Below are 144,179 nucleotides of genomic sequence, written 5' to 3' on the forward strand. Positions count from 1 at the left end.
TTACTCTATATATAAGTTTAATAAGCAGAGTGACAATATACAGCCTTGACATACTCCTTTCCCGATTTGGAACCAGTCTATTGTTCCATGTCTAGTTCTAACTGTTGCTTCTTGACCTGCATACAGCAGGCAGGTCAGGTGGTCTGGTATTCCCATCTCCTGAAGAATTTTCCATAGTTTGTGATCCACACAGTCAAAGGCTTTGGTGTAGTCAATTAAGCAATCAGTTCAGTTCAGTTCAGTCACTCAGTCGTGTCCAACTGTTTGCGACCCCATGAATCACAGCACACCAGGCCTCCCTGTCCATCAACAACTACCAGAGTTCACTCAGACTCATGTCCATCGAGCCAGTGATGCCATTCAGCCATCTCATCCTCTGTCGTCCCCTTCTCCTCCTGCCCCCAATCCCTCCCAGCATCAGGGTCCTTTCCAATGAGTCAACTCTTCCAATGAGGTGGCCAAAGTACTGGAGTTTCAGCTTTGGCATCACTCCTTCCAAAGAAATCCCAGGGCTGATCTCCTTCAGAATGGACCAGTTGGATCTCCTTGCAGTCCAAGGGACTCTCAAGAGCCTTCTCCAACACCACAGTCCAAAAGCATCAATTCTTCGGTGCTCAGCCTTCTTCACAATCCAACTCTCACATCCATACATGACCACAGGAAAAACCATAGCCTTGACTAGACGGACCTTCGTTGGCAAAGTAATGTCTCTGCTTTTGAATATGCTATCTAGGTTGATCATAACTTTCCTTCCAAGGAGTAAGCGTCTTTTAATTTCATGGCTGCAGTCACCATCTGCAGTGATTTTGGAGCCCAAAAATATAAAGTCTGACACTGTTTCCACTGTTTCTCCATCTATTTCCCATGAAGTGATGGGACCGGATGCCATGATCTTCGTTTTCTGAATGTTGAGCTTTAAGCCAACTTTTTCACTCTCCACTTTCACTTTCATAAAGAGGCTTTTTAGTTCCTCTTCACTTTCTTCCAAGGAGTAAGTATCTTTTAATTTCATGGCTGCAATCACCATCTGCAGTGAATTTGGAGCCCAAAAAAATACAGTCTGACACTGTTTCCACTGTTTCCCCATCTATTTAGTAGATGTTTTTTTGGAACTTTCTTGCTTTTTCAATGATCCAACGGATGTTGACAATTTTATCTCTGGTTCCTCTACCTTTTCTAAATTCAGCTTGAACATCTAGAAGTTCATGGTTCATGTACTGTTTAAGCCTGGCTTGGAGAATTTTGAGCATTATTTTGCTAACGTGTGAGATGAGTGCAATTGTGTGGTAATTTGAACCTTCTTTGGCATTGCCCTTCTTTGGGATTGGAATGAAAACTGACCTTTTCCAGTCCCGTGGCCACTGCTGAGTTTTCCAGATTTGCTGGCATTTCACTGATGCTGAAGCCAAAACTCCAATACTTTGGCCACCTGATACAAAGAACTGACTCATTGGAAAAGACCCTAATGCTGGAAAAGATTGAAGGCGGGAGGAGAAGGGGACAACAGAGGATGAGATGGTTGGATGGCATCACTGATGCTATGGCCATGAGTTTGAGTAGGCTCCAGGAGTTGGTGATGGACAGGAAAGCCTGGCATGCTGCAGTCCATGAGATCACAAAGAATTGGACACAACTGAGTGACTGAATTGAACTGAAGATAGGCTTAATGATGCAGCAGCAGCAGCAGCACAACATGAGGGATATAGCCAATATTTTATAACAACTGTAAATGGAAAGTAACCTTTAAATTGTATAAAAATTAAGATAATCACCTATTTAAGCCACTAAATTATATTTATATTAAATAAAATCTAAATCTACAAAAAGTTGACAAAGAGAATATCAGGAATTAATAAAAAAATGGAAAAACAATAAGGTCATCCAACATTCTTGACGGAGAAGGATGAAACTTCTATGCCTCTTCAAACTTTATTTTAATTAAAGTTTGTACTTAGATTGTAAATCAATGTGTCATATGAAATAATACAGAAGTATCTCTTATACCCTTTGACCAGTTTACCCCAATGGTAACATCTTGGAAAGCTACAGTACAATATCATAAAATAGTATGATACATAATGTAATTATGTAGTTATAGTCATGTGGCATGATTAACATGATAATGTAATAATACAGTATCACAACATGTTGGCATTTATATAGTCAAGATACAGAACATTTCCATCACCACAGAATCCTTCATGTTTTCCTTTTATAGCCACATCTATTTCTGTCCAGCCTCTACCCTCTCCTTCAGTTCAGTTCAGTTCAGTCGCTCAGTCTTGTCCAACTCTTTGCAACCACATGGACTGCAGCATGCCAGGCCTCCCTCTCCATCATGAACTCCTGGAGTTTACCCATACTCATGTCCACTGAGTCAGTGATGCCATCCAGCCATCTCATCCTCTGTCATCCCCTTCTCCTCCCACCTTGAATCTTTCTCAGCATCAGGGTCTTTTCAAATGAGTCAGCTCTTTGATTCAGGTGGCCAAAGTATTGGAGCTTCAGCTTCAACATCAATCCTTCCAATGAACATTAAAGACTTATCTCCTTTAAGATGGACTGGTTGGATCTCCTTGCAGTCCAAGGGACTCTCAAGAGGCTTCTCTAACACCACAGTTCAAAAGCATCAATTCTTTGGTGCTCAGCTTTCTTTTTAGTCCAACACTCACATCCATACATGACTACTGGAAAAACCATAGCCTATACTAGACAAACCTTTGTTGGCAAAGTAATGTCTTTGCTTTTTAATATGCTGTCTAGATTGGTCATAACTTTCCTTCCTTAACCGCTGGTTATTACCATCTGTTCTCTCTATCTATAGTTTTAGCATTTCAAGAATTATATACAAATAAAATCTTACAGTACATTCAATGAACAAAGCTAGTGGAGGTGACGGAATTCCAGCTGAGCTATTTCAAATCCTAAAAGATGATGTAAAAGTGTTGCACTCAATATGTCAGCAAATTTGGAAAACTCAGCAATGGCCACAGGACTGGAAAAAGTCCGTTTTCGTTCCAATCCCGAGGAAAATCAGTGCTAAAGAATATTCAAACTACCATACAATTGCACTCATTTCAAATGTTAGCAAGATAATGTTCAAAATCCTTCAGGCTAAGCTTCAACAATACGTGAACCATGAACTTCCAGATGTGCAAACTGGATTTAGAAAAGTCAGAGGAACTAGAGATCCAATTGGCAACATCCATTGGACAATAGAAAAAGCAAGAGAATTCCAGAAAAATACCTACTTCTGCTTCACTGACTAGGTTAAAGCCTTTGATTGTGGTGGATCATCACAAACTGGAAAATTCTTAAAGAGATTGGAATACCAGACCACCTTAGCTGCCTCCTGAGAAATATGTATGCAGGTCAAGAAGCAACAGAACCAGATATGGAACAATGGACTGGTTCCAAATTGGAAAAGGACTATATCAAGGCTGTATATTGCCACCCTGCTTGTTTAAATTATATACAAGATACATCATGCAAAATGTCAGGCTGGATGAATCACAAGCTGGAATCAAGATTGCCAGGAGAAATATCAACAACCTTAGATACGCAGATGGTACCACCCTAATGACAGAAAGTGAAGAGGAACTAAAGAGCCTCTTGATAAAGGTGTAAGAGGAGAGTGAAAAACCTGGCTTAAAACTCACCTTTCAAAAAACTAAGATCATAGCATCTGGTCCCATCACTTCATAGCAAATAGATGGGGGAAAAAATGGAAACGACAGACATTATTTTCTCAGGCTTCAAAATCACTGCAGATGGTGACTGCAGCCATGGAATTAAAAGATCCTCACTCTTTGGAAGAAAAGCTACGACAAACCTAGACAGCATGTTAAAAAAGAAGAGACATCATTTGCTGGTAAAGATCCATCTAGTCAAAGCTATGGTCCAAATCATCTTTATGGACCATAAAGAAGGTGGAGTGCTGAAGAACTGATGCTTTCGCACTGTGGTGCTGGAGAAGACTCTTGAGAGTTCCTTGGACAGCAAGGAGACCAAACCAGTTGATCTTAAAGGAAATCAACCCTCAATATTCATTGGAAGGACAAATGCTGAAGCTGAAGCTCCAATACTTTTGGCCACCTGGTAGGAAGAGTTGACTTATTGGAAAAGACTCTGATGCTGAAATATTGAGGGCAGGAGGAGCAGAGGGTGACAGAGAATGAGATGGTCGGATGGCATCACTGACTCAGTGGAAATGAATTTGAGCAAGCTCCAAGAGACAGTGAAGGACAAGGAAACCTGGAGTGCTGCAGTCCACGGGGGTCACAAAGAGTTGGACAGATCTTAGGGACTGAACAACAACAACAAAGGCTGGCACTAGAAGCAGTAGCAAGTCCAGTTTCTAGAATCAGTAGTGATGACACTGCCCTAGGGGTATCTGCAACACACAATACACCGTCCAGGCTCAGGGAAGACTTTGGCGTGTTGTCCTCACCAGACCAGTTCTGCAGAATGAGTTTTGACCCTTCTGCAAGACACGGGTCAACTCCAAGACTGATTCTCAGAGACTCTATGAGTTATTTTGTACCCCTTAATAGATGCATTTTCAGCTTTAATTAGCTGAAGTTTCCATATGTTGCTTGGCCTCCCCTATGGCTCAGCAGAAAATCATCTGCCTGCAATGCAGGAGGCATGGGAGACACAGATCAGATCCCTGGGTCAAGAAGATTTCCCTGGAGGAGGAAATGGCACTCCACTCCAGTACTCTTGCCTGAAAAATCTCATGAACAGAAGAGCCTGGTGGGCTACAGTCCATGGGGTTGCAAAGAGCCAGACACGATTGAGTGACTAATCACGCACGCACGCAATTTCAGCTATCAGCACTGGATGAGTACGACATGTGGAAACTTGGTAAACAACAGGAGTGCGATAATGACTGGTTTTTTTCTTCTTTCCAGTTTTCTGTTAACACGCTATAAGAGAAGAAAGAAAAAAAAAATAAACAATGAATTTCCTTTTTTGTCTATTTGATTTTTCTTTAAAAAGCTTGTGCCCAGGCTATAACCACAGGGAGGAGACCCTCAAAGAATGTCAAAAAGATTAACCCATGGAACTTCAAGGCTTCAGTCTCAGGTCACTGTCCTGCCCTGACCTGAATGCACCAACATGAGCATAACTTTGACCTATAAAAGGATGACTCACACAGATAATCAGGAAAAGTACTTCAAACTATCTGTCAGCAGTTGCCTCTCTGATATTTTTCAACACCTGCCTTCTGTCCCTGCCAGAGTCAATTTCCTAGCTTAAGCACCAAGAGCTAAGTGGAATTGGTTTTGGTTTGTTATTTGGTTTGCTTTTCTATCTGCCTTCATTATCTGAAAAAATCTTTAGTATTTCCCACTCTCAATCTCCTTAGTCTTTTTGTCCCATCTGCCTGAAACCCAGAAGATAGCTTCTTAGATTTGTAGAGACGTGCCTTTCCTAAATGGAGAAGGCAATGGCACCCCACTCCAGTACTCTTGCCTGGAAAATCCCATGGATGGAGGAGCCTGGTGGGCTGCAGTCCATGGGGTCGTGAAGAGTCAGACACGACTGAGCAACTTCACTTTCACTTTTCATTTTCATGCATTGGAGAAGGAAATGGCAACCCACTCCACTATTCTTGCCTGGAGAATCCCAGGGACAGCAGAGCCTGGTGGGCTGCTGTCTACGGGGTTGCACAGAGTCAGACTCGACTGAAGTGACTTAGCAGCAGCCTTTCCTAAAATCATGAAAACATCCATGAGTAGTTCTTTCCAGTTGTTGTTCAGTCATTCAGTCATGTCTGACTCTTTGCAGTTCCCATGAACTGCAGCACACCAGGCTTTCCTGTCCTTTTAATTTTTTTTCTGCAGGCATATTTCATTTTACTGAACTTCCCAGATATGTGTTTTTTTAATAAATTTAAGTTTTGTGGCAACCTTGCATCAAGCAAATCTATTGGCACCATTTTTCCAACACCAATTGCTCATGTTGTGTCTCTGTGTCACATTTCACTAATCTTTGCAATATTTTAAATTTTCCATTATTATTATATTTATTATGGGAATCTGTGATCAGTGATCTTTGATGTTATTACTGCAAAAAGATTATGATTCCCTGAAGACTCAGATGGTGGTTAACATCTTTTAAGCAATAAAATTTTTGAATCAAGGGCGGGAAAGCCTTTCTTCTTTGGCTTCCCAAGTGATTCAGTGGTAAAGAATCCTCCTGCCAGTACAGGAGACGCAGGTTCAGTCCTGGAGTTGGGAAGATCCCCTGAAGTAGGAAATGCAAACCCACTCTAGTATTCCTGCCTGAAAAATTCCATGGACAGAGGAGCTTGGTGGGCTACAGTCTATGGTGTCTCAAAGAGTTGGACAAAACTGAGCACGTGTGCACACATACACACTTTTTTAAGACATAATGCTATTGCATACTTAATAGACCACAGTATAAGGTAAACATAACTTTTGTGTGTACTGGGAAACCAAAAAATTCATGTTTTGTTTATTTTTTATTTGAATATTCACGTCATTGTGATGGTCTGAAACTGAACATGCAATATCCCCAAGATACACCTGTATTCATTTTGAAAATTTTTGTATTTTCTGTATTTTCTCAATAGAGCAGGGATTTTTGCTTGTTCAGTAATATTTCCCTAGGGCCATAACAGTGAAAGAGTGCAAAAATTAAAATTGTATGTTGTTAGGGTGTATGTGACTGTAAAGGGTTGGAATGTGGAAGCTTTGTACTGATGGAGCAGTTCTGTATCTTGACTGTGGTGATTACACGAATATACACATGTGATAAAAAACAGCACAGAATTATATATACACACACACAAATGAGTGAATACAGAACTGGTGAAGTTGGAACAAGCTCTGTGGATTGTACCAGTGTCTGTTTCCTGGCTGTGATACTGTACTATAACTACTTAAGATATTACCAGTAGGGAAAACTAGGTGAAGAATACACAGAAACTCTCTGTAAATTTTTTTACAACTTCCTGTGAATCTACAGTTACTTCCAAAAACTTACTTTTAATAACTGATTAACTAAGTGCAATTTGCAAATATGTTTTTAAAAAGAGGAGAAGGCAGAAAAATTTTAATGTTAAGAGTAGCTTTCTTTGGATCTCATAATGACGGAAGATTTCTTTTTATCTTTCTACCCTTAAATTCTTAATGGAAATATTTCACTTTGGGCTTTAATTTGGGGTTCATACCATATTTTTCCTTTAGATATTCTTTGAGTTTCCTTCCACAGAAGGAAGCCTTTAATAATCTTTGAAATTTAAAGATATAAACCCTCTCTCACCCCCAGCCCTAAGCTGAGCCCCAAATTGCACTAACCTGAGAGCCCATGCATGGAACATGGTAAACCATGTGGATAATTAGGGAAACTGCTAATTATAGTCTCTTTAGACAGCCTTTTTCCAGCTGCTTTCCTGCCTTCTGCCACTGCAGTCATCATATTCTCTTACTGGCATTTGAAGCTCATTGCAAGAACAGGTTTGATTTTGTGTTAGTATGCCTAAAGGAAATATTTTCTTCTTGCCCCACCCACTGAAACAGTTCTGTGAGCAGGTAGGTGTATGGTGTTCTGAATGCCATTGGGGAGCCCAAGCCCATGACTAAGTCTTTCCATTCCTAGAAGGCAGCTCAATTTTTAAATTGTACTTATTTATGTATTTTAGTGCAAAACCACCTCTTCCTTCTCCTGTGTGCTCCTTTACCTGAAAGCCCGTTGTGATAATTTTCAAAAGCCTGTTGAAACTCACCACCTCCAACTGTGCCGATGACTCTCGTGGTACTTCAGTGAGAAAGCCATGTCGGCCTTGATCCTTTAAAAGAAAAAAAAAAAACACATTTTAACAACACTAAAATATTTTTTCATAGTTCTGTAATATCTTTTCACTCAGCTCTATGAGTTTTTAAAGCATAAGGGCCTCATGATCTGCATCTATAAATCTTCTTGAACCAGAAGTGTCTCCACAGCAAAGCGCCAGCTCCTCAGGCCTCAATGAAGCCCGGCAGGAATGAAAGAGGTTTCTATGGGCAATAATTCTCCTTTTAACTCTCTTTTCCAGACACTGATGTATAGAACAGTCTTTTGGACTCTGTGGGAGAGGGAGAGGGTGGGATGATTTGGGAGAATGGCATTGAAACATGTATAATATCATATATGAAATGAGTTGCCAGTCCAGGATCGATGCATGATACTGGATGCTTGGGGCTGGTGCACTGGGACGACCGGAGGGATGGTACGGGGAGGGAGGAGGGAGGAGGATTCAGGATGGGGAACACGTGTATACCTGTGGCGGATTCATGTTGATATATGGCAAAACCAATACAATATTGTAAAGTTAAAAAATAAAAATAAATAACTCTCTTTTCCTACTTTTTAAACCCTGCACTCTTGATCTGTCTCCTCATTGCTTCTCTGACAATGAATCTCCTTCTAAGTACATTCTGAACAGGAACAGAAGCACAGACTGAAACATTTACCTCTAAGAGTTTCAGGAACACAGCAAGTTGTCTAACAGGTGTCAGGAATGAGAGGACCGATGGACAGTTCCTTGGGTGGGGGTGGGGAGGAAGGCAGACAGAGCACTTCTGTGGTTGGAATCTCAGATCTTTCTGAAAGTGTGGGACGCAGGAAGGTGTGTCCATGGGTTAAAGACTCTGTGAGCCCAAAGCAGGCAAAAGTTTCTTGATCATCTGTTTCTGTTTTACTCTCTTTGTGTTACTCTTGTGCCTTATTTCTCATCTCAGCATCTTGCAGTCCTGAAATATTCCCTTTTTGCTTCACAGCATGAAAACTGAGGTCCAGAGAAGAAAAAGGACAGCATCACATAGGTATTAAGGACAGGGCACAGGCAGAGTTTCCAAGTTCACTCCCTTCCACCTGCTCTCTCTACTTCACAACCTCTGGAGCTGAGTACTCTCACCCACTGGTTATACCTGTTGGAGGACTGGAGATGGTGATCACCACCCAGCACTCATGCATGTGGCATCCAGACCCAGGCACAGTCTCCACTCATGGTGGCAGATGTTGGCACAGCTTTCCCCCCTTGTCTATTCTGGCCATCCCACTTTCTTCCTACTCTCCCATCAACTTTTTCATCTCTTTTGAGAATTAAAATTGCATTTTATATATGATTTCCCAACAACCTATTTTAGACAAATAGTTCTAATACATAAATTCTATTTTGTTTTTATAACAACTAAAAGGATTTTTCTAATTAGTCTTCCCTATAATGGGTTGTGTAAACTTGAAGAAATATACTTTCTGTACATTAATGTGTATGTTCAAAGTGAGATATTGGAAACCAATGTACAGTGTTCCTAGATAGAAGTTAGAGAGAAGTGATACTGTGTATCAAGAAAAAAAGGAAAGGAAAGTGTTCTGAGTAATCAAATAAAGAAAGCTAACAGGACCTCAAAACTGTGTAAATACAAATAGAACTAGCTCAGAGAGCTTAGATACGTCATTGCCACCATATTTGGAAACAATGTTTGTGGGGTTATAAGGTGGAATGAACTAAATTAAAACAGCATTGGAGGATGGTATTGTAAGAGAACCAAATGGATTTTTGCTAAAGAAACAACTTCTCAACTGCTTAGCAGACATCACCTTAATCAAGTAATGAACATAAACATTAGTAAAAGGAAAAATCAAAATCATGGAACATCCAATAGAATGAAGAGCAGTATCACTTCTGTGATCAGATCAGATCAGATTATATCAGTCGCTCAGTCGTGTCCGACTCTTTGCGACCCCATGAATCACAGCACACCAGGCCTCCCTGTCCATCACCAACTCCCAGAGTTCACTCAGACTCACGTCCATCGAGTCAGTGATGCATCCAGCCATCTCATCCTCTGTCATCCCCTTCTCCTCCCGCCCCCAATCCCTCCCAGCATCAGAGTCCTTTCCAATGAGTCAACTCTTCGCATGAGGCCACCAAAGTACTGGAGTTTCAGCTTTAGCATCATTCCTTCCAAAGAAATCCCAGGGCTGATCTCCTTCAGAATGGACTGGTTGGATCTCCTTGCAGTCCAAGGGACTCTCAAGAGTCTTCTCCAACACCACAGTTCAAAGGCATCAATTCTTCGGCGCTCAGCCTTCTTCACAGTCCAACTCTCACATCCATACATGACCACAGGAAAAACCATAGCCTTGACTAGAGGAACCTTTGTTGACAAAGTAATGTCTCTGCTTTTGAATATGCTATCTAGTTGGTCATAACTTTCCTTCCAAGGAGTAAGCGTCTTTTAATTTTATGGCTGCAGTCTGTGATACTCTTGCCAAAATGCAGCACCTGAAACTATCACAAAGAAATAGCAGAGAAAAGCAAATTGAAAATATATAAAATTCCTGGTATAGTCTTCAAAGGTTTCAAGGTCATAATGGGAGAGACTGAAGAACTCTTCTAGACTGAAGAAGACCAAAGGGATAATGACAATTAAAAGCAATGCCTTGTACCATTTTACATATTTCTTTATATTTCTAATAAAATGATAATTGGTGTTTTTTCCCATTTTAAAGGATCCAATATCAAAAGAAACTACCATCTTCTAAGCAGAGGTGTGTAAACTTACCCATCTGAAATATAGGCCTTAATCACCTTGCCATCTTTGTTGAATTTTTCACGTATATAGTAACATGAGAAGTTGAATTTTAAATTTAATTTAGAAGTCTAATTGTAGTTACATTTTTCTTCAGATATTGCCCCGAAATTTAACTTTCAATAGAAATTTTAATTGAAATGAAGTTTCTGTTTATATAGAATAAAATTTAAGTCAAGGTATGGAGAATAAATTGATCATAAATGAAGCAAGTGTTCATAACAAGAAAAATTCAGAAACTCCCAAATTTGCTTGTAAAGCAACAACCAAGTGCTTTATAGGACCTAATTCAGGTAGATTTACACAGAGAGACAGAGATGCATTTCATTTTATCATCAAGATGCATGCAAAACCATTTCTAGCCCTATATTCCAGGTAATGACCTCACTTTAAAAAGCAGGTACTGCCAAATCCTTCAGAGGAGATAATGGAATCCCCAAGGGTCAAGGAAGGTTGGCTGATCAATAATGAATTGGGCAGGACTTTCATTCAAATGCCCAACCTCTATTTGGACTTCCCTGGTGGCTCAGACAGTAAAGAATCTGCCTGCAATGCAGGAGACCCAGGTTCAATCCCTGAGTTGGGAAGATCCCCTGGAGAAGAGAATGGCTCTTGAGAGTCCCTTGAACTGCAAGGAGATCAAACTAGTCAATCCTAAAGGAAATTAACCCTGAATATTCATTGGAAGGACTGATGCTGAAGCTGAAGCTCCAACACTCTGGCTAACTGAGATGAAGAGCCAACTCATTGGAAAAGAGCCCGATGCTGGAAAGACTAAGGGCAGGAGGAAAAGGGAGCAACAGAGGATGAGGTGGTTGGATGGCATCACTGACTCAAAAGACATGAGTTTGAGCAAACTCTGGGACATAGTGAAGGACAGGTACACCTGGTGTGCTATATAGTCCAGGGGGTCGTAAAGAGCCAGACACAACTTAGCGACTGAACAACAACAAACTTGATTTAGCAAAATCATCCAATGGACTATTAAGACTTTACTTAGCTTCCTGTGAATTCTGCCCAGGAGAGTAAAGTCGATCATCTCATGCCCATCCAGTCTTCATGAAGAATAAATGTTGAGATGGCCTCTCTACTACTGCATCCTCTCCTGGCCCAAGTGGTGTGTCTTGCCGTCTCAGTCCTCTCTGCCTTTAGAAGCAAAGAGCCACCATCAGTTTAATCTGTCAGTCTGTCAGCTTCAGACAGACTGACATCAAACTCTGGAACTGCACCTTGGGTCCAAGATGCGGCCTCAGCCATTCTATCCTGAGTCTCATATTTCTCCCTGGCTTTGGCTTCCTTCTCTTCCACTTCAATTATACATTAGCAAAAAGAACCCCAAATGGCTTCCAGGCTGGTTATGCCAGCAAGTCATTCAGTTGTGTTTGACTCTAAATGCCTCCTGTCTGTGCCTTGGCTGAATCAGGCCACATTTTTAGGGCATTTATGATTGGCTACAGAAAATTCGGTATAATTTCATTTCATAATTAGAATTTTTTGCCCATTCACTGATAGTCAGAAATCTGCATATACATTTTCTCAGTCCTTCCTATTTTAGAGATCTGTATTCTGATTTAAGGAGAAGGCAATGGCACCCCACTCCAGTACTCTTGCCTGGCAAATCCCATGGATGGAGGAGCCTGGTAGGCTGCAGTCCATGGAGTCGCTAAGAGTCGGACATGACTGGGCGACTTCCCTTTCACTTTTCACTTTCATGCATTGGAGAAGGAGATGGCAACCCACTCCAGTGTTCTTGCCTGGAGAATCCCAGGGACGGGGGAGCCTGGTGGGCTGCCGTCTATGGGGTCGCACAGAGTCGGACACGACTGAAGCGACTTAGCAGCAGCAGCAGCATTCTGATTTATATAACATCTCATTTCTTTAGCATTTCTTATCTCAGAACACTTCGGTAGAGAGTGGGAATACTGAAATTCTGTTTGATTGTGACTTTGTTTCTGGGAATTTAGAGAGTATTCATAGAATTGTAGATCTTAGTACTGAGGGGCCTTCAGAGACCATGGTCCTGCCCCTGACTTCAGGTAAGGTCTCATTATCCCCACTAGAAGCCAAGAGAGCTCAAGAGACCTGCCTAGAGTCTCAGAATAAAGTTTCGGGGCAGTTAGAATTAATCCAATAAAATTAGGCCATTTGATCACTTCCATTGCATGCGAGTATCCATGGTTCTTGTTAAACCCTCAGCTTCCTGAGAACCAAGGGCATTTCTGTACAGGTTAATGCCATTTTCTGATTTTCCTAATGGTTTTCTTTCTAGTTCTGAGAATTGCAAAATGACGGTGAGGGAGGGGATATATCCTAGTTAGAAAGGTGACAATGGAAGAGGGAGCCAAAAAAACTCTCACCAGGAAGGAAAAGATAAGTAAAGGACTGAGTGTGCTCCCCAGGTGGTGCTAGCGGTCGAGAATCGCCCCCCCCCCCCCGCCCCGAAATACAGGAGACATGGTGGGTTCTATCCCTGGGTAGGGAAGATCCCCTGGAGGAGGAAATGACACCCTACTCCAGTATTATTGCCTGAAAAATCCCATGGACTGAGGAGCCTAGAGGGCTACAGTCCATGGTGTGGCAAAGAGTCTGACAGGACTGAGTGACTAAATACACACACACACAAACACACAAAGGACTGAGTAAACTTTGATGCCTCTCTGGACAAATCCCTTCTTTAGTTAGACCAGGCCCATGGGGAGACTGTGGAGAACCTGTCCTGAGGGTGCAAGCTTGAAGGCAGGGGAACGGGGAAGAGTGACCTTCATTTTCAACCCAGCTGGAGGGCTGGGCGACACAAAGCCAAGATCTCATGGCAGAACAGAGCAGAAGCAGGAACAGGACACATTAGACACAGAAAATATTAATACCAGTGTGTGGCTGCAATCTCCACTCACTTCATTCTCCTACCAGGATCCTGGCAGCAGAGCAAACAAAAGGCAGCTCTGCTCCTGGGCACCTGCCCTCAGCACCCTCTTCTCTGAGAAAACCGAGTCTGAATCCAAAGCCCCATAAGCCAACTTTGCTTCCACAGAGCCTCTCTGGGGAGACAGAGGCCACAGCTGCAGGCCCCACCACAGCCTCACAAACGCCCCCTTGAAGTATCTGGGCCATTTTTAACCAGTGTTCTGCCCCAGAAGGGTCACTGGCGCAGCCCATTAACAATTTTCAGGCAAAAAATAGAATCTGGTTAATAAGATAAAGCCTAACCTTTTTTCCCTTTTGCGTTGAGTCCAGTTTCACATGCTCACAGGGGGCCACATGTAGAGGTCTTATACTCGGTTCTTCAGACCAGAGTTCCTAGTGTGGAACAGCTACCACCATCAGCTCAGCTCTGTGGCAGTGTGCAGAAGCACTTCACACGACACTGCAATCCAAGATGGCAGCTGGGGACCGTGTGCAAAGAGGCTGTTCACAACACTGCAGTCCAAGATGGCGCCAGGGGCTGTGTGCAGAGACTGCCTTGCCTGGCGCTGCCATCTGGAGCCTTGTGTAGCAAGTATGGGGTTGGCCAAAAAGTTCGTTCAGTGAAGGAATACATTGTTCAACAATGGTCTTGGTTAAAATGAAAAATGTGTCTTTTATTTTTACTTAAAACCCAGCGAACTTTTTGGCTAACCCAATATATGAACAGAAAATCTGATTTTAAGCTAGTAAATCTTCATAACCTCCCCATGCTGCTGCTGCTGCTGCTAAAGTCGCTTCAGTCGTGTCTGACTCTTAGCGACCCCATGGACTTCAGCCTACCAGGCTCCTCCGTCCATGGGATTCTCCAGGCAAGAGTACTGGAGTGGGGTGCCATTGCCTTCTCTGAACCTCTCCATACCCTGGTTTATATTAGAAAATATACCTTTCTCTCATTTTAGGCTCTATATGTGTTGGACTCAGAAGAAAAGAAAGGAAAGGAAAGCCTATTAGGCCACACCTGTTTCTATCTGTACCAAAAGGGATCTCAGGTAATATGTAGAAAGCTTATATAAGGTTTAGAAAAGAAGACAGTCCACTGGAAGTCCAGAAGAATACATTTATATTGGGTTGTTGAGAGTATAAATATATAAAATATTTCTAGAGGATAAATTGGTACTAGGTATCAAAAATCTTCTAAATGCCATGTCTTTTGGTTCCTTACTTCTACTGCAAGGAATCCATCCTATAATCAGAAATGCAGATCAAGATGTAAGTAAAACAGATGCTTTTAACAAGATTATTTTGACTAGCAAATTTCTGGAATCACCTAATTTCAAAATGGAAAATAAGTGTAATTTCAATAAGCGGAACTGTTATACAGTTATCGAAAATATATTTAAAGAACATTTAATGTCATGGGGAAATGTCATGGGGAAATTGTGGTGAAAAGAATACAACATAGAACTGCATACCACACACACAATAATTTGTTTCATAAGTATCTGAACATATATAAATTCAAGAAAGATACCTATATAGATATAGATAAATTAAAAGTGGTTAGAATGTTAACCACAGTTATCTTTAGTACTGGGAATATATTTAGGTGACTTAAATATTTTTGTTCCCTGATTTTTTTATATTTTCCCAATTTTCTGTAATGAACAGGATGTTTTATAATCATGAAACATGTTATTTCAATATGATAAACCAAAATATCAACAAAGTTTTATTCGTGTCCAGATTCTAGAAAGTTAACACAGCTCTAGTACTAAGCCTGGCAGACTTAAAACAAGAAAAGCAATCCATAGACCAGTTTGTCCTCGATTGCTATTCCACAGAACTCTGTCCCACACATTTTAATAGGTACACCAGAAATAAAAGTTCCATTTTTAAATAAATATAAACAGCTTATTGAAAATAGAACTTAATACAACAAAGGACATACATTCCACAAACGTAAGAAGTTAAAATATGGAAATCTACTGGATCAATTAGAAAAAGCAGAACAAATTGAATAAGATGCCTCACTCATTCCGGATTTTATATATTTTAGTATTTGTTGTTTCTGTTCAGTCACTAAGTCATATCTGACTCTTTGCAACCCCATGAGCTGCAGCACACTAGGCTCCTCTGTCCTTTACTATCTCCCGGAGTTTGCTCAAACTCATGTCCCTTGAATCAGTGACGGTATCTACCCATCTCATCCTCTGTTGTCCCCTTCTCCTCCTGCCTTCAGTCCTTCCCAGCAGCAGGGTCTTTTCCAGTAAGTCGGCCCTTCGCATCTGTGGCCAAAGTACTGGAGTTTCAGCTTTAGCATTAGTCCTTGCCCAGGGTTACATGCCTGAAATCTAGGCCTTGAATCTGAGGGAATGAGTACCTGGCTGAAAGCTAGTTAGAAGAAACTGAGTGGATCTGGAGTTTCCCACACTCCCAGCCCCTGGTAGTACCATCATCAATAACTTCCATAAGCTAGGACATGTCCAAGAGTGGCTCCCAGGAGAACCCTAGCCTGAACACTGACCAAGAGTGTCAACCTTTTTTTTGGATCCTTCTTTAAAATAGGTAGCTTTTCTTCCCTTAGAAGGATGCTAGGTCATTTTCTCTTTCTCCAAACCACTTTACTTGAATTTCCAAATGGGATTTAGAGAGAGAGAGAGAAGCAAGAGAAAAGAGACTGCAGACTATATATTTGAGTGACTAGGAGAAAAATGACTCATAAGACTTTTTACAGTTAAAGTAAAAAGTGTGATCACTTGAGAATTTTATAAAAGAAAACAGATGTTTTCCAGAAATGTGCTGGTTCACATAAATGCTCACTTCTGTTAGATGGTAACTGGAGGAATTTCCAAGTAAAAATGGCAGAAGCAGGCCAGGTCCCAAAATTCCCTTCCATCAATATTTAATGAAATTAACCTAAAGAAAGGTGTAACAGCACAAAAGAAATATTTCTTAACATACAGCAAAGAAGGAATGGGGCACAACCTCATTTCACAAACTTCTGAAAGTGAACATAATTTAATAACAAATGCATTGCCCTTGCTGTATACCAGGCTCTCTTCAAGTCACGTCTTACATAAAAATGGGTATTTAAAGCCAGGTTCTAGATCCTGCCTCTACAAAAAATTAGATTCTGATTCATCCTGGAATGATGCTTAAATGCTACTCTCACTCACGTTTCCAACAACCCCATCACTGAGAAATTGTACTAAGGAAAGAAGGTGAGTGTACCAAATGCTAAGTATTCTCACTGATATTACCTAGTTCTGAGTCTGTGGAATGACATGGGAGTAGCCTGGGAAAAAGTCAGAGTACAATCTGAGAGGTAGAAACTTCTCTCTACCTCCACCATGGTCTTGGCAAAGAACAAGGAAACTTGTAGCACTCAAGGCCTTCCAAGGTTCAAACATAACATGCTCTGAAGAGAGGACACGCTGAGCCCAGGAAAGGAAATCCTGGTGCAGAACACTTAGCAATATTCAGATGTTCTTGTTGTGGTGAAACATTTACCTGAGTAGTTCTTCAGCTTCTTTGTTGAATTCAGTTTAGGCTAAAAATAATACTGTTAGAGAATGAATGTTTGTGTCCCCCAGAATTCATATGTTGAAATCTTAAACACTAATGTGAAGGTATTAGGAGGTAGGGGCTTTGGGAGGTCATTAGGTCATGAGGCTGGAGCCCTCAAGAATGGGATTACTGCCCTAGGAAGGGGATGAAGAAATCTGAGCTTTCTTTGCCATGTGAGGACATCAAGAAGACACTATGAACCAGGATGAGGATTATCACCAGACACCAAATCTACTGGCAATTTGATCTCAGATTGCCCAGCCTCCAGGACTATGAGAAATTTTTGTCATTCAGTTGGTAAATCACGTCCGACTCTTTGCAACCTGGTGGACTGCAGCACTTCAGGCTTCCCTGTCCTTCACTGTCTCCCTGAGTTTTCTCAGATTCATGTCCATTGAGTTGGTGATGCTATCTAACCATCTCATCCTCTGCCACCCTTTTCTCCTTTTGCCTTCAGTCTTTCCCAGAAATAAATATCTTGCTTAATTCACCCAGTTGATCTTTGTAATAGCAGCCTAAACTACCTAAGACTGATACCTTTTATATTAAAAATACTATGTACAATATGATCCTCTTTATTATTTTTCCTTTATGCCCATCTCTTTATGCAATGCATTGCTTTCATAAAAATAAGGAAGTCATTATCCTAAAAAAGAGATGGCACTTAATATTTCTTAAAAAAAAAAAAATTCTACAGTTTAATCAGTCTTCCTCCAGTTTTCTCCCATCCTCCCACTGTTCCTAATTTAATTATATTTATTTCTCAGTGAAGTTCTTACTTAAGACTGAGAAAACTTGATTTCAACCCACAAAATATCCCAAGCATAAGCTTTAAATTTTTTCTTCAGTGGTGTTTGTAATAATTCAATTTTAAACATCTATTTCAGTTCCTATAAGATTTCATATGGAAGATCATATGAGGAGATGAGGAAGACAATGGGGAGAGAAGGAAGCAACCATAAAGACTCTCCAGGAGTAGATTTATTTATGAGTTTTATCCCAGACTAGAGTGAAGAGTTACAATCAGTGTACTGAAATCTCCCTTTCTGCTGTACAACATAGATCTCTAAGGGGTGGTGAAGGGGAAAACAGCACAAGGAAACACAGGGAGTAAGACCTGTCTTGAGTTCATTCTTTACTTCCATAAAGAAAAGCCCCTGGAGGGGCTTGTATTCAGGAGTTCCAGCAACAGAGCCATGTGGAGGCTGGAAGCAGTTGAGGCGGGTACATAGTACTGGACAGCAAGTTCCAGATGAGTAACTCAGGGGAGGGTGGGGCTGTATTAGAGCTCTCCAGAGAAACAGAACCAATAGGACAGACAGGTGAATGGATGGATAGATAGACACATAGATGGATACATAGCTGAAGATTTATTTAATGTTAGGAATTGCTCCCACAATTATGGAGGCTGGCAAGCCTAAAACTCTGTAGGGTGAGTCTGGAAGCTGGAGGCCAAGAGAGTTAATGGTTAATTCCAGTTTGAAAGTCAACAGGCACAACACTCAGGAAGAGCCCACATTTCAGCTGGAGTTTACAGGCAGGGCAAAAAGCCACACGTCCCAGTTTGAAGGCAGGAAGAATTCCCCTGACTCAGGGCAGGGTCAACCTTTGTGTTTGCATTCACAACCTCTGCTCCCTTCTCCTTTGCCTCCTTTACTGAAAACAGGCAAGACTTTGGCACTTCCCTGCCAAAGTCTGCTCTGGCGTTGAAGGGCAGACAAGGGGGCATGACTTCTCAGAGGTTTCCAGATGTGAGCAACCTCCCTCCCAGGCCCAAAGAGGTAGTTTCTGACTACAGAGTCCTTTGAGGGTAGAAGGAAAAGCCAATGTCTGGGCAGGTATGTGCAGTTGAGAGGTGGGGCTGCTGGGGGACCTGGTGGACGCAGATGGGTGTTGAGAGATTGCAGACTTACCCTTGAGCTTTCTCTCTCATTCTCTCCGCCAAGACAGCTGCATTTCTCTCTTGCCATATCCCTGCTCCTCTCAAAAATGGACAGCACACAGGCAACATGTCTGCTCACCCATACTCTCCCCAGACACACCTGCAGAGTCCACCATTTCCGGTTGGGGTTGTTTTTTCTGTGCAATTGGTCACAGAGTTTCAGAGTTAAAATATATCATCCAATTTCTACCTGTATTAAAAAAAAAAAAAGAAAGGAATACTGAGACACAGGCAACAGAAAGGGTGAGCACGGGTTGGGATAGAGTATGATCACAGGGTTTCAGTACAAAATTCCTGAGGCCAAGATCACTGGCCCTCCAGGCTTTAGGGGGTGTGCGCGCGCGCGCATGTGTGTGTGTGTGTGTGTGTGTGTGTGTGTGTGTGTGTGTGTTGGGGGCTGGCAGGAAACAGCCAGGGAAGCCTGTGAACCTCCTCCAGCTTGCAAAAACACAAGCAGACTACACAGACTTCAGCCAGCAAATTCCTGGCCAACGGGGACCCGGCTGTTCTGCTCAGCTCCTCTCCTCCCCCTGCTGCTGCCCCTCACCCCTCTTCCTCTGACATCACCAGCATACCCTTTGCTGACTGGCTCTGGGCCTGGGGAGGAAAGGAGGGCGAGGGGAGCTCTGGCGGACTGAGATCTTGTACTGACCGCTCCTAGGAGTTTAGGAAGTCCTTTCTCACATATGTCACGTGTATGTCAACAACTCTGAGCTCCGAGTAGCAGCAGACTTTTGAGTGGAAGAGAACGAGGCAAGTGTTTTGATAACATGTTCTACCTACATAAAAAAAAATTATCTGGGGGACAAAGATGAACAATGCAAAAAGGAGGAGATGAACAGAAAGACCGAAGGGAAATGAGCATAAAAAAGGCAGTAGAATTTAGAATTGAGGGAGACCTTTTGGATCCAGGGCACAAAGGAACTAACAGGTCAAACTTGCTCAGAAATAAATAGAAGAGGAGAAGCAGAGAACAGGATGTGACGACAGAAACAGAGGTCCAAGGGATAAGATTGTTGCCTGATGGAGCAAGGGCCCCAAGCCAAAGAATTTGGGCAGCCTCTCAAGACTGGAAAAGGCAAGGAAATGCATAGTCCGCTAGAGGCTACGGAAGGAACAATGAGCCCTGCCTACACCTTGATGTACCTCGCGAGACGCTCGCTCTCTCTCTGGACTTCTGACCTACAGAGCTACAAGATAACAAACGTGTTGTTTCAAGGCACTGAGTTTGTGGTCACTTGTTAGGGCAGCCATAGGAATGGAATGCACACCAGGCTAGTAAGTAAAAGATGAGGCAGGCACTTCAGAGTCCAGGTTTTCAACAGCCATGTCTTTCTTTCTCTGCCTCATGCCCAGTATCTGTCACCTATCCGTTGGTTAGCAAAAATTTTTCATACCTTCCCTTTTATTTGCTTTATAAGACAACTCGTGACATTTTAAAACTATTCAGTGGTTATGAAGATAAGTATCAATAGTCAACTTCCTCATTCTTATCCCTTCTCTCCATAAAAGCAAAGTGAGATTGATTTCTTCTTATGGAAGAATGTAACTATACCCTCCATTTTAAGGCAACTTTATTCTTTTAATTAAAAATATGCCTAGGACTCATAGACTTAACTTGCCCTTGGAAATAATTGTGCATTATACTTTATGATAATGCATTATCATTTTCAACCTCTCACTAGTTCATAGTCTGACGGATTTACAGCAAATTGCCCTGCTGCACTCCCAGGGCGGGGGCGGGGGTCTCTATCCTGGATGTGAGGCTGCATCTTCCTGCAGAAACTGACACAAAGCGGGACCTCTGCGATTCGGGGCGGTGGGCCAGGCTCCGCCCCCACGGCCGCGGCCGCCAATCAGCTCCCGGGACAGCCTCCTTTGCGTCCCGCCCTGTCCTTTCCACGTCCCTGGACTCGGTCAGCCGCCCAGTCCCTTTTCGCCTGAGGCGCTCTTGCCCCCTGGGAACTGCGGCCGCCCCCTCCTAGCCGGTGCCCTCTGCCCCCAACCCGCGCTGCAGGGAATAACGGGGCTAAGGGTGAGTGTGGGCCCACGATGGGTTCTGGACAAGAGAGGCCTGGCGGTGACACAGGCCACAGCGCGGGTGGCCGCGCGGGGAGACGGGCGTCGTGGGGGGATGCCCGGGACGTGCGTTTGTGTGGGGTCCGGGAGGCGTGGGGACTGCCACGGGGCTTCTGCAGTCTTCGAGGGGAGGGCAGCGGACGAGTCCACCGGGAGTTGCTTGCTGTTTACCTCTCGGCCCCTTCCATGGTGAATCCCAACGGCTCCATCTCAGTCCCCTTCTTGGTGCATTGTTATTCACCCTTGCTTGTCTGGGGATAAGGGACCCCCTGATTTTCTTGTGCTTTTTTTTGCGCTCCCGCAAGGAGCCATGGAGATCTGAACCGAAAGGAACCTTGGAGGCGATGCATTTCGCCTCCTGGGGACTTGCTCTTGAATTCTTTGGGGGTAGCTGGCTTCTGCAGAAACCCAAGGTGAAAGTCCTCTCCTCCCTCAAGTGCTCCAGGCGCCATCCGGAGCTGAGTGTGTCTGCGGCAAAGGAGGAAAGGGCGAGGGGCGAGAGAGTGGGTGCGGGGAACCGGGTGGACAGCTTCGCCTGCAATGCGTTGGGCCTGAGGCAGTCAGTGCTGAATTCAGCAGTTCCCAGGTAAACATCCCCCAGCTGGCCACTGAGTTGGCTCATCCTGCAATGGCGAGGCCTTTTGTATAGGAGAAAAAGATTTACGAATCAGATAATCTTGGAAACTTCTTGGAAGAAGTGCCAGTCCCAACTAGACTTAAAAGGGCAGAATGAATCTGTCTAGCTGACCAACCACCCATCCATCCTTCCATTCCTCAAAATATTTATTTGTGAATTGACTTCACTTCAATACTTTGCTTTCTTTTTTTCTTTGGTTTGATTTTTGTAAACATTAATAAAAGATGTGCTTACATGCTAAGTCGCTTCAGTCATGCCCAGCTCTTTGCGACCCCATGGACTATAGCCCTTCAAGTTCTTCTTTCCATGGGATTCTCCAGGCAAGAATACTGGAGTGGGTTGCCATTTCCTTCTCCAAATAAAAGATATATAAAACATACAAAGTGAATGCCTGACCTTCTCCTAGGTCAAGAAATAGAACATAGCTTAGAAGCTCCTCTGTATCCTCAGTCATGCCCATCCTTCTCTCTTCTCTGAGATATAATATCTATCCTGACTTTTGTATTAATCATGTCCTTGCTTTCCTTGATTGTTTTTTAGTCGCTTAAGTTGTATCCGACTCTTTTTTGCATGGACTGTACCCCACCAGGCTCTTCTGTTCATGGGATTTCCCAGGCAAGAAGACTGGAGTGGGTTGCCATTTCCTTCTCCATGGGATCTTCCCAACTCAAGGATCAAACCCACTTCTCCTGCATTGACAGGCAGATCTTTACTGCTGAGCCACAAGGGAAGTGTCTAATATATTCCAAAATCATATATATGTGTTGGCTTTCCCTATTTTTTACTTTCATATTAATGGCATTATACTATATGTATTCTTGGGTTTTTGAGGTTCACCCCTGGTGATGATTTCTTCATTTTCACTGCTTATAATTTGAGTAGCATCACCAGCTCAATGGACATGAATTTGAGCAAAGTCTGGGAGATAGCGAAGGACAGGGAAGCCTGGCATGCTACAGTCCATGGGGTTGCAAAGAGTTGGACACAACTTGGCATTGAACAGCAACATACTTTATCCATTCTACATTTATTGGCTATTGCTCATTTGGGATTTGTATTATTAATAACTATCTATTGCTATATAACAAATTACACCAACACTTAGCAGCTTAAAACAGCAAAACAAACAGAAACGCTGTATCTCACAGTTTCAATGGGTCAAGAATTCAGGAGGAGCTATGCTGGGAGTCTGACTCTCTGTCTCACTGGCTATGAGCAAGATGTTGGCTGGGGCTATAGTCATCTCAAAGCTGGCTGAAGGAAATCCCCTTCAAGCTCACCTAATATGAGTGTTGGCAGACCTCTTGGCCTCACTGGCTTTGGTTGGACACATCAGTCCTTTGCCACATGGGCCTCTGCATAAGACCTGGTCATACCATGGCAGTTTGCTTCCACCAGTGTGAAGCTTCCAGACACAAAGACAAGACAGAGTCTATTTGTAATCTAAATTCAAAAGTGACATACCATCATTTTTGCCATCTTCTTTTTATTGGAAGTGAGTCACTAGTTCCAGCCCAAACTCAAAGTGAGAAGGTTACACAAGACCTCATGAATATCTGGAGGCAGGGATTGTTAGGTCTCATTTTCCATAGTGGCTCAGAGAGTAAAGCATCTACCTTCAATGCAGGAGATTGGGGCTCAATCCCTGGGTCGAGAAGATCCCTAGAGAAAGAAATGGCAACCCACTCTAGTATTCTTACCTGGGAAACCCTATGGACAGAAGAGCCTGGTGGGCTACTGTCCATGGGGTCGCAAAGAGTCGGACACAATTGAGAGACTAACATATACACACACACATACACTACAAGGGATATTAATAAATAATGCCCTCTAACTATCTTGTACGTGCCTTCTGGTTCACTCTTGTTCCCTAGAGTGTACACTTAGGTTATACTACTAGGTTATAAGATTTCTTTATATTCAACTTTATTAGGTGATTGATAAACTGTTTCCAAAGTGTTAGGCCAGCTTGCACTCTCCAGCAACAGATGAGAGTTCCTCTATTTACACATATTTGTCACAATTTGGCATTATCAAATTTCATTTTTAGCCAGTTTAATAGGCATGAAATAGCATTCTATTTTTATTTTAATTAGCATTTCTCTGATAACTAATGAAACTGACCATATTTTTATATAATGATGAGCTATTGTGCTTTCTCTCTGGGAAATTCTGCTTCCTGCCTTTTATTCATTTTCATATAGGGTTGTTTTTCTTATTGTCTTATTGGAATGCTTTCTTTATACAATCTGGATGTTAATCAATACCTAGTTAACTGTACATGCTGCAAATATCTGCTTTTAGTTGGTGCTTAGCTTTTCTTTCTTTGTATGTCTTTCTATCTCTGCCAGTGAATTAAGTTTGAATTTTAATTTCAATTTTACTTTACTTTTCTCCAAAAACTTGTAAAGTTTTGAATTTGGTAATGTCGTAATCCACCTGAAAGTTTCTTGTTATACTATTTACTCCATATGAACAATCAACTGTCCCAGCACCAGTGATCTATATGAATCACGTTTTTCATATATACATGAGTTTCTTTTAAACTGCCTACTCTCGTTCTTTATCTATTTGTCTAACTACCAATACAAAATTGCTTTTAACTACAGTAGTCATATAATAAATCTTTAAATCTGGTAGGAAATATTCTCCTACATCCTTCTTCTGGTTCAAGGGATTTTTTAAAAATCAATTATTGGAGCTTTGACCTTCCATATAAATATTTAAACAAACTTGTCATGTTCTTCAAAACAGGAAACAAGCAAGGAGTTTGAATTTTTATTGATATTGCATTAATTCTATGTATCAATTTGGGGAGAAATGGCCTCTTCAAGGTGAAGTTTTCCATCTATGAACTTGGTATATAATGCCATTTATTTAGCTTATCACTATTTTTTTTTAGTGTTGTGTATGTTTTTTAATATTTTTCATTGTTCCCTTTTGCTCACTTCTGTTAACTTTATTTCTAAGTACATTATATTCTCACTGCTATTATAAATATTTTGCTTTATAAAGATTATATTTTGTAGCCCATTGTTTGTTTCTGGTGTATAGAAATCCAATTGCCTTTTATATGTTGTTTATGTATCAAACATGATAACCTGCATTAATAATTCTGAATTTACCTATAGCATCACATTTGCTACAAAAGCAGTCATATGTTCTGAAAATAATAACAGTTTTGTTTTTTCTTTTCTAATCCTTACACTTTCAGTTCCTTTTTCCTGTCCTATTACATTGGCTAAGACTTCCAGTGTAATGTTAAATAAAAGTAGGGAGGGGCATCTTGTTTTATCCTTAAGATAATAAAGTAAAAGATGTCACTGTATCAGCCTTAAATATTGCATTCAGGATGGTTATTTTGTAAATGCTTTGTCCAATGATAAGAAAGTTCAGTTCTTCTTTTGGTAAGCATTTTTATTGTGAGTAAAATGTTTTGTTGAATGCTTCTACTATGGGTATTGATTTTCTCATATTAATTTTTTCTCTAAGTATGTTATTTTGGTGAGGTTCAGTATTCAATTTTTAATATTAAATCAACTTTACATTCCTGGAATAAACTATGCTAAATATGTGATAACTTTTATATGTAGATATAATGATAAACATTAGATATTTGCATCTATATGTGGAAATTGAGATTAGCCTGTAAATATTCTTTATGGTACTAACCTTACCTGTTGTCGATATCTTTTCATAAAATAAGATGAGTAGTATTCTCACTGTTGCTGTTTTCTGGGAGAATTTGTGCAAGATTGGAATTATCTGGTCAAATATTGCTTCAAATCACCAGCAAAACACTCAAGGTTTGGAATTTAGTTTGTCAGAGGTCATTAAACTTGTTCATCCAATTACTTGAAGGATTATAGGACTATTTAGGTTTTCTTATGGAGTCAGTTTTCATGAATTGTATTTTCCAAAATATTTAACCAAAATTAATGCAACAGATTTTATATATTTCCTTTCTCTTTTTGGTTTGATTAATTTTGCCAGAACTTGGAATACTTTGTTCACATACACATACATCTGTTCACATACACATACAAAAAAAAACCCTGTCTGTTCTCTTAATTATTATCTATTTTATTACTTCTTCCTGCTTTCTTTGAATTTCTCTGTTATGTCTTTTCTGAGCTTTTAAGGTGTATGCTTAGCTCGTTAATTTTGAGCTGTTGTTCTTACATAAGCTCTTCAGGCTATAAATTTGTGTCACTGCTGTTTAGCTATATCTCACAAGATTTGATATGAATATTTTTCTATCATGCTTTAAATATTTATCATTTCCATTATGGCTTCTTGTTTGAGCCATGAATTTTTTAAAATGTGTATTTTAGTTTACAATCTCTTCAGAAAGAATATTTTATCATCTTCTAGTAAATGTTGTCTAGCTAATTTATAATTGATTCAGAGAATTATGATACCAATTTCTTTGGACTATTGAAGTTAGCTTTATAACCTAGCAAATTGTCAGTTTTATTTGCTTGAACATAATGTGTGGCCTCTAATTATATAATGTCTTATATATTCCTTTAAAACAAGTGTTTTAATTATGCAATCCATATGTGCCATACCTTCACCAATTTTTTATCTGCCTGAATTATCAATTACAAAAACAGATACATTAAAATCTTTCACTGCTATGGTGAATTTTAAAATTTCTCATTGTAGATCTGTTTATCAAAAGTTCTTGCACAACATAGGAAACCATAAATAGAATGAAAAACAAACCCACAGAATGAGAGAAAATATTTGCAAAACATGCTACCGACAAGGGATTACTTTCCAAAACACAAACAGCTCATTCAGCTTAATATAAGAAAACAATCTATTCAAAAAATGGACAGAATATCTAAATAGATGTTTCTCCAAAGAAGACATACAGATGACCAACAGGCACATGAAAAGAAGCTCAACATCACTAATTATTAGAGAAATGCAAATCAAAGATACTATGAGATAGCACCTAACACCATTCAGAATGGCCATAATCAAAAAGTCCACAAACAATAAATGGTGGAGAAAGTGTGGAGAAAATGGAACCCTTGATTGTAAAAAGCACTGCAATGAACACAGGGGTGCCTGTATCCTGTCAAACCATGGTTTTCTCTGGATATATGCCCAGGAGTGTGATTGCTGGATCATATGTTAGCTCTATTTTAGCTTTTTAAGGAACCACCATACTGCTCTCAATAGTGGCTATACCAATTTACATTCCCACCAACAGTGCTAATATAGTTTACCATTTTCTTTTGGTGAGAACAATTACGATCTACTGTCTTAGCAAATTTCAACTATGTTATACAATATTGTTAATTAATAGTCATTGTGCTATACATTTGATCTCCAGAACTTACTCAACCTGAATATCTGAAGTTTTGCAATCTTTAATCAATATTTCCTCATTTCCAACCTCTCCCCAGCTCCTAGTAATCACCATGCTACTCTCTGCTTTTCTGTAAGTTCAACTGTTTTATATTCCACATATAAATGAAGTTGGTACAGTATTTGTCATTCTGTGCCTGCATTATTTCAAAATTTAACAAAATGCCTTCAAGGTTCATCCATTTGTCACAGATAGCAAGATTTCCTTTTTTAAAATAGCTAAATTAATTCCATTGTGTATATATACCACAGTTTCTCTATCCATTAATCCATGTGATAGACACTTATCAGACGGATTAATGAATAAAGTTGTTTCCATATCTTGGCTACTGTGAATAAAGCTGCAATGAATGTGACAGTGTGGATATTATTTCCAGATACTGGTTTTATTTTCCTTTGAATATACACCCAGAACTAGGCTTGTTAATAAGATGGTAGTTCTATTTTTAATTTTTTGACAAGTCTCTATGCTGTTTTCCACAATTACTGAACCAATTACACTCACACCAACAGTGCACAAGCTGTCCCCTTCCTCCTTACCCACACCAACCCTTGTCATCTCTTGTCTTTCTGATAGTAACGCTTCTTACAGGTGTGAAGTGATATCTTGTGGTTTAGCGTTATACCTCCATGATGATTAGTGGATTTGAGTACTTTTCCATATATCTGTTGGCCATTTGTATATCTTCTTTTGAGAAATGTCTATTCAGGTCCTTCGTTTATTTTTCATTGATACTTATCTTCCTGGCACTGAACTGTTTGAATTGCGTATGTATTCTGGATATCATTAACTCCTTATTGGATATATGGTTTGCAAATATTTTCTCCTATTCTGTTGGTTGTCCCTCTACTCTGTTGCTTCCCACCCTGTACAGACACTTTTTAGTTTGACATAGTCCCACTTGTTTACTTTTGCTTTTATTGCCTGTGCTTTTGGGGTCATATCCAAAAATTTATTGTGCAGCCCAGTGTTAAGCTTTTTCCTATGTTTTCTTCTAGTAACTTTACAGTTTGGGATCTCATGTTTGAGTTTGTAATGCATTTCGAGTTGCTTTTTGTATTTGGTATGAGGGAAGCATTCAACTTTGTTTTTCTGCATGTGAATATCCAATTATTCCAACACCGTTTATTGAAGAGACTATCTTTTCTACACCGTGTGTGCTTTGCACATTTGTTGAAGGTCAGTTGACTATATGGTTACAGGATACAAAATCAACTTAGAAAAATCGGTTGTGTTTCTCTGCATTAACAGCAATTTAGCAATTTCCTGAAAGGGAAATTTTAAAAAGAATCCCATTTATAATAGCATCAAATCAGTAAATATTTGGGAACCACTTTAACCAAAGGCAAGTAGGTGGCCCCGTGGTAAAGAATCTGCCTGCCAATGCAGGAGATGCAGGAGATACAAGTTCGATCCCTGGGTAGGGAAGATCCCTTGGAGTAGGAAATGACAACCCAGTTCAATATTCTTGCTTGGAAAATTCCATGGATAGAGGAGCTTGGTGGGCTACAGTCCATGGGGTCTCACAGAGTCAGACATGATTGAGCACACACCCAACAACAACAGTTTAACCAAGAAGGTAAAAGATCTCTACAATGAAAACTATAAAATGCTGATGAAAGTAATTGAAGACACAGATAAAAAGATATTCTGTTTATGGATTGGAAGAATTAATAATGCTGGATTGTCTCTGATTGCAAATTTATATATAGAAAAGCTTAATAAATGAATTTAGTCATCTGCAAACAGACATATCTATAGATAAAAATAATTTAGCTTCTTTCCGTTTTGGATGGCATATGTTTTTCTTACCTTGTTTCTCTGGCTAGAACTTCGAGTACTATATTGGGAAAAAAAATGAGGGACCCCTTATCTTGTCCCTGATCCTGGAGGAGAAACTTTCAATCTTTTACTCTTGTGTATGATAACTATAGGCTTGTTATATATGGCTTTTATTATGTCGATGTATATTCCTTCTATATCCAGTTGGTTCACAATTTTTGTCAAGGAGGGTTGTCACCCTCCACCTGGGTGACAAAGTCAAATGCTCTTTCTGCATCTGCTGAGATGATTTTATATTTCATTTTGTTAGTTGAAATGATTTCCAGATATTGAAAAATCCTTGCATACCTCTAGTAAATCCTAACTGATGATGGTGTATGATTTTTTTAATGTACTGTTGGATTCACTATGGTAATGTTTTATCGAGGATTTTTACATCTATATTCATCAAGGATGTTGGCCTGTAATATTCCTTTCTTGTAGTCTTGTCTGACTTTGGTATCAGGGTATGTATAAGGCTCAATGCACAAATTCCAGTGTATCTTGCAGCTGTGCTATTGTTATTGTATATTTTTATGCTTTTATATCCCATAAAATGCTTTTGTTTATTTAAATAGTCAATATTGACTTACATTTGCCTATGTATTTACTCTTTCCAGGATTCTTGATTCCTTTCTATTGTTATGTACTTCCATCTGGGGTCATTTTTCTTAATCTTGAAGAACTGCTTTTTATATTGTATTGCTAGCAAATTCTCTCAGCTTTTGTTTATCTAAAATTGTCTTTATTTTGCCTTCACTTTTTGAGGGATATCTTTGCTATGCATGGAGTTTTAGGTTGGCAGATTACCTTTTTTCTTTTTTTAAAGCAATACCACTGTGTTCTGGGTTTCTATCATTTCATTTGAAAAGCCATATGCATTATTGTTCCTCTAAATGGAAATCATCCTTTATTTCTCACTAACTTACAGATTTCCTCTCTAAGATTGGTTTTTAGCATTTGATTATAATCTGCCTAGGTGTCGTTTTCTCTTTATTTATTCTGCTTATGGAATGAGGAGAGTTTTCTCAATCTGAGTTTTGATGTTTTTCAGCCCTTTGAGGAACTTTCCGTCATTAATCATCAGTATATTGCTTCTGTTTCATTCTTTCTCCTTTTCTTCGGGGAGCCTAATTACACGTCATCACCTTTTACTTTGTCTCATAATTCTTATTATATTCTTTCTATATCTTTTCATCTCCTTATGCATCATCCTTTCTTTCCTCTGTGTGTTATTTTTGAATAGTTTCTACTGATTCCTGTTGCAGTTCACCAATTCTTTGGTCATGTATATTTGAATTCCTGATTTCAATGATTATTTTTATTTCTAAAATTTCTATTTTAACATTTTATCAGTTTTAATTCTATACTGGAATTCTCCAGCCTGTTTCTCTTATTTTTGAACACATTCCATTAATCACAGTTATTTTAAATTCAGTTCCTGTCTAAGAACTCAAATGCCTAAACCACTTGTAAGTCTGTTTCTATGTTTTGTTGTTTCTCTTGAGTTCTTTACAATTCATCCTTATTTTTAGCCTCCTTCTAAATTTTTGATTAGACACAGACATCACGAATGAAAAATCAGGAAGTTCTAGTTGATGTTATTTTTTTCCAAAGAGGATTTTATTTTATTTTTTTGAGGTGGGAGACAGATAAAGTAACAGAAGATTACTTTGATAGTATCAAAGGTTAGTTTATGCTTTCTTAGAACTGATCCATTTCAGATTTTTCTTCTACCCAAGAGCATAGACCTTACGTCTTATGCATTGTTCTTAATCATATGCCTTGCTTTTTCTCACCTCTTAACTGAAAGCAGAGTGTTGGTAAGAATCACTTTGATGGGGCTTGATCTCCATATTTCCATAAGACTAGAACTACTGAAATGACTGCTCAGTTGATTGGCATTTTAGCCACTATTTTCTGCAAGTTTTTTGGGTCTCTCCCTGTGCATGCATAGCTTAGAAATCAGTCAGTGACTTAGGGAAATTTGTACATAGATTTTTAGATTTACATCTCTGAGATTTCTTCTTGTCTGAAATTTTACCTTTTGAGTTCCAGTTCATTTGGTAATCTTGAACCAGTAAGACTGACACTTCCTGCTTGGCCTCAATTATCCTGCATTGTGAACTGGAAAATGCTCTAAAAAAATAAAGCCATAGCAAGTATACAGTTCATATCCTGTGTTTTCCTTGCTTCAGGATTGTAGCGTCTCAAGTTCTGTTTATATTGTTTGCTCTTCAAAGTCTTCCCTTGTTTCCTATATTTTACCCAACTTTTATTGCTGTTTTTAATGGAAGAGTTGTTCCAAAACAAGGAATTTTCTCAGTGATAGAACAGAAAGTCTCTCATCATTTTGTCTTAACATCTCAGATTATTTAGCTAAGATTATTTTATCACTTCTTGAGATATATCCTTTAGGATTTCTTTTAAAGCAGACCTTTTGATGATAAATTCTCAATATTTGTTGGTCTGAAAACATATTTAAGACTCTTATAATAGAAGATAGTGACAGGCTGGCGGTAGGCGTGAGAAAGCAGGGAAGGGTAGGTTTTGGGTAGCTTCCAGGATGGTGCTACTTTGGACATTCTAGTACATGTCTTTTGGTGGCATATGTATGCATTTCTGCTGGATATATACGTTGAGTGGTTTTACTAAACAGTCTTATTTTTTTACTTCAAAGTATTTTTTTAACGTTTAAAAAATACAAAATTTCTAGAGGAAAAAATGGCACCCCACTCCAGTACTCTTGCCTGGAAAATCCCATGGATGGAGGAGCCTGGTGGGCTGCAGTCCATGGGGTCGCTGAGGGTTGGACACGACTGAGCGACTTCACTTTCACTTTTCACTTTCATTCATTGGAGAAGGAAATGGCAACCCACTCCGGTGTTCTTGCCTGAAGAATCCCAGGGACGGGGGAGCCTGGTGGGCTGCCGTCTCTGGGGTCGCACAGAGTCGGACACGACTGAAGAGACTTAGCAGCAGCAGCAGAGGAAAAAAAACTACCTGTCAACCCTTCCCACTTTCTAAGGTAGCCAAATATATCCTTATTTTTCCTGTTAGAAAAACAGAAACATACTAAAGTAGGATCATTAATGTTTCACTGAAACAGCTTTATTATTTTATATAAAGATCTATCATTATTTATTAACCAACTCGCTGGCTGGTAAACAGTCTCATGGATTTCTTTTTTGACAAATTGCCCTGCCTCCCTGCCAGGGCTGGGGCAAGGGTCTCCATCCTGGATCAGCGGCGGCATCTTCGCGCAGAAACACACAAAGCGGGGCCTCTGCGGTTTGAGGGGCGGGGGGATGTCGGCCAGGCTCCGCCCCAACCGTTGCGTCCGCCAATCAGCTACCGGGACGGCCTCCTCCTCCCTCCCCCATTCCCACTGCGGCCCACCTTCACCCGCAGGTTCCACCGCCGTCTCCCCCAGTTATCAAATCCTGGACTGTGTGCCCCCTCTTCGTGTCACACCTCTGCAGAGGAGCCCCTTCCCCCTCTGAAGTAGCGGGTGTGGATATTGCTGGACAACGGGTGAGTCTTGTACAGATAAAGTTTCTGGCCACGGAGCACAGACGGAGGTCCCTGCGGCTGGGCTGGGCTGGGAAAGGGAAGCGGCCGGGGGCGTGGGGACAGTGAGTCCAGCGGGGCTAAGAAAGCGATCGGGTGTTCGGCCTGAGACCACTTGGGCCTAATAAGCCAGACATCTTTCAAAGAGGATTCCCTGAGGTTTCTCCATGTCTGTTTCTGGCTTTTGTTTTTTTCCTCCTACTATTCTGGCCCTTATTTCTTTAATGCTGTATTTCTCGTCCAGGAAGGTAGCCATCGAGAGTCTAATGCATCCTTGCCCTTTCCAAACATTTTTCATAATAGACTCTCAAAACAACAGATAAGCACAGAAAACAACACAGCAGATTTATCAGATCACCTTTCCTTCAGCTCCCTCTTTCCCTCTCAACGTCAATCCCTCGTTCCCTCTGTGTATCTCTTTTTAAGAAACAATATGAGGTTTAAAGCCTTTTCCCCACCAACTCTCACACCGCCATCCTCAGAGGTAAGTTAGGTTGTATCCCTCCCATGTATAGTTTTGTCCTTCTATTATTTATTTGTATGTAAGTAATATATGCATTCTTGTTTTGAATTTTACATTTTTTATGAAACTCGGTGTTTTGGGGTTTTATATTGGTGCTACTAATCTTGGTATTTCAGACCCAAAACGGTCTTAACAAACAAGTCAGCCACCCTCCCTGTTTAGCTGAGAACCCTGGCCCCTGGAGAAGGTAAAAGACTTCCTTGCCATCACCCCTCCACTGAGCAGGATCCTGAATTTGGGATCCCTTGATTTCTGGTGTTACCTCTATGTAAATCCTGCCAGTGAGCTCACCTAACATACATGATCCTATTGAATATTGTTCATACAATTCAATTTAGGAAAAGGGGGTTGAAGGGAGATGGGGAGAGAAAAAATGACTTGGATTTGGACCAAAATCTTACTCAAGGTTAAAAGGTATGCATTTTCCTGAAACATTGTATGCTATCAAATATTAGGATGACCAGAGTATTTATTTTATTTAACAAGCATTCATAGTCTTACTGTTTGCCAGACATTGATCTAAGAACTTTCTGGTATTCACTCACAGATTTAAGCCTTGGACTGTAACATAGGTACCAATTTTATCATCCCCATTTTATAGGTCATGACACTGAGGCACAGAGAATTAAGTAACTTGTGCAAAGTCACCTAGCCCGTAAACTATAGCACTAAGATGGATTCCGGATCATCTGGTGACAGTCTGAATTCCTAACCATTGTATAGTACCACCTGAGCTCGGCAAAATCACCACACAAAGTAGGAACTTGCAGTTCTGAGAAGGGACAAGCAACTGTCAGCTGGTCATCAGAAAGGACTTCAAGAAAGAGAGGATTTGAAAGGTACACAGAATAAATTTCAGCCAATTTTGGTAGCTTGACATATAATATATTCTTATTTTTAATTTACAAAAGTAACACATAACCGTACATATGATGCAGAAGTATGTAAAAATTGCCCTTCGATATTCCTCAGATTAAACAATATTAGCAGGGAGAGATGAATCTGTCCTTTCACGCACCATAATACAAATATACGCAAGACTGCTTTTTATTATAAAGACGAGAGCCTATTGAACAATTTCTACCACTTTTATTTTTCCCTAGGCAATACGTCCAGTACTTTCCTCCTACGAATTGGAGATCTAAGCTTTTCATAAGCATTGAATAATATTCTGTAGGCTGTATCCTATGGTTTGTTCAGCCTTTTCCTCTACTAATGAATAGTCAGAGAAGTATATGTCTTTATTAAAACGGCCACCCCCACTGTCCGGATGGGAGCCACCGCAATGCCAAGCCCACTGGGCCGGCGACACAAAGAAGTGCTGTCCCCTGCCAAGCGTCGCCCCTAGGGCTCGAGGCCCCGCCCAGGAGGAAGCGGGTTGGGGGGGTGGGCGGCGGGGAGGAGACTGGTCGGGAGCCCCTCCCCTCCTCCCCCTCGGGCTCCGCCCAGCTCGCTCGCCCAGAGCTGTTTGCGAGGACGTGCCTTCCCCGCAGAACCAAGGGCCCCTCTGTGCACGCATCCTTGCTTGCTCCAGCTGCCTCCGTGGAAGCTGCAGGGGCGACCTGGTGAGTGGCCCTCTCCTAACACCCCGCAGGCCGGACCAGGGGCGGGTGGCCGTGCGCTGAGATCGGTAGAGGGAGGCAGGCGCCGGAGGCCGAGAGGCGCGGGCCCGGCGGGGGACAAGGTTGCGGGTACCTAAAAAGAGGGGCGGACCCCCTCGCTGTTGCGTCCCCCTTCCTGTGATTGTTTTCGGCTCTCGGGCTCTGCGTCCCTCCTGCCGCATTGCTTCTCTCCGGGTTCTGACATCTGATGTTTGTTTAATTGCTTTGTGTGGTCGAGTTACGCGCAGGCCTGGCCTAAGAGAAACAAACAGCCTCTCATCCGCAGCTTTATCGGCTGAGCCTGCCGTAGCCCCTGGGTGGTGGCAGGGCTTGCTCGGGAACACACCGGAAGCTGGGGATGGAACATCACTTCTGTCCTCCTGCCCTTTGATCTTTGCAAACACCGTCTCTGGGTCTGAGATCCCTCGCCCACTCTCATTGCCCCTTCCCCTCCCTACCCCGAGACTGGTTGGGGGGTGTGTGTGTGTGTGTGTGTGTGTGTGTCTAACAGGGGCGGATGATCTGTGTCCCTCCAGCCCACCCTAAGCTCCCTGCCCTCAGGCCTGAGAATTCCATGCCAATGCACGCGAGCTTTCCGTGGTCTCCCCTCCCCTCACCCCTCCGCCCCCTGCTTCCCCCATCTCAACCCCCTCTCCACTCCTCTGACGTCACCGACACGCTCTTTGCTGACTGGCTCCGGGCCTAGGGAAGAAAATCTGGCCGACCTAGAGCCTGGAAGGGGAAAGTGGGAGAGGGATCCCACACCAGAACTTTAGTGCTGACAGCCGCCGCAGAGCTGACTGACCTCTCCCACACTGTCCATGTGATAGACACCTTGGAAAGCAGGCTGATCAACAGTAAGAAGCGGCAGGTAGATTTAAAAACAAGAAACTCAGGTCTCATTCCTGGGCCCACACTCTTCCGTTACTCGAGTTTCCTGGGAATTACCGAGTGAGGAAAGTGGGCGAATATGAGTGAGAGAAAGACAGAGAGCCCCCGGAGGGAACTTGGGGATTAAGAAAAGACTGCATTAAGGTTGGACTGGAAGAATAGAAAAAGCAAAGTCTTGAATGCCTACGTTTATGGAGATGGGGAAGGAATTGATTCTGGAAGGCCACCAGAGTGCCTTGAAAGATATTAATAATGGTCTGTCTTTTAGGCTAGGTGATTGGTATATGGAAGTTTAATTTTGTGTATTGTTCTATGATTATTTTAACATCGTATTCTAACATGTGCATTAGTGTGTGTGTGTTCAGTGGTGTCAGACTCTTTGTGACCCTTCTAACGATAGCTCGCCAGGCTTCTCTGTCCATGGGGCTTTCAGGCAAGAATACTGGAGTGGATTGCCATTCCCTTCTCCAGGGGATCTTCTTGACCCGAAGATCAAACCCACGTCTCCTGCATCTCCTACACTGGCAGGCAGATTCTTTACTACTAATACCATCTGGGAAGCCCTCTATGTGCATTACATATTCTTTTAAATGTATGGATTAAACCATTTTAAGTGAAAATCAAATCAATAGATTGAACTGGTAATATCTAAAACAGAATGTGAAAGGTGTTGAACCCACCCTGATTATGGCTACTATTAGCAGAAGATGGTGGACACTGGAAAAGATATTAGACATGTAAAGAAAAAGAAACAAGAGGTTGCTGGTAAAAATGGACCAGGACCTGTAGAGTTGGTATCTGTGATATGAATCATTTTTCAAGGCCAGAGTAGCTATATGCTGTGGAAGTGATCCCAAGTTTGCCCTTCATACTCACATCCATCATTCAGTCATTCATCTATGGAGTACCTGTTCATTCCTGGGGGTGGAATCCAACTATATAAAACATGTCCCCTGACCTCAGATACTTATTCTACTTCGGGGACTTAAAATCAAGCTATAATGTAGGTGTGATACAGTATCCAAAGCTAGCCCTCTACCTTCTCTCTCTTACAGATGCAGCTCTTAAAAGGAGACCCTGTGCATGTACCATGGGGCCTCTTTGTAGTAGAGGCAAGGGACTTATAAAGCTTTATCCCCTAAGTTACAAATTGTGCCCGAGATACCTTCTGCTTTAGAAGTACCTTGGGTTTCATTAGCTAGTGGGCCTGGAGAAAGCAGGGAAAGCAGGACCCATAAGGACAACCAAAGATGAACTTAAGGGGAGAAATAAGGATTCCCCCAGGCTGTGTCCATCTGTGCTCATAAAGCTAGGAGGGCAGACAGGAATTCAAACACAAGAAGGAAGCGTTTGGTTTAAAAATCAAATGTTGGGGTCACTGTTAGCTGGTTAAAGCAGGGATAGAATTAGCTGCAAAGTTCAAGGAACCTCCACAGAGGAGGAAATCAGATTTATTGGTGGACAAATGCATAACTTATTGGGAGATGAAGAAAGATGTTTTAGGATGAGTGAAATAGAATCAGTTGATGAATCTAATCATTTATATATTCAATTGTTTAATGGGTTTACTTGACTGAATTTGTATTATCTGTGCTATTCTGGGGCTTTGCAGGTGGCACTCGTGGTAAAGAACCCGCCTGCCAATGCAGGAAACATAATGAGACTTGGGTTTGATCCCTGGGTTTGAAGATCCCCTGGAGGAGGACATGGAAACCCACTCCAGTATTCTTGCCTGAGAATCCCATGGACAGAGGAGCCTGGTGGGCTGTGGTCCATAGGGTTGCAAAGAGTTGGACACAACTGAAGTGACTTAGTGTGTATGCAAATGCTATTTTTAATTATTATAGTAATACATACAACAATTCAAAGGAAGTAGATGCTTACTCCTCAGAAGAAAAGCTATGACAAACCTAGAAAGCATATTAAAAAGGCAGAGACATCACTTTGTTGACAAAGATCCATATAGTCAAAGCTATTGTTTTGCCAGTAATCACGTATGGATGTGAGAGTTGGACCATAAAAAAGGCTGAGTGGTAAAGAATTGATGCTTTCAAATTGAGGTGCTGGAGAAGACTCTTGAGAATCCCTTGGACAACAGGGAGATTAAACCACTCAGTTCTAAAGGAAATCAATATTCATTGGAAGGACTGATGCTGAAGCTCCAATACTTTGGCCACCTGATGCAAAGAACTGACTCACTGGAAAAGACCCTGAAGCTGGAAAAGACTGAAGGCAAAAGAAGGGGGCAGCAGAGGAAGAAATGGTTGGATGGCATCACTGATTCAATGGACAAGAGTCTGACCAAATTCCAGGAGATACAAAGCCAGTGCTCTAGGACAACCCAGAGGGATGGGGCAGGGAGTGGGGTTCAGGATGGGGAGACACCTGTGCACCCATGGGTGATTCATTTTGATGTATAGCAAAACCCACCACAGTATTATAAAGTAATTATCCTCCAATTAAAATAGATAAATTAATTTTTTAAAAAAACCTCCAGGAAATAGTGGAGGACAGACGAGCCTGGTGTGCTACAGTCCATGGGGTCGCAAAGAGTCAGGCATGACTTAGTGACTGAACAACAACAGACTTATATAAGGAGAACGAATACTGTTCACCTCTTCCTTTCCTATGCAGTCAGTGTTAGCTTGTTGAAATGTGGCCTCCATAGATTTTCAGGATGAGAAACCCAAGTAAGACTGTAGGTGTTGCGAGAGGGCATCAGAGGGCAGACACACTGAAACCATAATCACAGAAAACTAGCCAATCTGATCACACAGAACACAGCCTTGTCTAACTCAGTGAAACTAAGCCATGCGTGTGGGGCCACCCAAGACAGATGGGCCATGGTGGAGAGCTCTGACAGAATGTGGTCCACTGGAGAAGAGAATGGCAAACCACTTCAGTATTCTTGCCTTGAGAACCCCATGAACAGTATGAAAAGGCAAAATGATAGGATACTTAAAGAGGAACTCCCCAGGTCGGTAGGTGCCCAATATGCTACTGGAGATCAGTGGAGATATAACTCCAGAAAGATGAAGGGATGGAGCCAAAGCAAAAACAATACCCAGTTGTGGATGTGACTGGTGATAGAAGCAAGGTCCAATGCTATAAAGAGCGATATTGCATAGGAACCTGGAATGTCAGGTCCATGAATCAGGGCAAATTGGAAGTGGTCAAACAGGAGATGGCAAGAGTGAACGTCGACATTCTAGGAATCAGCGAACTAAAATGGACTGGAATGGGTGAGTTTAATTCAGATGACCATTATATCTACTACTGAGGGCAGGAATCCCTTAGAAGAAATGGAGTAGCCATCATGGTCAACAAAAGAGTCTGAAATGCAGTACTTGAATGCAATTTCAAAAACAACAAAATGATCTCTGTTCATTTCCAAGGCAAACCATTCAATATCACAGTAATCCAAACCTATGTCCCAACCAGTAACGTTGAAGAAGCTGAAGTTGAACGGTTCTATGAAGACCTACAAGACCTTTTAGAACTAACACCCAAAAAGATGTCCTTTTCATTATAGGGGACTGGAATGCAAAAGTAGGAAGTCAAGAAACACCTGGAGTAACAGGCAAATTTGGCCTTGGAGTACGGAATAAAGCAGGGCAAAGACTAATAGAGTTTTGCCAAGAGAACACACTGGTCATAGCAAACACCCTCTTCCAACAACACAAGAGAAGTTTCTACACATGGACATCACCAGATGGTCAACACTGAAATCAGATTGATTATATTCTTTGCAGCCAAAGATGGAGAAGTTCTATACAGTCAGCAAAAACAAGACCGGGAGCTGACTGTGGCTCAGATCATGAACTCCTTATTGTCAAATTCAGACTTAAATTGATGAAAGTAGAGAAAACCACTAGACCATTCAGGTATGACCTAAATCAAATCCCTTATGATTATACAATGGAAGTGAGAAATAGATTTAAAGGACTAGATCTGATAGACAGGGTGCCTGATGAACTATGGAATAAGGTTCGTGACATTGTACAGGAGACAGGGATCAAGACCATCCCTGAGAAAAAGAAATGCAAAAAAGCAAAATGGCTGTCTGGGGAGGCCTTACAAATAGCTGTGAAAAGAAGAGAAGTGAAAAGCACAGGAGAAAAGGAAAGATATAAGCATCTGAATGCAGAATTCCAAAGAATAGCAAGGAGAGATAAAAAAAGCTTTCCTCAGTGATCAGTGCAAAGAATTAGAGGAAAACAACAGAATGGAAAAGACTAGAGATCTCTTCAAGAAAATTAGAGTTACCAAGGGAATATTTCATGCAAAGATGAGCTAGATAAAGGACAGAAATGGTATGGACCTAACAGAAGCAGAAGATAGTAAGCAGAGGTGGCAAGAATACACAGAAGAACTGTACAAAAAAGAGCTTCATGACACAGATAATCACGATGGTGTGATCACTGACCTAGAGCCAGACATCCTGGAATGTGAAGTCAAGTGGGCCTTAGAAAGCATCACTACGAACAAAGCTAGTGGAGGTGATGGAATTCCAGTTGAGCTCTTTCAAATCCTGAAAGATGATGCTGTGAAAGTGCTGCACTCAATATGCCAGCAAATTTGGAAAACTCAGCAGTGGCCACAGGACTGGAAAAGGTCAGTTTTCATTCCAATCCCAAGGAAAGGCAATGCCAAAGAATGCTCAAACTACCGCAAAATTGCACTTATCTCACATGGTAGTAAAGTAATGCTCAAAATTCTCCAAGCCAGGCTTCAGCAATACGTGAACCGTGAACTTCCAGATGTTCAAGCTGGTTTTAGAAAAGGCAGAGGAACCAGAGATCAAATTGCCAGCATCCACTGGATCATCGAAAAAGCAAGAGATTTCCAGAAAAACATCTATTTCTGCTTTATTGACTATGCCAAAGCCTTTGACTGTGTAGCTCACAACAAACTGGAAAATTCTGAAAGAGATGGGAATACCAGACCACCTAACCTGCCTCTTGAAAAACCTATATGCAGGTCAGGAAGCAACAGTTAGAACTGGACATGGTACAACAGACTGGTTCCAAACAGGAAAAGGAGTACATCAAGGCTGTATATTGTCACCCTGCTTGTTTAACTTATATGCAGAGTACATCATGAGAAATGTGGGGTGGAAAGAAGCACAAGCTGGAATCAAGATTGCTGGGAGAAATATCAATAACCTCAGATATGCAGATGACACCACCCTTATGGCAGAAAATGAAGAGGAACTAAAGAGCTTCTTGATGAAAGTGAAAGAGGAGAGTGAAAAAGTTGGCTTAAAGCTCAAGATTCAGAAAATGAAGATCATGGCATCTGGTCCCATCACTTCATGGGAAATAGATGGGGAAACAGTGGAAACAGTGTCAGACTTTGTTTTGGCGGGCTCCAAAATCACTGCAGATGGTGATTGCAGCCATGAAATTAAAAGACGCTTACTCCTTGGAAGGAAAGTTATGACCAACCTAGATAGCATATTCAAAAGCAGAGACATTACTTTGCCAACAAATGTACATCTAGTCAAAGCTATGGTTTTTCCAGTGGTCATGTATGGATGTGAGAGTTGGACAGTGAAGAAAGCTGAGCACTGAAGAATTGATGTTTTTGAACTGTGGTGTTGGAGAAGACTCTTGAGAGTCCCTTGGACTGCAAGGAGATCCAACCAGTCCATTCTAAAGTAGATCAGTCCTGGGTGTTCATTGGAAGGACTGATGCTAAAGCTGAAACTCCAATACTTTGGCCACCTCATGCGAAGAGTTGACTCATTGGAAAAGACTCTGATGCTGGGAGGGATTGGGGCCAGGAGGAGAAGGGGACGACAGAGGATGAGGTGGCTGGATGGCATGACCGACTCGATGGACATGAGTCTGAGTGAACTCCGGGAGTTGGTGATGGACAGTGAGGCCTGGCGTGCTGCGATTCATGGGTCGCAAAGAGTCAGACACGACTGAGCGACTGAACTGAACTGATAGTCAAAGCTATGGTTTTTCCAGTTGTCATGTATGGCTGTGAGAGTTGGACCATAAAGTAGGCTGAGCACCGAAGAATTGATGCTTTCGAACTACGGTGCTGGAGAAGACTCTTGACAGTCCCTTGGTCAGCAAAGAGATCAAACCAGTCAATCCCAAAGAAAATCAATCCTGAATATTCACTGGAAGGACTGATGCTGAGGCTTAAGCTCCAATACTTTGGCCAGCTGATGTAAAGATCCAAGTCATTGGAAAAGACACCAATGCTGGGGGAGATTGAGGGCAGGAGAAGAAGGGGACAACAGAGGGTGAGATGGTTGGATGGCATCACCGACTTGACGGACATGAGTTTGAGCAACTTAGAATACAGTGAAGGACAGGGAGGCCTGGTGGGCTGCAGTCTGTGGGGTCTCAAAGAGTCGGACATGACTGAGCAACTGTGCAACAACAGTAAAATTCCGAGTAACAGACTTAATGTGTTTCTGGTACTTAAGAACATGGACTGCAATACTAGACTTCCTGGGTTTGAATGGTTAATCGATCTCTTACCACTTATGTGACTTAACCAAGTAGCAAATCCTCTGGCCATCAAGTTTTCTGTTTTTTTTTTGTTGTTTGGTTTCGGCTATTTTTAAAATTGGAATAGTGACAGCACATACCTCAGTGGTTTATTGTCAGAATTAAATAATGTATATAAAGCATTTATAATGATGCTTGGAGCCTGGTCAGCACTATATCGTTACTACTCCTAAAATTACTATTATTAGTTTCTCTATCCATATAAAAGTGGGTTTGTGTCCTACATATTGCAGTGATTTGAAATTTTTACTTCAGATGTATCTGGGACATTCTTCTAGGTATGAAAACTGGATTTAACTCTATTCTTTGTAATAGCTTTGTAATACCAATTATCATACTTTACTCGAACATTTCTCCCTCTCAAAACTTGTCTTGCCACATTCACAGCATTGCTATCAGATCAGGGCTGACACAGTAGCCTCACTCACAGTGCAGGAAAGGGGAAAACTGACGTAGAGGGCGTGCTCCGGTGTTTCTTCCCAAACCCCACTGCCCTCAGGCCACCACCCCTCTAGCCCAGGAACCAACTCAGCAGGAAATCACCCCTCTTCTCCCTTGTTCCCTACTTTTCAAACCTCCAGACCACCTGTCCATGCCTTTGGTCACTTCTCCACAGATATTTCTTCTCCCATGAACCAGCTTAGAGTACAGCTAGAGAGAGAAAATTACGAGTCCCCTGCTCTAGGCGACTTCAGAGTATCAACACTACCGACAGTATGGCAGCTGTTGCAGAGTGTGTATGGGTGGTGGGTAGGGGCTGCACCCCAGGGTCTCACGGTGGACACCATGGCCTGTCTGGGGGGTACGGGGAAGTTGGATCAGCAATCCTGCACCCTCGGGAGTCAAAAACTGGTTCTGGGAAGCCTTCCTTGTCATCTGTCCATCTCCACGTCTCGGTTTGTCGTGTATCTATCTATATTTGTAGTTTTGTGTAGTGGTGAGCAACCTTGTATGTGTGTCTTTCATACTGCTGCTCTGATTTTTGTAAGAAAGGTTATTAGGTTTGCTGGTCTGAGGATGGGCACACCTTTGAAACTGAGTTGCCCCTGTCAGATTGCTTTCAGATTCTCAGGCCTTTCACAGACCGTGTTAGTGTTTCCAAAGCCTCTGGGACATTGGGATGTCAATTATCTTCATCTTCTCCTCCTCCTCTTCCTCTTTCTTCTTTGCCCCCTTCCCCACTTCTTTTCATATAAGCTTATGGAAAAACATATATGTTATTTCAATTTCCTGTGAGATTGAGCATATTTCCATTGATTAATTGGCTATTTAAGTTTCCTCTTCTGGACGGCAAAGCGTTTGTCTACAATGCGGGAGACCCGGGTTCCATCCCTGGGTCGGGAAGATCCCCTGGAGAAGGAAATGGCAATCCACTCCAGTACTATTGCCTGGAAAGTCCCATGGACAGAGGAGCCTGGTAGGCTACAGTCCATGGGGTCGCAAAGAGCCAGACACGACTGAGCGACTTCACTTCCGACTTCACTTTCTGTGACCAGCTTCTCTTAGAAGGGGAGGATTTTGGTGGCTTGAAAGATATGGGAGTGGGAACCAGAAGAAAGAGAATGGAAAGAGAATCTCAAGTTAAAGCAGAGCAGGCCCAGGAAGGCCAAGTATCCTGGAAGCTGCTGGAGACACGCTGGAAAGTGAGGAGCAACCAGACCTGGAGGCCTTAAACCCCAGGAGGAAGCTCAGATTTTCCCCTGTGGGCAAAGATGAAGCTCTGGGTCTTCTTTTCTGGGAAATAATACAATCTGTGACTGTAGAAGAATAAAGGTGAGAACAGATACTGATGACGTAGAAGCCAGATGCTTTTGTCCAGGAATGAATTACTGAGGACCTAAACTAGGTTAGCGGAAGCGTGTGTTGGAAACCATGATGGACAACGCTATGGCCAGCTGGATGTGGAGCAGGAGGGAGAGGAGACACAACTGTGACTCCTTGTGCTTGCTGTCCCGGCTGATTGTGGACCCCAGGAGGAGCAGGGGCAGGACAAGCCCTCATTAACCAACTCTCTGCTGATTGTATCTTCTCTGTGGGGTGCAGATTACTCTTTAACAACTAGGGACCTCGAGCTTATGGAATTTACCCAAGAGGAGCTAATTTGGAGGGGGAAAAGTTAAGACTTTGTAGTTTTGAGACAGTTACAAATGGCAGAATGTACTTTCAGTAGGGCTCTTGCGTTTATTAGTTATGTCAGGACCAGGGCCTTTGCATCCGTGGCTTGGGGAAGGCACAGACAAGGGCTATGCCAAGGATTTTTTCAAGAACCCATCAAAATATTTAACTAAAGATAATCAGTAGTGTTAGTATTGGCTCTAAAATATGAACTCTATAAAAATCAAAGTCAATAAATACTTAATCCAGTGTTGGTAAAAATCTAACATTAGATTTTTTTCACTTTATAAGAGTTTCCTATTATCAGATCAGATCAGATCAGATCAGTCACTCAGTCGTGTCCGACTCTTTGAGACCCCATGAATCGCAGCACGCCAGGCCTCCCTGTCCATCACCAACTCCCAGAGTTCACTCAGACTCACGTCCATCGAGTCAGTGATGCCATCCAGCCATCTCATCCTCTGTTGTCCCTTTCTCCTCTTGCCCCCAATCCCTCCCAGCATCAGAGTCTTTTCCAATGAGTCAACTCTTCGCATGAGGTGGCCAAAGTACTGGAGTTTCAATACACATACTTAAATAGTTACTCTTAATCAAGTAATTTTAAGCGAAGATTTATATACACACACACACATACACACATATATATATATGTATAATAAGTAATTGATACTCATATACATATAAATATATATATATTTATATATATATGGGCTTCCCTGGTGGCTCAGACTGTAAAGAATCCACCTGCAATGCACGAGACGAGGGTTCTATCCCTGGGCCGAGAAGATCCCCTGGAGAAGGGAATGGCAACCCATTCCAGTATTTTTGCCTGGAGAATCTCATGGACAGAGAAGCCAGGGGAGCTACAGTCCATGGGGTCACAAAGAGTCTGGGTGACTAAGCACACACGCATGCATTTATATGCATTTTATATATATAGTAGTTTGTTGTTTAGTTGCTAAGTTACATCTGACTGTTTTGCAACCCCATGGACTATAGCCCACACAGTGTGTGTGTGTGTGTGTGTGTGTGTATAAAATTACTCTTAATCTAGTAATTTTAAGCAAAGATATATATACACATATATCTGTGTGTGTGTGTATATATATATATATATAAAATATACTTTAGATCAAGTAATTTTAGGCAATAAAATAAATAATGGAAGGGCACTTAACCAATGCTATTCCTTTCATCTTCAAAACAGTCCTGTGTGGTAGATGCCATTTTTCCTACTTAATGAATGAGGAAACCAAGTCTGAGAAGTGTTGCCTGATCTCAGTTAGTAAACAGCAGAGCTGAGATTCAAACCCAGACAGCCTAACTCCAGAGCCTAAGCGTGTATTAATAATTGCTTTGCCATCATACCTTGAGTGAGACAAGGAAAAAGAGGTAAGGGCCAAAGATAAACACCTAAGGAATCTCTGCATTTTCAGAAGAGGGAAGGAGAGGCCAGGAAGGAAGCGATTCAAGAGGTTGCAGACCATGAGCCTGGCCATAAGTTTAGAGGTGGTAAGAGCCTCGGGGACCAGGGAGCAGCATTGTCCAGAGCCACTGAGTGGTCACGGAGGATGGTGAGGACTGGTTGTCCTGACTGTTAAACAGTCTGTCCATGAGGGAAGTGCTTCAGTAAAGGGCACATAGAGGAGGTCAGAGTGCAGAGTGACCTTAAGCAGGGAGCTCAAGGTGAAGAAGCAGAGGGTTTTTGTGACTGCACATCCATCAACATATACACCTTTTGCTGCTATGTCTGGGTGCAAGTAATAATCTGCTATCAATTCATAATGTATTACTTTCTGCTTTTGGTTTTCTGGGCCTACGCTGAGATTAATATGATCAGTGTGAGCGCCGAGTGGGGTGGAACGGGGGTGGGGAGACAGCGCGCTGCACCACTGTGTTGCTTTCCTGTGGTTGCTGTAGTAAAGTGCCACAAACTGAGTAGCTTAAAACAACAGAAATGTATTCTGTAGCAGTTCTAGAGGCTTAGATGTTTGAAATCCAAGTGTTGACAGGTTTGGTTCTTTCTGGAAGTTCTGAAGGAGAGTCTGTTTCATGTGTCTCGCCTGCCTCTGGTGTTCACCGGCAGTCTTTGGCATTCCTTGGCTCATTGAGACATCACAGAGACCCTGATACCTGCCTACATGTTCTCATAGCCTGTGTATCTCTCCCTGGGTACCTGTGTCCCAATTTCCTCTTCTTTTAAAGGCTCCAGTCATTAAATTGTGTGCTTAGTCACTCAGGCATGTCTGACACTTTGCGACCCTTTGGACTATAGCCCACCAGGCTTCTCGGTCCATGGGATTTTTCAGGCAAGAATCTGCAAAGACTCTATTTCCAAATAAGGTCATACAGGTACTGGGAGTTAGTACTTGAACGTATGTCTTTGGAGACACAGTTCTGCCTTTGTTCTTAACTCCTGTTTGTTTCCTTCTGTGACGGAAATGCGTGGAGCTCACTTAGTTTGACAGTAAGAGTGTTAATGGACAGGGCACAACAGGGTCTCCTGGGTTGGAGACACCGACAGCCTTGAGTGCTTGAGTGCTTGAGTCTGTTCACAGCGTCGGTCTCATCTGCTCAGTGGGAAGAGCTGCCCCAGCTAGGGAAGAGTGAACTGCTTGGCTCGTTTGTTTGTTTACCGATTCTTCACCAGGCTGAGTCTTTGCTTTCCTCTCTGCAGAAGCCGGTCCAGCCATGGCGACTCCGTCTGCTGCCTTCGAGGCCCTTATGAATGGAGTGACAAGCTGGGATGTCCCCGAAGACGCCGTCCCGTGTGAACTGCTTCTTATCGGAGAAGCCTCCTTCCCGGTGATGGTGAATGACATGGGCCAGGTCCTCATCGCGGCCTCCTCCTATGGCCGAGGCCGCCTGGTGGTGGTGTCCCACGAGGACTACTTGGTGGAGGCCCAGCTCACTCCCTTTCTCCTCAACGCAGTGGGTTGGCTTTGCTCTTCCCCCGGGGCTCCCGTGGGTGTGCACCCCTCCCTGGCACCTCTGGCCAAAATCCTGGAGGGCTCTGGAGTGGAGGCAAAGGTTGAGCCCGAAGTGAAAGACTCCCTGGGCGTTTACTGCATTGATGCCTACAATGAAACCATGACTGAGAAGTTAGTCAAGTTCATGAAACGTGGAGGAGGCTTGCTTATTGGAGGCCAAGCCTGGGATTGGGCCAACCAGGGCGATGATGAAAGGGTTCTGTTCACGTTCCCAGGGAACCTCGTGACCAGCGTGGCCGGTGTGTACTTCACCGACAACAAAGGAGACACGAGCTTCTTTAAAGTCTCTAAGAAGATGCCCAAGATCCCAGTCTTGGTGAGGTGAGTGCATTAGCCCATGGGACGTTGGTCCCAGATTAAAAAGCAGACACATGGCTTCTGTCTTCAGGCTACTCCAAGGCTAACAGAAGAGAATTTGGCATTCAAACATAGATTCATCATAAGTCAACCAGAGTGTTAAAATACCCTGAGACACAGGAACGGCAGGGTCCCTTGTTGCTGCTACATTTTCAGACCAGATTACTTAGCTCTTGGATGGGAGAAACTCCTTAGTAACCATTGTGTCCCCCAGCATCTAGCTTATAAAATGTATAGTGTAGTGTAGTAGTGTTACTCGCTCAGTCGTGTCCCACGCTCTGCGATCCCACAGACTGTAGCCCGCCAGGCTCCTCTGTCCATTGGATTCTCCAGGCAAGAGTACTGGAGTGGATTGCCATTCCCTTCTCCACAGGATCTTCCTGACCCAGGGATCGAACCCGGGCCTTCTGTGTTGCAGGCAGATTCTTTACCATTTAGCTACAGGGAAGACCTAGTAAAATGTATATATTGCTGAATCTCAGGGTTGGCATGACTGATCCAGGAAGGTCATAGGTCAAGGTTGCTTGCAAATGAAATATAAGGAAAAGGAAAACAAATAAAGTCTAGAGAGCTTTCAGAAAAGTTTTGAAATATCCAACCAGATGGGATTAGGATGGAAGTAAGAGCTAGAGAGTGTTGGAGAAGACTCTTGAGAGTCCCTTGGACTGCAAGGAGATCCAACCAGTCCATTCTGAAGGAGATCAGCCCTGGGATTTCTTTGGAGGGAATGATGCTGAAGCTGAAACTCCAGTACTTTGGCCATCTCATGCGAAGAGTTGACTCATTGGAAAAGACTCTGATGCTGGGAGGGACTGGGGGCAGGAAGAGAAGGGGAAGACAGAGAATGAGATGGCTGGATGGCATCACTGACTCGATGGACGTGAATCTGAGTGAATTCCGGGAGTTGGTGATGGACAGGGAGGCCTGGCGTGCTGCGATTCATGGGGTCGCAAAGAGTCGGACACGACTGAGCGACTGAACTGACTGAACTGAAGAGCTAGAGAATTCAAAAGCTGAGATACAGAAAGGTGGCACATCTTTAACCTTAGAGATGACTTTATCTCTGGGAGCAAAAGACATGATGATGGAGAATGAAGGAGGCAGGTGATAGATTCAGGGACAGGCTTCATGGAAAGTTCTTTGAGGACATCACCCAACCTGTTCCATTCACATTGTCCTCCAGCACCTCATACAGTATTGAACATGGTTAGTAGGTGCTCAGTAAACACGTATTAGATGGATGATTGGATGGATGAAGAAAGAGATGAGAAGCTGGAGTAGTCCTAGCAGTAGAAAAATCACACCAGGCCATGCCTTATATTGTACATGAAAACTCTCAGCATCCTTGGAGCAAAAAGCATAGGTATTTCTGATGGGTGCAGAGTGAGGTGAGGGTGGACTGGGTGAGGAGGGCACACCAGGTTTAGTATAGAGACTTTGGGGAAGATCTGTGGCCTCTCCTTGGCATGGTACTCCTGGAACACCCCACAGCTCCATACTCACATGTGCAGTGAGAAAAGAGTTATTCAGAGACACAGAGATTGATCAGGTTGATCAAACTTCTGCTTACAAAGATCTCCATTCTACGGAACAGCAAGGTAAAACCTGAGCCTCATTCCATTAACAGCATAATCCCCTTTAGTTAAGTTAGTTTCCTTAAAAGATGTTTTTCTCTATCAAAATCATACCTGTTTTTTCTTTGGTTATGCCTGTATCTCTCTGAATCTGAAATTTTTTCCTTTGTGGTTAAATCATGTGTGTGTGTGTGCATAGAAGTGGACCCACACATTTCAAACCTGTGTTGTTCAAAGGCCAGCTGTATTTTTGAATTATGATTATTCTTCATGGCATACTATTTTAAACTACTTTTTCAATATTGCTGGATCCCTTACTTTCTAATTTTTATTTTAAAATTATTAAATCATAAACCCACAATGTAACTGTTTTCATCTCTTTCCATTCATTCATAATTTTATACCCTTGTCATCTTAATATACATGCTGTTTTGAATTCTGCTCATACACATTTTTCATTCTGTGTAATTATTAAAATTATAAAATAGATTACATTTTATGTAATCTTTAAAAATATAAAAACAATTATATATTATTACATTCTGTGTAATCTTTAAAATTGGCATTTATGTGAATGCCAATATATACCTCATTTATTTAATCATTTGGTTTCTATTGAAGCTTTGGATCTTTCATCAGTCATCTTGTAACTATGTAATACTGTATTACATATCGTCAGTTCATTTTAGAAGTATCAGACAACACTAGACACCAACATGCTTCTATTAGAATTCAGTAACAGAGGTTCTTTCCATCACTGGCCATCAAGTTCACATTGAAAGTCCCTGTGGATTTAGTTACTCTGCCCAAATGTCTTGCTATTTATTTTTAAACCCACATTTGAACATGCAAGTGTGAATTAAGATAGCTTTGACTTTGTTACTTGTACATTTCTTATTAAAATACATTCTAAATAAGATCTTAGGGTAAACTTTCTAAGAGTAAACTGTCCACAGGCCTTATCAAAATGAATCAAATTTTCAACAGAAGAAATTACTACTTTTATGATCATAAAAATAAAACCCTAAGTGATAAAGCCTTATGATCCACTTTTAGCCTGGTAAGAACACCCACAGATGTCAGGACACAAGCCTCAGAGTCACTGCCCTTACTTCCTGCCTAGAAAGAACCATGGTCTCCTTGTAGGGTACTAGCCACCACGTGGCAGGAGGAGAAAGGGACAACAGAAGATGAGATGGTTGGATTGCATCACCATCTCAATGGACATGAGTTTGAGTAAGTTCTAGGAGCTGGTGATAGACAGGGAAGCCTGGTGTGCTGCAGTCCATGGGGTTGCAAAGAGTTGGATACGACTGAGCAACTGAACTGGACTGAAGCCACCGTGTTGCCGGTATGACCACACCACCAGACTCTGTTCACTGAGCAATGTCTACTCTTCCTTCTACTTATCCTCACTGGCCTCCACTCTGCCTCCAGCTCTGAAGGCAGTGGCTGTTGCACTTTGTGTGCAGAGCCACCTTTCTATTACGCATTCATTCAAACAAATACTGGGTCCACTGTCATAAACACAGCCTCATTTCAAGACTCAGGATTCTAGTAAGAGATTTCATATCTACTGGGAAAAGCACCGTTTTAGTGGAGGCCAGCTTTTGGTTCAGTTCAATTTAGTCACTCAGTCATGTGTGACTCTTTGCGACCCCATGAATTGCAGCACGCCAGGCCTCCCTGTCCATCACCAACTCCCGGAGTTCACCCAAACCCACGTCCATTGAGTCAGTGATGCCATCCACCATCTCATCCTCTGTCGTCCCCTTCTCCTCCTGCCCCCCATCCCTCCCAGCATCAGGGTTTTTTCCAATGAGTCAGCTCTTCGAATCAGGTGGCCAAAGGATTGGAGTTTCAGCTTCAACATCAGTCCTTCCAATGAACACCCAGGACTGATCTCCTTTAGGATGGACTGGTTGGATCTCCTTGCAGTCCAAGGGACTCTCAAAAGTCTTCTCCAACACCACAGTTCAAAAGCATCAATTCATTGGTGCCCAGCTTTCTTTATAGTCCAACTCTCACATTTGGTGGCTCAGATGGTAAAGTGTCTGCCTACAATGCGGGAGACCCAGGTTCGATCCCTGGGTCGGGAAGATCCCCTGGAGAAGGAAATGGCAATCCACTCCAGTACTCTTGCCTGGAAAATTCCATGGACAGAGGAGCCTGGTAAGCTACAGTCCATGGGGTTGCAAAGAGTCGGACATGACTGAGTGACTTCAATTTCTTTCTTTCTTTCTTTCACTTTCACTCACATCCATACATGACTACTGGAAAAACCATAGCCTTGACTAGACGGACCTTTGTTGGCAAAGTAATATCTCTGCTTTTTAATATGCTACCTAGGTTGGTCATAACTTTCCTTCCAAGGAGTAAGCATCTTTTAATTTCATGGCTACAATCACCATCTGCAGTGATTTTGGAGCCCCCAAAAATAAAGTCAGCCACTGTTTCCACTGTTTCCACTGTTTCCCCATCTATTTGCCATGAAGTAATGGGACGGGATGCCAGGATCTTACTTTTCTGAATGTTGAGCTTTAAGCCAACTTTTTCAATCTCCTCTTTCAGTTTCATCAAGAGGCTCTTTAGTTCTTCTTCATTTTCTGCCATAAGGGTGGTGTCATCTGCATATCTGAGGTTAATAAGTTCCTAGATAATGTCTGTTGCTTGCTCTAAAACCTTGAGCAACAGGTAAGCCTCATCTTTAAAGCAGGATTAATAATGACTACCTTTAAGAGTGGTTGTAAGAATTCAGTGAATTAAGAAACACGTTCAAAGTACCTGCTGCTGCTACTGCTAAGTCACTTCAGTCGTGTCCGACTCTGTGCGACCCCAGAGATGGCAGCCCACCAGGCTCCCCCGTCCCTGGGATTCTCCAAGCAAGAACACTGGAGTGGGTTGCCATTTCCTTCTCCAATGCATGAAAGTGAAAAAGCGAAAGTGAAGTCGCTCAGTCGTGTCCGACTCTTAGCAACCCCATGGACTGCAGCCTACCAGGCTCGTCCACCCATGGGATTTTCCAGGCAAGAGTACTGGAGTGGGTTGCCATTGCCTTCTCCTCAAAGTATCTAAAATGCTTTGTTTTGACATTAGCCTTCATGTTACGGTATATAAGCATATGAGGTCATGAATATCGTTTCCAACCATTGAGATATACCTGGCATCCATCGTTATGCTGCTTTGCCCCAAGTCATGTGTTCTACTCCAGTTGTATAAGCTATTGATATTTTAACTGATACTTTTCCTATTTCCTCCATCAAACTGAGGCAGCAGCAGCAGGACCAGCTGCCATGTTTTATCCTCTTTATGCATTTAACCAAGCAAGGGCTAGACATGGAATTGGCATTACCAATAAAGAGACTTATGCTGATTAAACATATCATTAGATAATCAGTCTAAGGGAGGTTCCGGGAGACTCAACAATAGTTTGCTCTATTTTTGGATAAGAAGGCCCTTGTCCCATTTTAACACAAATCTCAGGCTTCTGTTAAGAGTTCTTGTTCTGTGTTTGTTCATTCATCCATTCATTTAGGCCAGCATTTTTGTTGAGTATATGCTGTAATCTCAGGCATTATTTCTTATTTCAAGAAAATTATTTCCAGAGATCTGAGAATCAGAAGTGCAGAAACATCTCCAATAACCAGCTTGGAGGAAATACAAAAAACAAGTGCCTGTTGTAGGAAGAAGTCTGTGATATCTAGGTTCAGTAGAACTCAGAAACCTGAGGTTGCAGCTAGCAATTTACGCACCGTGACTTAGCGTGTGCTTTCCACTCTCTTTCTCTCTTTAAATGGAAAGTACTTGAGTATAATAGAAGGTCCTTGACCTCATTTCAGCTATTACTCCATTGAGAATGGTTTTCAGTCTTCAGTGATCTGTGTATATTCACAATCATTAGAGATACAGAGAAAAGAATGTAGAACAACAGTCATGCTTTGAAATGTCCACATGCTCCAAATTCCTTGGCTTGAAAACACTCCTATGAAACCTGAACCGGCAGACATTAGAAATTGATGCCCAGAGAAGGCAATGGCACCCCACTCCAGTACTGTGGCCTGAAAAATCCCATGGACAGAGGAGCCTGGTGGGCTGCAGTCCATGGGGTCGCTAAGAGTCGGACACGACTGAGCGACTTCACTTTCACTTTTCACTTTCATGCACTGGAGAAGGAAATGGGAACCCACTCCAGTGTTCTTGCCTGGAGAATCCCAGGGACGGGGGAGCCTGGTGGGCTGCCATCTATAGGGTCACACAGAGTTGGACACAACTGAGGCAATTCAGCAGCAGCAGCAGCAGAAGTTGATACCATATATAGATAGATAGATAATCTCCACTTCATTTTGAAAGATAGTCAAGGGATATTGTATATAAAACAGTCTTTTGAATTCCAGATTAAGAAGATTTCAGAATTTTGAAAATTGACTATCTACGTGAAATAAGTAACCTGCCAAATTACTGAAGATAATCAACATGAATATGAGTCCCCAAGTAGTTCTGAAAATAATTGAACTCAGGTCTCCTGCATTGCAGGCAGATAAAATATCTGAACAGATATTAATAAACTTATTTGTAACAAGGATCCACAAGTCCTTGGAAGTCATTGCTAGGATAGATAGAATGCTAACTGCCAACGTTAAAGTCAGGTCATGACCCAGCAAGGTGGGGTGAACATACATACCTACCAAACCTTGTGCTTCTTACTACATTCCTAGCCATTTATAATAAAATTGTATTAACTGGTTCTCACAAAACTAGAAGTTTTTAGAGAGTGAATTCAAGTGGGAAGATGTGCCACTTTAGAAAAGAAATTGCTAAATCACAATTGAGTTTTCTTTTCCTTTTTGTAAACATTTTCCCTTCTGCAATTTCAAAATAAATGCTTACTGGGAAAAAAAGAAATAGTCCCAAAGGATGAAAAGTAAAAAGTGAAAGACCTTCATCCCCCACCTCTGCCTCCTACTAATTCTTCTGTCCAGAGGTAATCACTGCTTATAGTTTGCACTGTGTCTTTTTTGATACTAACTCTATATGAACTCTTTCAGAAATAAGAGGAGAGGAAAGTTTTTGTAGTTTGATTTATTAAACCAGTATTTCTCTGATATTAAAGCCAAAGAAAGACATTGTAAGACAAGAAAACTCAGAGCAATGTCCCTCATGAACATAGATGCAAAAATTCTTAATAAAATATTGTAAATAGATGATGATATGTAAAAAGGATAATCAGTTCAGTTCAGTTGCTCAGTCGTGTCCGACTCTTTGCGACCCCATGAATTGCAGCACGCCAGGCCTCCCTGTCCATCACCATCTCCCGGAGTTCACTCAGACTCACGTCCATCGAGTCAGTGATGCCATCCAGCCATCTCATCCTCTGTCGTCCCCTTCTCCTCCTGCCCCCAATCCCTCCCAGCATCAGAGTCTTTTCCAATGAGTCAACTCTTCGCTTGAGGTGGCCAAAGTACTGGAGTTTCAGCTTCAGCATCAGTCCTTCCAAAGAACACCCAGGGCTGATCTCCTTCAGAATGCACTGGTTGGATCTCCTTCCGGTCCAAGGGACTCTCAAGAGTCTTCTCCAACACCACAGTTCAAAAGCATCAATTCTTCGGCGCTCAGCCTTCTTCACAGTCCAACTCTCACATCCATACATGACCACAGGAAAAACCAAAGCCTTGACTAGATGGACCTTTGTTGGCAAACTAATGTCTCTGCTTTTGAATATGCTGTCTAGGTTGCTCATAACTTTCCTTCCAAAAAGGATAAGACATCATGACAAATAAGGCTTGTTCTAGGACTGCTTGGCTGGTTTAACATTCAGATATCAAATTAATTCACAGTTTATTTTCTTAATGCAAAATAAATGAGAAACATCATATAATTCAATAGTTGCACACAGACAGAAAAAAAGAACTGACAAAATTCAATATCAAATCATGATAAAATTTCCACAAAGCAGAAATAAAAGGAAACTGCTCAGTGTGATGAGTCCTCTTTGAAAAGCCGATAGCCAAGAGCATACTTTCTGGTGAAATACCCTCAGATTGAGAACAAGGCCAGGAAGGATATTTTTATATAACATTGTACTTAAGTTTCTAGCCAGTGCAGTAAGGCAAGTAAAAAAGCATAGAGATTAAATTTAAGAAGCACACCTATGTTTGTTTGCAGAAAACATGATTTTCTATGTAAAATATTCTTAAAACTGCAAAAAAAAAAAAAGCCACTGTAATGAGTTTAGCAAGGTTTCAGGATACAAAGTCAATATACAAAAATAAATTGTATTTTTATATAGTAGTAATTGATCATTGAAATTAAAAATACAATATCTGTTAAGACAGGGTCCCACATCATGAAATACTAGCAAATAAATTTAACAAAATGTGTCACACAACATGTATGCTGAAAATCACAAAACATCACTGGGAGAAATTAAATAAAACCTAAAGAAATAGTGAAATACACCATGTTGATGGATCAGGACACTCAGTATTTTTAAGATGTCAATTTTCCCCCAAATTAGCTATAGATTCAGTCCAATCCCAACCAAAGTTCAAACTGGTTCTAAAATTAAATGCAAGTGAAAATAACTAACATAATTTCCAGATTTACTGGGAAGCTAAAGTGATCAAAACACTGTATAATAACTGTCAATCTTTTGTTACCACCTCTGATTGGAGGTCATAATTAGAATGCTTTCGTCACCCCTAGAGAGTAAAAGAACAGGGAAACCCGGCATGCTGCAGTCCACAGGGTCGCTAAGAGCTGGGCATGACTGAACAATGGACAACAGAGATAATGAAAGATTCCACTCTTGGTTTCTTTCAGTGCATGTGTGGTTTCATTTGTAAAATTTATATCTCTGATACATTTGAAAATTTTACTATGTATTTGGGTGACGTATAGGTCCAGTTCCTCTTTTCCCAGTAATATAAAATGCCACCTTTTATTATACATTAATACCCATGTTTACCATGTTGCCTTTAATTTTTTAACAAATGTACATTTTTCTGTCTGAGTTGACAATTAACTTGTTTTTATAATCTACCTTTTCACTCAAAACAAGAATTCCATTTCTCCTATCCTTACACTTTTCTGTGCTCACTCCTTACTACCCAAGTTTTGAAATCATCTGGTTTTCTGGTTGTAATTTGGTTTTGCCTTAGCTTTGTTTCTTTGTTCGCTTTGTTTTTAATATTGTGTCTCCTATTAATTCAGAGTGATTTCTTGCCAATCACATAAAATATCACAAGAACTTTATCAGCAGTTTTTCAGCATTAGTTATACAGTACATGGGCACTTTTGCCCATCACTGCTTCGTGTAGACAATCTGTTCCTATATTGTATTCATTTTTGTTTTTCTAGACCTACAGCGTAACCTCAAGTCACTTCTCTGAAAACCTTTAGTGAGTGGTGAGTTTCAGTAATCCTTTTGACACTTTCAGTATTCCCTATGCAGTGAAGAGTCTTGCTGCAGAATATTTTCATTGCACTGAAATACTATTTTTAGGGCACTGATTTCACTTTTTTCTTTGTAGGTAGTTTGGTTTTTGCTTTCCCTTGTCCTTTGAAGCTCATAAACTTGCTAAGAATTGACCAGACCTTCTCTATTTCATTTATACGGATTTGCATTCATATAATCAGTTCAATTCAGTTGCTCAGTCGTGTCCAACTCTTGGTGACCCCATGGACTGCAGCACACCAGGCTTCCCTGTCCATCACCAACTCCCAAAGCCTTCTCAAACTCATGTCCATAGAGTCGGTAATGTCATTTCATTGTAAAAACTCAGATCTTTTTTTCAGCACAAAGAAATTTTCATCAAATTAAATGTTTATTTCTTCTTTGTTCTTTGCTTTTAGAACTTCTTGCTAGCCATTAGTCTTCTTATCTATCCTTCATTTTCTCGTAATGAATCACTTCACTCAACCTGCCTATTGGTTTATTCATAGTCTTCAGCTATATCAATACTTATTTTTCTACCCTTGTATTAAATAGGATTGTCTGTTTGGCAGTTATATTTTTATTCTGATTATTAACTTTTTATAGCAGCCTGTCTCCTTTTTTTTCCTGCAGAGAGATAATGTATCTCAAAACTTTCCAATGATATACAATATTTATTTAGGACCTTCTCCAGTTATCACTTATTTTGGAGGGAGTTGGTTTTCCCTTTGTTTAGATTGGTGCTTATATTTCATGCTATTAATTTTCATCAAATATTTTTGATTTCTGTTTAAGTGTTAAATGGCATTGAATTTCTAGATTGGTCATTATTGGTTACTGAAGTACATTTTCTCAGGACAAATGATAACCCCTGTTGTTTTTGTTTTCTTGATCTTCTCTTTCACTTATGTGCAGTTCCAGATTCTTCTTTTTCTTAGGTTTCTGATCAATCTGATTTTGTTTGGTTTATCTTTCCTATTAATACCTCCTGTCCCAGTTTGCTGACTGCACCCTTCTTGAAATCTAGTACTATCATGGTTTTATTCTTTTTTATGTAACTTTTGTTTCATTTCAAAACAGAGAGGGACAGGAAAAGTCAAAATCCACTTCAAGTTTTTTAATGAAACAATCATTTGTCTTCCCCTGCACATAAGTCGTGGCTGTTGGAAATAACAGACGAAATGACGATGTCCCAGCCTCATCAGTGAGCAGGACCTCACCTAGGGTCCTGCTGATGAAGCCTACTATTGACACAGTGTCTGGGTCTCAACTTGGCACATTCAGTGTTTCTCATTTTGCTGTAACAAGCTAGTGTATAAACCTTAATGCCAGTGTAGATCACCTGACTACACTTGTAAGACAGTTAATTGCTTGAAATTTATAAGCAGAACTCATTATAAGAACTAAAACATTTTGTACTTAATTTTGTATGTATAATCTTTGTATATATTTAATTTGCTGATTTTATTATATATATATTATTAATATATATTAATATTAATTGGGTTTCCCTGGTATCTTAGATGGTAAAGAATCCTCCTGCAATGTGGAAGACCTGGGCTCAATCCCTGGGTTGGGAAGATCCCCTGGAGGAAGGCATGACAACCCACTCCAGTATTCTTGCATGGAGAATCCCCATGGACAGAAGAGCCTGGTGGGCTACAGTCCATGGAGTCACAAAGAGTCAGACACAACTGAGTGACTAAGCACAAATTATTATTAATTATATACAATAATAATTTTATTTATTAATAGACAATATTATATACAATATAATACAATTATACATTGTATTATATATTGTATTGTATTTTATATATTGTAGATTATATATGCAAATATATTCTATACAATGCAAGTATCTATATACCATAATTATATTATTATTAATATATATAATAAAATCAGCAAATTAAAGATATACTAAGATGTTGCTGGAGAAATATAAATGCCACAAAAAATAGACCACCCTGGCTGCTCTATAAAGAAAGAATGACTTCTTTCTTTAGGCAAATGATCACTAGAAGCAATATTGTAATCACAAGGTTGTCTGGTGATTTTGGAATCAGAGCAAAAACAGCTGGATGAGTGGTTTTAATGTTAGTGCTTCAAGGAGCTGGAGAGCCATCTTGTAGGGTGATGCCTTTATCTTCAGGAAAGGTTTGGGCCTACTAAGAGGACTGTAGTTTCCCCATCAGTTAATTACAGCTCTGCCAACCACAGAGAGTACAACACAAATACTACAGACATGCCACTACCTGACTCCCCTTTTTCAGTGTTTCCTTACAGCTGCCTCTGACCATACAGTCACACAATCAGTGAGAGGGGCTTAACCAGCTCTGGGATCTCAAGCTTATAGAGAGAGATCACTCTACCTCGTCACCTTCATAATCCCACTATCTGGGGCTGAATCCCCATTTTGGGGTTATAGGAGTCCTGAAGCCTTATAGGAGTTTGTTACCCTTAGATTAGAAACAGTTGAGGTTTCCCCAGTGGCTCAGCAGGTAAAGAATCTGCCTGCAATGCAGGAGATGCAGGTTCAATCCCTGGGTCAGAAACATCCCCTGGAGGAGGAAACGGCAACCCACTCCAATATTTGTGCCTGGAGAATCCCATGGACAGAGGAGCCTAGTGGGCTCCATCCAAAGGGTTGCAAAGAGTCAAACACAGCTGAGCATGCGCACACACAGAGACAGAAACAGTTGGTGATGAGAAGAGCCTTATAGCATGGATATGTGTCGCTCCTGTTGGGCCAGAATGAATGTATGGAATTCTGGGTGTAGACAGTCAGTCCTCTTGTGTTCAAGTAACAAGAGGGTCCTACAAGAGTTGAGGCCAGTCAGCTCCTTGCCCAGCCTTTTGGGATACTAGTGGTTCTTCACTCGAGCCACTAACGAGAACTCAGCTGTTTGCTTTATTTGCAGAAAGCTAGTGGCAGGAAATTATAAATAAGCCCCCTTAGCAGAATGAAACCATGATTTCTCCTTCAGTTCTTCATATAGTGCTTAAAAGACTGAACAGACACTTAAATCCAGACTATTTAAGATACAGTATTGAGTAAACCCAGCAGGACTTCTTTCAAGATTTTCTTTGACAGGTTAATACACAGAGAAGGATAGAGCAGGATCAATCTGTGGAGGCCCTCTGTCTTCCCTCCAACAAGTCTCCGCACCCAGGGAGCTCAGGTCTGTCCTAGCTCTCTCGCAAGAGCTAAAGATGATATTAGTAAGTCTGCCGCTTGCTACATGCTGGGTGCTGTGCTGAGCGCTTTGTAACAGAGAACACGTGTGTCTTTTGCAGTTGTGAGGATGATCTCTCCGAGGACAGAGATGAGCTCCTGCACGGGATTTCTGAGCTGGACATCACCAATTCGGACTGTTTCCCATCCCAGCTGCTAGTGCACGGGGCCTTAGCCTTTCCCCTGGGGCTAGATTCCTACCACGGCTGTGTCATAGCGGCTGCCCGCTACGGCCGGGGCCGGGTGGTCGTGACCGGCCACAAGGTCCTATTCACCGTGGGTAAACTGGGCCCCTTCTTGCTCAACGCCGTCCGCTGGCTGGACGCGGGCCGCAGAGGCAAGATCGTGGTGCAGACGGAGCTGAGGACTCTGAGTGGGCTGCTCGCCGTGGGGGGCATAGACACCAGCATTGAGCCCAATCTGACCAGCGATGCCAGTGTCTACTGCTTTGAGCCCGTGAGTGATGTAGGAGTCAAGGAGCTGCAGGAGTTTGTAGCCGAAGGCGGGGGCCTGTTTGTCGGAGCCCAGGCCTGGTGGTGGGCCTTCAAGAACCCAGGCGTATCCCCTTTGGCGCGGTTCCCAGGAAACCTCCTCCTCAACCCCTTTGGCATTAGCATCACCAGCCAAAGCCTCAACCCGGGGCCCTTTCGTACTCCCAAGGCGGGGATAAGGACCTACCATTTCCGCTCCACCCTGGCCGAGTTCCAGGTTATCATGGGCAGGAAGAGAGGGAACGTGGAGAAGGGCTGGTTGGCCAAGCTGGGTCCAGACGGCGCGGCTTTTCTGCAAATCCCCGCAGAGGAGATCCCCGCCTACATGTCGGTGCACCGGCTTCTAAGGAAGCTGCTGAGTCGCTATCGGCTCCCGGTGGCGACCCGTGAGAATCCCGTCATCAACGACTGCTGCCGGGGTGCCATGCTCTCCCTGGCCACGGGGCTGGCTCACTCGGGAAGCGACCTGTCTCTATTAGTCCCCGAAATTGAAGACATGTACAGCAGCCCCTATCTGCGCCCCTCGGAATCTCCCATCACCGTGGAGGTCAACTGCAACAACCCAGGTGAGGAAGGAGGGGTAGATGGGAGCGGGGCAGGTGGGAACGTGGGGGGATGACTTCCGCAGCTCAGCTGAGGTCTCATCACCTCCGGGGCCATCTCCAGCCTCTGCCGTGCAAATCTCAATGAGGACGAGGTTGGGGTTTTAGGGAATGCTTGGAAAATGAGAGCCAGGGAGGCAGAGCTGCTGGAGGGACTCTGGGAGCAGGCTTCAGATGGAATTGTGTCGGGTAGGATAACGCCTGCTCTTCCCTGACTCTTGGCAGGCACCAGGTACTGCTGGATGAGCACCGGGCTCTACATACCCGGAAGGCAAATTATTGAGGTCTCCCTGCCTGAAGCTGCCGCCTCTGCTGACCTGAAGGTAAGGCATGCCCCATCCCCCCACATAACACAGAAGCCAGATGCTCCTGCTTTCATAGTCGGCATCTTATTCAATCCTCCTACACACCCTACTGGCAATGTTGTCCTTTAGTCTCTCAGTCGTGTCCGACTCTTTGCGACCCCATGGACTGTAGCCCACCAGGCGCCTCTGTCTATGGAATTTTCCAGGAAAGATGACTGGAGTGGGTTGCATTTTCCTCCCCAGTTGGCAATAGAGGGCATGTACTTCTGCCCCTTTAGTTCCTTAGGATGAAACAGCTAAGGGGCAGAACATCTAACTGATTGATTTAAATGTATGGATTTGATACATTTCAGAGCCCCAGGGCTCAGCCCTGACCAACTTCTGGCTCAAGTCTTGTGCTTTTTTAGCTTAAATGTCACAGGTGGGAAGAAGAAAGATACCAGATGGATGGTGCCCTAAAATACAGTGGCATCTAGTAAATCTCAGTTCACATTTCATCCCGTGTACATCTCACACGGAAGCATGAGGTGCTACACACTCAGGCTTCTTCCCTGGGACGTCACACACTTGCCCAGTCCGCTCCGGCTCTGTCACTTTCACACACACACACACACACACATCCTATTTGCAAAATTCAGATACCGTCCTGCTCTGTCCCCCTTGAGGGTCATTGTGATGGTTAGCATCTATTTTGTGCCTGTATGTATCCTGGAACTTGTTTAGCATAAACCCTGGAAAACAGTCCCAGGAAACCTCTGAGGACAGGGGTCACTCCACTGGCCCAGGAACAGGGGCCTTGGAGAACAGGAAGAACGGAATCAATCCTTTACTGCATCAGCCAGTCACACTGCTTCCTCCTGGGCCTTCTCTCTGGTCAGAAGGCAGGATGCCCTCTGCCCATTCCCAAAGCCAGATTCACTCCCAGGGAACAGCCCAGCCTAGGATTCTCTGTTACAGAGACACCAAGGGGACTCTGTATGGGAGTGGCTCTCCCCAGAATTAGCATCTGCGTTATACCTGGTGCCCCTCTGGTCTGCGTCTCAGCAGGACCCTTAATAGAGCTGTTTGACCCCTTGCCAGTAGATTAACAGAGTCTGTTCCATACAACCTTGAGGGATGGTACAATTTCATGGGTTTCGAACACAGGGCTTACAAATGGTGGGATGCTTGGACTTAGCTGGGGTTCCTGGACCCATGACCCTTCCTGTCCCCCTGTCCTGGGCACTTTCCCCTTCCGCCCACACGTGCCCCAGGGTCACACGCCTCGGGGATCTCTCTGCTCCAGATACAGATTGGCTGCCACACCGATGACCTGACCAGGGCCAGCAAGCTGTTCCGAGGCCCCCTGGTGATTAACCGCTGCTGCCTGGACAAACCCACCAAGTCCATCACCTGCCTCTGGGGGGGCCTCCTGTACATCATCGTGCCTCAGAGCAGCAAGCTGGGCACCGTGCCCGTCACCGTTAAGGGAGCTGTGCGTGCTCCCTACTACAAGCTAGGTGAGTGGATGCCTTGGAGCAAACCCCAAAGCACAGGGAGAGCTGGGGGTGAGGAGGCCCTCTGGGGCTGCCTGGTGTAGGAAGAGAGAGAGGTTTGGACTGGCAGAGGGAAGGGAGGTCTGCTGCTTTAGATTTGAGGCCAAGGAGATAAAGACCAAACCACATCACATCCCTGGGGCCTTTGTAGAAGAAGGTTAGAGGGGTATGTGGTTATTGATGGCCTTGGTGTTCTCCTCCTGGAGGGGTTCAGGCGGTATGCATTCATGGGAGGGACTTGGGAAAGTGAGTTTCAAGCCCTGTGGCCTGTCTTCCAGGGGAGACAACCCAGGAGGAGTGGAAGCGGCAGATCCAGGAGAACCCAGGTCCCTGGGGAGAGCTGGCCACAGACAACATCATCCTGACGGTGCCAACCGCGAACCTCCGCACCCTGGAGAACCCCGAGCCGCTGCTTCGCCTCTGGGATGAGGTGATGCAGGCCGTGGCCCGACTGGGGGCCGAGCCCTTCCCGCTGCGTCTGCCTCAGAGGATCGTTGCAGACGTGCAGATCTCAGTTGGTGAGTGCCTGGGGCAAATCTCTGTGCACGCTGCCCCCTCAGGGCCTTGCTTTGTCAGGTGGCGCTAGTGGGAAAGAACCAGCCTGCCAAGGCAGGAGACTCAAGAGACGCGGGTTTGATCCCTGGGTTGGGAAGATTCCCCTAGAGGAGGAAAAGGCAATCTGCTCCAATATTCTTGCCTGGAAAATTTCATGGACAGAAGAGCCTGGTGGGCTACAGTCCATGGGGTCGCAAAGAGTTGGACATGACGGAAGTGACTTAGCACATGCGATGTAATCCTTGCTATTTAAATAGAAAGGGAAAAAATACATTAAAAAGGAGACTTGGCTGTCTCCCCCAGCAAAACATCAGAAACCCCCTAAGTGTCCAACAGTTACAGGATGGTTAAGTAATGTACTTTCGATGGACGCTAGGAAGACATTTAAAGAGATATTTTGATGGCATAGGAAAATATGATGAGATTAGTTAGTGAAAGTCGCTCAGTTGTATTCAACTCTTTGTGACCCCATGGACTGTAGCCTACCAGGCTCCTCTGTCCATGGGATTCTCCAGGCAAGAATACTGGAGTGGGTAACCTATCCCTTCTCCAGGGGATCTTCTCAACCCAGGGATCAAACCCAGGTGTCTAGCATTGCAGGCGGATTCTTTACTGTCTGAGCCACCAGGGAAGCGTTATGTGGCACATAAAAAGCAGGCCCTAGAACCATATGTACATGAGTCTGAGCAAACTCCGGGAGATGGTGAAGGACAGGGAAGCCTGGCATGCTGCAGCCCATGGGGTCACAAAGAGTCGGACTCGACTGAGTGACTGAACAACACACAACTGTATGTACACAGTATGTTAAAATGTGTAACAGTTTTAGTCAGCATGTCAAGAGATCTTATCCAACAGTGGAAATGGTGCAGACCATAAGGGCTGGGCTTTCACAGGCATTCGTCAGGGGACTTTAGGGAGTGGAGAAAGATAGCAGAGGGCCTCTTCCTGGGTCACAGGGGTTGGGAGAAAGCATTGAATAAAGGGCTATTTGCCAGTGGGTCAGGAGGCCTGAAAAATGAAGAGCGTGTGAAAATTAAAGAACCACAGAAATCGCCTCTGGACTCTAGTACGCCCTTGGCGTACTCAGATGATCACTGTAAAGAGGTGCCAGCCTGGACAGCTCCACGTGTAAATATTGAAAAGGGGAACCACTAGTTCTTAATTTTGAGGAGAAGAGTATAATGACGGGTCCACGTGGACAGGGCACTCTCAGAGAAGCAGAAAAAAATTGAATAGTAACGTGAACAGTGATCCCAAACCTGCCTCCATATCTATAGCCAGTTAGAGTGAGGACGAAAGCACTCTTACAGAATGAGGAGATAAGGAGAAAAGCCTGGAAGGGTCTGGGTTTGCCTTTCTGAGCATTCTGGGTGTTTGGGGAGACACAGTACAGAGGAGAATTAGGTGGGTGGGGAGCGCCCTGACCCTCTCCTCCCCCTCCTGCCTTTCCCAGGTTGGATGCACGCAGGCTACCCCATCATGTGCCACCTGGAGTCGGTGCAGGAGCTCATCAATGAGAAACTCATCAGAACCAAGGGGCTCTGGGGCCCCGTGCACGAGCTGGGCCGCAACCAGCAGCGGCAGGAGTGGGAGTTCCCCCCGCACACCACCGAGGCCACCTGCAACCTGTGGTGTGTCTACGTGCACGAGACGGTCCTGGGCATCCCTCGAGGACGAGCCAACATTGCTCTGTGGCCCCCGGTTCGGGAGAAGAGAGTCCGAATTTACCTGGGCAAGGGTCCCAATGTGAAAAACTGGAATGCGTGGACGGCCCTGGAGACGTACTTACAGGTACTGGGTCAGCATCGGGGGGGTGCGGTGGGAGCCCCACTGGTGGGGGGACCCTGGGCAGACAATATCATGGTGCCCGGGGGTCACCTCTCACTAATCTGCCCCTCACCCGCAGGCTGCGGGAGGCTCTGACAAAGTCCAGGGGTGAAGGTTCTGGTGGATGATACCCCCAGAGCATCCCTTTGCACCACCCGAAAGCGGACGTAATTGCATCAGCCGCACCATTCACCCTGGGATTGTGAAGAGATTTATGAGAGTAGGCAGCAAGCTCTGGGAGATAGTGAAGGACAGGGAAGCCTGGCGTGCTGCACTCCATGGGGTCGCAAAGAGTCGGACACAAGTGAGCGACTGAACAGTAACAGAAAGTGGTAAGAAAAGTTAAAAACGGTAGAGGCAAAGGTAATACTACAAATATAGCTACTGTCACGGCTCTAAACCCAGGCATACCTGAGACTGCAACCAAACTGCTGTCTGAATAGCTCCGTGAAGCCAGCCACACTTCCGTGGGCATACATACGCATACACAATGTGTGGGATAGGAGCTGTTTTTTTTTTTTTTCCCTAGGTGGGTAAACTGTCTTCTCATTATGACTCGTCTGTGCCTCAGTTTCCATGTTATAAGCAAGCCATGATTCCTCACTGGACTGGACGTGGGGGTGGCCCCTGCCTTTCAGTTATCACCCAGCACCCAGTTCCAGCCCCTCAGTCCCTGGATCCGGTCCCAGCTCACTAAGGAGGGTTTTAGCACCTTGGATCCTGGAACTCAGCCTCAGGCCAACCGCACCCTCTTCTGGTCCCTGCACCTGCTCGAGTTCTCACTGTTGATCCCCTCCACCACGAAAATGACAGGGAGGCTGCCAAGAGACTGCTGTAACCCTGGGTTTGGAGAGAACTTCCTCCTCGGTGAAGTTGAGTTGAGGTTGGAACTGCTAATGTCCCTCTGAGCTCTAATGGCGGTTCCAATGGCACCGAGATGGCAGTCTTTACCTAAAATTCTGCCTTACTCTTAACTCTAGAGACCCAGACTATAGATGGTTCAGCAGGTTAAGAATCCGCCTGCAGTGCAGGGGACACAGGAGATGTGGGTTTACTCCTTGAATTGGGAAGATCCCCTGCAGAAGGAAATGGAAACTCCCTCCAAGTATTCTTGCCTGGGAAATCCCATGGACAGAGGAGCCTGGCAGGCTACAGTCCACGGGGTCACAAAGAGTCGGACACAACTGAACACAGGACACACACAGATTATATATTGTCCTCTGCTTCTCCTGGACTCACTGTTTTTCCTAAAGACCATTTGGTCACCTTGCAAATTGATAGAGACCTCCTGTTAGTGCAGATTATGTCAGGGTCGCGGTGGCAGTCCCCAGGTTGTGGGGGTTTAACTTTACAACTGTGAGAGACAATGGATTTTTGCACTTCAGCCAATTTCAAATCTTCATGTAATAGCCTATTACTACTTTCATAGTCTAGTGAGACAGATGAATAATGATGTTGGTGGTAAATCCTGATATTAATCAGTGCGGTTTTGACCACTGGACTGTCATTCATTGAGGATCTGCTTTGTGTTGAGCCCTGTGCTGGCTCAGAGACCCTTCTCATCATCAGAATACGAAAGTAGCCCACGAGGCGAGCAGGTGAAAGAGGAGAGGGTCAGTGATGGGTATGAAGCTGAGGTTTAAGGGGTTGAAGGCACACTCAGAGTGTTCGGTAGGTCTTTTGCCAATCAGATGTCTCAACCTGCTTGCTCCTTGTCTTTCCAGCTCCAGGAGGCCTTTGGGTGGGAGCCGTTCATCCGTCTCTTCACCGAGTACAGGAACCAGACCAACTTGCCCACAGACAACGTCGACAAGATGAATCTGTGGGTGAAAATGTTCTCCCACCAAGTGCAGAAGAATCTGGCTCCGTTCTTTGAGGCCTGGGCCTGGCCGATCCAGAAGGAAGTGGCAACCAGCCTGGCCTATCTGCCTGAATGGAAGGAAAATATAATGAAATTGTACCTCCTCACACAGATGTAAGGAGTGCCCAGCGAGGTGGCAGGTAGAGAGGTTTGGGGAGGTAGGCAGAGATGGGGATTCACTCCTCGACCTCTGTCTCTTAGTTCTAGCCTTGCCCTCTCAGCTCATTGCCCCTGGATCCTAGTAGCATCTCCGGGGTTGGGTTAAGGACATAAAGTGGAATCAGAAATCCTCAGGAGCGTGGCCTTCCATTTATGAGCTCGTTCCTCTGCTCTCGGCTATCAGAGTCCCTCCTGACCCTGTGCTGGGCCAGTGCTGAGAGCTTTGGCCTCTGTTTCTGTGGGTCACTATCACCCTGAGGACTCCCTGGGACTTAATTTGTTTTTATCATTTTCCCCCAAACCTGACCATAGAACTCAATGGAAACACTAATTGACCATGATATTCAGACAGCTCCCTGAGAACTCATATATTTTGTATCTTGAGTAGTTTTCCAAAAGCTTTGAAAAGCCATCTAGTGCCATTTGAAGAGCCCATATAACCAGGGTTAGCTCTTGGGAAAGTCGTTTTATCTCTGAACTCCCATTTCGTTGCGTGTGGGGTGAGGGTAAAGATCCCTGCCTCACGGGGTTGCAAGGAAGACCTAGGCGGGTGACTCTGAGGAGTGTGGACACTGGGCATGCACTCGAAGGGGTGGTTTTCTTTCGTGCTGGTCCACATTCGCTGCCCGCAGCCCAGGAGTTAGGATTGTCTCTCACAGTTGGCCCCCTGCACCCAAGTCCTGGGTCTTTCACCAGTTAGTTATAAGACTTTGGGCAAGCTCCTCAACTTCTCTGTGACTCAATTTCCCCTTCTACAAAGTGGGATCTATTTCATAGGACTATTGTGAGGATTAAATTTTAGTACCTCTAAAAGTGACTGTACCTGGCAGTTAGTAGGCGCTGAGAAAATGCCAGCAGCCACTGTTCGTATCAGTTAACTCCCATCAGTTTAGACCAGGGCTTCACTTTGCGATGGCATTTTTACAAATGCAATGAATTAATCCTGCTCCACCCTACCCTCTACGCAGACTCAGAGGATTCTGGTACACTGCCCTATGCTCTAAAGGCAGGTCTCTGTATTCACGATGGGGATTTTCAAAGCTGCCTGGGGTTCGGTCTCCTTCAATTCCATCTCTCCAGTACAATCCCTTCTTTGATTAAGCATGGAAATCACTTGAAAAGCCAGAACGAGACCGTGAGGATGTTTGTGCTTAGCAAACAAGGAGCAGTGGTGGTGTTTGTGTTTCCGTAGTGACACAGCTTCCTATTGCTGTTTGGCAGACAAAGTCTGTGTGCAAATAGAAATCTTTACTCTGGAATAAGATAACTGGATGTGGCTGACCCAGATTTTATTTATTTATAATGCATTCAGAGATTTTCTTAGCTTTTCTTCCAATCTTTCTGAGAACCTCAAAATTCTTTGTAGTTTCAGCTAGAGCTGGGGCTTCAGGATAAAAGCTGTGTGCATCCAGCCAGTTTTCCTTCCTTCGTCTTTTGATTTAGTTGCTTTAAGACACTGTTTTATTTGCTTTATTAAGAATTGGGTGGAAGCACAGACAACAGGATTTGACATAGATGGTATTTTTCTTTGGATTCTTTTATTGTGTCATTTCTCAATACTAGAATTATTTTCCCTTCTCAAATATCTATCATATGGATTCTTTAAACATAGATGCTGAATATTCATTCAGCACTTAAAGTAACTGCTGTCAATTAGTGGGCTGTTGTGTATGTGCCAAGGATAGGTTGTTTCATTTAATCCTCACAATAATCTTATGGAATGGAAATTTACAGCCCCCATTTTACAAATGCATGAACTAGACTTTATGGAGATTGAGTACATTGCCTAAGTCTTTATTGCGAGTCAGTGATAGATTTGGGATTTGAACCCAGGCATTCTGATTACAGAATGAGTGTTAGTAACTACAGTGCTTTGAACAAGCAAATAGATGAGTAAATGAAGAAATGAAGCAGCAAATAGAAGGACCTTTATGTCCTTACTTGCCAGCACTTTGGCTGCATGTACTTGCTTCCCAGTGGACAGTGCTGGGACGATCCTTTTAATATCAGCCCAGTCATCTGGGTTCTGGGATCGTCAGGTTTCAGTCCTCCCTAGGGCACCATGAAAGTGCTCTACTAGCTTATTGGATTTTCAGTGACTGGCTATTGTGGGGTAAAGCATCTTGACTCCCAAGTGTCCCAGACCTGCTGTGTTCTCAGAAAGAAAATTAGATCCTCAGTCATTTAGAATTATTTTTATATTGATTCTTACCCTCTTTAATCCATTCTCAGCAGTATAGCCCCGGGGACCTTTTTACAAATGGCAAGTTATCCATGTCACTGCCCTGTCTAAAAGCTTCCGGCGGGACTTTGAATTTAAGATGATGAACTGAACATGTAAGTTTACTTCCCTCCCTCCCCAGGCCCCACTGAAACTGAAGTCAAGAAACATAAAAGAGAATTGACTCATCTCAGCAAAGAAAACTGAAGGAATTTGGTTGTAAGTGAAGAAGATCTCAGCACATTCCTGGAAGAGAGAAAGTGGAAGGCAGCATAATGAAAGAGTGCAGCCCCTTGCAGGCAGAATATAAGCTGGTCTGGACACATAACCCCAAAGGGACTTGGGTGCCTGAAAAGTCTATTTACTAAAGAATTATGTCAGTTGTGAAATTGACTCCCCTCCCATTCTACCCCAACCTGTGTGCACAGAACACAGGCAACCCACCATTGGTTTCAAGTCTGTTGTTATTGTGGTTGTTCTGTTGGTGTTGTTTGTGTAAAGGAATCGAAGAAACTGCTTGAGGAGAGGTAGGAGTTGGTGCTCCAAAGTAAATTTCTCTTTTATGGAAATAAATGAGCCCCTAGCCTATTAGCTAATTCTCTGCTGACAGCCAAGATCCCTACTCAAGTAACCAAGTGCTTTCAGTCACAGAAAGACATCCTGCAGAAGCAGACAGACCACACAACTGCAGAGGGAGCCCAAGCAACTCTATAAAAAACTGTCATATTGATTCTTCAGTGAAAATAGTCGGCTAGGAATTCCCAGACATTGAGCCTTAGGGGGAGTGGTTGGGGAAGGGACCAGGAAAGCAGCATGGATTCAAGAGATTTGAAAAATATAACAAATTCTGGGGGAAACAGAGTTAACTTGGGAAAAATGATTTAAAATATCTGTATCTTTGGAGAGATGTGAGGTGCATCTGTAAGGTTAAAAACAGGATGCTACAAAGGGAAAACCTTGAAAAGAAGAAGAAACCCTTAAACTGAAATAAGGCTGCCAAAAATATTTAGTAGACAGACTCTAAGATAAAATTGAGGGAATCTTCCCAGATGTGGAGCAAAAGGAAATAGGAAATATAAAGAGAGGGGGGAAAAAAGACATAGACAATCAGTATCTAACTGTTAGGAGTGTCTAGAAGAGAGAACATAGAAAATGTTGTGAAGATAAAAACAATTGAACAGAAATAACTAAGTCTCCAAATTGAGAAGACTCCCATACAACCTACATCTAGACACATGTGAAATTTTGGAATGTTAAGGATGGAGCAAAGATATTGGAAGTACCAAGAGAAAAGATAAAGTTAGGTCATCATGATTAGCTCAACGAAAAAGGGATGAGAAATAGATTGGGAGATTTTTCACCAGCAACACAATGATATAGGCCAATAGAGGAACGTCTTCACATACAGAAGATCTCTGTACCCAAAATTCCATAGCAAGCCAAATGAAGGAAATTTTCTGACATGCAAGTTTTCAGAACATCTACCTTCTTTGCACTTGGAAAGGAAGTTCTCTCTCACCTGCTAAGGAAGATCTGCAGCAAAATGAAGATGAAAATCAGGAAAGAGGAAGAAATGGAAACCAGAAGACAGTGAATCTCACCCAGGATGTCTCACTCCAGAGTGACCATTATTCAACAGGAAGACTCACTCTAGAGTGACCATTAGCCAACAGGAAGACTCACTCTAGAGTGACCATTAGCCAACGGGAAGACTCACTCTAGAGTGACCATTAGCCAAGAGACCCATTTCAGATGAGAGTGCATGGTCTCAGACTCTCTGATTCTGTGCCATAGACATTATCCTTGAGAAGGTGGAATGTTTAAGAAATGGAGGAGATGCATTCTTTAATAAACACAAAGGAAAACAAAACAAAAACATGTTAAATTCAAGTCCAATTATGAGATAATGATAACAAAAATTACTCATGAAATGTAAGAAGAGACTGGATTTGTCATTGGCGGTAGGTATATTTCATTTCAAGTGACATAGGAATCATGACATTGGATATGTTTGGAAGAAAATATCCTAGCTTCTACTTTGCTGTTGTTTAGTCGGTAAGTTGAGTACAACTCTTTGTGACCCCGTGGACTGTAGCCCGCCAGGCCCCTCTGTCCATGGGATTTCCCAGGCAAGAATATTGGGGTGGGTTTCCATTTCCTTCTCCAGGGGATCTTCCCAATCCTGGGATCAAACCCAGGTCTCCTGCAGTGGCAGGCAGATTCTTTACTGCTGAGCCACCAACTCTCAGTAAACAGTATTTACAAAGCCAAAATAATGTAGATACTATTTATTGGTATTCAGTGCTCTGATCAGCCTGTAAACAAAACATGAGAGGCCTAATCTTTTATCCAGAAATGAAACTGAAAGTAACCTATCTTATAAAGGGAAAAAGAAAGCAGAAAGAGGTTGAGAATTCATTGAGGGAAGAGTGGTGGAGAGAAGTGTAGAATTACTTGTCCATTCAAAATGGGGGTGAAAAGTCTACAGTTAATGGGACAAGGACTAAAGGATTAGTTACTGTTCAAAATTATAAATTAAACCAATAGAAGCATTAAAAGTGCATCTATCAAAAAATTGGGAAAGGATAGGCAGATGAAAGGTGGGAATAGCATAAGTTAAATCCTTATCTTTTGTAATGGGGAATTATTAAAGATGGTCTAAAGTTAATAAGTCAAGAAATTATTGTTCAAACATATTATTTAATGTTAGGAAGTTAGTTAACAGAATATCTAAAAATAGAAATTGTTAAATGCATCACCTCTAGGGTATGGGACTAGTATTAAAAGGGTGGAGTGGGAAACTGTGTTTTTCATTTTAAGTCCTTCTGTACTATTTAATTTTTTACCTTGTGCATGTATTACTCTGATAAATTTTTAATAAACTCAAATAAAAATCCTTCCATGGCTACATATTGACTAAGATACAATCCAATCAAAACCCTTAAAATGGCTTATAAGGCCCTCAAGTAACTGGATCCATCCAAGGTGTCCAAGCTCATCACGTCTGCCCATCACTCTCTAGTTCTAACCACACTAAGTAACCTCCAATTATTCAGACACACTTCCTCTTGCCTTGCTTCTACAGGTGTTCTACAGAAAACAAAGCCTGTCCCTGACTCACCGTGTGTCTGCTGATTAAGTACCTGTTAAGTGAATGAATGTTCAACAGGGTGCTCATGAAAATCGCCAACATGTGTTCTTTCTCAAGAAGGTACATGATGTTTGTCTCTTAATCTAGGAGCATTTCAAGACCCTGATGTAAGCTTTCCTGAACTATCGTTTGATGGTTTTGATAAGTTTTAGTTGTATATGAGACCAGATGATATCAGAGGATTTCTATTCATCTGTCAGTCTCCTTGGCATGTTCTTTGCCTTGTTGCCTCAACATTACAATTGATTTTCAGCTGTTTTTTCTCTGTTCAGTTCAGTCGCTCAGTCATGTCTGACTCTTTGCAACCCCATGGACTGCAGCATGCCAGGCTTCCCTGTCCATCACCAACTCCTGGAGCTTACTCAAACTCAGTTCCGTTGAGTTGGTGATGCCATCCAATCATCTCATCCTCTTTCATCCCCTTCCTGCCCTCAATCTCTCCCAGCATCAGGATCTTTTCAAATGAGTCAGCTCTTCGCATCAGGTGGCCAAAGTATTGGAGCTTTTAGCATCAGCATTAGTCCTTCCAATGAATATTCAGGACTGATTTCCTTTAGGATGGACTGGTTGGATCTCCTTGCTGTTCAAGGGACTCTCAAGAGTCTTCTCCAACACCACAGTTCAAGAGCATCAATTCTTTGGCATTCAGCTTTCTTTATGGTCCAACTCTTACATCCATACGTGACTACTGGATCCCTGCAGTTGAGAGAAACAGTCAACCATCCAGTGGACACCTTTGGGCTCCCAAGTTTCATGTCTACTGCCATGCCTAGTCTCTTGGTGGCTCTTCCTTCTTCATCGTTAACTTTCTTCTACCATCTACCTTTCAAGGCCAACTGGAGCACTCTAATGAGTACTGACCTTACTGCCAGTCTTCAGCAGCTGCATGTATTGGAAATCCTTCTTATTCATATTTCCTCTTCATAATATCACTCTCTGATTTACCTACTCGCTAAACCAATGTCCTCACTCAAGGTCACAGCCTCCCTAATGTACATACTTAACAGGCCAGTAAGTAATCAAATACTGCCCTGAGTGCGTGCTATCCCTTCAGTCGTGTCCGACTCTGCGACCCTGTGGACTGTAGTCCACCAGGCTCCTCTGTCCACGGGATTCTCCAGGAAAGAATACTGGAGTGGGTTGCCATGGCCTCCTTCAGGAAATCTCCTAGACCCAGGGATTGAACTTGCATCTCCTGCCTTGGCAGATGGGTTCTTTACCAGTAGCACCACCTTGCTGACAAAAGTAACACTTTCAGGACTCGTTCATGCCTGTGTTCTTTACTCCTCCAAAGATTTTGGACCCCTGTTTGGCTTCCATTTTGAAACAGATTTCTTTCACTGATGCACATGATTGGAGTCAGTCTTCCAAGTGCTGTCGAGAAGGGGTGGGGTGATCCTAAACTTCTCAGACATCTAGCTACACAAACACAATTCCACTTCTAATTCCAGAGAGTTATAGAAACGTCACTTATTTGGATTCTTGTGATTTCAATGCTATGAAGAGAAGCATTTCTTTGAAAGGAAATCTTGGGCAGTATAAGTTATTTCCAATGTTCAAGTGTCACGTTAGGTGGTTGGCTTCATAGGTCTCATTATATCAGAAATAAATAAGTAAAATACAAATAAGGTATGCATTGACCAGTGATGACAGTGTCAGGAGCTAAGGATTGTGTTAATACAAGTATGTATACCTGGAGGCCATCAGAAAGTTAACTCCATTCATCTGCACTATATAGGAACTCATATATAATTATTTAAGAAATATGTGCATGAAGGCATTAAACATTTCTTTGTATGAACTGCCTAAATTTGGACATGAAATACACTTTCACAGATTGCCAAAGCATTTAGAATAATTTGAGAACTGAGACAGTGCTGACAGTGTGGAAAGAAAGGCAAAATGATCAAGGTGGCAGTATAAAAACATTCAAATTAAGAAGAGGACCCAGAGAAATAGAAGATCCTCCCCTCCTCATCGACAATATAGCAGCCTGTACCTATGCCCACTCCTACTATCTGTGAAGTCTCTGTGATTTAAACAGGAGCCAATATAAGCCCATATGAATTTCACAAATAGACCAAAGAGAATATGAAAACCTTTATAGCTCTGAGTTCAGGCTGGCCACCTGTCAAGATGGCCAGCAAACTTTAGCTTCATTGCTTTAAATAAATTGTTGAGTACAGCTAGACAAAAGTGCGGTGTGGCAAAAAAATGAGAAACACTCAAGAAAGTTACAGCAGGGATCAGGGGACCAACGCCACGACGGGGTGAAGACGCCCAAACTGATCTCAAGTCTGCTTTATTATGCTTTCTGAGACTTGCTTGTATGTGTTTACGTGAGCATAGCAGGACAGGTGGCCTTCAATGATAAGCCCGTGCAGTTAACATTTAACATTTTCATATCCCTGTTTTTCTGCCTCAAGGACAAAGACCCAGTAAATCTCTATGTGCCTCCCAGCCGCCACAGCTAGGAACCGTCTGTTGATGGCTTTCCATCCCCAGGCCCACGTCCTGCTTTCAAGATGTTTTTTGTTCCTTCTTGGATTCCTTCAGGAGTTGCATACTGAGCCATGTCCTCTCAGCAAGATTGTTTAATTCTTTTCTCATGCCTTTTAGTAGGCCGGTCTCCTACAATAAATATGCAGGAAGAAACTTGCCCTTGGAAATAGACCATGCTGTAATTTGAATGTGTGCATACTCAAGTTGCTCAGTCTGAGCAACCCTATGGATTGTAGCCATAGGGTCCTATGGACTATAACCCACCAGGCTCCTCTGTCCATGGGATTTTCCAAGCAAGACTACTGGAATGGGTAGCCATTTCCTCCTCCAGGAGATTTTCTCAATCCAGGGATCGAACGTGAGTCTCCTGCATAGCAGGCAGATTCTTTACCTTTGAGCCACCAGGGAAGCCCCATAATTTGAATAGAAGTTATCATACATTTACTACAGAAAGAAAAATGTAGTGGATGAGTCTTTCTTAAATACTCTCAAGCTGATGACTTTGCCCTTTACTCAGAATACAACACAATTTTAATAAATAAACGAGCATTTTAATGTTAGGAGATACAACCACTTCTATTAGCCTGGGTCCTCCAAGAGGCAGAAGCCAGATAAGGTCAGGTATACAGGAGGTTTATTAAGGTTTATTCATGGAAACACTTGTGAGAGAAAATAGAAAGGGAGCCAGAGGAGACTGGAAGGGCCATCAGACTGTGATGTCCTTGTAACCTCAGTGAAGGAGAGAGTGAAAGAAGGAAGGACTTACATTGCAGTGCAGGTCTCAGAAAGTTTTGTCAAGGCCTCTGGAGAGTCCTTGAGCAAAAGTCACCTGCCAAATAACGCCCCATGTCTCCTTAGTGTGCACACTCAGTTGCTAAGTTGTATCAGGCAGATCTTTTACCCCTGAGCTACCTGGGAAACCCCTCTCCTTAGTATCCCCACCATAATTAATCACTGGCCAGCAGAAGCTCCTGGGCAGTGTGGCCTTGGCGCCGAGGATTCTAGAACACATCAGCTGGGGCCGTCTGTCAACTGCATACCCGCTCCCTGCAGTTGGAGAGCTGAGCCGTGCATTTTCACCGCCATCAAAGCACTTGTTCTTAAAACAGCCATGGACACCTGTTCTGGATCATTTCATTGACTTAATTAACCTCCCCAGTGACTCATACCAGTAAATGCACATAGGTGGATTCATCCATCTTTCTTCCTAAATTAGAGTGTGCCTAATCCTTCCCAAATCCTTGAGGCCCTTCAGGGAAAGAATACATGGGACCATGTTAAATTTAACTCATAACCAAAAATAATCGAAGCAGGAGGCCAGTGACTAGCATTATTAATGCTAGCCCGTAGTTGGAAAGCACATGCGGGAAACTGGAATTACTGCGAAGATTTTTTTCCTCTCTTTGACAGAAATGGACTGACGTGCCACTAGTAACAATGACAATACTGATTTGTGTACAGTTACTGTATATGCTAGACAATGTGTACAATTACTGTATATGCTAGGCAATGAAGTATTATATTACTTATAACCCACAAACAGCCAGTCGCTGCAGTGCAAAGGGTATGTACTAGCATGCTTGGCTTGAGTTAATTCATATCTAACCTTGGAACTGGAACTAGCTTCATATCCCCCTGAATCTCATAGGGAAGAGGTGGATTATCTGAATAAATTTGGAATTGGGTTAGAAAGGACAAGTGAGGTGAAGTAGGAGATAGATGTTGAGGAGGAAACCTCAGTGTTTCCTACATGACATTTCTTAAAAACCTTTTCCTAGAAACTGGAAAGTACAATCCAAACCCATTATCATACCAGCCAAAATCGCTTAAAACCTGGCCCAGCTCTGTAGAGCTACCACTTTGGATATGTCTTGTTAACAAGCTTCCCTCACCATGAACATTTTCTCTTTTTCAAACTAAGCTTTCCACACTCATACCTTCATGCTGTGGATTATGACAGCTTCACATTGTAATGCACATTTTTCCAAAGCTAAGTTTTAGTGTTACCTCTGGAAGTTCTTTTCTGATACCCTGATTAGAAATAATTGCTTCTTCCTTTCTGTTCCCTTGCACTTAATTTGCAGCCAATTCAGCACCTAGATAAATCCATCTGATACCGTAGTTTCCTGTCTTCTCCCCTCCCTAGATTTACTGACCACAGCATCCTCTCCATCTCCTAGAGTGTACCACAGAATATGTGCCCAGTGAGAATATGCTGACTTTCATGGACCAGTTTCTGTGTTCTCCTGGGTGGGAGGAAGGGCCTGAGGGTCCTCACCTTCACATGACTTAGTTGGACCCACGCTGGTCACGATCTTTCATTTCCCAGTTTTTTAAATGGACCCTTATGTTCTTCCCGTGTCACTTCATTTCCATTCTTCAAGCAGCCTTGCTCCCAAATGGTAGATGGTGGGCCTGCTTCTTCTGCTGTCTGACCCTGGAAAACCAGCTTTGTTTGAAACCCTTTAATCTTCTCATTCGTCCTTAAGAACAATATGGCCAAAAATATTAATAAATATTACTTCACCATAAAGACTGAGGCTGCTGTAAGTAGAAACTAGTTAAAACTTAAGAGAACAAACTCACAAAAGAGACCTTGAACTCAGCACTGACATGAAACTTGCCTGACCACCCTCAGTGTCCAATTCCCACTTTGCTTCCCAAAGCTCAGTTGTTTCCTGGTATGAGATCAAGAGCTCAACTAACCCCGCTTTACATCTGGTTTCCACTCTGAAATATTCAGAAATTCCCATCTGTCTTATCTGATCATCTTCCTTGTATAGGCTTCTGCATGTTCTTTCTTTCTGAAACCTGATTGCATTTGGTTCTCTACCAAATAGGTCTCTACTAGCGACAAAAGACTTATTTACTCACTAATTCATCAGACATTTCTTGAACATTCACTATATACATGTTTACTCAACATACACTTATGTATTCATTAAGATACTACATACCAGAAATGAAACAGACTCAATAGTGGGCAAAAAAAGACAGACTTTACACTCAGCATACAAGCCTATGAGAAAGACTGTTAATCAAATGATTATACAAATGAATGTAAAATCACAGCCTGGATAAGATCTAAGAAGCACACGTATTTAGTGTAGGCATATCAGAAGTAGGATTTAGTATAGTCTGGAGATTAGGAAAGTCTTTTTCTAAGGAAGTGATGACCGAACTAAGATAAGAAAAAAGGAGTCATTTTCTACAAAAAGGAGATTGCACTTTGGTAGGAGGAAGTTTTGCAACTCAGTCAGTTCACTCAGTAGTGCCCAAGTCTTTGTGACCCCTGGACTGTAGCCCGAAAGGCTCTTCTGTCCATGAAAATTCTCCAGGCAAGAATATTGGAGTGGGTTGCCATTCCCTTATTCAGCCATAAAATAGAATGAAGTCTTGTCACTTTCAACAACATGGATGGACCTAGAGGGTATTAAACTAACTAAAATAAATTAGACAAGAAAGACAAATATTGTATGATTTCACTTATATGAGGAACTGAAAAAGCAAAACAAATAAACGTAACTAAACCAAAAAAGAGTCATAGATACAGAGAACAAACAGGTGGTTGCCAGAGGGGAGAGGGGGTATGTGGGGGAATAGGTGAGGGAGATTGAGAGATACAAACTTTTAGTTACAAAATAAATGAGTCACAGGTATGAAATGTACAGCATGAGGAATATGGTCAATAATTATGTAATATCTTTCTACAGTAACAGATGACAACTAGATTTATCAAGGTGATTATTTTAAATGTAGGCGTGTGTGCGTGATAAGTGGCTTCAGTCGTGTCCAACTCTTTGCAACCCTGTGGACTGTATCCCACCCAGCTCCTCTGTCCATGGAATTCTCCCCGCAAGAGTACTGGAGTGGATTGCCATGCCCTCCTCCAGATGATCTTCCTAAACTAGGGATCAAACCCACGCCTCTTTCATCTCCCGCATTAGCAGGCGGGCTCTTAACTGCTAGCACCGCCTGGGAAGTCAGGTGGCAGGTACCAAATACTGTAACTTTCCTTAAATCACTATGTTATATACAAACTACCATGATGTTGTGGATCATTTACAACTTCAAAAACAAACAAAGTCATAGAGAAAGAGATCAGGTTCATGGTTACCAGAGGCCAGGTATGGGAAGAGGGCAAATTGGATGAAGGCAGTCACAAGGCACAAACTCCCAGTTATAACACAAATAAGATATAACGTACAATATGATAAAGATAATAAACATGCTATACCTTATGTACGAAGGTTGTTCAGAGAGTAAATCCTAACTGTTCTCATCATACAGGAAAAAAAAAATTCTATTTCTTTAATTTTCCATCTATATGAGATAACGGATGTTCACTAAATTTATTGTGATAATCATTTCATGACATATATAAATCAAATCATATGTTGCACACGCTAAACTTACATAGCACTGTACATCAGTTATATATCAATAAAACCGAAAGAAAAATAAAAACTATATTTAAAAAAGAACTACAGTAGATAAAAAGTATTCTCCATTCCCAAATATCCTAGAGATAATCATGGTTATCAAGTTCTTCACACACTAACACACACCCCCTGCAGCAGCAACAGCTGCGTATCTATATAAAAGCTTTTTCTAATAACATTAACAAGATAATACTACACACACTAACCAACACATTTTATTTTTTAAGATTCTTTTATGAGGACCATTTTTAAAGTCTTTTATTGAATCTGTTACTTCTGTCATATGTTTTGGGTTTTTACACTGTGAGTCATGAGAGGTCTTAGTTCCCCATCCAGGGATGGAACTCCCACCCCCTACATTGGAAAGTGGAGTCTGAACCACTGGATTGCCGGGCAAGTCCCATAACCAAAACATTTTAAACATTAAGCTTTTCAACATTTGCATACAAGTACTTGCAGATTTACTCTATTTCTTTTAACAGTAGGAAAGGGTTCCACTTGTCAGTTACAGATTGACACTTGCCATCAGCTCTTGCCATCCACCTCTTCAAGGATTAAATCATGTGCTGCTACAGCTGCTGATTTTCAACACCCCCTGAAGGAGTTCAGGGTGGCGAGCAGAAATAAGGCATTCTGTGCTCCTGGAAAACTGGCAGGACAAGTCTTCAGATAGTGAGATATTTTCAGGAGCCGATTTTATGAGCCCAATTCTTGTATCTCCTCATCTCTAGAAAAGCACTAAAATCCTTTGTGATGATGCTTGTTTCTCGTGACTAGCAGAAGCTTCACGAGACCACCAAAGCTTTCTACAAAAAATATGTGCTGGACTGCATGTACTTGCTTGCCCTTTACCAGAATCACATACATTCTGTCCTTCCCCTCTACCTCTTTGGAACAGTTTCTCAGAGCTATCTGAGGTGCTGCGTCCCAGGCTGCAGTGCTCATACTGCTCCAAATAAACACTTAAGTGAAAACTCTCACCGTGTGCATCTTTTTTTAGTCAACACATTGTATGATGTAGACTAATTGAACCACTAACTTACTGACAGAACTTACTGATTAGGTAATTCTGAGTTGCCTTTTGCTTAAAGAACAGGAATTTACTTCTCGTGGTTCTGGAGAGTAGAAGTCCAAGATCAAGGTCCTGGCAGGGTTCGGTTTCCCTGAGGACTCTCTCTACAGCTTAAGGCCCTCACTTTCTCGCCATGAGCTCACACGGTTTGTCCTCCCTGTGAGAGCATTCCCAATGTCTCATCCTCTTCTCACGGGGACGCCTGTCATACTGGATTAGGGATCCACCTCAATGGCCTCATTTTAATTCAGTCACCTCTTTAAAGACCTTCCCTCCAAATATGGTTACATTCTGAGGTACAGAGAATTGAGACTTCAACATGGAATTTTGGGGAAACACAATCCCACCCAAAATGAGAAGTGTTTCACAACATACTAAAATATGTACCAGCACTTCATTCCTGCTTCCCCTACTCTCAAAGAATTTAAAAAAAAAAAAAAAAACTGCTTTAAAATGCTGAAAGTATATTTTGGTAGAGATCCAAAGGGAAAGAGACAAATAATACAGCATTATGTTGTTGTAACCACTCATTCTGGGAAACAAACTCACTCAGAAGGACGATGCAGAAAGTGGAGTGCAGTTTATTACACCGGCAGGCCCAAGGCAGAGTCTCCTCTTAGCCAAGGACCCCGACCAGTTTTTCTGAAAACCTTATATACCCTAAGTGTACGTGCCCAAACCCACCTCCCCAAATTCCGTGAAACTAGTCTGAACAAAGGAAAAGAAAGATATAATCAAAGTTAACCCGTGATTCTTATGCCTTAAGCCTAGGTAGTTAACAGTGGACACTTATCAATAGGCCTGTGGTCATACCCCAATAAGCATAATAGAATTTATGATTCTCTTAAGTTACACAGATAATTAGGGTATTCTTTTAGGCAACAGAGAGTCTAGGTACAAGCCCTGGGGCTCTTCCATCTGGGGGGTCTGGTTTTCCAGTTGGTATGTCGTTTCCATAGATACTGGGCATATAGCTCAAAGTCCACAGTCCAGCCCAAGATGGAGTCCTCCTTTCAAGATGGAGCCTGTTCTGTTTCCTCCTTCATTCCCCACCTCTTGATGCTCTTAACTCATAGTATGAGCATCATTCATAGGGATATATTGCACCCTGACTCTCCGACCGCCAATTTGGGAGAACGACATCAACCTTTGAGTTACAAAGTTCATAATACATTGTAAAATAAAGGGTCCAGAAAGCAGAACTATCAAGGCAACTATAATAATGGTAAATATAGTTTTCCACCAATCACCCTTCACCCAAGATAGGACTGAAGTCCAAAAAGGAAGATTATCATCAGACATAACTTTTACCTGACCTTTCACGTCATCTAGGGTGGCTGATATATAGCCAGATAAATCAGGAATATATACACAACATTCAACTTTAATTATACCACAGGTCCCTCTTTGTGCTGAAACTATGGTTAGTCTCAAGATGATAACAGCAAGTCCTTGGAGCAGCAGTTAATTGTAGAGCTTCATCTCTTTTTCTTCTTTAAGATGATCTTGGTTTCACGGGGATCAGTGGGGTCCTGTTGTGTAGTCCACTCAGCGTCCTCTGGGTCTACGTGGTATGCTCTCTTCACCCTCATGTGGTGGACCCAGGGAGTGACACCTACAACTTCAACTGCAGTAAGGCTGGTTAGAACAACAGTATATGGACCCTTCCAATGTGGGGCCAAGGAGAAGTGTTTCCAGTTCTTCATCATACCTGATCCCCGGGCACAAATTCGTGAATCTGTTCCCCAAGGGGGAATAGCACCCTTTCTTGTATAAACTTAGTTACCTGATTTATTACCTTACCCAGTTGTTCCATCTGCTGTGAAATCTCATCTCCCCTTACCTGAGGCAAATTTGTTTTACAATGGGAGGGGGCCTCCCATACACAGTTTCATACGGAGAATAGCCATGCGACCCATGCGACCGTGGGGTCATCTTGAGTCTGGGCAGAGCCTTTGGAAGCAAGTCCACCCAGGAGCAGTCAGTCTCTAAGATCCACTTGGAGAGTGTCTCTTTTAAGTGTCTGGTTGGTTCGTTCCACCATCCCAGAACTCTGGGGCCTATATGCCGTATGTAATTTCCACTTGATATTTAGAGCTTTACATACCTGTTGAATTAAGTCGGGTACAAAGACAGGGCCGTTGTCTGATCCTATACTGGTTGGGAACACAATCCGGGGATTATTTCTCAAAGCAGACAGTGAGCCACTTCATTTGCTTTTTCATTTGGGGTGGGGAAGGCCTCCACCCATCCTGAGAAGGTACATACCATGAGTGTCAGCAGGGTTTAAAGTCCACTTAGAGTGCCTTTTATCTGTATTCCTGGAGGTTTTTGTTCATGTCCCGGGGCAGCATTGCCCTTTTTCATTTTTGGTGGCCCTTTCTGCTTCAGCCAGCTGGTCTTGGGCCAGGGTATACTGTGGGAGAGTTAAAGTTAACTCAGGCATTTTTGAGAGTACAAAGGTTCTGATAGATCCCCCACCAGCAGGCCCAGATTTCTCAGCCACGTGTTTTACGGCTTTATCTGCTAGTCGGTTTCCCCCCGTTTGTGGGGTGTCTTCCTTTTGGTGACCCCAACAATGCATCACTGCAACCTTTTCAGGTTCCCATACAGCATCTAATAGAGTCGAGATTTCTTCTTTGTTTTTAATACACTTTCTGTTGGCTGTCAGAAGACCTCGCTCTTTATATAAAGCCCCGTGTACATGTAAAGTAGCAAAAGCGTACCTGGAGTCTGTGTAAATGTTTGTCTTCTTGCCTTTTGAGAGCTGGAGGGCCCAGATTAGACACACAGTTCGTGATGGCAGAGAGCTGGCTTCAACGATGGCTTCTTCCGTGACTACTGCGTATCCCGACAGTCGTCGTCCTTGTTTCGCCAGGCTGGTGCCTTTGTGTACAGGACCCACTCTGGGTCCGGGCTTGGCTGGTCTCTCAAGTCAGTTCCGCTGGCATAAACTTCTAGGATTTCCTTGCAATCATGTGAGGGCCCACCTTCTCCCACAGGAAGGAGAGTGGCTGGATTCAGGGCCTGACAAGGCTCAATAGTAACGTGGGGCTTCTCACATAACAGTCCCTGGTATTGAGTAATCCGGGATGTCAACAGCCATTTATGGGGGTCCCCTCACAGGAGAGTGTTGACCTCGTGTGGGACTTTTACGATCAAATCTTGGTCTGAAGTCAGCTTGGTTGCCTCCTGGACCAGTAAGGCAACCATAGCAACTGTCCGTAAGTATCCCGGCCACCCAGTGGCAACACTGTCCAGTGGTTTTGAGAGATAAGCCACAGGTCTATCCCGTGTCCCCATAGTCTGGGACAACACTCCCATAGCCACCTTGTCCTTTTCAGTCATGTGAAGAGTAAACGGCTTAGCAAGGTCTGGCAGGCCCAAGGCGGGTTCGGACATCATTGTACCGGGATTGAGTTCTATTACCAGTGGGACTTGTTTTGCAAGCCTAGGGGGGTTGTCTTCCACCCAGACCTCGGGGAATTGTTGAGTTAACTCTCTCTCTCAACTGCTCAGCTTGTCCAGTTTCCCTTCCAGGAGATTGTGCAACCTCCATTCATCTTGAGGGGTTCCCAAGAGGAAGAGTAAATAGGTGGTTGAGCCCACTTGAAGAGTGGGTCTTTCGTGGGGGGAAAGGTCACTTGTGGCCCCAATTTAGATGGCAAGTCTCTTCCCAACAAAGGCACTGGGCATTCAGGGATGTATAAAAATTCATGAGTCCCTTGGTGTCCCCCCATCTGACATTTTTGGGGTAGGCTAGAAACACAAAGGCTGCATTTATCACCATCTGAGACCCAGCAGCCTCTGGATCTATAAAGTCTATAGGTCTCGGACGGTCTTTTGTAGAACTCAGAGGGTGATTCGCTTTCCCTTTCAATAACTTCAGAGGGTTTTACCATATTCATAGGTTTTTGGGCCCCCCTCTTGACGTCTTGTAAAATGGCTGCCTGATATCTCTCCAGGTGGCCCCTCCCTTCCTCTGTGTTACAGTCCCAGCTGGGCTTCTCATCGCGGGTGGCTCGTTCTGCCCACCGCTGCGGGTTTGCAGTACCCTCAGGTGCCATTTCTCTTAACCATTTTCTGGCCTCTGTTAGGAGCTTGTATCTTTCCTCAGTAAAAAAAGGGAGACTAGTAGTTGAATTATGTCATCCCATGTAGAGCGGTGGGCTCGGAAAATAGTCTCCATTAGCCTAATCATGGCTTGTGGCTCCCCCGAGTACGGTGGAGCGTGTCTCTGCCAGTTTAATATATCCGCAAAGGAAAATGGCTGGTAATACTAGGCTACAGAGGGCTGATGGTAGTGCCCCATGCGACCTGAAATGGAGGCTGTTGTAGCCTCTGAGGGGCATCTGTAGTGGGATTCTTTCCCCCTGTTCCTTGGTGGAGCGCAGCCTCTAATTGCTGTGTTTTCTTCCCCCTTCTCATCAGTACTCACTGGGAGAGGTGGATACAATCTAGGAGATCTGGCTGGGGTGGAATCCTGGGGGCAATTACCAGAAGTCTCCATCTCTGGGATCAGAGCCTGCTGAAACTGTGGCTCTACGATCTCCGGGAGAGCTGGCGGAGGAGCAGCGTCTGCTGCAGGAACTTCACCTGGCTGTGGATCAGGCATTAAGGCGGCCTCTGGTCCTGGTGGTGCACTCACTGGGAGGCGGGCGTGTCATCATTCAGTATGGGGGAGGGGGCAGGTCATCCCCGTCCAAATCCTGTAGAATTTCTTTTTTATCATCAGTCAATTTTTGTGCCATTAATATTTTTCCCTTTCCCTTCTGGATATAGAACCTTGTCCCAGAGGAGGGTCTTGAGTTAACCCTAGCCGCAAGTCAATATATGGATATTGATCTGGGTGTCCTGACTCTCCTGTGACTACTGTATAGACTGTTTCCACTATTTTTAAGTCCATGGTGTCCTCTGGTGGCCATCCTACTCCCACAGGGGGCCATTCGACCTCACAGTGTATGTGGAGGCAGTTAGGCATCATCTTCACCCTATAGTCTCCTCTAAATCCCTTCTTTAAACTTTTAATCATGTACTCCAATACAGTTGCCTTAGATTCATTTCCCCCCATCTTGCTTACCTTCTTGGACTGTCTTCTAGTTTTCCTTTTCATTCTGTCTATGAAGTTCTCAGTACTCTATGTACTTCTGATATTCCCACTCAATGAAACACTTATATTGCCATTCCATTTCCTTCCTAAATGGGGTGAGAAGAGCCTTACCTGCCAGATCCCAGAGGGAGAAGGGGGATCGGCATGTCTTCACCTGTCGGTTGGCATGGCCAAATCAGAACACCACGTGGTCCAAGACTGTTTCTCCCTTAACTTTTAAAGTCCGTTCTGGCTTGGTAGGCTTGATCAGCTGTGGACGAAAAGACAGATGGGTTAAATATCCCACGTCCCAGGCCGTCTCCAGAAAAGCCAATTGGTACTCACTGATGTATTCCCCTCCTTCTAGCCTGATAATTCCGAGGGGGTCAAGAATTTCACAGCAAATGGGACACCTCCTCAGGGAGGGCAGAATACAAGCACACAAAGACCAAGTTTCTTCTAACAACTCCCTGGCGATTGCTTGGTAATAATTCTCCCCAAGACAGCGTGGACACCACCCCCTAAATGACATTCACAAATTTCCTTCCTAAGCTCTAACACACTCGTCAACCTGTGTACCAAGCAATCGCTGCCACCTGCCTATTCCAGGCTCCTGTGGGTCCATGCCCCTTCTAGTCCCTCCCAGGGTGGTGGTCAGGCCCCTTCTTCCACCCTGATGGGTGGGTTCCTCCTCACCTGAGCGCTCAGTTCCCCTGCTGCCGTCCACTACCTGCTAACACGAAAGGTCCAGGCATTGAGAAGCAAAATCCTTCCAGAAGGGTGAAGCACATTCCCCACTCTAGATGATTCGAGTCGCAAGGCCTTGGAGTAGTCCCAAATGGGATTTGTCTCCCCAAAGTGAGGAGTTTCCTGGCCAATGCACCAAATGTTGTAGCCACGCATTCTGGGGAACAAACTCACTCAGAAGGAAAATGCAGATAGTGGAGTGCAGTTTATTACACTGGCAGGCCCAAGGCAGAGTCTCCTCTTAGCCAAGGACCCCAACCAGTTTTTCTGAAAACCTTATATATCCTAAGTGTATGTGTCCAAACCCACCTCCTGAAATTCCCTGAAACTAGTCTGAACAAAGGAAAAGAAAGATATAATCAAAGTTAACCCGTGATTCATATGCCTTAAGCCTAGGTAGTTAACAGTGGACACTTATCAATAGGCTTGTGGTCATACCCCATAAGCATAATAGAATTTATGATTCTATTTGGTTACACAGATAATTAGGGTATTCTTTCAGGCAACAGAGAGTATAGGTACGAGCCCTGGGGCTCTTCCATCTGGGGGGTCTGGTTTTCCAGCTGGTACGTCGTTTCCATAGATACTGGGCATACAGCTCAAAGTCCACAGTCCAGCCCAAGATGGAGTCTTGCTTTCAAGACAGAGCCTGTTCTGTCTGTTTCCTCCCTCGATGTTAAAGAGCAAAGAGTGAAAATGAACTCAGTCAGCACTTACTTACCCAATGTGTACTGAAGACCAGGAGGCAGGGTGGAGATGAGATTTGGAAAGGCGTCCACCAGTGACCTTGGGGAAGAAACGAAATGGTAGAATCAGAAGCTGGATTTCGAAGTTTGAACCTCATTTTTGGCAAAGGAGAGGGTGACCTGCAGTGAAGAAATGACATGTTCTATACAGAGAGGCAAGAAATGGAGTTTAAGAGATGTGGTACACATACACCATGGAATATTACTCAACCATTAAAAAGAATGAAATAATGCCACTTGTGACAACATGAATGGACCTAGAGAGTGTCATGAGTGAAGTAAGACAGAGAAGGAGCAAGATCTTATGACATCTCTGCAACCATGAAATTAAAAGATGCTTACTCCTTGGAAGGAAAGTTATGACCAACCTAGATAGCATATTGAAGAGCAGAGACATTACTTTGCCAACAAAGGTCCATCTAGTCAAGGCTATGTTTTTTCCAGTGGTCATGTATGGATGTGACAGTTGGACTGTGAAGAAAGCTGAGTGCTGAAGAATTGATGCTTTTGAACTGTGGTGTTGGAGAAGACTCTTGAGAATCCCTTGGACTGCAAGGAGATCCAACCAGTCCATTCTAAAGGAGATCAGCCCTCGGATTTCTTTGGAAGGAATGATGCTGAAGCTGAAACTCCAGTACTCTGGCCACCTCATGCGAAGAGTTGACTCATTGGAAAAGACTCTGATGCTGGGAGGGATTGGGGGCAAGAGGAGAAGGGGATGACAGAGGATGAAATGGCTGGATGGCATCACTGACTCGATGGACATGAGTCTGAGTGAACTCCAGGAGTTGGTGATAGACAAGGAGGTCTGGCGTGCTGCGATTTATGAGGTCGCAAAGAGTCAGACACGACTGAGCGACTGAACTGAACTGAACTGATGACATCTCTTATATGTTGAATCTAAAAAGAAAGATACAAATGAACTTGCTTATAAGGCAGAAAGAGACTCACAGACTTAGAGAACAAACTTATGGTTGCAGGGGAGGGGAAGGATGGGGGAAGGATGGTGGGGGGATAGTTAGGGAGTTTGGGATGGACACGTACACACTGCTATATTTAAAATGGATAACAAACAAGGACCTACTGTATAGCACATGGAACTCTGCTCAGTGTTATGTGGCAGCCTGGATGGGAGGGGAGTTTGGGGGAGAACGGATACATGCATACGTATGGCCAAGTCCCTTTCCTGTGCACCTTAAGCTATCACAACATTGTCTGTTAATAGGCTATATACCCTAAAAGAAAACAACAACAACAAAAATTTTTTTTAAGAAATGGAGTTTACCAAGTGTATCTTTATCAAAGAAGAAGTTAGAAATAAACTTAAAAAATGAAAATAGAAAAAATGGAACTGGATAGGAAGATACTGGAGGATGTACCACCTGTTTTACAAAGATTCGAGATCTGAGACAGAAGGGAATATGAGTGAAGTGTCGAGTACATGTGAAAATTCAATGAGGATGTGACATTAATGGATGCTTTTAAGTAATTTTGTAAACAGACAGTCACGATCCTTTAAGAAAAACAGACACATCCAGTAACTCCATAAACAGAGCAATGATTTCCATGTATAACCAGTGTTAGCCCAGAAGGAGAGACAGGTTATAAAATAGGGATCTCAAGTCCACATCTTTACAATCACCCTCAACTACACCCTTTGCCCCACCCCTACCGTCACTCTCTCCTTCTACAAACAAGATAAAACTAACTGCTACTGCTGCTGCTAAGTCGCTTCAGTCGTGTCCGACTCTGTGCGACCCCATAGACGGAAGCCCACTAGGCTCCCCCGTCCCTGGGATTCTCCAGGCAAGAACACTGGAGTGGGTTGCCATTTCCTTCTCCAATGCATGAAAGCGAAAAGTGAAAGTGAAGTCGCTCAGTCGTGTCCGACTCTTAGCGACCCCATGGACTGCAGCCTACCAGGCTCCTCTGTCCATGGGATTTTCCAGGCAAGAGTACTGGAGTGGGGTGCCATTGCCTTCTCCGGACAAAACAAACAACAAAAAATCCTTGAAAGTAAATATAGTGTATCGACTATATTACTGTTCTGGTTTCGGAAAACTGGAAACAGAATTGGAAGCGCAGCCCAATTTTGCAGTTTTGCGCAAAATCAGATTCCCAGCAAATCTGGGCTTCTTTAACCTTGATTTAGACCTTCCCACTCCTCTTGGGTAGAAACTCAAGCCGCAGCCCCTCTATCACTTCAGCTGGAGTGGACGTGTCTGATGTTGTTAACAGGCACGTTTCCTTGCCAGCAAGCACATCCCTGGGCAACATTCCTGTCTACAGTCCCAGACGGTTCTGATGGAACTCCATGGATCCCCGCGAATCCCTCCCGGCACACGGTGCACGGCGGGAGACTGACCACCAGGGGACAGGCCCTCAACGCAGGAGCAACCCGGTGGGGACGACGCGGAAGCCTCGGTTCTCGGGCGCCGCATCCGGGACTGGAGGGGAAGGGGCCCCGATCCACGCGGGGCCAAAGCCGACCCGGGTCGAGGGTCACGGTGTTGTTGGCTTGTCCGCCCCGAGTCTCTTATTGGAGACTCGGCGTGTGCTTTCCTCATCAAACGTGACAGCAACTTTGCCCAGCTCCCTCGCACACAACAGGATCCCTCGTAGGGTCTGGGGAAGCAGGAGTTCTGACCCCCAGGGGTGTCCATGATCAGGGCTGCCCATCCCCCAGGGCACCTCCCCGGGTGCGGCGGGCGGGGCGGGGCCGCGGGGCGGAGGCTCCGGGAGGGACGCGCCCCCCGGGACCCGCCCCCTCCCCGGCCCGCCCCGCTCCCCCGGCCTACAAGTCTTTGCGCACAGGAAGCGCCTCCGCATCTGTACCTGCGCCCTGGTCCGCTCCCCGCACCCCGCCCCGCCGAAGCGTGAGTTCGCGGGTCAAGCGCGTCAGTTGGAGGGTAGGTGGCTTCGGGCGGGGGCCGAGGACCTGGGGAGACCGGTGCGCCCCCAGGTGCCAGATGCAGGCCGGAGATCATTCCAGGCGGTGGGCAGTCGCGGTGTCTCTGGTCTCCTTAGGTTCACGTTCTGGTTTCCTCTCGCCCTTCCTTTCCCTATTTTCGTTTGTCTCGAAACGCTTTCCTTTCGCCTCTTTGCATTTCTGGGTCAAGAATTTGACAGAAGATGTGTGGTTGTATGGGGGTGTGTTTGTGGGTGCGTGTGCATGCATGCGAACGTAGTAACAGTTGCAGTCAGAGTTCTGAGAATGTCTTTTTTCTCATTTCCTGTGGTTTTTGGGGTTTGTTTGTTTGTTTGTTTTGTTTTGTTTTTGGTGCTTTTCCTGTAAAGCTAGGGAGGCTCAGATTCATGAAAGAGCTCACTTGTCTTTTCAGAGGCTTGACCTCAGACTTCCTGATCTCTCGCTGCGCTTTTCCATCCAAACCCACATACTGAAACCATTCACCCTCTGGCTTTCATACTCCAGCTGGGACTGGTACTTTTTTGTGAATTCACTTTCCTGCGGGCAATATTCAGAATAAGGCAATAGATGGGTTGTTGTTGTTGTTTGGTCACTCAGTCGTGTCCGACGTTTTGCAACCCCATGGACTGTAGCCCACCAGGCTTCTCTGTCCATGGGACTTCCCAGGCAAGAATACTGGAGTGAGTTGCCATTCCCTTCTCCAGGGGATCCCTGGATCAGGGCTCCAACCCAGGTCTCCCAGATTGCAGGCAGGCTCTTTACAATCTGAGCCACCAGGGAAGCCCCTCAGGTGGGAAGGATAGTTAAAGAAAGAAAAGGAGCTGGAGTTTTATGAGGAATACTGGGCATGCTTAAGGAGCCAAGCCTTCTAGAGAATTGGTAGTGAAAGTGAAAGGAAAAAAAGTTTAGAAAACTGTGGAAAGCCCAGACTCTGCAGGCTTAAAATCCAGGGGGAGGCACTCAGCTTTACCTGGGGGAGTGGATGAAACTAATGAGGACAAGATGCTTGAGGAAGATTATAGATGAGACTACAGAATGCATCTTAGGGACAGAAACCAGCTTGCTCTCCTCTGGATAAGAATGTAAGTTGAAGGGAGTGGTATTTGATAAGTGGGAAAAACAAGGGCAAGGCTGACAGTGTATGGAAACAGGAGGGAGGCGATTCCTTGGAAGGGAAGGGTTTGGTGTGTGTCAGTTTCGATGGTTCCCCAAAGCCAAGCCTTATAGAAGGACCTGAGCACAGGTAGTTTACTTGGGAAGTGAGCCCAGAACTGCACAGTGAGGACGTGGAGAGGAGGAAACCGGGAAGGACCCTGGTCCAGTAAGGAAGGACCTCTCACTAAGCTGTTTATCGCTGTGGGCAGCTCAAGCCCAATTCCTGGGGTAACCCATGAGGGGCTCCAGAATGCACCTAGGATGGGGGCTCCAGAATGCACCTAGGATGGCTCTACCCCAGGGGAAGCTTCCCCCATATCAGCTCACCGCCACTTCAGGGCTGCCCCTGGACCCTTGCCCAGGTGAGAAGGTCTCCCAGTGCCCAGGAGAGTCCTCCAGGGCTTTGCTGGATGAGGTCTGGGGCACACAGCGCACCTGCTACCTGGCTCTTGTCACTTGGAGAGGCCAGAAAGCACAGCAGAGGGACAGACACTCGTGATTTCTGTTCTCCTTGCATACCTGACACTGGATGTTTTTATCTGCATTCTCTTTATCTTCCAAAACAATCCTCCAAAGGATGTACTATTCTCTTTATACAAATGGGAAGACTGGTGTATAAATAGTTTATCCAAGAGGAGCTGCTCTGAAGGGAAAAATGAACTCAGTTTTAGGCGCACCAAATTTTCAAAGTCCTGGGGAACCTCAGAATGTTCCCCAAAGTAGAGGTAGGGAACTCCCTAGTGAGGGCAGACCTAAGAAACTGGGAGGTGTTTCCCAATCATTTAGTCAGAGCTACCAGAACGAATTTTGTTTCTGAAAGGTCAACTGACCTTTTTGTCCAGAGAAATAATGTCCTGAGTCATCTCAGCTTAACTCTTACTTTGATCTTCTTGCTCCTGTGGAATCCAGCCCCACCCTCACACCACTCAGGTTCTGCTCCTCCAGCCCCCATGGGGCTTCTCTCTGTTAAAAAGCTCCCAGAGAGAAGGCTGCGGGGAAGGGATAGTTTGAAAGTTTTTAATGGATATATCCACACTGCATATTTAAAATGGATAAACAACTACTGTATGACACAGAGAACTCTGCTCAATGTTATGTGGCAGCCTGGAGGGGTGGGGAGTTTGGGAGAGAATGGATACATGTATGTGTCTGCTTGAGTTACATTACCATCACTCTTTGGCTTCCCTGGTGGCTCAGACGGTAAAGCGTCTGCCTGCAATGACGGTAAAGTGTCTGCCTGCAATGAGAGAGACTCGGGTTCAATCCCTGGGTTGGGAAGATCCCCTGGAGAAGGAAATGGCAACCCACTCCAGTACTCTTGCCTGGAAAATTCCACGGACTGAGGAGCCTGGCAGGCCACAGTCCCTAGGGTCACAAAGAGTCGGGCACGACTTCACCTTCACTTTCTTTCACTTTCTCCATCACTGTTTACCTGAAACTTATCATGACACTGTTAATCGACTATACCACAATACAATGTAAAATAAAAAGTTAAACAAAAAGTGCTCGCTTGCAGCATTTCAGGTCTCAACTTAAATCTCAGGTCTTAGCTTCAATGTCACTCTCTCATGTGGGCCTTTACTGTAACCCCATCTAAAGTAATTTTCTGGTTGCTGGATATCACATAACTTTTATTTTCATCTAACAGTTATTAATGGCTGCATTTTATCTGCTTGTCTACCTAATTATTGTCCTTCCCCTTCTCAAATATTAGATTCGTGAAGGCAGGGACCTTGTCTGTTGTGTTTCTTGCTGAACCCCCGGGCCTTCCACCACTTGGGGTACCTAACAAGTGGTTTTCATCTGAATGCATTATTTATGTATTTATTTATGGCTGCATAAAGTCTTAGCTGTGGCTTGTGGGATCCTCTCTACCAGCTCACTGTTGGAGCTCAAGGGTGGCTTATGGCCCTGCTGCATGTGGGATCTTAGTTCCCGGACCAGGGATCAAACCTGTGTTCCTTGGATTGCAAGCAGATTCTTAACCACTGGAATACCAAGGCAGTCCCTGAATGCATTTAGTTTTCTTTCTTTCTTTTTTTTTATTTTTGCCCCACACATTTCTTCCTTTGTTCTGACCAAGCTGAGTCTTTGCTTTCTCCTCCTGCAGCTCACTGAACCATGGCGACAACTCCTGCGGCTGCCTTTGAGGCCCTCATGGATGGAGTGACGAGCTGGGAGCTACCCGAAGGCCCTGTTCCCAGTGAACTCCTTCTTACTGGAGAGGCTGCCTTCCCAGTGATGGTGAACGATAAAGGCCAGGTCCTCATTGCGGCCTCCTTCTATGGCCGAGGCCGCCTGGTGGTGGTGTCCCACGAGGGCTATCTGCTGGATGCCGGCCTGGCCCGGTTTCTTCTCAATGCAGTGCGCTGGCTCTCTCCCTCTCCTGGGGCGCCTGTTGGTGTGCACCCATCCCTGGCATCACTAGCACACATCCTGGAGGGCTCCGGGGTGGAGGCACAGGTTCACCCAGAACCAGCAGAACCCCTGGGGGTTTACTGCATCAGTGCCTACAATGACACCATGACTGCGGAACTGATCCAGTTTGTGAAACGTGGTGGGGGCTTGCTCATCGGGGGCCAGGCCTGGCACTGGGCCAGTCAGCACGGTAGTGACCAGGTGCTGTCCAAGTTCCCAGGGAACCAGGTGACCAGTGTGGCCGGAGTGTACTTCACTGACACCTACGGGGTCAAAGGCCGCTTCAAGGTCTCCAAGAAGGTGCCCAAGATCCCTCTCCAGGTCAGGTAAGTGGTGTTTCCCTCCCGGGAGTCTGATGCGTGTCCACAATAAATCTGATCCTCATCAGTGAGCTTCCGCTTTAATACACATGGTGTTCTACTGCTTTTCAGAACCACCAGAAAGAAAGGTAAAGACAACTATAATGCACTAAGGCCCAGGAAGGGCTGAGTTCTCACTTTTCCTGCTGGCTGTGGCCAGAGCAACAATCGATCTGTTAGAAGTGCTTGTCTTATTCATCAGTCTGTCTGATGCCTGGGTTAGGCAGGGTGGGGGCTTCCCAGGTGGCTTAGTGGTAAAGGCTGGAGCTATGCTAGGCCTGTTCAGCAGGAGAGCTGGGAGTCCTGATGGAGGGATGTCTGATGGGAACTGGAGCCCAAGAGAAGACACAGTGACAGCCAGAGACACAGCTTGAGGGAGACAAGTACCTTGGCTCCTTTCTGCCTCCAGGCTTGGCTGGTGAACTGAACTGGAGTGAGGAGAGAGGACAGGAATCGAGATTTCCATGATCAAATACTTTTAAGGACGGTTGTTGCCACTTAGGGAGCTGTACAGGACTAGGAAAGGAAAGATTAGAGGAGGTCAGAGTTTTGGATATTTGTGGTTTTGTGTAGCTCGTTAAATCAGTGACTCACTGTACGTGGCCACGGGTAACAGAAGCCATGCTGTAGTGGACTGATCTTGTAGTTTATTTCTCTTCTGTAACAAAGTCCAGGCAGATAATCAGGGCTGTGGCATTAACTCCCTGCTTTATGATAACCCAGGTTCATTCATGCATATTCATTCATTCCCTCTCTTGCTCTCTCTTTCTCTCTCCCTCCCAATCTCCCTCTATCTTTGTCTCTCTTCCCCTTTACCACTTCCATGACCCACACCCCTCCCTATGATGATGCTTCACATTTATCCTTATGATTTCAAGATTGCTACTACTATTTTTGGCAATATAATTACACCCCAGCAAGAATAAGCTATAATGAATATACGTGCTGCATATGTCTCTTTTAATGCAGATAGTAATATGTTTTCTGGGAGCCCTGACTATCAGACTTCTGTAATGTTTCAGTGGCCAAAATTAGCTCACCTGGCCAACTCTAGCTGCCAGAGGGCCTGAAGAGCTGAATATTTGGCACCTCTGAAGAAATCAAGATTCTGCTGTGAGGAAGGGCATGTTGTTCAGTTGCCAAGTTGTGTCTGACTCTGCAACCCCATGGACCGCAGCACACATGGCTCCTCTGTCCTCCACTATCTCCTGGAGTTTGCTCAAATTCACGTCTATTGAGTCGATGATGCTATCTAACCATCTCATTTTCTGCCATCCCCTTCTCCTTTTGCCGTCAATGTTTCCCAGCATCAGGGTCTTTTCCAATGAGTTGACTCTTTGCATCAGGTGGCCAAAGTATTGAAGCTCAGCATCAGTCCTTCCAATAAATATTCAGGGTTGCCTTGTTTAGGAATGACTTGTTTGATCTTGACTGGAGATCAGACCAGTCAAGGAAGGGCAGACACACATTTAGAAAGTAGTTAGCAGTGTCCCCAGCCCCAAGGCCTGGCACACTTAGACTTGGTTCCCTCTGAAAAGGTTGGGAGGTGATGAGTTATTCAGAGAACCAGGGTGGATCTGATTCATTCCAACTTCTCTTTAAGTCTGAGGGACAAACAGGTAAATCTCACCAACTAATTCCTCTTAATAGTTCCCAAGGACTCCTATCCAGCAAACTAAACCTGTTTTCTTGTTTTTCTTCATCTACGCCTACATTTTTCATCTCTGCCACGGAATCTGAAGTACCTTTTGTTTTGTTTATGTTTTGAAAACATAACCAGAAGGTATCACATCTAAAAGAAGTAATAATTTCTTAATGTCATTATCCATTTCCATAATGGTCTTATTTTTTCACAGTTTTTTGATCTTTTATTAAAACCCAAATATTTTGATAGCTTGATATGACTTCTATGTCTCATATAATACTGAGTTTTCTTTCCAATCTTTTTATCTCTTGCTGTTTTTTTCTTAAGGAAACTAGGTACTTTGTCCTGAACAGTTTCCCCATAGTATAGAATGTGTTTCCTTGAAAAAAGTCTGTGTTTTGCTGACTGAATCCCTATCGTGAAGTTGAATAAAGTCCTTTGTTCCCTATATTTCTTGTAAATTAGAAGTTTGATCTAGATTCTACATCAGAGTTTGGCAAACTATGGCACGTGAGTCAGCCCCCTCTGTGTGTTCAGTTCAGTCACTCAGTTGTGTCCAAATCTTTGCAACCCCATGGACTGCAGCATGCCAGGCTTCCCTGCCCATCACCAACTCCCGGAGTCCACTCAAACTCATGTCCATCAAGTCGGTGATACCATCCAACCATCTCATCCTCTGTCATCCCCTTCTCCTCCTGCCCTCAATCTTTCCCAGCATCAGGGTCTTTTCCAATGAGTCAGTTCTTCACATCAGGTGGCCAAAGGATTGGAGTTTCAGCTTCAGCATCAATCCTTCCAATGAATATTCAGGACTGATTTCCTTTAGGATGGACTGATTGGATCTCCTTGCAGTCCAAGGGACTTTCAAGAGTCTTCTCCAACACCACAGTTCAAAAGCAGTAATCCTTCGGCAGTCAGCTTTCTTTTTCTCAGTAACAAGTAGTAAATGCAGTCATCATATTTAAGTGACACTTTTTAAAAAGAGTGCACGCTAAGTCACATCAGTCGTGTCTGGCTCTTTGTGATCCTGTGGGCTGTAGCCCACCAGGCTCCTCTGTCCATGGGATTCTTCAGGCAAGAATACTGGAGCGGGTCACCGTGCCCTCCTGCAGGCATGGCAGGATCTCGACCCAAGGATTGAACCCCTGTCTCCTATGTCTCCTGCATTGGCAGGTGGGTTCTTTACCACTAGCACCACCTGGGAAGCCCTTTAAAAAGAGTGTATAAATCTTCAAGTGTAGTATGAAGAGTTTACTTGTAACACATTCCTAGATCAGAGCTAGCATGTGGAGAATGGGATTTGATGTTCTATACTGCCTTCTTTACAGAAATGTTACTCTGAAGAATAGAGGTACTTTTTAACTTCATTCATTTCTATGTTCAATAGTAAGCTTACCTCAGAGATACTGTGAGTTCAGTTCCAGACCACTGCAATCAAGTGCGTCACACGAGTGACTCAAATCTCCAGTGTTATTAATGAGAGTGAGAAAATTGCTGTGAACTGTGTAACCTCCTACCCTTCCAGATTTCTGTATTCAGTGAGCCGGTCTCAGTGGTTCCGCATCTGAGAGCAGCCCCTTTGTTCCTTTTCCAGGTGTGGGGAGGACCTCAGGCAGGATCAGCAGCAGCTCCTGGAAGGGATCTCGGAGCTCGACATCGGGACGAGGGGACTCCCCTCGCAGCTGCTGGTGCACGGGGCCCTGGCCTTCCCCCTGGGCTTAGATGCCTCTCTCCGCTGCTTCCTGGCAGCTGCCCGCTATGGCCGGGGCCGGGTGGTCCTGGCTGCCCATGAGGGCATGCTCTCTGCTCCCAGTTTGGGACCCTTTTTACTCAATGCTGTGCGCTGGCTGGCCAAAGGCCAGACAGGCAAAGTTGGGGTGAACACCAGTCTAGAAAAACTGCACACCCTGCTGTTGGAGCATGGTCTTGAGTGCAGTCTTGAGCCCCATCTGACAAGTGACGTGTGCGTCTACTGCTGTACAGCTTACAGCGACAAGGAGGCTAAGCAGCTGCAGGAGTTCGTGGCCGAAGGGGGTGGCTTGCTGATCGGGGGCCACGCCTGGTGGTGGGCCTCCCAGAACCCTGGCCGCTCCGCGTTGGCTGATTTCCCCGGTAACGTCATACTGAACAGCTTTGGCCTCAGCATCCTACCTTGGACCTTGGACCCGGGCTGTTTCCCGGTCCCTTCCGCCGACAGCCTGAACTACCACTTCCGCAAGGCGCTGTCTGAATTCCAGGCTACCTTGAACCTCGAGGGTGGCAACTTGGAGAAGAACTGGCTGGCGAAACTGAGAGTGGATGGAGCCGCCTTCCTCCAGATTCCCGCAGAGGGGGTCCCTGCCTATGCCTCCCTGCACCAGCTCCTGAGGAAGCAGCTGCGGCTGCGTCTTTCGGGGTTCCCAGCTGTGAGCCGGGAGAACCCGGTGGCCGGTGATTCCTGTGAGGCGGTGGTGCTCTGCCTGGCCACGGAGCTGGCGCGCTCCGGCACTGACTGCTCCGAGCTGGCACAGGGGCTTGGAGCCTGGTCCTGCGGCTCCAGTCTGTGCCCATCAGAACACACAGTGGAGATCAATGCACGCAACCCAAGTAGGCCACCAGGGGCCTGGCGGGGGACAGGCAGGGGGCTCGTGGGCTCCGTGGGATCTTGTAGGGGCTGAAGGTTCGGTGGGCCAGTTCCTTTCTCCATCAGGCACTTTCAAGGAGATGGGAGTGGGGTTCTGCCCTGGGCTTAGGTGGGCTTCAGGCAGGAAGCATGGATGAGCTGAGGTGTGCAGGGCAGGGCTGTACCTCTGGGAGGTGCTGCGAGGCGCGGAGCAGGGGAATAACTCAGCCTTTGCTGTGCCTTTTGTCACCCAGGCGATGATGCCTGGATGAGTACAGGGCTTTACCTCCCAAACGGACAACTTACAGAAGTCTGCTTGTGTGAAGCTGCAGCTTGCGCCGGCCTGAAGGTAAGGCTCGGACCCCACCACTGCCTCCTTTCATTCTCATCCAGCTCACTGCTCTTCTGCCAGAGTGCAGGAAGGCATCGTACTACCCACGTTACAGGTGAAGCAGCTAAGCTTCTGGGAGCCTAAGGGAGTGACTCCCTGCAGAAGGAAATGGCTACCCGTTCCCAGTAGTCTGGCCTGGAAAAATCCCATGGACACAGAGGAGCCTGGTGGGCTGCAGTCCATGGGGTCGCAGAGAGGAGGACCCAACTGAGTGCATGTGTAGAGCTCCTCACCTCAGACCGAGTCCTCTAAGACAAGCCCTCAGCTCTCCACCTTCCGACGGGAATGTGGGGGAAAGGACACCAGACATATTCTGAACCGCAGGCATTTCCCCAGCCCAGCCTTTCTGGGTTTTACATCTTTACCTTCATCCCTAAAGGGTGTGCATAACCCCATCACTCACAAAAATAGACCATGATGCCAAATTAAAATTGCTCCTGCCTCAATTCTGAGGGTCACTTCCTACCACGGTTAGGGTCTCTTGGGGGTCAGTCTCCCTTCTCTTGCTCACCTGCAATAACCCTGAGAAAAACAGTCCCAGGCCTCCAGACAAGATGCACTCTATCTGTCTGAGCAGGAAGGGAGGCCGGGATGAGCCCTCATCCCATGTCCCACTGTGTCTGATGGGCCTCCTGTCTGGCACGAAGGGCGGCCAAGGATTCCCTCTGCCTTATTCCCGGCATCAGAACCGCCTCAGGGGCTTGATCCCTGGTGTAGGAGCCCAGGTTCTGTCTAGTACAGAGGCACCATGAGCTGCTAATCAATATCAGCCTCAGGGTTATGTCTGGTCTGCCTGATGGTGGTCCACTGTGGTGGTGGTGGTGGTTTAGTCGCTAAGTCATGTCCAACTTGCGATCCCATGCACTGTAGCCCGCTAGGCTCCTCTGTCCATGGGATTTCCTTCTCCAGGGGATCTTCCCAACCCAGGGATCGAACCTAGGTCTCCTGTTCTGCAGGCAAATTCTTTACCTACTGAGCTACCAGGGAAGTCAGTCCACTGTGGAGCTGTTTAAATCCCTAGAAATATGATTCTACGTACCGTTCAGTGCATATGACTTTTAGAGTGCTACCATCTCATGGTTTGCATGCACCACTTACAGAAAGGGGAGGCTGGAGTTTTCTCAGAACCTCCCACACACAACCCCGCAACCACAGCCCAGGGAACCAGCATGGTGCAATTCCCTTTCCAGTTACAGATTGGCTGCCACACCGACGACTTGATGAGTGCCAGCAAGCTGTCTCGAGCCCCTGTGGTGACTCACCAGTGCCATATGGACAGGACCGAACAGTTGGTCTCCAACCTCTGGGGCGGCCTTCTCTACGTCATCGTGCCCACGGGCTGTAACCTGGGGCCCGTGTCCATCACCATCAAGAGGGCTGTGCCTGCCCCGTATTACAAGCTGGGTGAGTGGACTGAATGTGGAGGGGAGGAGGAGAGCAGGGAATGCTGTGTAGTTGTGGGCTGGTTGCCAAGGAGCGGAGGCGAAAGGATTGGTGGACAGGAGGAGAAGGGACTGCTGGAGATGGCAGTGGAGGCAGCAATGAGAAATCCCTGTGTCCATGGAGACTTCAGGGCAGAACAGAGGGGAGGGTCTGGGGGCCCGTCCTTCTCTGCACAGCATGTAGTCGTGCATGGTAATTGTCCCTTATCTCAGTGTCCTCCTCCTGGTCAGTTCAAGGGAGGTGGAGGAAGTGGGGGACGGTTCCGTGATGTTTATGCCTAGGTGAGACATCCCTGGAGGCGTGGAGGAGCTGTATTCAGGAGAGCCCGGCTCCCTGGGGAGAGCTGGCGACAGACAACATCATCTTGACGGTGCCGACTGCAGACCTGCGGGCCCTGGAGGACCCAGAGCCCTTGCTCCGCCTCTGGGATGAGATGATGGAGGCTATAGCCAGGCTGGCGGCCCAGCCCTTCCCTTTCCGCCGTCCAGAGAGGATTGTTGCTGATGTGCAGATCTCAGCCGGTAGGTGCTCCAGAGGGATGCTCCTAGCGGGTAGACACCTTTTCTTTACTATTTTGCATTTCTTTGGGCCTGTTGTTTTCTTTCTTTCATTCTTTCTTCCTTCCTTTCTGTAGTGTCCTTGTCTGGTTTCGGTATCAGAGTGATGACAGCTTCCTAGAATGGTTTTGGGTGGATTCTATCCTCTTCGGTCTTTTGGGAGTTTGAGAAGGATCGGTATAAATTCTACTGTGTTTGTTGGGTAGAGTTCCTCAGTGAAGCCATCCAGTCCTGGACTTTTTGTTTGTACCGAGGTATTTTTCTATATATCGATTCTGTTTCACTTCTAGTGAGTGAGTGATCTGTTCAAATTGTCTGTTTCTTCTTGTCGCAGTTTGCACAGGCTGTGTGTTTCTAGAAACTGGTCCAAGAAACTTGTCCATTTCTTCTTGTCCAGGTTGTTGGCATGTAACTGTTCATAGTATTCTTTTTTTCCCCTCCTTTTTTAAAATTTATTTATTTTAATTGGAGGCTAATTACTTTACAATATTGTATTGGTTTTGCCATACATCAACATGAATCCACCACGGGTGTATACGTGTTTCCAATCCTGAACCCCCCTCCCACCTCCCTCCCCATACCATCCCTCTGGGTCATCCCAGTGCACCAGCCCCAAGCATCCTGTATCCTGCATCAAACCTGGACTGGTGATTCTCTTAGGATTTTTTGTATCTCTGTGGGAGAAATACCATTTGTTACTTTGTTTACTTGGGTCCACTTGCTCTTCTCCTGAGCCTGGCCAGAGTTTGTTGACTGTCCTTTCAAAAAACCAGCTCTTGGATTTATTGATCTTTTCCATTGTTTTTGACTCTATTTTAGTTATTTTCTGTCTGATCTTTGTTATTGCTTCCTTTCTGCTGACTTTTATTTTGCCTTTTAAAATATCTAATATGTGTAAGGCATAATTTTAACAGTAAAGTAAGGGGAGAAAACTACACTGAAGACATGGAGATGAAAAGATGTTTACATGCAAAAAGGTAAATCATGTTCACCTACAGGGTAAGAATTCACAGAAGGGTGGAACAGTCTCAGAAAAACTGGTACTAGGACTTCAAGATGCTGGTGAGGATTCTTTCAAGGAGAGATTATAACCTCTGAGATATCTCCTTCAACCATAATTCAGATTTGCAATGAAAAGAGGGGGTAAAAAGACTTAATACTAAGTACTTAGTGGTTTAGAGAAAAGGCAATGGCACCCCACTCCAGTACTCTTGCCTGGAAAAATCCCATGGATGGAGGAGCCTGGTGGGCTGCAGTCCACGGGGTCACTAAGAGTCGGACACGACTGAGTGACTTCACTTTCACTTTTCACTTTCATGCTTTGGAGAAGGAAATGGCAACCCACTCCAGTGTTCTTGCCTGGAGAATCCCAGGGACAGGGGAGCCTGGTGGGCTGCTGTCTATGGGGTCCCACAGAGTCGGACACGACTGAAGTGACTTAGCAGCAGCAGCAGAGAAAAGAAGGACATCTTTTGCTTAAAAAAAGGGGGAAAAATTCAAAAAAATTCCTTTGGCCATATTTGTAATCTTTTAACAAAGGGCAAGATTTTCATTGTTAAAAAGCATTGTTGAATTTGGACAACAGTGGTTTCTACAAGAGAAGGAATAACACTGCCTAGCCTCAAGGATCTCAGATTTGGATACAAGACCTAATGTTGCAGACTGGCATGCAAAGGAAACTCACACGAAAGGAAGCACTGAATTATAGTGGGAATGGCTATGTAAAGAATTAATATTCTTTGGGGCCAGAGAAAGCGGGAGGCGTAACTCCAGAGTGGAAGTATGGGAAGGAGGCTGGGCACTCTTTGGACCAAGTCAAGGGGGGCATCAGCTTTCTAAGTCAGCAGGGAGATTCTGGAATTATCGGGTGCAGGCAGGATGGTGAGGAAAAGTTACCCAGTGGAGAGGAACGAAGGGAGATGGGTTTGGGTGGACCCTCCCCCCGTGCCTCATTCTGCCTTTGTGTTCCCAGGCTGGATGCACTCGGGCTACCCCATCATGTGCCACCTGGAGTCAGTGTTGGAGCTCATCGATGAGACGGGCATGAGAAGCCGCGGGCTCTGGGGCCCCGTGCACGAGCTGGGCCACAACCAGCAGCGGGAGCAGTGGGAGTTCCCCCCGCACACCACCGAGGCCACCTGCAACCTGTGGTCGGTGTATGTGCACGAGACGGTCCTGGGCATCCCCAGGGCTCAGGCCCACCCCGCTCTGAGCCCTCCAGAACGGGAGAATAGGATCAAAACACACCTGGAGAAGGGAGCCCCCCTGTGCGACTGGAAAGTGTGGACAGCTCTGGAAACATATCTGCAGGTACTGAGCAGAAATTCAGGGAGATGGGTGCCCCCAGACCCTCCATCATGGGGCATCCCAGATCTCAGGAACTCTCCAAGTCCTTTCCACCCCCACCAGCCTGCCCACCACCTTCCCTGGCTGTGGGATGGTGCCTCTCAGGTCAAATATCTCTAAAATGCAGATAATGACACCTGCCCCACTCACATCCTGTGCTTTTGTGTATGTAAGAGAAAATGACAACTATTATGAGAAAAAAATAACTAGAGAGACATACAGTCTCTGGGTATATCAGGCAAGAGCAGATACTCTGAGTAAAACACCCCTGAGACTGAGTCATGTCTCTCCCACTCACTGGCTTGTCCTTTGACCCCTAACGAGTGCCTTGGAAATGGTGATTGTCTTGCTTTGCTTTCTCTCACCTTAGTTTTATGGGCTCAAGTGAGTGTTGCATCCCTTCATAGTGTGAGGGGCAACTGCATCACAAGAAGACCTCTTAGGAGGTAACTGTCAACGAAATTGTCAGGTTTCCACCACCCACTTGAAGCCAAAGTGTCTTCAGAATGAATAAGTAAATAACCAACCCAACAGAAGAACACCAAAGTCTCAAAGTGAGTTGATTTCCTGTGACATAAGCAGAAATCCCTTTCCCCTCTCCCATCCTGCTTTGAAGTTTAATATTTTCAAGCTGTGAAAGCCACGCCCCAGTCAGATCTCCTGCCCTGTCTGCTATGACCCTCTAAATAATGGTCATGGCTCACATTTCACAGCCACACTTGAGTTAGAGAGTCTAAGCATCCTGACAAACATCACACATTTAAATGATGGGCCCAGAACCTATGGTCAGGAGTGACAAGCCCAGGCTTTTGCACATCCAAACCCTCACTTTGATTTTTCTTTTTTCATTCATTTTCTGAAGATCTGAGTGAGAGACAGCCCCAGTCAATGAGATAACTGCATTGTATCAGATCTGGATTCTTCTAGAGCCAGTCTGAGGATTGCAGGGAAACAGACCCCACATGGTAGTTGCCACTGAAGTGTAAGGCAAAGCCCTCATTCCTCTCTACCTGCTGACCCACTCACCATGAGTATCATTCTGCAAAAGCTCTGGGGAGACCTCTCATCCTGGAGTCCAAGACTTGGTCTCAGGACAGATGGGCACCTTCTGTTTTCTCCACCTGCGGTAGGTCTTCTTCCCTTCTTTCCTCCTGCCATTGCCTTAGCCCAGATCCTTTGCATCCTCCTGTCCGCTCCAAAAGCCTCTTAAGTTTTTCCCCCATCTTGCTTCAACCACCTTCAATCCACCTTCCACACCAACTCCAAAATAATCTGAATATTCCATGGTTAAGTCCCTCAAGTGTGCTCCTTCACATTCAGAAGAAAGGGGAAATGCTTAGATGGGTGACGAAGGCCGTTCATCATCAGACCTTCACCAACACTCCAGCTCCCAGTTTCCCACCTCCTTAATTATCCTGCAGTTTACGGAGCCGCTTCCCACTAAGAACTCATTTGCCGATTCGGCTTCTGGTCTCCCCATGCTTCTCTCCTGCAGCTGAAATGTGCTGAACGTCTTGTCTGTTTCCTGTCACATCACCTGTCGGAATTCAGCTCTCTTGTCCTCTTCTCCCGACATCATCTCCTGGACAAGCCAGCCTCTTTTGTAATGTGTTTACTTACACATCCGTCTCTCGGGTTGACCAGGGACCTCCAGAAGGACGAGAGCCCTAATCATTTTGGCCTAGCGCAGTACCTGACACACTGCAGATGTTTCATAATGTTATATGTGTAATAATATGTTCAGTGTGGTGATGTATTAATAGAGATGAGCAGGAGGACTCACCAGGCCACGTCAGTGAGTACACAGCCATGAGATCACAGGGAAGCTGATCAAAGTGCACCTGTCCCTGCGGTTTCATACCCCAGACTCAGAGGATTCTCCTCCACAAAAGGAGGAGATCTTGGAAACCCCAAGATCACTGCTAGCTCTAAATTTCTGTGGAAAGTGAAAGTGAAGTCGCTCAGTCATGTTTGACCCTTTGCAACCCCATGGACTGTAGCCCACCAGGCTCCCCTGTCCATGGGATTCTCTAGGCAAGAATACTGGAGTGGGTTGTCATTTCCTTCTCCAGAGGATCTTCCCAACCCAGGGATAGAACTCAGGTCTCCCACATTACAGCAGACCCTTTACTGTCTGAGCCACCAAGGAATCAAAACTTTCTATAATCTTAGCAAATAAGAGTTTCCTACCCATGGCTTTCAGGTAGGTTCTTCCCTATGAAGTATGAGTCACTCATATGTTGAACCGCTTGTGACATGCCTGCTAATTTCTTGTTTTGCTCCAAAAGCAGTGTCCTGTAGAGAAAAATGGTAGCCTTGAAAATAGTCACAGGTCTGAGATGGCTTGAAAAACAAGAAAAAAAAAAAAAGATTTTATTATGTCTGAAAGATATTTTAAGTTCCCAGATTTGGGGACCGAATTCCCATCTCAATCGAGCTCAAATCTATCTGATGCCTAAGTCAAGAAAACACTTGGGAACTGAGAATACTACTTCTTTTTAATTAAAGAAATTACAGATAACAGAGATAAGCGTCATTTGTTGAGGGTTTACCTCTTTTCACAGTTAGGTTTCTTGTGTAGCCCCCTACTAGATTCAAAGGGTACAGGGTTTGTGACCAAAAAGTGGATTGAGCCAACACGATCTTGTTTATGATCAGAAGTGAGATGGGGAGACAGGGGCAAGTAAAGAAGCAAAGCTAGCAATGGCTTCCCAGGTGGCGCTGATGGTAAAGAACCCATTGCCAGTGCGGGAGATGTAAGAGATGCGAGTTCAATCCCTGGGTCAGGAAGATCCCCTGGAGAAGGAAATGGCAACCCATTCCAGTTTTCTTGCCTGGAGAATCCCATGGACGGGGGAGCCTGGTGGGCTACACTCCATGGAATGGCAAAGAGTTGGACACAACTGAAGTGACTTAACACATACACAGAAATCACAGGAAATGAGATACACTCGTGAACATGCATGCTGCAGTATTTCACAGACTTACACCTCATTCTGCCCCTTCCTCCTTTTCCAGCTCCAGGAGGCCTTTGGGTGGGAGCCGTTCACCCAGCTCTTTGCTGAGTACCAGACCCTCTCTGACATCCCCAATGACAACCCTGGCAAGATGAACCTGTGGGTGAGGAAGTTCTCTGAAAAGGTGCAGAAGAACCTGGCTCCGTTCTTTGAGGCCTGGGGCTGGCCCGTCGAGGAGAAAGTGGCTTCTAGCCTGGCCTGTCTGCCTGAGTGGGAAGAAAATCCCATGAGGATGTACATCTAGACTGCGATGTCAACAGTGGGCACCCAGCAGTGTGTGTTTGGAACAGGGGTGACCACAGAAGGGCGGGGGTGATCACTCGCCCACTCCACCTCCCTGTGTTTCTTGCTAGTGCGCCCTGAGCCTGAATCCTCCTTTGCCTCCTGTCCTCAGGAAGTCCTTTAAGATGCTAAGACAAAATGAAACCAGCTTTCTCAGAAAAACACCGCTGTGCTTCTTTTCTCGTATCTCTGCCTCTATGCTCGCTGCCACCCAGAGACTTGCTTTACCATCCTCGCTTTCCTGCAGAGGATGTTTCTTTGAGTTTCTGCAAGCTCTTGGCTTCTATTTATGACATTGTAATCTGATATCACTCCCTCACCCCAGCTGGCCCTGAACAAACCTTTTATCTCTAGCTCTCAGAAGCTTTCTGATTGTAAGAGAGACAGGCTGTTCTAATGGAGATGGCTGTGAACCAGCTTTGGTTCTATGTAAAGTCACTCAACTCTCTGTGCATCTGGATTCTTATTCATGACATGGGGATAAAAAACATGTTTGATCACCACCTGTGTGCACATAAGGGAGCTCTTCAGCCCAGTTTTGTGTGGACAACCTGCGAACTAAATCTCCCTTCAAAGTCTACCTCTTTGACGTTTGCATTCAGTGCCTGAGTGCCGGAGTCCAGCTCCAGCAACCAGGGATCCGACCCGAAAAGATGGACGCTGTCGGCAAGAGAAATGAGACAGCCTCTCAGTTTTCTATGGACCGCCTGTTTATTCCAAGTTTAAGATTCTCTTTTATACTTTTACAAAAATATTAGGCCAGAGGTTTGACATTTTCAGTTTCCCCTCTCCCAGATTTATTATCTCCATAAATTATTGTTGCTCTTCAGACTTCCTGCTTCAGTGATTCTTTCAGAATCAGCCTTGTCATCTATTATCTACCTCTTCTAATGTGTCCTATAGTTAACTTGTGATTACATTGTAAATCATGCTACATTCCTCAGTTTACTACTTATCTTCCTAAATCCTGTTTGCCCCTAACATCCTGAGCTCACTATCTCTCAAAAAGGCTTCTAGCTATAGTGTCTCTAAAAAGTCCTAACTTCTATAAGCTATAGTAAAATATGCTAACTTTACACCATTCCTTAAATCTTTAACCTCTAACTATTTTAATTATTTCTAAGCCCTAAATTCAGTAAACTCCTTTGCCATAGACATTCTCCTCACAAATAGGCTTCAGATATCAATCCCTCCCATGACCTCAAGCTACGGCCTATGTGCTCATCCTGGAACACTCTTTTGTAAAAGTCCTTGAACAAATGTTAATAATTAACTTTATGAATTATTTTCTGAACACAACTGCAGAAGGCTTTGTGCCTTCTCATGCTCCTCTTAAGAACAATAAGCACCTTAATATTCCTTTTCAGTCAACTCAGCCAAGGAGAGGAAAAGACAAGTCAGAATTACAAGGCCTAACTCCTTCATCCCGGGATGTGTGCCTGCAGAATGAGGAGAGGGGGCTGGGGGCGGTGCCTCCATTTTGTCAGTAATGCCTAACACGGCTCCCGACATCGCCCCCTTTTTTATTTTTTAGAGCATAGGTATAAAACTCAGTAGGTAGAGCAGAGACACTTCGTCTGAGTATCCTGAAAAGGCACGGGGCTATTACACAAATCAGAACTAACAGGCATAAGCACATGGCCGCATTAATCATTGTTGTAGAAAAGGATCCATGTAGAAAGATACCCCTCCAGATTTTAGAAGAGGGAATTAGAAAGCCATTGAGAGGAAAAGTCAGAGTCCGCCTGTTTCATATTCTGAATATCTTGATGAAACTTAGAAATATCAATACTAAAATCTGAATGATTCTAGATGCCTAAAATATGATTTCTAATGCATTCCCAAGAGTGCCTGGACTCATTCACTTGTAGAGGGGTAACGCACATCCATTTAAATTCAGCATGGCACCTTAAAGACAATTTAATTTTTAAATTTGTAATTTCTTGCCCCATAAGCAGAACAGCTTCTTCTAAAGCATTGACCTTATTTTCTATTTTCTTATCTATAATTTCCTGCATAGTAAGAGCTACGGAGACAGTTTTGGACAGCTGATCGACAAACGAGGCCGTATGCAATTCTTTTGACAGCGCAACAGCAGAAACTGTAACTGATGCAATTCTGGCAATCAAGGCAGCTATTCCCACAACCAGAGCTGCAATGAATCTCTTAGGTCAAGAAATTAAGCCATTAAGTTCATATAAAACTTTCAACGCATAATCATCAAACCATTGTCCCTCTAATTTCACAGGAACCATCAAATATGGTGGCTGCTTTACAATCATCGCAGCCTTATAATTATTATAATCATTCCCATCAACACGCTTTGATATAAAACAATCCACACATATAACATTGTAAACAGTTTCTCCTTCAGAAACTTCCAAATCACTCTGATTGCTGGCCAACAAAAAGGCATAGGGAGAATGCAAGCAGGCCCGTACGATATATCTTTGTTCATTTAAAGGTCTATATAAAGTCACAGGTGCCATGGCAGCCAGTCCTTTCCATAACTCAGGCTGCATGGGACCCGTCCCATCGAAGCTCACTAAAGGAGGAACCCATCCATCAGCATGCCACCTAGTAATTACTAAAGGCATAGGGAGAAATGAATTATTCCATGTGGACCTATAACGTTCTACATAAATCAAGTCCCATCATTGATTTGAAAGATAGGGGCACCCCCATTCAGTCAGAAAATGTCTGGTGGCAGCAATGGGAATAGATAACTTTATGGCGTACATGCATTCTTTCCAACGAGGAAAGCCAGAAATTCTGCTTATGCTTTCCCAGGCCTGTAGTCCTTGTTCATCAGAGTCAGAAGTGGGGAGTGCACAGCTCGGATAGTCCTTTAAATGAGGGGCTGCCTTTTTTAAGTCGTCAAATAGTCTTTCTTGCGCCCCTGGAATCAGCAGCTGTAAAGACCAAAAGTCTCTCCTGCCATCGCTTCTCAGAGAATCAGTAAGCATGCCTTTCAAGGAAGTGCTAATGTATCCATTCAAAACTGGAGCTGCTCCTTGTAGAGAGGAAGGTATGGCAAAGCAAATAGGTGGATAAACGGACACGCCTGAAAAATTGAAGGGAGTGCTGACCACTGTTTTAACATTATTAGGATAGATGGAAGCCCCGCCCAAAAGAAGAGTATCATTAACAAAAACACGAATGGGCTCATTCATCCAATCAACAGGCTAGAAAGAAGGTGGATTAGGCAAATGAGCCCAATGAACTTTTTCTGAGCTGGAGGGCCTCGGCTGACAAGCCAACACAGCAAGCAGAGTACCATAGGAGTGGCCTCATATCTCCCCCTTTCTATTAATTCTTCAGCTCGCTGAGCAAGATGTTTTAGCTGGCCCCAAGTTGGTACCGTGCTGGAGGTGGTTGTTTAAGTACGATGACGGCGACATCATACTTAAGCTCTGATACTTAAGGTAAGGTACATGAGGTGGGGCAGAATACTCGTTGAACTCGATCAGCATGTCTCTCCTGAAGCGCCAGGTGCCTGAAGCGATGTACTAGCGGTGAAGCCTCAGGTGAAGGGTCACTCGCCCTTTGGCATTTCCTTGGCTCCCTCAGGTCTGGACTCGATGAGCTTCTGGTCTCCCCATCTTTCCTCAGTCCCGGACTCCAGGACTCCAGGACCCCAGGGATCTTAGTAACCTCAGGGGTCCAAACAGGAGAAGTGGAATCCTGTGGAAACACACAGGCATACCCTCTCCCACAAGTTAGCGGTATGTCTGGCCCTTTCCACTCTCCTGGAAGGAGGTCTTTCCACCTAACCAGAGGCTGAGTCGTAGCCCCTTTAGGAGTCCAGTGTCTCGTCATTGCAGTCTGCCCCTGTGTGTCCACGTTAAAATGATTAATTGCAAACATAGCATGGTGTAAAACATGATGTGGAGAGGAATATTTAAATTCTCCCTGTCTTTATTTAGCTATCTCACTTTTTAAAGTCTGGTGCGCCCTTTCCACTATGGCTTGGCCTTGGGGATTATAAGGTATTCCTGTTGAATGCACTATAGAAAATTGTTGACAAAATCTCTTAAAAGCAGCAGAAGTATAAGCTGGGGCATTATCTGTTTTTATCTGTTCGGGGAGTCCTATTTGGGAAAAGCACTGAAACAAGTGCTGAATTACATCTCTTGCTGCTTCACCTGATCTAGCAGAGGCTGTAATAACATGAGAAGAGGTATCCACGGTAACATACACAAAGGACAGTTTTCCAGAGGCCGGGATGTGGGTTACATCCATGTGCCAGAGAGCATTCGGCCTAAGGCCTCAGAATGTTGGGCAATTTGGACATAACTATTTGTCTAGCTGCTTCCCTAGGGATATGAAATTCATACCTTAAACCAGCTGCATTTTGATGATGAATTTTGTGAGAATTTTTGGCCTTGTCAATCTTTTCGTGTAAGTTTAAAGCAATTACTTTATGCATCTGCCAAGGCATTTCCTTCATGCAAAGGGCCAGGCAAGCCGGAATGGGCTCTAATATGCCCCACAAAATATTTCTTATCTCTATGCTTAATTTCCTTCTGTAAATCAAATAACAAGGAGAAGATGGTAGTCTTATTTTCCGGAATATTAGCAGTTTCAATATGAGGAAATAACCCGACAATATATCAGGAGTCAGTCAAAAGATTGAAGGTGTGGTCTCTTAAATGTTGAAAAGCCCAAATAACCGCCCTCAACTCAGCTCTCTGGGCTGATGTCTCTTCAGTTACCTGAACATGGGATTTTCCATCAATAATTGTGACTGCTTTACCATTAGAGGAACCATCTGTGAAAACCAAAATTGCCTCTTCCAGAGGTTGAATAGAAAATTTCTTTGGAAAAATCACTGGATGTGTTTTCAAAAAATGCAATAGGGGGCTTGAGGGCAAATGAAACAAAATTTGACCCCTGAAATCCATCAGGGCAACTTGCCAATCATCACTATTTTGTAAAAGAAATTGCAGTTGGTCCTTATTAAATGGAATCACTATATTTGCTGCTTCTTTTCCAAAAAGTTCCACACGTCTTTTTCTACCTTTTATAATTAATTGTGCCACCAAGCTGGGATAAGATAAAACTATTTTTCTTGGGGTCACTGGTAGATGGAGCCATTCCAATGGGCCTTCTTGCCACAAGCATCCTGTAGGTGTATGCTCTGTGGCGAGAATAATTAAACCCCATCCTCTGGTAATATTAATCCTAATCAATTGATCATTTAAAGCCTGATCCACTTTAACAAGAGCCCACTCTGCCTCACTAGTCAACTTTCTCTTAGAACTGGGATTAGGATCACTTTTTAAGCAATCAAACAGAGGCTTTAAATCTGCAGTAGTCAGTTTTAAACGTGGGCATATCCAATTAATATCCCCTAATAATTTCTGGAAATCATTTAAAGTTAGTAAACGATCTCTCCACAGCTGCAATGACTCCACAGGGCATGACTCATGGCATGGGTATTTAATACCCTCCCTAAATAAGAAAAAGGAGGATTTACTTGTATCTTATCTGGAGCTATCTTTAAACCTCAGCTTTCCAAGGCCTCAATCAATTCAGATAAAGTTTGTTGCAACAAGGCTCTGTCCTTATGAGCTGCCAAAATATCATCCATATAATGTATAAATATAGATCTTTATCTTTTCCTCTAACATTTTGTACAGCTTGGTCTACAAATTTCTGACACAATGTAGGGCCATTTTTCATTCTCTGAGGCAAAACCTTCCATTGAAACCTATAGGGCTGTTTAAAATTAGCTGAAGGGAGACTGAAACCAAACCATTTATAATCTTGATCAGCCAGGGGAATGACAAAGAAAGAATCCTGTAGATCTGTAACTATGACATTATACTGAAAAGCCACAGCCACTGGGGAAGGGAGGCCTGGCTGGAGGGCCCCCATGTCTTCCATAGTTGCATTTATAGCTCTCAAATCTTGTAACAATCTCCATTTTCCTGATTTTTTCTTAATAACAAAAATGGGAGTATTCCAGGGGCTATTAGAAGGCTCTATGTGGCCGGCTGCCAATTGTTCCATAACTAAATCCTCAGCTGCCTGTAACTTTTCAGCTGTTAAAGGCCATTGCTCCACCCATACCGGGTCATCAGATTTCCAGGTAATAGGGTCGGCAGCAAGAGCAACAGCCTCTAGGATAAATTTGAATATCCCAGGCCTTCTCTATTCTTGTTGGGAACCGCCTCTAATGGCGAAACAATTCCCTGCTGATCTTTACCAAGCCCCTTATCAGGATTATACCTCATTTGCAGCATTTGATTAGTAACCTTTTCATCTGGGCTATATAAAAGCATTCCCATCTGAGATAATGTATCTCTCCCCCATAAAGAAAAAGGTAGTGAAGGAACTACATATGGACAAAAAGTGCCTTGTGCCCCCTTCTCATCTGACCATGTCAAACTTTGTGAGCTCTAGAAGGAAATGGCAACCCACTCCAGTATTCTTGCCTAGAGAATCCCAGGGACAGGGGAGCCTGGTGGGCTGCCGTCTATGGGGTCGCAAAGAGTTGGACACGACTGAAGCGACTTAGCAGCAGCAGCAGCAGCAACCAAAGGCACTGACCCTATTCTTACCAGGCCGGCACTGGTCAAGCATGTTGGCCAGGACTAGGGCCAATCTTCTCCAGCAATGCAAGAGACGTCTGCTCCAGTATCTAACAGCCCTGACATTTTATTTCCTTGAATTGAAAGATCTTTTAAAGGTCTAGAAGCTGTAATTTCCTGCACCCAAAAAGCTAGATCACTGGATCCAAATCCTCTGGGGCCCCTAGCTTGAGAAGTCAAGGTTTTTCTTGTCTGATAATAAGGTAAAAGCAAAAGCTGTGCTATTCTTTGACCTTTATTAATTTGCACAGTTTTAGTAGGCAGCGAGATCAAAACTTTAATTTCCCTAGTATAATCAGAATCTATCACACCAGGCACCACCGAAATTCCTTGAAAAGAAAGCGAGCTACGCCCCAGCACAAGTCCTACAATGCCCTCAGGTAGGGGGCCAGCCACTCCCTTAGGAATCGGAGTAACCGGCACATCACGGGTTAATATTGTTGCGGTGGTGGAACTGAGGTCCAGTCCTGCGCTACCTGGGGTTGATTGGCACGGCTTGTTGCCCATGCTTGGCAGGACATTGCCAGCAAAAATGCCCCATTTGGCCACAAGAGAAACATTTTTTATTTGTAGAATCGTTTCCATTACGATTAATCTCTCTCTCTCTTTTTTTTTTTGAGCCTGGGTGAGGCCCCCCTGAGGGGGTTTTCTCCAAGGAGCAGGCTCTGTACATTGTGCATGCGTCTGCTTTAAAAGCGCCTTTGTTTCAAAAAAAAAAAAAAAACTCTTTATCTTTCTTAGCCTTAGGCAATGCTCTGGGAGGCTTTGGAGGCAAAGTGGGGAACTCCTGGGTCCTGGGAGGCGCAAGCGGACGTGGCAGCAGTCGCCTTAAATCAGAAAGTGGTGGATAAATTTTTAAAGGTTTGCTTAAAGGGGGAGGGGGCTCGCCAGGGCGCCCGGCCACAGCGTCCTGTAAGCCCTCTCCTTCCTCGGGAGGTAGAGCAGTCTCTCTCCTTTTCTTCGTCAATGGCAGAAAACATGATCTGCGCAGAAGGTGGAGACCCACCATCCACCGCTATAGCCTCCCTCATAGGCTATCTAACGGCCTCATGACAGGAGTCCAGGACTTTTTAAATCATATTCCACAGAGCAAAAGCATCTATAGGAACCTTTTCTGGCCTGTGCAAAGTATAAAACAAACGTAGAAATGTAGACAGTCTTCCTGTGCTTACTTTAACGCCTCTATGGGCTAACATATGAAGTAATATTTCAATAAACTTTTGTCTATTCTTAGATGCAGAAAGACCCATTCTTCTAGAGAATGTTCTTACTGATTCTGTACCCTCCTCACCCTGCCTAAACTGCAGAGGGGCGCCGGCCACCCATAGGTACAAACCTAACCGTCCCGCGTTACATTCCGAGATTACTTCCTCTTCAGTGTCCCCTGTTCTGGGTGCCACTGGCCGGAGTCCAACTCCAGCAACCAGGGATTCAACCTGAAAAGATGACGGTGTCGGCAAGAGAAATGAGACAGCCTCTCAGTTTTCTATGGACCGCCTATTTATTCCAAGTTTAAGATTCTCTTTTATACTTTTACAAAAACATTAGGCCAGAGGTTTGACATTTTCAGTTCCCCCTCTCCTAGATTTATTATCTCCATAAATCATTGTTGCTCTTCAAACAGAGTTCCTGCTTCAGTGATTCTCTGGGGATCAGCCTTGTCATCTATTATCTACCTCCTCTAATGTGTCCTATAGTTAACTTGTGATTACATTGTAGCTCATGCTACATTCCTCAGTTTACTACTTATCTTCCTAAATCCTATTTGCCCCTAACATCCTGAGCTCACTATCTCTTAAAAAGGCTTCTAGCTATAGTGCCTCTAAAAATTCCTAACTTCTATAAGCTATAGTAAAATATGCTAACTTTACACCATTCCTTAAATCTTTAACTTCTAACTATTTTAATTATTTCTAAGCCCTAAATTCAGTAAACTCCTTTGCCATAGACATTCTCCTCACAAATAGGCTTCAGATATCAATCCCTCCCATGGCCTCAAGCTACAGCCTGTGTGCTCATCCTGGAACACTCTTTTGTAAAAGTCCTTGAACAAATGTCAATAATTAACTTTATGAATTATTTTCTGAACACAACTGCAGAAGGCTTTGTGCCTTCTCATGCTCCTCTTAAGAACAATAAGCACCTTAATATTCCTTTTCAGTCAACTCAGCCGAGGAGAGGAAAAGACAAGTCAGATTTACAAGGCCTAACTCCTTCATCCCGGGATCTGGGATCCGTGCCTGCAGAATGAGGAGAGGGGGCTGGGGGCGGTGCCTCCATTTTGTCAGTAATGCCTAACACGGCTCCCGACACTTGAGTGAAAGTATTTAGTGAATATGAATGTTGTGCCCAGATGTGGTGTCAATAATAGTCTTCAAGATCCTAGCCCATCCTGTGCGTCCTTTCTCCTGTCTCTGGAAGGATGTTGGGATATAACTTCACCCCAGGAATGGTGTAAACTCAAATGAGATGGTGTGAACTCAAGCTGGAGGTTACAACACTATTGGGGTTTGGTCTTCTTGGTTAGTTTCATCTTCGAGTCCTTTTGCTCCAGCCAAAGGTGAAAATCACTCTAGCAGCCCTACCAAGTCCATCAGCCTGTTGGTTCTTGGCACAAAACAGGCAGCTGGCTCCTCTGGTCACCGTGGAATCAAGGCACTGTGAGTCCTCAACAGCAGCAGTGCTGAGACGGCTCCGATGGAACAGCGTTCTGCGTTGTAGCAGACCGAGTTAATCACACTCACTGACCGCCCCACAACCCAGCATCCCCTGAGCTTTCTTATCATCTCATTCCAGTCCATCCTGGCTCTTTGGCTGGGTGGAGTTCCAGTTAGAGATTCATCTCCAGGATTAGCAGAGTGTACACTGAGCCATTTTCCTCGAGCTTGGTTTTTAAACCATAGTTTTGTTGTTCTCAGTATCACTCCCTGGGCTTTGTCGAAGACACAGTGGCCCCTCAGGCAAACGGACCTGGGGAATGTCTTTCTCTGAAGCCCATCAACACATCCTTCTCCCAATTCGAGGATAATTTCCTTTTATTTCACTCATGTCCTTCGTCAGGTGCATTTCTGACAGAAAAAAAGGTCAATAAACATTTGTTCTGTTATACGGAGTGAAGTCAAAAAGAGAAAAAAGCAAATATTGTATGTTAACACATATATATGGAATCTAGACAATGGTATTAGTGAACTTATTGCAGGGAAGCAGCGTAGACACAGACTAGAGAACGGATTTGTGGACACGGTGGGGAAAGGAAAGAGGCGAACTGACGGGGAAAGTAGCATTGACTTACATACACGATCAAGCTTAAAATAGACAGCTGGTGAGAAGTAGCTCTAGAATGCGAGGAACTGAGTTCAGCGCTCTGCGATGACCTAGAGGGGTGGGATGGAGGGAGTTGGGGGAAGTGATACATGCATAATTATGGCTGATTTGCATTGCTGTATGGCAGAAACCAGCACAACCCTGTAAAGCAATTTTCCTCCAATTAAAAAATAAAATGGGAGGAACTCGGCGCCCGCCCAACTTCCCAGCGGCCCCGTGCGGCCCGGGCATGCCCAGTGCGGGTGCAGCGGCCCCGGCCCTGGCAGCGCCCGGGCGGGAGCGTGCGACCCGGTGCGGAGGGGCTCGGAGGAGACGAGCGGACCCTCGGTGGGCGAGAGACCCGGCTGGAGCCGGAGCCGGAGCCGCGGCGGCGAAGCTGCCGGGTCCTTCATAATGAAAAATCTGGGGACACTTCTCTCTCCTTTGTGTAGCTTATAGTTTGGGCGGTAAAGAGATGGCTGACAGTGTCAAAACCTTTCTGCAGGACCTTGCCAGGGGAATCAAAGACTCCATCTGGGGAATTTGTACCATCTCAAAGCTAGATGCTCGAATTCAACAAAAGAGAGAGGAGCAGCGTCGAAGAAGGGCAAGCAGTATCCTGGCTCAGAGGAGAGCCCAGAGCATAGAGAGGAAGCAGGAGAGTGAACCACGTATTGTGAGCAGAATTTTTCAGTGCTGCGCTTGGAATGGTGGAGTTTTCTGGTTCAGTCTCCTCTTGTTTTATCGAGTGTTTATTCCCGTCCTTCAATCAGTAACGGCCCAGATTATTGGTGACCCATCGCTACACGGGGATGTCTGGTCGTGGCTGGAGTTCTTCCTCACATCAATTTTCAGTGCTCTCTGGGTGCTCCCCCTCTTTGTGCTCAGCAAAGTCGTCAACGCGATTTGGTTTCAGGATATAGCGGACTTGGCATTCGAGGTATCTGGGAGGAAACCTCACCCATTTCCTAGTGTCAGCAAAATAATTGCTGACATGCTCTTCAACCTCTTGCTTCAGGCTCTCTTCCTTCTCCAGGGGATGTTTGTGAGTCTCTTTCCCATCCATCTTGTTGGTCAGCTGGTTAGTCTCCTGCATATGTCTCTCCTCTACTCACTATACTGCTTCGAATATCGTTGGTTCAATAAAGGAATTGAAATGCACCAGCGGTTATCAAACATAGAAAGGAATTGGCCTTACTACTTTGGATTTGGTTTGCCCCTGGCTTTTCTCACAGCAATGCAGTCCTCCTACATTGTCAGTGGCTGCCTCTTCTCTATCCTCTTTCCTTTATTCATTATCAGCGCCAATGAAGCAAAGACCCCTGGCAAAGCATACCTTTTCCAGTTGCACCTCTTCTCCTTGGTGGTTTTCTTAAGCAACACACTCTTCCATAAGACGGTCTACCTACAGTCGGCCCTGAGCAGCTCCACTTCTGCAGAAAAATTACCCTCGCCGCACCCGTCTCCTGCCAAACTGAAGGCTGCCACAGGCCGCTGAGTCGGTCACCCGCCATCCGGAGGGGCCGGGTGGGATCGGAAGGATGCTGTGGCGGCTCTTCTCTGGTTCACCTCCACCTCTCCCAGGGAAGGCAGGGCCCACCCTGCCAAGGGCCCTGCCCACATTCCCTTCTCTCTGAGGAATCCAGATTCTTGTCTCTGGTGCACGTAAGGCAGAATCTTCCTGCGACCAGTATGGATTTTAAACACTGGTGAGTCTGAAAGGACCACAGGTTTTTCTGCAGCTCTTTCCTAGCATTTGCCAGCCCCGTGCCTGGACTGATTTGAATACTCTCTCCCTGTGCCATTTCCCTTCCATTTCCCCTTCTGCCTCCCACCGCCCTTGGATGAATGGACTTTTGTCATTTTAGCTGTTGTGTTTTTTTGTTTTTCTGTGAAGCACATATATTGGATGTGGGAGGGACAGGAGGCTCCGCTGCTCCTGGTCACTCCCTTTATAGCCATCACTGTCTTGTTTCTTGTAACTCAGGTTAGATTTTGGTCTCTTGCTCCACTGCAAAAAAAAAAAAAAAACAAAAACACAAGCCTGAAGACACGGGACAGAAGAAAGACCTCAGCCAGATCTCCACTGGGTTTGAGGAATGACTTTCCTTCTTCCCCTTGCAGGGGAAAAAGCTTTTTTCACTGGTACATTTAAAGCTCCCCAGAGATAGGGAGGTACCAATTTCGGACAAGTGCCACTGCAACACGGATGCTCAGAGAACCTGAACTTTTAAACTCTGGAGGTCTGATCTTGACTGTTGGCCACTGCTGAGTCTGTCTGGTGTTTCAAAGGAATATTGGGTGCTGCAAATAGGACCTGAAGGGGTAAACTTATTAAACCCATTAAACCTGTGAAAAAAAAAAATAAATAAATAAAATGGGAGAATAAATCAATAAATATTTGTTCACTGAAGGAGCAGTAACGCCATCTAATACATAATGAACAGTCTTTATGCCCCAGGCTTGGTGAGAGGCATTTCCTATGAGTTACCTTGTATAATCTTCACCACAGACCTCTTGAGGTTGGTAGTATCATTACCCCACTTCATAGCTGAGAAAGGGAACACTTAGGGACATTAAATAACTTCTGAAGTCACAAAGCCAGTAAGAGGAAGAGTCGGGGCTTGACTGAAGCCCATAGCAATGACAAACTCATGGAGCTTTCTTCCATGGATAATTTTCCATTTAGAAAAAAATTCACCTGGAAAAATGGAAGTTCAATAAGGTTTGGGCTTATCCATGCTCATTATTGAATTTTTATTAAATATCAAATTTAGCCTCCAAAAATGTATCGGTACCTGATCTTCCAGTTGCCCTGGCATGTGATTAACCTCCCTATATACAGAGAAAAGATTTGAACTCAGGCAATTCAACTCCAGAACTGGTGTTCTTAGCCATGACATTAAGGATGAGTAAGGGAATGGATAAAGCTGGGTTGAAGAGGCTGCCACAGAGACAAAGACAAAACCTGATTTTCCCCCAGGTGCCCTGGGGTAGAATCTAGCACCTTTCTCCTTTCTACAGGAAGACTGTGTCTCTGCTGCTGTTTCTAAGTTCAGAATTCATTGTGTGTAGCTGGGACACTCCGAGTATTCTGTATTCCAGAGCATACTTGCTCTCAAGGATGTCAACGCAGTTCTGGTGAATTGCCAATAAATGCCATTTGCTGGGAGCTGTTCTAAGTACTTTTTATTTGTTTATGCTCACATCAGTCCTACAGAATAAGTACTATGGCTGTCTCCATTTTTCAGGGAAGGAAGCACATTTCCCCCCTGGAAGTTGTACTCAGGACCCACAATTTTAGCGAGCATACTGAACGATATTACTGCGTCTGCCACAACCTGCAGCTCTGCTTGCATGGAACTATGTGTATGGCTACTGAATCACCAGATGACCAGATGAAAACTACCAAAATTCCCTATTTGCTGGGCAGGAATTAAACTCGGACATAGAGAACAGACAAATGGACACAGCAGGGGCAGGAGAGGGTGAGACGCATTTAGAGGGTAGCACTGAAATAAAACGCATCACCACATGTAAAATAGATAGCTAGTGTGAAGTTGCTGGACAACACGGGGAGCTCAACCTGGTGCTCTGTGCCAATCCAGAGGGGTGGGTGGTGGGAGGGGGATTCAAGAGGGAGAGAACCTCTGTATGCCCGTGGATGATTCATGCTGATGAATGGCAGAAACCAACACAAGATTATAAAGCAATTATCTTCCAATGAAAAGAAATATTAAAAAAACACTACCAAAATCCAAACAGGTTATTTCTAGTTACTCAAATAGGAACTATTTACCCATAAGGGTCGTTCAGGGGCTTCCCAAGTGGCACTAGTGGTAAAGAACCTGCCTGCCAAGGCAGGAGATGCAAGAGATGCAGTTTCAATCCCTGGGTCGGGAAGATCCCCTGAAGGTAGGCATGGCAACCCCCTCCAGTGTTCTTGCCTGGAGAATCCCATGGACAGAAGAGCCTGGCAGGCTACATCCCATAGGGCGGACATGACTGAGGCAACTTAGCACATGCACACGCAGGGTCATTCATCCAAGCCACACAGCCCTCAGTATCAAGACCAGCCTGGAGAATTCTAAAGAGCCATGCTTCATGTAACAACTTGGTGGAGTCCTAGAAGGAAGCTTGTCTTAAACTCAGAGGTTTTGTCTAAGTGACCTTTGCTCACTCTTGCTGCTGCTGCTGCTGCTGCTAAGTCGCTTCAGTCGTGTTCGACTCTGTGTGACCCCATAGATGGCAGCCCACCAGGCTCCCCCATCCCTGGGATTCTCCAGGCAAGAACACTGGAATGGGTTGCCATGTCCTTCTCCAATGCATGAAAGTGAAAGTGAAGTCGCTCACTGGTGTCCGACTCTTAGCGACTCCATGGACTGTAGCCCACCAGGCTCCTCCATCCGTAGGATTTTCCAGGCAAGAGTACTGGAGTGGGGTGCCATTGCCTTCTCTCTTAAGGATACCCAAACTTCCATCCTCATTTCTGAGAGTTATTGGACAAAGGAGCACAAAACCCAAGGTCCTCTAGGTTATTAGATCCAATATCTGAAATATCCAGACTTTTAGCAAATTGGATAATTTACAAAGGAAACAAATCACTATAGGATTATTAAAGAAAGTAGAATAAAAAGGACTATTCCTCTATCTTACCCCACAAGCATAATATTGCCAACTGATTAGAAGGATGGATGGTTAATTTCCAAAAAAATTTAAAGAATTAGTGATCTGTCACAGTAAATGGGACCAAAAAACCTCATCCTTGAGGTGAATATTGTTGAAATGAAACAATAAGCAATGCTAACAAGAATTAAAGTGATTCCTATCTTAAATAAATCTGATTCTCTGCTCACTCTTTGTCTCCCCCTTGTGGCCACCTAGAAAACCTTGCACCGCCTGTGAAAGTAAAAGTCGCTCAGTCATGTCCGACTATTTGCGAACCCATGGACTATACAGTCCATGGAATTCTTCAGGCCAGAATACTGGAGTGCGTAGCCTTTCCCTTCTCCAGGGGATCTTCCCAACCCAGGAATCAAACCAGGGTCTCCTGCATTGCAGGTGGATTCTTTACCAACTGAGCTACGCACCTCCTGACCATCAACTGTAACAGTGAAATTATTCCAATAGAGGCAAACTCAGTTTCTGTCTTAGTTTTAATTTAAAAAACATATTTATGTGTCTTTTCCCATGTAAGGACAGATTGGTCAATGTGGTCTTCACTTTTTTTTATATGGTCTTCACTTTTAATATCCATTTTAAAAAATCACCCAAATCAATTTGCTTGAACCGGAATGGCAGCAAATTCATTTACTGTTTAGCTCATAATTTTGTTAAAATGGATTTAGATTCTTGGCATACAAAAGACTTACTGCCTTTATCAATTACACATATAAAGTTTTAGTTAACACTTTTAAAATTTGTGACTTTCATAAAATAAATGATTATCAGAGCAAGCCCAAGGTCCTTCTCAAAGTATACCTTTGGGGCCCTCAGTTCAATTCTGTCGCTCAGTCGTGTCTGACTCTTTGCGACCCCATGGACTACAGCATGCCAGGCCTCTCTGTCCATCACCAACTCCCGGAGTTTACTTAAACTCATGTCCATTGAGTCGGTGATGCCATCCAACCATCTCATCCTCTGTCGTCCCCTTCTCTTCCTGCCCTCAATCTTTCCCAGCATCAGAGTCTTTTCAAATGAGTCAGCTCTTCACATCAGGTTGCCAAAGTATTGGAGTTTCACCTTCAACATCAGTCCTTCCAGTGAACACCCAGGACTGATCTCCTTTAGGATGGACTGGTTGGATCTCCTTGCAGTCCAAGAGACTCTTAAGAGTCTTCTCCAACACCACAGTTGGGACCCTATAGATATCTATATATTCCAGACCACAGAGAAATATCCTCCCAAAGCAAACATTACCTTTCTATCACACTTTCTCTTCTAAGAAAGAAGTATTACTATACATAATACATATACATAATATGTATACATAATACAAAGGTTAGTAGCCTTATAACTAGAGGTAGCCCATTCAAGATTGGGGCAGGCTTCTCCAGCCTCATTCTTGGGGACCTGCCTAAATTAGTGACCTCCCACTGGCTTTCAGGCCAGCAGGGCTTGTGTACAGGAGAGCCAGAGGGCTGCAGGAAACAGGGACTGCTTTAAAAGCTCGTACACCATCTCACGTGTTCAGAGATCCAGCACAGAGGTTTCTAGTGAGGCTGAACAGCTTTGCATGTATTAATTGGACATTTAGATTTTGGGGTTTTTTTTTGCTTTTGCTTTGAAGTGCCCATTTTATTCTCATGCATTTTTCTGTTGGATAACGCTGGTCAGCTATTAATATTTATGTAGCTGATAGCTTCTCCCACTCCAGGTTGCCCTTCTTAGGGTATCTTTTTTTCCTGAAACTTTAAACTTTTAATTTTCTACTGAGGTGTAGCTGATTAACAATGTGTTAGCTTCAGGTGAACATTGAATGGACTCAGCCACATATATACATATGCCCACTCTCCCCCAGACCACACCTCCTATCCAGGCTGGCACAGAAAATTGGACAGAGTTTCATGTGTTATACAGTAGGTTTAGGGTGTCTTTTGGTTTGTTTTTGTTCAGTCACTAAGTCGTGCCCAACTCTTTGTGACCCCGTGGACTGAAGCACATCGGACTTTCCTGTCCTTCACTGTCTCCGAGAGTTTGCTCAAACTCATGTCCACTGAGTCGGTGACGCTATCTAACCACCTCATCCTCTGCCGCCCACTTCTCCTCAGGCTCTCAATCTTTGCCAGCATCATGGTGTTTTCCAGTGAGTCAATCATGTGGCCAAAGTATTAGAGCTTCAGCTTCTGCATCAGTCCTTCCGATGAATATTCTGGGTTGATTTCCTTTAAGATGGGCTTCCCCTGTGGCTCAGGTGGCAAAGAATCCACCTGCAATGCAGGAGACCTGGGTTTGATACCTGGGTTGGGAAGATCCCCTGGAGAAGGGAAAGGCTATCCACCCCAGCATTCCGGCCTGGAGAATTCCACAGACTGTATTGTCCATGGGGTCTCAAAGAGTCAGACACAACTGAGCGACTCTCACTTTCACTTTTTCTTTTAGGATTGACTCGTTTGATAACCTTGAAGTCCAAGGGATTCTCAAGAGTCTGCTCCAGTGCCGCAGTTCGAAAGCATCAGTTCTTTAGTGCTCAGCCTTCTTTATGGTCCAACTCTCACATCTGTACATGTGTACTGGAAAAACCACAGCCTTGACTACACTTTTGTCAACAAAGTGATGTCTTTGTTTTTTAATACACCATCTTGGTTTGCCGCAGCTTTTCTTCTGTCTTTTATTTTCATGGCAGCAGTCACCATCCTGAGTGGTTTTGAAGCCCAGGTAAATAAAGGCTGTCACTGCTTGCACTTTCTCCCCTTCTATTTGCCATGAAGTGATGGGACCAGATACCATGATCTTAGTTTTTTGAATGTTGAGTTTTAAGCCAGCTTTTTCACCCTCTTCTTTCACCTTCATCAGGTAGCTCTTTAGTTCCCCTTCACTTTCTACCATAAGGGTGGTGTCATCTGCATATCTGAGGTTGTTGACATTTCTCCCAGTGATCATGATTCCAGCTTGTGCTTCATCCAGCCTGGCATTTTGCTTGATGTACTCTGCATATAAGTTAAATAAGCAGGGTGACAATATACAGCTTTGTCGTACTCTTCTCAATTGTGAACTGGTCAGTTGTTTCATGTCCGATTCTAACTGTTGCTTCTTGATCCACATACAGGTGTCTCAGGAGACAGGTAAGGTGGTCTGGTATTCCCATCTCTTTTCCACAGTTTGTTGTGATCCACACAAACTACTATACATACAATAAATAAGCAACAAGGATTTACTATATAACACAGGGAACTATATTCAATATCTTATAATAACCTATAATGCAAAATAATCTGAAATTATATATATTTAATATATGTATATTATATATATAACTGAATCACTTTGTTGCACACCTGAACAATATTAGAAATCAACTATACTTCAATTAAAAAAACAGTTAATTGCTTCTTCCATATAAAAGGACTTTTGCATTTATCTGTGGACATCTCATTCCTAACTGACTGAAGGGCACACCTACTGGGGAGGATATTCGCTCATCTGAGATGCAGGCACTTACAGATCCCACAGAGAACTCCTGGTTTTCCTCAGACTTGCAGATGCACACGAGACCTTTTCACTTTGAAAACCAATCAACTGTGGTAATCCACAGTCTGGGCTGCTGCTAAAATGAAAACATTTTGCCAAGCCTCCTGGCTTCTCAAAGTGATAAGATTTCTCCTCTCTTCAGCAGCCTTGGAAATTGGAAGAGGATAGTGTTGAGTTAGGCTGAGCAGTCAGTAGAACACGCCTCTCAACAAGTCCTTGCTCACACCCAGACTTCAAAATGCACCAAACCCATGTTTCATTTCTCTAGTCCCTCCCCACACCCCCTCCCCACCACTCCTCACCAGCCAGGGCCTTCCGTGAAAAAGGCTCTATTCACAGAATAAATACACTGTTTCACCTGCCTTTGAGTAATTTAAAATTTTTTGTAATGGCAGTTGGTGAAAGAGGGAAGGGAAGAGGAAAATGGGATTCTATAGAAAAAGAGACCAAAAAAATCACAGGCTGTGTTCACGTTTCCCAAGGAAACCAGAGTCCTTACTGAGGGAAGTGGAAGATGAAGCTGAAAGACCATGATAGATGGGATCCCAGAGAATGCCAGGCTCTTCAGTAACTGGCTGTGATTTCTCCTCCTGCCTCAAGGTCCAGGCTTTGCCGTCTTACTCATTCTCCAGCAAATCCAAACTGTTCACAGCTTTCAGAACGTATCACCATGATACGTATCTCTGTACGTTTACAAATACTACTCCTTTTCCCTAAAATAGTTTTGCCTTCTTTATAGAGCAGAAAAACTGTTCATCTGTCAAAATCAGATCGTCACCTTCTCCAGGAAGCCTTCCCCGAATACATTCCTTTGAGATATTATTTATTTATGCCCCCTGTTGTATTCGTGTTTGAATGATCCCAGGTTTTCAGTTAAAGTCAATTTAACTAGTTTCAATTTTAATGGAATTTAACTTAATAACCTGATGATAATTAGTGTCTCCTAATGGCTCAGTCTGTGATCGCAACTGAGCAGTAATGAAAGGATAGTGGAGCTGGTTGAGATACTCCTTTAACTTGCCTTCAAGGCAATGTTCCTCCAGGGTCTTAGATTCCTAAATGATGGACCAAGATCACATCCTTTCTAGCTCTATAGTTCTACAGTCTTGAGTATCCATTGCAAGGGCCTTCCAGGAGCCGTCTCTGAGCACTCATTTCTCCCTGTGTCCAAGTTCATCCCAGCTCTGTGCTGTGCTAAGTCATCACTCTTTGTGACCCCACGGACTGTAGCCTGCCGGGCTTCTCTGTCTATGAGATTCTCCAGGCAAGAATACTGGAGTGGGTTGCCATGCCCTCCTCCAGGGGATCTTCCTGAACCCGGGGATCGAATCTGTGTCTCTTATTTCCTCTACATTGGCAGATGGGTTCTTTACCACTAGCATCATCTGGGAAGCCCCTTCTTTCTAGCTCTACCCAGAAAGAATGCATTCCTGTTACATACCTGCCCATGTCCATAAGACAGCGTAGCAGATTTGCCAAGAGTTGAATCTTCAACACAGAATAAAAATATCATTAAGTCTGGGTGGTTGTGTGTTTTCAAAGGGAAGGCCTCCATTTTTCAGCTACACAAGATGATCTTCATTTCTGTCAAATTAACATCTTTATCTACTACTAAGCTTAAGATAAGAGAAATAATAACACTGAAATAACTACCACTTATTGAGAACACATTATAGACCAAGGAAAGCGCAAGCACAGACTCTATCTCAGCCTGGAGTTAGGCATAATGAGCTATGACACCTGTCAAGGGAATGGAGAAGAAGACAGACACTGATAAGAACTAAATCAATGTTAAAAGGTAGCTTATAACTAAGCAGTACATGTAACTTTATGTGTGTATATGAGGGGGTGGATTTTGTAGACTAATGGCTTTCCTGATGACTCAGTGGTAAAGAATCCGCCTACAATGCAGGAGTCTCGAGTTCAATCCCTGGGTCGGGAAGCTCCTCTGGAGGAGGGCATGACAACCCACTCTAGTATTCTTATTCTTGCCTGGGAAATCCCATGGACAGAGGAGCCTGGCGGGCTACAGTCTATAGGGTCGCAAAGAGTCTGACACGACTGAAGGGATTGAGCAGACACACACACACACACACAAGCATGACACATAATTGTATGTGTGTAAGTGAGAGGGTGGCCTTTGTAGATTAGACATCCCATTCTGCCCCCTCCTCCTTTTCCAGCTCCAGGAGGCCTTTGGGTGGAAGCCATTCACCCAGTTCTTTGCTGAGTACCAGACCCTCTCTGACATCCCCAGGGACAACCCAGGCAAGATGAACCTGTGGGTGAGGAAGTTTTCCGAAAAGGTGCAGAAGAACCTGGCTCCGTTCTTTGAGGCCTGGTGCTGGCCTGTCTGGAAGTGGCTTCCAGCCTGGCCTGTCTGCCTGAGTGGGAAGAAAACTCAACGAAATCATCTACACCTTATAGAAAGGAGTGAAGAACTGTAGACATGTTCGCTCTGAAACAGATCACTGGGTGCAACAGCTCTAATCCTCATGCAATCCACCCAAATTTCAGCTGTATTTTTTTCTTAATCTTGTTCAGACTATCTTAATTCTTTTGCTAGATAGAGATTAAGTTAGTGGTTTTCAAAATTAGTACTACATATAACTCAACAATGTGTTCTCTAGTTTTATTTTTTAATACTAAGAGGTTATTTTTCCTGATTTGTTGAGTGTTTTACATTTGGTTTATTGGGTGACCAAAGCTGCTCAGTCCCAAAGAATGTCTTTCTCTGGATCCCTTTAGAGCACCTTTCCCTTTATCCTAAAATCCTTTCGTGTATTTCACAAACATCTTTGGTCTGCATGGTTTGAACAGTGTAGCTGGTCAGCAGATACTTGTTAAAATGAATAATAGCAGCTACACGGTAGAGAACTCACTATACGCTAGCCAGTAAGGACCTTAACTGCACCAGGTCATTTCCTGATCACAGGGACCTATGAGTTAGGTACTGTCACAGGCCCTGTTCCAAGCAGGAGAATGTGCTTCTAGAAATTAAAGCTCTAATGTTATAATAGGCTAAATTTCATGACGATATATTCCATATGCATGGGGAAGAAGGTACTGGTTTATACTTCACAGCATTCTTTAGAATTATTCCTGTAGCACAGAGGACCACACCTGTCCATGTCACCCCCACAGACGGGAGCTGCCACACACCCTACCAAACACCCCATTTGGTTCCTTTAGGAAACAATCAAACAATTTCCTGACAATTGGAAGTCTGTTATCTGAGAAAATTCGATGTTAGTGTCTGAAAGATAGAACAAGGCAAGCCAAAAGAACAAAAGAAATATTGGCTTGTTTCATGCATGCTGAGGAAAGCTTTGCACGGCACACGTGGCTGCGTTTTGGTCAGAATCTTCTGTGCTGGAAGATGAATACTGTTGCACAGTCATGGGAATACTGCTAAACCGTGTATGCATCTATAATCCTCATTGGCACACCAGGAAACTTAGATTTCGAAGTGAAAAACTGACAGCCGAGCAAGAATTTAAAACAGACCAACGGATTAACTGAAAAACACGTGGTCATAGTGACTCTTCCTCTAATTACAGAGCCAAGTATAGACTCAAAGAGGAAAAATACAGTACATACATGTGCCTTTCTTTAGTGGACTTGATTACTTTTTTCCATCTGTTTTATGAAGCTTCCTCTTGGGAGCTGCCTCTGCCTTCTCTGTGATTGGAAGGGGTTGTCCATCAAGGGACCACGGCATTCCCATCAGAAGAGTTTGCACAGAGCACGGAAAACCAGAGTACGCCATCTCCTGGACCTGCTGGCTGGATCATGGGTGTTCATATGACCTCAGTAGAACCAGGCAGTGTCCTTTTTAGATAAGTAATAAAGTTACTGGAAGAATGATTTTTTCCCTGAGATCACGGCTTCGATGAGCCATTTAAGCCATATCATCTTTGCATAAAGAGAGCCTGTAGAGCAATGAAACCTTTTGAACAAGGAAAAACAATGATAATCAAGACAAACATCTATATCCCGAAGGACATTGTTCAAGAATCTAGATCTAGTATCACTGTAAACTCCATGTCAGTGCCCAGACATTTTTGTTTCTTGAATCATTAATTCCTCCTTGTGTTTCTACCAGTTTGAGCTGGGTTCCTATTACCTGTCATCAGAAACATCCAACTAAAAATTCCCCCTTCCTTAAGTCCTCTCCAGCTTGCTGTTAGAGCAGTGTGACTCCTGTCTTTTCCCACAGGACTTGCCTGAAATAGACGCTCCTGGTTTCACATCTCTGTCCTCTATTCACAGTGGTGAGCTGCAGTACAACCTGAGTCCAGACAGTGGTAACACAAGCCAGTTTTCCACTGATGGTGAAGATAACCAACGGTCACCAAGGCCTTCGCCTCTAGAATTGCATGGTTTTGAAACCATACACTCCATTTTTTTTTCTTCTACACCACCTGGTTTGTGGGTTCTTAGCTCCCTGACCAGGGATCAAACCCAGGCCCGTGGCAGTGAAAGCGTGGAGTCCTGACCATTGGACCACCAAGGAATTCTTGTTTTTAAAAGTACGTTTGGACACAATACCTTTGAAAAGCGCCTTTGGACTTTTGCCAACAAAGGTCCATATTGTCAAAGCTATGGTTTTTCCAGTAGTCATGCATGGATGTAAGAGTTGGACCATAAAGAAAGCTGAGCACCGAAGAATTGATCCCTCTGAACTGTGGTTCTGGAGAAGACTCTTGAGAGTCCTTTGAACTTCAAGATTAAACCAGTGAATCCTAAAGGAAATCAATCCTGAATATTTATCGGAAGGACTGATGCTGAAGCTCCAATACTTTGGCCACCTGATGTGAAGAACTAACTCATTGGAAAAGACCCTGATCCTGGGAGAGATTGAAGGCAGGAGGAGAAGGGGATGACAGAGGATGAGATGGCTGGATGGCATCACCGACTCAATGCACATGAGTTTGAGTAAACTCTGGGAGTTGGTGATGGACAGGGAAGCCTGGTGTGCTGCAGTCCATGGGGTCGCAAAAAGTTGGATGCAATTGTGTGACTGAACTTGGACACAGAGTATAGACAAAGAATTTGCTTTTTTCCAGCTTTGGAAAGACAGGAGTCTTGTAAGAAAGACAGACAAACGGTTCTTTGGCTCCTCTTTGGGTCTCAGTTTCGAGGTCATTTCTTAGAAGAAATGCTATGCCCAGCTGTGTCCTGACCGGGCACACTGTTTACCTGTGGTCTCACCACCCAAGCTTCGTCCAACACTTCTCATCACATTCACGTCTAATACACGCTTAATGTGACTGTACATTTCATGAAGGCAAGACTGAAGTCTGTATTTCTCAGAGCTTTACCCCTAGTGCACAGCACAGTTCCTAACGCATCAAAAGTTTTTGATGAGTAAGTATTTCTTGGCTCAATGAAGGCATACAAGATTGATCAAGGACTCCCAACACCTGTACCCACTGAATGTCTCGGACAGCCCTATGATATTTACTGAAATTCAAAGAAATTCTTATTGTAGAAGGAAGCTGCAAGATGACTTAAGTTCTCCCTCTATTTTTTTATACCTCATAGCTGTCTACATAAATTTTAGTCATATTTGTGGTCAGACTGGATGTGTGGGAACTTTCCATTGGTCTTCTCCCCACCCCTCTTATATATTCAAGATGCTATACTTATGAGAATGTTTTCAGCAAAATTTTTGTGGGGAATTATGATGGAAACTTTCAAAGGATATAATAAGTTTTCAAGTAAATTCCTTAGGTCTTGACATTTTATGGTCTCTGTCTTCACTTCTTCCCACGCCTGTTTCTTTTCTCTCCTCGCTTTAACTTCAGCCAACATTAATTTCTGAGAGGTTGTTCTTTTCTCTGAATAAACGCTTCCACTAGTCCTGCTGTATGTCATTAAATGCTGGATCAAGGGCATGCCTCTAAATCAGGATGATGCCCAAATCTCTTGGTATCATCAACCAAAATAACCCAGCCGTTCCCTGTCTGTCCACAAGATGGCGCACTAAGCACAGGCTCCAGTGTCTTCAACCCCTGGACCCGGAATTACTAGAAAGACCGGATCTATTCTAAAGCTGTAAAGCAGCATTGGAAAGCCTGGAGGCGGGCTCCCCCTAAAAGATCCGGCGAGATGGTCTGTGTGTGTGTTAGCCTCTCAGGCGTGTCCGACTCTGCAACCCCATGGACTACAGCCCGCCAGGCTCCTCTGTCCATGGAATTCTCTAGGCAGGAATACTAGAGTGGGGAGCTGGTATAAGGTAAAAGAAAACCGAGGACCTGCCCAGTGCAAAGTGCTTTACAGAGCAGAAGTGACTACAAGAGTTCCCCGAGTCCAGAGAAAGTAGCTTGGGGGAACAGATAATCACAAGAACGCAAGGATGGTGCAATTATACTATATCTAATATCTTCACTGAATAAGAGAACTTTATGGTCATGCCAAAAAATAGCTTGAAAGTTCGAAACACAGCCATGGGTAAACATTTTGCAGCACAGCGAAGTAGAAACTTCCTATAACGAACTGTGTACATAGCAGAAATGTTTCATAAGCATTATACTCAGTAATAGTAGTGGTAAAAAGAAGATAACACAACATTGTAAAGTAATTACACTCCAAAAAAAAGTAGAAGCACTCACATGAAACCCAAGAACAGAGGAAGAATGTGCACTCTGAGTTCCACCTTAGAGGTCCTCACTAATGCATTTGGATAAGAAAAATAGACAAACTGGAAAGCAAGGGGAAAATCATCATCATTTTCCGAAAATATGACCCTCTGTATTTTGGGGGTGGACCTAATAGACAGCTGATGAAGTGGACGTGGGGGGGACAGGTAAAGGGAGATCAAGGCTGACTTCTAGGCTCTTGCCTTGAGCCCTCAGTGGTGTTTTTTTTTTTTTTTTTTTTTTCTGTTTGTTTTAATTTTTATTGGAATATAGTGATTTACAATATCATGCTAGTTTCAGGCTTACAATAGCAATTTATATGTGTGTGCATGTGTGTGTGTGTGTATATATAGATAGATAGATAGATAGATAGATATAGATATATCTGTCCTTGTTTATTTTCTTTTCCCTTATATGTGTTTGCTCAGTCATCTCTGACACTTTGCAACACTATGGACTGTAGCCCACCAGGCTCCTCTGTCCATGGGACTTTCCAGGCAAGAATACTGGAGTGGGTTGCCATTTCCTTCTCCAGGGATCTTCCCAGCTCAGGATTGAACCTGCATCTCTTATGTCTCCTGCATTGGCAGGAGCGTTCTTTACCACTAGCGCCACCTGGGAAGCTCCTCTTCGCCCCTATAGGTCATTCCAAAATATTGAGTATAGTTCCCTGCACAATGCTGTGGGTCCTTGTTGGTTATCTTTCTGATAAATAGTAGTGTGTATATCGGAGAAGGCAATGGCACCCTACTCCAGTACTCTTGCCTGGAAAATCCCATGGATGGAGGAGCCTGGCAGGCTGCAGTCCATGGGGTCACTAAGAGTCAGACAAGACTGAGCGACTTCACTTTCACTTTTCACTTTCATGCATTGGAGAAGGAAATGGCAACCCACTCCAGTGTTCTTGCCTGGAGAATCCCAGGGACGGGGGAGCCTGGTGGGCTGCCATCTATGGGGTCACACAGAGTCGGACACGACTGAAGCGACTTAGCAGCAGCAGCAGTGTGTATATATTAATCCCAACCTTCTGATTTACTCCCCCTACTTTTTTGCTTTGGTAACCAGGAGCTTGTTTTCTATGTCTGTGAGTCTCTCTCTGTTTTGGAAATAAGTTCTTTTGTATCTTTTGTTTGTTTGTTTGTTTATTTTAATTGGAGGCTAATTACAATATTGTAATGGTTTTTGCCATACATTGACATGAATCAGCCACGGGTGTACATGTGTTCCCCCATCCTGAACCCCCCTCCCACCTCCCTCTCCATCCCATCCCTCAGGGTCATCCCAGTGCACCGGCCCTGAGCACCCTGTATCTTTTCTTTTTTTGAGATTCCACGTACAAGAGATTGATGTATGTGTCTCTGACTTATTTCACTTAATATGGAAATCTCTAAGTCCAGATCCATCCTTGTTGCCGCAGATGAGCCCTCAGTGTTTTTCATAACTTTAACTGAGATAGTGGGAAATGAGAGCATGAGATTAAGAGAAAACATGAGATAGTTTGATATATGCGTCTAGACTTTAGAGGTTTGGAGTACAGAATTAAGAGGGGATATTAGATAGGCAGTTTGATAGATGAGTCTAGACTTCAGAGCAGAGGTCGAGTCTGAAAATATAAATTTAGCACTCACTAGAATATAGATGCTATTCAGCACTTTAGGCCACACTGAATTCCTTTGGAAGAAGAACACTAGTGTGCCCAAGCCACTATTTTGAGGCAAACAAATGAGATTGAGAAAGACTAGTTTGGTGAGATAAGGAGAGAGCCCAAATTTATTACAGTATCACAGAACTGGGGAAAAGAAAATATTTTTTATAGCAAAGAAAGGGGGACATGTCAATGGCCAAGTTGCTGAATGCTCTTGAAAAAGTCACATAAAGTGAGGGTGGAGACGCAACTTTGGGGTCAGTCGCTGTGGACGCAACTCGTGATCTTGTCAATGTAGTTGGTGGCTGGGTCAGAAAACAGTTGGGGTAGGGGGAGGAGAATTGGAGGTGAGACAGTCCATAATCTAAGCATTTTTGACATACTTTTCTTGGTAAGGAAAAGAAAGAGGGTGATAATTGGAGGAATAAATAACAAAGAGAAAAGGTTGTTTTTTAAGATAATGAAATGCGAGAGAATATTTCTATGATGAAGGTGTGAACAATCCACTATGGAGCGAGAAATTTTGGCATGTGCTTGAAAGAGAGGAATGCAAATTAAATTTAGTTTTATAGGAAATTATGAAGTAGTTTTCAAGTGAAAGGAAAGAAATTAGATAGAACATCATTCATAGGTCAGTCAGAGTGATTTTCTTTTTTTATTTTCAACTAAATATGGAGATCCAACCAATCCATCCTAAAGGAAATCAGTCCTGAATATTCATTGGAAGGACTGATGCTGAAGCTGAAGCTCCAATACCTTGGCCATCTGATGTGAAGAACTGACTCATTTGAAAAGACCCTCATGCTGGGAAAGATTGAAGGCAGGAGGAGAAGGGGACAACAGAGGATGAGATGGTTGGATGGCATCACTGACTCAATGGACATGAGTTTGAGTAAGCTCTGGGAGTTGGTGATGGACAGGGAGGCCTGGGGTGCTGCAGTCCATGGGGTTGCAAAAAGTCGGACATGACTGAGTGACTGAACTGAACTGAACTGAAATTTTTATTGAGACGATCATAGATTCACCTGCAATTTGAATAAAACATATATAGAGACAATGCTATGTATACATTACCCACTTTCCTCCAATGATCAACATTTTGCAAAACTGTATATTATTTTAAGATACTGAACAGTTTTGTCACTGCAAGGGTCTCTTCTATACCCACGATCACCTCCCTCTCACCTGTAACCCTATTTCTAAAACCCTAGCAACCACTCATCTTCTCCCCATTTCTAAAATGTTGTCATTTCATATGTACACTACCACGTGTAAAACCGCTAGCTAGTGGGCAGCTGCTGCATCACACAGGGAGCTCAGCTCGGCGCTGTCTGATGACCTGGCGGGGTGGGATAGGGGATGAAGGGAGGGAGACTCAAGGGGGAGGGGATATATGCATAGATATAGCTGATTTGCACTGTTGAACAGCAGAAACTAACACCACATTGTAAAGCAATTACACTTCAATTAAAATATAAATTCAAAAAGTTTTTCCATTACAAAATGTCATGTAAAAGGAATCCTAGACTATGAAACTGTTAGGATTGGCTTTTTTCACTCAGCATAATTCCCTGCAGATTTATTAGGTTGATATGTGCCAATAGTTGGCTCCTGTCCAATGCTGAGTAGTCTTCCAGGCTATGAATGTAGCACAGATTGTTTAACCAGTCACCTAGTCGGGGTACTGTGGGTGGAGCTGCTATAAACATTCATGTACAGGTATTCATGTGAACAGAAAGTCTTCGTTTCTCTGGGATAAATACCCAAGAACACACTTGCTGGATGGTATGGTAATTGCATGTTTAGTTTAAAAGGCACTGCCAGATTGATTTCCTTTTTAGGTAAAAAAAAAAAACAATTCATTTATTCTTGTTTATTTATTTTTCACAAGCCCTTGTTGGTTATTATATTTTAAATATGGCTGTGTGTACATGTCCACCCCAAACTCCTATTAATACAGTTGGATTTCAAATTTATTATATGCTTGATATTTAAGAGACTAATGTGTAAAAAGGTGTTTTTCTTTTAAACATGTCTAATTAGCTCAGGGATTATTTTCATAATAGTAAAATATCTGGGAGTACTCCTAATAATACCACCTTATTTCACAATATAGCTTTGGGTATGGAAGATAAACCAATATTAACAAAAGACTTATTAGCTCATACCTAAAAACCTTTTATGGATGAAAAAATGGATATCTGACTAAGTTTATCCAGATTGTCTTTGGACAATCTTTATCCAGATTGTTTTTCTTCAGTCTCTTAGTCATGTCTGACTCCTTGAGACCCCACAGACTACAGCCAGGCTTCCCTGTGCTTCACTATCTCCCAAAGTTTGTTCAAATTCATGTCTGTTGAGTCAGTGATGCCATCCAACCCTCTCATCCTCTGTTGCTCCCTTCTTTTCCTGCTCTCAATCTTTCCCAGCATCAAGGTCTTTTCCAATGAATTGGCTCTTTGCATCAGGTGGCCTAAGTATTGGAGTTTCAGCTTCAGCATCAGTCCTTCCAATGAATATTCAGGATTGATTGCCTTTAGGATTGACTGGTGTGATCTCTTTACTGTCCAAGGGTCTCTCAAGAGTCTTCTCCAACACCACCATTCAGAAGCATCAATTCTTCAGCCCTCAGTCTTCATTATGGTCTAACTCTTACATCCATACATGACCACTGGAAAAACCATGGCTTTGACTATACAGACCTTTGCTGCCAAAGTGATGTCTCTGCTTTTTAATACACTAAGTTTTTCTTACCAGGAGCAAATATTTTAAATCTCATGGCTGCAGTCACCATCCGCAGTGACTGTCCAGATTGTCTATTTGCTCTCAACTCGATTATATTGACTTTTAAACAGGCATGGGGGTTTTTCTAGTGTTTTCCCCCCTTTTCTAGCTGCTTAGCATTTGGATCCTCATTCTACTTGGGGTCTTTATCAAGTAGTCCAGTCTCCATGGAAGACAAGGTCCTTCCTCACAGCACATGAGCTAAAAAGGCCAAGTCTGTATATTTTCCCCTCAACCCTGTAGCTAGAGTAGTCAGTTGTGTCCGCTGGGACACTGAATAGCAAGCAGATGACACCAGGGGAGGGTGAAGTATGCAATTAACTCTGTTGCTGGCATCCAGTGACCAGTGTCTGCAGCTGCTCCCAACCAAATTCTTTTTGTGGCATAATTGTTGCCACACTTCCGAACATCTAGATGCTGGTTCCTAGTGTATTCAGGCCCAGTTCTCCATACATGCCATCAGTTAAAAGAATTACCCAAATTACTTCCAGTAAATTCCTTTCTTGCAGAAGGTAGTCAAGGCTTTTTTTTTTCTTTCCTGTTCTTTTCCAGCCAAGATCCCTGAGTGCTACACTAGATATACCCACAACTGTAGGTATATCTTGTCCTTCCTCATAGCACGTGAGCTAAAAGGGTCAAACGCATATATTTTCCCCTCAACCCTGTAGCTAGTCAGTTATGTCCACTGGGACACTGACCAACCTCACAGCCTCTTCCTCCAAGAATTCCACCCAACCTTAGAATCTTTGGAAGCCTAGATAGTTATCTACACTTTCTCTTTTGCATCAGGTCCTATTTGGCTCCTGATGATCTAAATCGTGGGCGCCTGAATTTGGTATTAGAGGCAGGCAGAGGGAAGAGAGAGAGAATGAGTGTGAGAGCATGTACCTCCAGAGAATACCTCTCTAGAAAATAGAATAAATTCCCATTTTATCTTTCCCCAATGCTAAACAGTTCATTGCACCTAAGTTTTCAGTAAATATTTGTTGAATAAGTAAATACATTTAAAAAAATAAAAGAGTACAGAATCATGAAGTGAAGGCTGAAAGAAGGGTCAGAAAACAAAACATTCTCTTCATTCCTCTACTTTCTTGAGATAGTCACTGGACATCAGCTTCCTTATTTATAAAATGAAGAGGCAAAATAGCTCAGATTACCTTTCATCTCAGAAATTCTTTAATTTGGGAATAAATATACTGAAGATCGAATACTGAGACTCAGAACTCTGTTGTGCAGAGGTTTTTTTTTGTTTGTTTTGTTTTTTACTTTTTTTTAGAGTTTTTTTTTTAAAGGATTCTTTCTTCAGTGAGAAAAAGTGGACATGAGAAAATAAATACATTTTGTTTCTTTCCCCCAGCACTCAGCAATCAGAATAAATGTAGGCTTCATTAATTAGTAAAAGTGTACCTGCCAGGGTGTCATGTCTGAGCATACAAGCATGAGTTCCCACAGAGAGACCCCGAGTTCCTGCCATGAGTGGTTACTGCAAGGTTTATGGGCTTATGGGAAGTGTTACCTCGGAGAGGCCAAGCAAGCCCATATTCCCATAGCATTTCCAAAGACTACCTTCTCCTTCTCAGGGTTAAAGTCACTCGTGCAAATTGCCCAGCTGGGTTTTAATTAAAGATCGGCCCCCACTTTCCCTTGGGTTTTCCCTTCGTGTGCATTTCTCCTTCCTCCCTTAGTTACTTCTCTCCTTCCCCCAAGTCCCTCTGCACAGGCCCGTGGCAAAGACAGCTGACAATAATGAGGCTCCAAGAACTGGTTCAAAGCCTGCTGCAAAACTTTTAAAATTAAACCCTCGAGATTTTAAGAGTGGTAATTAGAATGCATGATTTGAAGTGAACTAACGTCACCCTGCCATCTAGCTGGCATGGTCCTCTGCCTACATGTCCATGGCCTGGGCAGAGACAGCTATTTCCTGCCATCCACTGTCTTGTCCTGCAAGTGGGGAAGTCTTCCTGGAATCTTTGGGAAGTGCCCCAAATTTTCCTCTTGTTGAACAATTAGAATGTGATTGATTTTTCACTATTAGAATCAGTAATATCTATAGGGATGAGTATGAGTATCTGATGAGTATCTATAGGGATAAGCTTTTATATTGTGAAGGTTTCCTCAAAATGGATTCCTAGATGTGAAATTAGAAAGTGAAAAAGCAAAAAACATATTAAAGACTAAATACTGGTGTCAAATATCCTTTCTTTCATTTATTCATACAAGCAAATATGTAATGAGTGTCTTTAACAATAGGCACTCAGATGGCTCAAGTGGCAAAGAATCTGCCTGCCAAGGCAGGAGACTCAGGTTTTATCCCTGGATCAGAAAGAGCCCCTGGAGGAGGAAATGGCAACCCACTCCAGTATTCTTGCCTGGGAAATCTCACAGAGATAAGAGCTTGGGGGGCTACAGTCTGCGGGGCCACAAAAGAGTCAGACGCAACCTAGCACCACAATGAACAATAAGCCCTGCTCGCCACAACTAGAGAAGCTGGTGCAAAACAACGAAGACCCAGTGCAGCCAAAAAATAAAATAAGTAAATAAAAGCATTTTTTAAAAATATTTTTAAAATATATAGTATAATTATAAATGGTAACTAAAGTTATAAATATACCTAAGATGGAACGATAGGGAGTAAAGGTTGGCTTCTTCCTTTCTTTTGGACACCCATACAATTTTTATCAGCAGATGTGAAGAGCATTACCTGCAGAATAGAAGTAGAATTCCTCAGCACCTGGAATCCCATCACTCCTCACCACCTTTGTTGCTATTGTCCTAATCCAAGTCACCACCACCAGGTGCCTGGACCTTTGTAGTACCTTCCTTTGCCCCATCTTACCTCCCTGTTCTACTCTCCCCACAGCTGTCTGAGTCTTTCAGTGTGTAACTCTATAAAATCATCCCTGGTGTCTCAGATGGTAAAGGATAAACCTGCCAATGACCCGGGTTCAATCCCTGGGTCTAGAAGATCTCCTGGAGAAGGAAATAGCAACTCACTACAGTATTCTTGCTTGGAGAATTCCATGGACAAGCATGGTGGGTTACAGTCCATAGGGATGCAAGGAATCAAACACAACCAAACAACTAATACTGTACTATAGAGCTATAACACCATATAGCTCATCTACAAAAGCACTTCAATAGTGTCCCCTTTCTCAGAAAAATCCAGTCATTGCCAAGGCCTATAAGCAACCCATGGCCTGGGCTCTACGACCTCTCTGGCTCCCATCTCTACCACTCTCTTCCCTAGTGTTCTCCTCTCCAGTTGTAAACACGATCCTACCCCAGGGCCTTTTCACGTGCTCTTTTCTCTGCTTGGAATACTCATTTTTCTAGATACCTCTCATTTCTTCATTTCTCTTTTAAGAGAAACAATCACTGACCAAGCCAAATAAAATAGCATGGCACCCATGTCTCTCTCCTTTATCCTATTTTACTTTCCATCACAGCACTTGTTATGACTTGACATATATATACACTCTGTTTATTAACTACTTTACCCACTAAGATAGAAATGTTATAGATAAAGGACTGCTTTATTCACTGCTGTATCCACATTACCTAAATTGATACCTGGGTTCAGTGTTTGTTGAATGAACAGGTCAACCATCGCAGGCAAAGTATATTCATTAATGGCTCTGTTTCAACCTGGCAGTAGATTTCTAGGGCTATGCTGTAGCACTAAATAGTATGCCTTATCTTATCTATCAATGACACGGATTGATAACCAGTTCCACCAAGTGTTGTATATATGACCTATTATCAGAATTATTTTCAGCAAAGTTTCTCAAATTTATATCACTATCAGCGGTCAGTGAGTACGGTTAGCATGCTGTGAAATTTATATCACTATCAGCGGTCAGTGAGTATGGTTAGCATGCTGTGAACAGGTTTTTCTTAATAAAAGAGAATATAACTAGACTAGAACAGAGTGGAATTAAATTAGAGGAAAAAGAAATTTATCGCATGGAATACAGGAAGGTATGTTTTAATTATATGTGTGTAGGCGATGGCACCCCACTCCAGTACTTTTGCCTGGAAAACCCCATGGACGGAGGAGCCTGGTAGGCTGCAGTCCATGGGGTCGCGAAGAGTCGGACACGACTGAGCGACTTCCCTTTCACTTTTCACTCTCATGCATTGGAGAAGGAAATGGCAACCCACTCCAGTGTTCTTGCCTGGAGAATCCCAGGGACGGGGGAGCCTGGTGGGCTGCCATCTATGGGGTCGCACAGAGTCGGACACGACTGAAGCCACTTAGCAGCAGCAGCAGGCTGTTTATACACATATCAAAATAAAATGTAAAGACTATTTCTTATGTCACAATTTTTTTTTAAGTTTTAAATACAACCTAGAGTATTGATTCCTGGAAATTTATCAAGAATTCCAAGGAAATGATACAAATAGCTGCCAAAAAAAAGGAAAAACACTAAGAGACTAAGAGAGACCAAGAGAAAGAATGAATCAATGAATCAGAGAGCTGGTCCTTTGGGGAAAAAAATTAAAAATTATTAAATGTCTAGCTATATTGACCAAGGTTTTTAAAAAGAGAAAAGATATAAATTACCAATTAGAGGAACAAACAAGGGATTGCAGATCCTACAGACATTTATAACCATAAAGATGAAACAATAGTAAGAAGAAATATATAGATTCAATATCCTAACATATATTTAAAAATTTGAATATGTGGTTAAAAATCTTCCAAGAAGAGCTCTTCAGGTCAGATGGCTGTACCATCAAGTTTTTGTAAACATTTCAAAAAATAACAATAATCTACCCAAATTTTTTTTTCTAGGAAATAAAAAAGGAGGGAATGCTACCCAACTCATTTTATGAGGCTGGCATTACTTGATATTAAAAACATATTACTAGAAAACTACAGACCAAATACCCCTCATGAACATAGATCCAATAAAATGCTAGCAATTGCAAACCAACAATATGTTTAAAAAAAGACATCATGGTGAAGTGAGGTTTTTCTCACTTGCAAGGACAGTTGAATATTTCAAAGTTAACTGAATTAATTAACCACATCAGTATACAAAAGAAGAAAAAAACCATATGCTCATCACAAGAGATGCAGCAAATCATGACAGAATTCAGCATCTATTCATTAAAAAAAAAACTTTTCAAGTAATTAATCATAGACAGGAAATTCTTAAAATTAAGTAAGAGCATCTACAAAATGGCCTGCTAACATCATAGTTCATGGTGAAACAACAAACGTTTTATCCCTAAGATCAGGAACAAGGCTAGGGAAGTCCACTTTCACCACTCTCATTTGACAGAATACTGGAAGTTCTATTCATTTCAATCAGAGATGAAATAGAAATAAAAGACATGGAGACACATTGGAAGGGAAGACATAAACATGTTTCTCTTCATAGTCGATGCAGTTATATACTGAGAAAATCTCAAAGAACTTACAAGGAAGCTAATGACCCATGGAAAGCAAAAACTGCAAACAGTAGCAGTATAATAGGGCTTCCCAGGTGGCTCAGTGGTGAGGAATCCACCTGCCAATGCAAGAGATGGAGGAGATGAGGATTTGATCCCTGGGTTGAGAAGATCCCCTGGAGGAGGAAATGGCAACCCACTCCAGTATTCTTGCTTGGGAAATCCCATGGACAGAGGAGCATGGCAGGCTACAGTCAAGAGCTGAAACAATTTTGAAAAGGACAAACTCGGAGGACTGCCTCATATCAAGGATTGCTATAAAACAACATTAATCAAGACAGTGCAATGTTGACGAAAGTATACACACATAAATCAGTGTAAAATAATAGATGATTAATTTATATTTCATACAGTGTAAAAAAAAGGGAATTCGATGAAGAATACATAATTTTGTCATATATCACTGAGATTTGTGGTTGTTTGTTACATGGCAATAGCTGACTGAAACAAACTGAAACACAGATGTGGGGTATTGCCATAACAAAAACTTGGAATATACATCATTAGCTTTAGGCTATTGGGAGGCTACTGGTGGATGCTGAAAAAATGTCGCTGTGTTTTATACGGAAGTAAGACATTTGGTATAAACCATGACTGTGATAACTTGTAAGACAAACTGTCACTAAGAAAACTATAGCATTAGGCAACGATGTTTTTTAGAAGAATGTTGAAAGATGAGCTGACTGATACTAGCTACATTAAGCTGCTATCTGAAAGAGCTGAACTAAGGAAAGAACTTATCAGTTTGCAAGAACTCAAGAAAAATTTAGTGAGTTGAGAATGTGTAGCGTTGGGGAATGAAGCCGCTTCTTACCAAATCAAAGGTATGGTAATTATCACACAGCCTCAGAGTAAAGACAAAATCAAGGGTCAAACTATTAAAGTGCTATCAGAAGCTAGTTAAACTGACAGGAAGCCCATAGAACCAAATTTGAAATCAGTAGGAATAAAGGTCATTTCTGAAATCTAGAAAGCAAGAAAATAAGAACTTGTCTAATAGAAGAAGAAATCTAGTTAGGATGCCATGGATGGGATGGGTGGATGGCAAATGTCTTCAGACTTTTCTTACATCTTCTGATGATTAAAATCTCAAGAGGAAGAATCACTCTGGCTCAGCAGGAGCCAAATGCCCAGTCCCCTGAGTAGGAGAGAGCAGGACCAGTGGTCATGTGACTATGAAGGAGTTAAATCCTAAGATGATCTGGCTACTGTCAGAAAGGAAAATAAATGAAAAGGTGGCTGTGGTGGAGGGGGGGACCTATCTTCTATACTTGGTAACCACACATGACGATGGAGGGATTACAAAAGGTGCAAATCTTTAAGGATCAAGAAGAGAGGAGTGAAAACACAAGCAACACGACATTAGTCTTGGCAAAACAGATGGTAACCAGCGTAGGAGACCAAGGGAAACTGAAGCTGAAAATATAGTAGCTCTAAAAGCTAGATTTATACTGCAGATTACTAGAAAGTCTCTGGAATTGGGAGAGAGTTGGGATTTGAAAGCTAAAGAACACAGTGAAAGTGAAGGTCGCTCAGTCGTGTCCTACTCTTTGCGACCCCATGGACTATACAGTTCATGGAATTCTCCAGGCCAGAATACCAGAGTGGGTAGCCTATCCCTTCTCCAGGGGATCTTCCCGACCCAGGGATCAAACCTAGGTCTTCCTAAGTTTGATTCTTTACCAGCTGAGCCACAAGGGAAGGCCATAAGGTCTGGTTTAAAAGTCTGCAGTCAGATCCAAACAGTCAATGAACTGCTCCTACCCACATGGACTATGTAGTCCATGGAATTCTCCAGGCTGGAATACTGGAGTGGGTAGTCATTCCCTTCTCCAGGGGATTTTCCCAACCCAGGAATGGAACTGGGGTCTCCTGCCTTGCAGACGGATTCTTTACCAGCTGAACTACCAGGAAAGAACAGAGTTAGTCTGCTGAAAACAGGGACATTGAGTGAGGCTTTTTCCCCATCTCACCCTCAAATCCTTTTCACCTAGATGCTGGCAGCCAGACTGATACTATACCGACAAGAGATTAGTGAATTTCTTTCTGAGTATACCGACAAGTCAGTAGAAGAAATTTACAGAGCCTAATATTTATAGGTCCCCTGCTGGAGTAGCTGAGGCACAACTCAATTGTTGAAGCCCACCCATCAGCGAGATTTGTACATACCGTGCTTCTAAACAGTTTTATTGACTCATAAATATGACAAAAAGCTAGGAAGCACTAGTCATTTTAAAAACCTCTAATGTTAGAGAAGATATACACACAAAAGAATCTCAGGAGAAAGAAAAATATTACAAAATGTATATAATGCATCTCCCCAAAGAAATTACAATGATACTGCATCTACCAAGTGAAACCAAATGGAACATCACACAAGAAAAAGAAACATCCGAGAATAAATTGTTCTTTAATATCAGAGCTTTGACAGTAGAAATGAAAATTTCAATAAATGTGTAGGAAGATAGTCAAGAAAATCTCTCTTATGTAGTAAAGAAAAAGGCATAGAGGAAAAACTAGAGAAAAATCATACTTCTAAAAAAATGAAAGAGGAGTGGTCCAGAAGGTTCAATACCTGAGTAGAAGTTTCAAAAAAGAAAAAAGAAAGTGAAGGGAAGAATGTTGTCTAAAACATAAGAAATGAGTATTCCTGGAAATGAAAGCTTTATTGCAAGGTTGAGTGAACCCACCAAAGAGCTCATGATTCAATTTTAAAATGACTCACAATGGCACAGTGCCATGATTTGTCAGATTATTCTGAGTAAAGAGAAGATACCAAATGTTTTCAGAGAGAAAAAGGGAAATAGGTTATATGAAAAGGGTTGAGAATCAGAATAGGAATGGACGTCTCAAGAGCAACACTGGAAGCCAGCAACAATAGAATGATCCTTCGCAATTCTGAGAAATAATGATTTCAGCCCAGGATGTTCTATTTACCCAAAGTATGAATACACTTTGTGGACCAGTAGACATTATCAAGACATTAAGACATCAAGACATCAACAACTTTATTTTCTCATATTCCTTAAGGAAGTCCCTAGCGGAATATTCTCCAACAAAAAAAGGAATAAAGGAGACAGAGAAAAACTGGGCGTCAAGGAAACAGGGACCCGCAGGAAGTGAAGGTAATCTCTAGGACGTGGATGAAGGGTGGTCGATGTTAGGAAATAGATGAGCAAAGACCAACCGGCCATGCTGCGGCAAGAGTTTGGGGCTCCAGTGGGGCCACGTCTCCACAACAGTGATGAAACTGACATATTGCTGGTATGTTTAAGTGTACTCAGAGATTTACACTTTTGGCTCAGTTCTCTGGGGGTGAAGTAGTGATAGCTATGTAGAAAGCTAAGCAA

At 43.7% G+C, this 144,179-nt stretch overlaps 3 protein-coding genes and 2 long non-coding RNA genes across 14 annotated transcripts; 3 read left to right on the forward strand and 2 right to left on the reverse strand.

Annotated features, from left to right (window-relative positions):
* Positions 1-1,916: 1,916 nt before the first annotated feature.
* LOC147373571 (uncharacterized) lies at positions 1,917-7,879 on the reverse strand. Its single transcript, XR_015163103.1, has 2 exons — positions 7,757-7,879; positions 1,917-4,928 (listed from the first exon to the last, which is right to left on the reverse strand). It is a non-coding gene; the product is annotated as an uncharacterized LOC147373571 (long non-coding RNA).
* A 13,021-nt stretch (positions 7,880-20,900) lies between these two features.
* On the forward strand, positions 20,901-72,214 carry TCAF1 (TRPM8 channel associated factor 1). 5 transcript variants are annotated; one of them, XM_086398286.1, is made up of 10 exons: positions 20,923-21,055; positions 32,352-32,474; positions 46,848-47,481; positions 59,824-60,818; positions 61,080-61,177; positions 62,445-62,658; positions 62,973-63,212; positions 64,703-65,040; positions 66,801-67,051; positions 69,460-72,214. In XM_086398286.1, the coding sequence occupies exons 3-10, from the start codon at positions 46,862-46,864 to the stop codon at positions 69,467-69,469; spliced, it is 2,766 nt and encodes a 921-aa protein (XP_086254412.1). In that variant the 5' UTR covers positions 20,923-21,055; positions 32,352-32,474; positions 46,848-46,861; the 3' UTR covers positions 69,470-72,214. The 5 variants fall into 5 exon arrangements, with proteins under 5 accessions (XP_086254411.1, XP_086254414.1, XP_086254412.1 ...); XM_086398285.1 differs by lacking the exon at positions 32,352-32,474 and having other exon boundaries at positions 20,901-21,055; XM_086398288.1 differs by lacking the exon at positions 32,352-32,474 and having other exon boundaries at positions 20,902-21,055; positions 66,801-67,077.
* Positions 72,215-72,433: 219 nt separating this feature from the next.
* Positions 72,434-107,041, forward strand: LOC147373573 (TRPM8 channel-associated factor 2). Of its 5 annotated transcripts, none has more exons than XM_086398294.1 (8): positions 72,434-72,528; positions 93,261-93,894; positions 97,167-98,158; positions 98,429-98,523; positions 99,756-99,969; positions 100,290-100,529; positions 102,538-102,875; positions 105,930-107,041. In XM_086398294.1, exons 2-8 carry the CDS (start codon positions 93,272-93,274, stop codon positions 106,170-106,172), a joined length of 2,745 nt encoding a protein of 914 aa, XP_086254420.1. In that variant the 5' UTR covers positions 72,434-72,528; positions 93,261-93,271; the 3' UTR covers positions 106,173-107,041. The 5 variants fall into 5 exon arrangements, with proteins under 5 accessions (XP_086254420.1, XP_086254418.1, XP_086254419.1 ...); XM_086398292.1 differs by lacking the exon at positions 72,434-72,528 and adding an exon at positions 89,858-90,061; XM_086398293.1 differs by lacking the exon at positions 72,434-72,528 and adding an exon at positions 89,858-90,028.
* On the reverse strand, positions 81,048-87,159 carry LOC147373574 (uncharacterized). Its single transcript, XR_015163104.1, has 3 exons — positions 87,042-87,159; positions 85,706-85,844; positions 81,048-82,111 (listed from the first exon to the last, which is right to left on the reverse strand). It is a non-coding gene; the product is annotated as an uncharacterized LOC147373574 (long non-coding RNA).
* A 9,320-nt stretch (positions 107,042-116,361) lies between the features above and the next one.
* LOC147373575 (etoposide-induced protein 2.4 homolog) lies at positions 116,362-118,487 on the forward strand. 2 transcript variants are annotated; one of them, XM_086398297.1, is made up of 2 exons: positions 116,442-117,255; positions 117,368-117,570. In XM_086398297.1, the coding sequence occupies exons 1-2, from the start codon at positions 116,585-116,587 to the stop codon at positions 117,483-117,485; spliced, it is 789 nt and encodes a 262-aa protein (XP_086254423.1). In that variant the 5' UTR covers positions 116,442-116,584; the 3' UTR covers positions 117,486-117,570. The 2 variants fall into 2 exon arrangements, with proteins under 2 accessions (XP_086254421.1, XP_086254423.1); XM_086398295.1 differs by having other exon boundaries at positions 116,362-118,487.
* The last annotated feature ends 25,692 nt before the right edge of the window (positions 118,488-144,179 follow it).

This window comes from Bos grunniens, chromosome 4 (genome assembly GCF_055505025.1).
Source record: "Bos grunniens cultivar Pamir isolate PY7600 chromosome 4, Bosgru_T2T1.0, whole genome shotgun sequence".
NCBI lineage: Eukaryota > Metazoa > Chordata > Mammalia > Artiodactyla > Bovidae > Bos > Bos grunniens.

Bases quoted from the DNA above. Each gene is read 5' to 3' on its own strand.
- LOC147373573 (XM_086398294.1), top strand. From the start codon at position 93,272: ATGGCGACAACTCCTGCGGCTGCCTTTGAGGCCCTCATGGATGGAGTG. The intron at 93,895-97,166 runs GTAAGTGGTGTT...TTCCTTTTCCAG, and splicing joins AAGATCCCTCTCCAGGTCAG to GTGTGGGGAGGACCTCAGGC. The intron at 99,970-100,289 runs GTGAGTGGACTG...GTTTATGCCTAG, and splicing joins TGCCCCGTATTACAAGCTGG to GTGAGACATCCCTGGAGGCG.
- TCAF1 (XM_086398285.1), top strand. From the start codon at position 46,862: ATGGCGACTCCGTCTGCTGCCTTCGAGGCCCTTATGAATGGAGTGACA. The intron at 47,482-59,823 runs GTGAGTGCATTA...TGTCTTTTGCAG, and splicing joins AAGATCCCAGTCTTGGTGAG to TTGTGAGGATGATCTCTCCG. The intron at 60,819-61,079 runs GTGAGGAAGGAG...GACTCTTGGCAG, and splicing joins GGTCAACTGCAACAACCCAG to GCACCAGGTACTGCTGGATG.
- LOC147373575 (XM_086398295.1), top strand. From the start codon at position 116,585: ATGGCTGACAGTGTCAAAACCTTTCTGCAGGACCTTGCCAGGGGAATC.